Source organism: Pogoniulus pusillus, chromosome 1 (genome assembly GCF_015220805.1).
Source record: "Pogoniulus pusillus isolate bPogPus1 chromosome 1, bPogPus1.pri, whole genome shotgun sequence".
NCBI lineage: Eukaryota > Metazoa > Chordata > Aves > Piciformes > Lybiidae > Pogoniulus > Pogoniulus pusillus.
In genome coordinates, this window is record NC_087264.1 from 9252944 (window position 1) to 9397122 (window position 144179).

The 144179-nt window shown below is 44.3% G+C and overlaps 3 protein-coding genes across 4 annotated transcripts; all 3 read right to left on the bottom strand.

Moving 5' to 3' along the window:
• Positions 1-774: 774 nt before the first annotated feature.
• ADSS1 (adenylosuccinate synthase 1) lies at positions 775-34143 on the bottom strand. Its single transcript, XM_064163017.1, has 13 exons — positions 33843-34143; positions 19104-19206; positions 17675-17737; positions 16874-16924; positions 16482-16548; positions 15240-15347; positions 14448-14529; positions 13253-13379; positions 11877-12031; positions 10630-10754; positions 8441-8538; positions 5334-5483; positions 775-4027 (listed from the first exon to the last, which is right to left on the bottom strand). The coding sequence occupies exons 1-13, from the start codon at positions 34023-34025 to the stop codon at positions 3975-3977; spliced, it is 1365 nt and encodes a 454-aa protein (XP_064019087.1). The 5' UTR covers positions 34026-34143; the 3' UTR covers positions 775-3974.
• Positions 34144-41893: 7750 nt separating this feature from the next.
• Positions 41894-62690, bottom strand: LOC135185909 (inverted formin-2-like). Its single transcript, XM_064163142.1, has 13 exons — positions 62552-62690; positions 61902-62409; positions 59819-59961; positions 59029-59090; positions 56965-57067; positions 55819-55904; positions 53777-53877; positions 52819-52889; positions 52607-52714; positions 51793-51863; positions 49709-49829; positions 48374-48538; positions 41894-44981 (listed from the first exon to the last, which is right to left on the bottom strand). Exons 2-13 carry the CDS (start codon positions 62380-62382, stop codon positions 44859-44861), a joined length of 1635 nt encoding a protein of 544 aa, XP_064019212.1. The 5' UTR covers positions 62383-62409; positions 62552-62690; the 3' UTR covers positions 41894-44858.
• Positions 62691-72361: 9671 nt separating this feature from the next.
• Positions 72362-97857, bottom strand: LOC135185958 (inverted formin-2-like). 2 transcript variants are annotated; one of them, XM_064163274.1, is made up of 20 exons: positions 97697-97857; positions 96456-96489; positions 94213-94354; positions 93984-94125; positions 92378-93247; positions 90450-90595; positions 90302-90363; positions 89598-89700; positions 89425-89510; positions 88653-88753; positions 87115-87185; positions 86895-87002; positions 85895-85965; positions 85205-85325; positions 83615-83779; positions 82852-82954; positions 80545-80703; positions 79352-80035; positions 77838-77894; positions 72362-73646 (listed from the first exon to the last, which is right to left on the bottom strand). In XM_064163274.1, the coding sequence occupies exons 1-19, from the start codon at positions 97818-97820 to the stop codon at positions 77839-77841; spliced, it is 3348 nt and encodes a 1115-aa protein (XP_064019344.1). In that variant the 5' UTR covers positions 97821-97857; the 3' UTR covers positions 72362-73646; position 77838. The 2 variants fall into 2 exon arrangements, with proteins under 2 accessions (XP_064019344.1, XP_064019427.1); XM_064163357.1 differs by lacking the exon at positions 77838-77894.
• Between the last annotated feature and the right edge of the window lie 46322 nt (positions 97858-144179).

Below are 144179 nucleotides of genomic sequence, written 5' to 3' on the forward strand. Positions count from 1 at the left end.
TACTCAGCACTGCTCAGGCCACACCTTGAGTTCTGTGTCCAGTTCTGGGCTCCTCAATTCACGAGAGATGTTGAGGTACTGGAACATGTCCAGAGAAGGGCAATGAAGCTGGTGATGGGCCTGGAACACAGCCCTGTGAAGAGAGGCTAAGGGAGCTGGGGGTGTTTAGCTTGAAGAAGAGGAGGCTCGGGGGTGATCTTATTACTGTCTACAACTACCTGAAGGAAGGCTGTAGCCAGGTGAGGGTTGGTCTCTTCTGCCAGGCAACCAGCTATAGAACAAGGGGACACAGTCTCAAGTTGTGCCAGGGGAGGTCTAGGCTGGATGTTAGGAGGAAGTTGTTGGCAGAGAGAGTGATCTGGCATTGGAATGGGCTGCTCAGGGAGGTGGTGGAGTCACTGTCCCTGGTGTTGAAGCAAAGCCTGGCTGAGGCACTTAGTGCCATGGTCTAGTTGACTGTATAGGGCTGGGTGCTAGGTTGGACTGGATGATCTTGGAGATCTCTTCCAACCTGGATGATTCTATGAACCATGAATCCTCAGTGGTAAAGGTTTGTAAACTGCTCAGTTTGTAAATGGGAAAATGTGACAAAGTTTATAGAGAAATGTCAAATAAAGGGCAAAACTCTGAGAATATGGTCCATAGATTGAAGGAAAATAGCCATTCAGTAACACTGCTAGTTACTTATCCATGAAATGTTGAAACGAGTTTTTGTATGAAGTATATGGTGTTAAAAAACTGAAAAAAGAAGGGAGAAATAGAGATCAAGCACTGTTACTTTAAATTGGTTTTAATGTGTCTTTCAGGACAAAATGGATTCAAAACTTATCTGAAAAAATCTGCATAAGGCATTAGTTTATTTTGCACATTACTATGGAAATGCTTCATTTCCATTTCTTTTAGAAAATGCATTATGCCAGAACTGTAAGACCAGATATAGCCAAATGAAAAATTACAAAAGCCTTAAAATCCTACACTGCATGTGTTAGGAAGCATACACCTGACTATGAAGGCCACATGGTAAAGGTCAATGTGAGAACATGTCAATACATTTACGTGCACGAGTGAATTAGTGATTGCTGCCTTTACAAATCTATAACCTTTGCCACAAATTCTGCCATATTGGTAGATGTTTCCCCTTATTCTTCCATCCAGATATCTACCAGGATGATGCACCAAACAGTTTTAGTCATTATTATTGCATTTGGCCGAGGAGAAAGAAGAAATTAAATTCATCATGGTGATTGTTGCTAAAATGACACCCCAAACAGTACAAAATGATACATATGGGAAAGAGCCAAAATGAAAGCAAATTTACATAAAAATCTTCTTATTAAGCTTTGTGTCACTTGGTAGATTAAGGAGCTTTTTGATAAAAGCCTGACCTTACTCACATTTAAGTCAGTGAGAACAAATACAAAATTCAATTGGAGTAGAATCTTCATTTAAAAATCCATGCTACAAAACAAAATGCATGGTATTATTTTTATGGTAGCAGAGTAAGTCACAGGATAATCACCTATTACATCATGCCCACTGACAGCATCACTGAGTTTTTGATGAATCCTTGAATGCAAAGACAGGCAACAAGAATCTAATGGTAAAAAGTACTTAATGGAAAATAAAAAGATTAGGAGAACAAGAGAAAGTAATCTCGTGAAAATTAAGCTATAAAACCTAGCTTCATTTAGAGCTGATCATTTAATCCAGTTACTTAGCACACTGAGTGGCTTGTTCATTGAGGACTTCGCCTGCAAATCAACTAAAACTTAAATATAGCTACAACCTCCTAGTACAAATGCATTGATGAAGATGGAGCCATGAGAAGGAAGGTATCTCCATCATCCAGTAGGCAAATGTCACAAGGTTAAGCCATGTGAAAACAAAACTTAATTACTCTACCTCCACTCATCTTTCTGCTTAAATTACCTCATATAAATGAGGCACATTTCACAGTGCTTGTAATAATTAGCACTTACCAAGCACCTTTCAGAAGTGCTTTGCAAACATTAAATAAGGTCAGAAATCTCATTGCTCTTTCATTATAATACCCATAAATATAAGGGGGAGAGCTTCCTCCTCAATGTCAGAGGAAGGACTGAAGGGCTTGACTCCCAGACCTCCAAAAAGCAGTGTAAAAGAGGTGAGAATGTATTCCTAATTGCCGTTGTACAGAATGCAAAAACAGCAGCAAGGAGAGGAAACAATTGTCAGAAGATAGACAAAGGAGTTGTAGCTGAATTAAGGATTCACTTTGGGCTATTATGTTCAGACATACTGGGTATTTACTAGTGGCATAGTCCGTGATAGCTGGCGTATGAGGAGACTGCACTGCAGCCAGAGGGTGCAAGAACTCTGCTTCACAAGCAGCAGCGTGTCTGTGAGCAGTTCAATTTAGTGCTTGCTAGGTGCTTGTACCGGTACTTTTGTAATTGCTTCTTGACACAAATGGGTTTGAACATTAACTGTTATTTAATACAGAGTGAGAAAAGGCAAAGGGGATTAGTATGACACGAGGTACTCCAAACAGGTTTTTCTTTTTCCCCCATCTCTGATGTAAAAATGTCATTTTTTTGTATCCTTGATGGCTATCTTAGAAAAGGGGTATTTTCCACACACTACACAGTGGTGTTACTGAGGTTGTGATGCCATTTCCACAGCCTCTGGGAATTATACAAAAATATTACAGCTCTCAGACACTTATAGAAAAGGAACACTGAGAAAATGCTGCAGTTAGGAAATAATTCCATTTCTGATGTCTGGTTTTTTCCATCTACAAGAGGTAGGTATTTTTCTTGAGAGCTCTCAAAGCATAGCCATTATAAATTAGGAGATCCACAAAAAAACCCCAAGTGTTATTTTTGAAGATTCTGGGACCTTCCCATGGCTTCTACATGTCTCAACCCTGGCTGCCACATGTCATCCCCTTCTATAAATAGGTATTACATTTTGCTGAGGAAGGTCATAAAGTGTGAGGGGTGTAAATACTGCAGCAGTCATCATTAAGTCATGCATTGATTTATTCTTGGAAACTCAGGAGCTGTGGAAACGAGTGTGTCTTAGAGCCACAAGTCCCAAATTCCTCAGAGAACTGCAGTAAAACTTTCAAAACTACTATCATTGCACTAGCAGGAAGAAATGTCTTGAGTTCACCAAGAAAAAAAAGAGTGTGCTGTCTTGTCTCTGCTCTCTGTTTCATACCCCTGAAGACTCTCCCTGTTCCACCATCACTTGTGTCCTCCCTACTCGCAAATAAAAGAGACTGCACATCTGATGGTCTCCAGGGAGATGGTTTGTTAGTACACAGGACATTTGAAAGCATGATTAGACACGTCAACTTGCTCCAGTGTGGCCCCTCTACAGATGTTATCTCAGTTATTAGGATAGCCTCTGTGACAAAAGTACTTTATCTGCTCTCCATTCATTTTAGAGAGCTATTAAAAAAACACCAAATTCATTCATTATAGATATTTGTATTTACTTTGTGCACTCAAAACCACTTCCCTGTATTTTAAAACCTGGCAATCTGTTATAATTCAACCAATCTAAGCACAGTTTCTCTCATCACTGCCAACCCAGACACAGAAACATCTTAACGTTTGAAGAACAAATCCAAGCTTTACAATTCTAAAGTTACCCAGTAACTACTGAAAAGGCTCACTACTAGTTTCAGCAAGAAGTAGCTCTAATATGGATGAAATTATGTTCAAATAGTAACATGGCTCAAATTAAAAAATCTACTTACTTTGTTAAGGATATTTTTGTCTTTTTTTTTATGATGGTCACCAAGGAGATTTACACTGAATTTACTGAGAACTTAAAGATAAATAAAATGTTACAACATAGAATATGTTTTGTTTCTATTCAATTTCAAGAAGAACATGTCGGGTTTAAATAGCATCTCCATTTGAAGACGAAGCAGTAAGGAACAGATGAATGCTAAATTGTGCTTCTCACTGAAGTTCTTCATTCCTTTAGAACAGCTGGATCATTGACTCTCTTGATTTTCCAACTCCAACCCATTTAACTAGGGAGGAAAACACATCTATTAGAACAATTACTGAGAGGAAACATTATAACCAATGAATCATAGTGATTTTCAACTACCATCATGCTTCACTACAAACTGGCCAACTTTGTGCTGAAACACAATGCCAGTAAGTTCTATTGTCAAAAATTACTTTACTCCTGTTGACCAGAAGTGCAGGATGCTGAAGTTGGAAAGCAAGAAATAATTGCACCACAAATACAAAGCACTGCAGAGAGAAGGCCTAACATAAGATCAAGTGTCTTTGTTGCATATTTAACTGCCCTTTTCTTGAGAGACAGAATGCTAGGCAAAAAGAGAGAAGTGAAAGCTCTGCTGAAGTTTTCCTGATGTGGACCAGGAGATAGTGATGCACATATGCTATTATATTGCTAAATGTAAGGCTGCAGTCAAAACCATTATCCATTGTGAACAGCCACCCCAAATAACACCCTGTAATTGTCCTGCTACAGCTTTTGTTGACCATGGATACTATAAAACTGACTCTAGGTAGGTCACCTTTTCCCATCCAACTTAACAAGGCATCGTGCCTTCACACTGAGAGCCAGAGAAATCAAGTGAAGGGAGCCTAATTCACATATCACATCACCTGAACCTGTATCCACGACCACATATAAACCATCCACCAAGTTTCAGGCTCTGCTATCAGATGCTTACTAATCCATGAACAGTATTGGACCTGACACAATTGCAACCAGCCCACAGTCCTCAGATGTGACCTTTAAGGTGCTTTGTGGAAAACAAATGCACACGTGGCAGCTTTTTAAGTTTGGTACTGTGGAAATTCCATTCCAAATTCCACTATTCATACCATAACTAGCTCTTGGCACCTCAAAGCTCTAGCAGTTAGATTTGAGGAAAACTGGATGGCTTAGTTTCAGGAGCTGGATCATGTTAAGATTCCAACCAAAGTGGAGTAACTGGGCTATACAATCAGGGAAAGGACACCAGGATATGCACTGAAACATGGTACAGAGATCATCAGGTTTTCATTGATAGAAGGCAGCATTTTGTCAAGAACAACACACGTTTTTATCTTTCCTCAGGTTAAATCCTTGTCAACAGCAGCTTGGAGCTCTATGTGACACTGCAGATCTGCCTGAAGACCACCATCTTTTCCTGCTCCTTAGCAAGCTGTCATTTAACGTTAGCAGCAGCCCAAGCACTGGTCCATTGCCTCCTGCCCAAATCAAAGCAGTCCTTGACCAACAATCTGAGCACTTAAGCTGTTCACTGTTACTATCTGCTGTGGCATCCTGATATGTACACCTACAGAAAGATTTACCTGGTACTCCAACATAGTTTTCCACACAGCGGATGTAGTTCTGGGCTTTAGGGGGAAGGTCCTCCCATTTTCGTGCACCAGTTGTGTCAGCCTTCCACCCAGGCATCGTTTCATACTCTACTTCCACCTTCTGTAATATCTCTTGGTTAGCTGTGGGAGAATAATTTTTGTCACAGTTGATTCTAGCTGCTCCACTTTAGAAGAGCCCACTTACACTTCTTGACTATCACAATCATAGAATCAACCAGGTTGGAAGAGACCTCCAAGATCATCTCGGCCAACCTAGCACCCAGCCCTATCCAGTCAACTAGACCATGGCACCAAGTGCCTCATCCAGGCTTTTCTTGAACACCTCCAGGGATGGTGACTCCGACACCTCCCTGGGCAGCCCATTCCAATGGCAAATCACTCTTCCTGGCAAGAACTTCCTCCTAACATCCAGCCTATACTTCCCCCAGCATAACTTGAGACTGTGTCCCCTTGTTCTGTTGCTGGCTGTCTGGGAGAAGAGACCAACCCCCACCTGGCTACAGCCTCCCTTCAGGTAGTTGTACACAGCAGTGAGGTCACCCCTGAGCCTCCTCCTCTCCAGGCTAAACAACCCCAGCTCCCTCAGCCTCTCCTCATAGGGTTTGTGTTCCAGGCCCTTCACTAGCCTTGTTGCCCTTCTCTGGACAGGTTCCAGTATCTCAAAATCTCTCTTGAATTGAGGGGCCCAGAACTGGACACAGGACTCAAGGTGTGGCCTGACCAGTGCTGAGTACAGGGGAAGAATAACCTCCCTTGTCCTACTGGCCACACTGTTCCTGATCCAGGCCAGGATGCCATTGGCTCTCTTGGCCACCTGGGCACACTGCTGGCTCATCTTCAGCCTACTGTCCACCAGTACCCCCAGGCCCCTTTCTTCCTGGCTGCTCTCCACAATCTTGAGACACCATTTTAAATGTGATATATGAAAAATCTGTACCATCTTTGGGTTGGTTCATTAAGTCATTCTTAATTTTGATTAATTGTTGTTACTTAAGAAGGTAACTCTGTTTCAAGAGGATCCAGGAATCCTGTTTCCTTCTAGAAAGTGTAGGATGCACACTCTTTAGGTGACACAGTGTAGGGTGCACACTCTTTAGGTGAGGATGCACACTCTTTAGGCAACTTTTTCTGAGGAATCAAATTATTTGAAGGTCACAGTAGTTACACTTCTTGTTTCAGATTTGCACATAAAATAGAAACCCTCCTGAAGCCAAGGTAATACTGTCTCAAAAGTTTTCATCCTTATGAAGTAAGTTCACTGGAAACAGACATCTCCATGCTTTTCCTCACTGGAATTCTCAGTGTCCACAGGCAGGAACTACCATCAATAGTGGGAAAGCTGACTGCTTCCAATCATAGAATCATAGAATCAACCAGGTTGGAAGAGACCTCCAAGATCATCCAGTCCAACCTATCACCCAGCCCTATCCAGTGAACCAGACCATGGCACTAAGTGCCTCATCCAGTCTTTTCTTGAAGACCCCCAGGGACGGTGCCTCCACCACCTCCCTGGGCAGCCCATTCCAATGGGGAATCACTCTCTCTGTGAAGAACTTCTTCCTAACATCCAGCCTATACCTACCCTGGCACAACTTGAGACTGTGTCCCCTTGTTCTATTGCTGGTTGCCTGGGAGAAGAGACCAACCCCCACCTGGCTACCGCTTCCCTTCAGGTAGTTGTAGACAGTAATAAGATCACCCCTGAGCCTCCTCTTCTCCAGGCTAAACAGGCCCAGCTCCCTCAACCTCTCCTCATAGGATTTGTGCTCCAGGCCCCTCACCAGCTTTGTTGCCCTTCTCTGGACATGTTCCAGCACCTCAACATCTTTCTTGAATTGAGGGGCCCAGAACTGGACACAGTACTCAAGGTGTGGCCTGACCAGTGCTGAGTACAGGGGAAGAATAACCTCCCTTGTCCTACTGGCCACACTGTTCCTGATGCAGGCCAGGATGCCATTGGCTCTCTTGGCCAGCTGGGCACACTGCTGCCTCATCTTCAGCTTACTATCTATCAGTACCCCCAGGTCCCTTTCCTCCTGGCTGCTCTCCAGCCACTCAGTCCCCAGCCTATAGCACTGCTTGGGATTATTGTGGCCAAAGTGCAGAACCCTGCACTGGTGCCTCCAGAATCCCCCATGTCAACAGAACAAAGCCCTGATTTGGCATGGACTGTTACAGGTATCTTGAAAACAGCATTAATATAAGAAAATTACGTATTATTACCTCTTAAAATCACATGGATCTTATGAATCTTACAGTAAGTAGTATATATTTTATGGCATATTTTAAATGTCAACAACAATGCTGTTATTCATTGCTGCATGGTTTATGCACTACTTCTACATTTGCTTCATTAAAGACTGTTGCCAATACTAAACAATCTCTGACTTCAGTCTTGCTGGTTTTCAGACTCCTTGTGCAATCAAACTAAAACCAAAAAACAAAACAACACACCAAACCACTCCAAACCAACCAAATCTATTGGAACAAGCCACAGAAGCCCTAACACAAGATTCTATTTGCTCTGAACTTCCTGTCATCCCACACACAGATGACTAAAAAAAATCATAATACACCAAGACAGCAGTCTTTATGCAAATACAGGATCACAGGATGTCAGGGGTTGGAAGAGACCCAAGGAGATCGAGTCCAACCCCCCTGCCAGAGCAGGACCACACAATATAGGACAGATCAGAGAAATGCATCCAGACAGGCCTTAAAAGTCTCCAGAGAAGGAGACCCCACAACCTCTCTGGGAAGCCTGTTCCAGTGCTCTGTGACCCTTACAGTAAATAAGTTCCCCCTTGTGTTAAGGCAGAACCTCTTTTGCTGCAACTTACACCCATTGCTCCTTGTCCTATCCCAGAGAGCAAGTGAGCAGAGTCTGTCTCTCACTCCTGGCCAGCCTTCAGATACTTAAACATTTATCAAATCCCCTCCTAAGTCTTCTCTTCTCCAGACTTCCACAGAAGAGAAAAAGAAATCAAGCCTGATTTTAAAAAGCAAAGAGCCTTTCCCAACAGCTATGACTTAACAGACAGGAAAGAGAAAAAATGAACAGCTATTTCAACACCTACCTGGAACATACGGAATTCTTTTTCCACCCAGTTTGTAAGCAACACCGATTTTGATTTCATCAAGGACATCAAGAATATCCAGTTTTGTCAATGCCAAGCTGTACAGAAAAACATCAGTTACACACCTGATGAGTATAATACTTTCCACCTTTTCTTTTGCTTCAAATTTTCCTTCCTAGTTTTATATTCATAGGTTCAGTTCAGGCAACCCAGCAAGCAAATATACACAAATATATGAAACTGTGAACACTGTTAACTGAATTCACACTTCTGGGATGAATATGTGACTGAGTTACTAAGACATCTTTCCAAATGCTTGGCTGCTCAGAGGTGCAGTGTTCATTCAATGCATGAAAATGCAGGCTAAAGTGGTACTTAGTGGGCTTTGTTTTGGTGTGTACTATGTTTTGTCACTTTACATCACTACTTAGTGATTGTTTCTGCTACTCCTACTGATTCACAACAACTAAAAGACAGGCTTGCTCACTAAAATAAAACTTCTAAGAACAGACTTCACAAGCATAATTTGGCTACTAAAATCACATATAGAATCCAGCAGAAAGGATCCTAGGGTGAATTTCAGTGTCTGGGCTGTGCTGTCAGGACTGTCAGATTAATGGGCCTTTTTCATTTCAGTGAATGAACACACTGGAACACAAAAATAGAACCTCAAGATGGCATCATAGTATTCCATGATCAGAAAACACTCTGCATTTTAAAACTACTTGAGTTCTCTGGGAACAGTATGCCAGACCTGGCTTGGTAAAATGAAAGTAGTAGATATGTAATGTACCTAGCAATCCATGCTATATATGCTAAGCATACAATGAATGCAATGCTTAAATAAAAAGGTCTTTTGAGAAAGAAGCAGCATGGAACCTGTTCTTGAACGTTTTGGAAGTTTTCCTCTCCCCATGTTTTTTTAACTGTCAGAGTTACCAGAAATAACAGAAATGCAGTAATTGCATAGATCTGAAATGGAAGGAAATATCATGTTCTCCCAATACTATTTCCACATAAATTAGAGCTGTGTAGATGAAAGCAAATTAGAAATCCAAGTTTAAAAAGATTTTAAACTCTTCAGTTGCATTAATGAAAAAAGCTTCTTGTTCCTTGTAACATCAGTAGCATAAACAATATTGTTACAACTCAGTTTAACAGATATTGACAATGCCTGGGGTCACATGTTTGCATATGAACAAGATTGCCTAAATGCATGACTAAGCCTACACTTTGTATAAACAAAACTAATGATGCTTTTGCAACTTTTGCTGAAAATACAGATTGGTAATTAATTTGCTTGTGATAGTTAATAACATTTTAGAATTAGACATAAGCTAGCTTGATGACATTGTGGTCTTGAAGATTTCCTTTGAATAGCCACTTTTCCTTTAAAATGTCAATTTCATATATATTCTTAATTATGAAATAAATTTATCAACCAAGTAAGCAGCTCAGTCCCCAATTAAAAATAAGTCTCAGACTATAAAAAACAAAATTTATTAAATATTAGACTACATCTTTGTAAATACGTGAACCTGTTAGGACTAGAATGAAAGCAGTGCCAGCTGCTGTACATTGTGTCATTACACTTCACTTAGAGGTAGTGGTTCTAAATGATGCAGAATTGGTCCTACAATCACTAGAATCATAGAATCAACCAGGTTGGAGGAGACCTACAAGATCATCCAGTCCAACCTATCACCCAGCCCTGTCCAATCAACTAGATCATGGCACTAAGTGTCTCATTCAGTCTTTTCTTGAACATCTCCAGGGACGGCGATTCCACCACCTCCCTGGGCAGCCCATTCCAATGACTAGAGTCAAAGTTCAAAAGCAGTGTGGTTTGAATCATGACATAAGTCAGTATGAAAGCACTGGACCAAAGGCACCAGAACAAACTGTGAGGAAATGGATATATTTATCCAATCCATACTGGCCATCTGATGTAAACAAAGGGCAAACATGAAAAAAAAGTTCTAGGATGTTGTAAAATCACTGGATTTGAAAACAAGTTGAATGGAATGAGATTTGTCAGCATTAAGACAATTCTCAGCTGCCCACTGTGAATTACTTTAGTGCTTAAAACGTAACACTTAACTGTACTTATACTGATGTTACCTACATATTTATTCTGCGAAGCACAAAATTATCACTTCCAAATGTAGCGCAAAATCTGTGATGCTTACGCAGTGAATCCGTTGATCATATGAACATATCTCAAAGTGACAAGATCTAACCAGCCACAGCGTCTCTTTCTGCCTGTAGTGACTCCCCATTCGTGGCCACGGGACTGTAAAAGATCTCCAATTTCCTAATAGAAGACAGAAAGAGTGTTGATGGTATTTGACTGGAAAAACAGTAGGAACACAAATAGAAGCAAATACAAAGAGCAAGAACAAGAGAGTTGTTCAAAGTTCTTTTTAATGTAGGGGAACTTGTTTTACTTAACTTTCATTAGGAGGGAACAAAGGTGGAGATAAAAGCCCCTTGTGCAGAGGATTTGTGTGTTTTACTCACTGGCACTTCCAAAATATTTCTTTGGCATGACTATTACTTGTTCCAAGGAGACACTTTCCTCCCTCATCTGACTAGAAATTTCCCTCGAGAACCCACCCCTGCTTTAATTTTGTTTCCATTTAGTTTGTTCTTCTATTTTTTTGGCACCTATTGTTTTTTTCAGGGCAAGACTGTAAATCTTGAGATAAGATCAATGCTTGTACAATGTCTAGGTTAACATACTCCTTGGTTCCACCACAGTATGAGACTAGCAACTGTTCCCTTTGGGCCGGCAGCGTTTATAATGTGTTACAAATGAAGGAGAAAAGCTTTACGCTCATGATTTACAAAACTAACTCATTTGAGCCATCAGAGAAAGGATTTTTAGTTACTAATTCCTTAATTTAGATTCAGTTCACTGAGCTAGAGATTGCTGCATGCATAGCTCATAATCAATACCTTGAATTTTCTAGTTTCTTGACAATGAAAATAGTTTAAAAGAACCAAAACATCTTCCCTTCTTTTTATTGATCAATTTGTACATGACTGGCTGATGCACACACCACTTCTAGTCTAAATCACAGTCCTTAGAACACAGGATGTTAAGCAGCCAATTTGCATCTTGCAATTTAAACTTTCCTGTGATGCACTGACAGTTATGTCCCACAACAAGGTCTCATCACTGAAATGGACCTAACAATATTACATAGGATAAAATGTGTTCTCATGTTGTTCATTACAACAGATAACATTACCACACTTGTGTTTCTTTCCTCTGAAGAAAAAGACATGAAGCTTATTATGTAAATCTCCCCTCTTTGTGAGTGCTATTGCTTGGCATGATGGTGTTTATTCATTGTTGGTATAACCTTACTCCCTTCCATCAACCTTATGTTTTGGAAATGGTATGCATTGTATTTTGGAACGCTGAACCTACATTAATCTGCTCAGTGGGGAAGGCGCCAATTCCCACTCGAGTTGTATATGCCTTCACCACACCATACACATCACCGACGTGCTGGGGAGGAATGCCAAGTCCAGTGCACACACCACCTACAGTGCAGTTCGATGAAGTCACGAAAGGATATGTGCCTGTCAGAGAAACAACAGCATGACCCTGTTTCAGCAGTGATAAGGAACAAAGACTGACTTTCCTCTATGAGCTGAAAGGAGATTTTGAACTGTGTGTTGACTTTAAAGTGACATAGCAGCCAAAGAACATAGCAAATTCTTCTAACTACACATCCCCATTTTGCTTATCAGAGAACTAACTAAGATATGCTTCCTGACACTGCTCCCTCCTGTAGTAATACTTATTAAGACTTCTAAAGCTCCAGAGAAACCCCTCAACATGGAGGGCTTTCCACTCAAATAGTCGACTCATCCTGGCAATTTGTATAAGCATATTAGTGCGCAAGATGTTCACACAGACAAATAAGAAAATCTCCTACTTCAGGAGGTAACCAGTCTATGCTATCTGTCCCAATGTGTATTCAGCCTTTGAAGCTTTCACTGAGGATTGCCCACAAGGGAGAAATCTAGAAGAATCTCTATGCTGCTTCCATTAGACACTGCATCTATTATAGGATGCTACTGCTGTGTAAAGCTTTTCTCACTGTCCCGTGTATCATAGAAAGTACTTACACTACATTCACAGACAGCTTAGTGTAAAGGTCACAGTTTGACATTCCCAGTGCTCTACACAAGTGCCTCTGAATTTCTGCAGTAAGTTTCTAAGTCTCAAGAGATGATTCATGATTTCTACACTGTGATTCTGGATTGGAGGATCACAGTATCATCAGGGTTGGAAGAGACCTCACAGATCATCAAGTCCAACCCTGGATCTCTTCAGTTCTTCATGTTCATGGGAGATCGAAGTGGTTTAATTAGGCTTTTGGCAAGAGGGAAGAGCAAAGATCAAGTGAGTAAGCTAGAACTATGGGTTATCTGCACCAGTTTAATCTCCCCTCTGCTGCAGAGGGATAATTTCATCAGCGCTGCAGTGGGTGCCTGGAATGTATGGCAATATGCACACACATTTAAAAGCAAAAACAATAGACCAGGATTGAAATTTCAATTTCACTGTTAAAAACTTCAGTTAAAAAAAAAAAAAACAACAATATTTTAACCCTAAGCACTTAAATATCTTAATGATACAACCTCTGGCTTACTGCACTTTACTTTTGGGAGATCTGTTTCTGTTAAAGACTATTACGTCTCTCTATTTTCCTGCTTTTTGCAAAGCTGATATAAACACAAATCAAAATAAAGTGAATCGATTAGGACTTAAATTGAGTTTAGAATTTAACTTACCAAAGTCAATATCAAGTAATGCTGCATTGGCTCCTTCAACAAGGATCTTCTTTGGGGAGCCATGAAGAGCTTCATACATAAAATACACACCGTCTCGAACCATGGGTCTTATTTTTTCAGCATACCCCTGCAAATTTGAGTAGAAGCATTAGTGTCCTCAGACAACACCTGGAAGCAGGGTGCACTTCACTTTTGAAACACAGAATGTCCAATTAACTCTAAGAGACCAGCTTCAATAACTGTTTTACTGGAAAAATACAATCATTACCTTATATTCTGTTGAAAACAATTCTATGAACCATTTCTGTAAGAAAATATGAGCTGTTATGGCACGAGAGTGTGTACTACTTCTATTCAGAAATGTTGTATGCTACCTCATTTTTTTTTATACAGTCTCTATATAATATACCTATAGTTTATACATACTGAGAATGAGACTTAGAAATCATGTAAGCTTCAAAAGAATAAAAAGAATTAAAATCACTGCTCATGAATATGAAAAATATATCTTTAAAGACAGGGTGCCAGCTCTGAGTAAGTACAAGACAAAACCTGAGGAAGAGAAGAGACATTTTTAGCATACTCTTTTCTTACATACAATCAACCAGGTTGGAAAAGACCTCCAAGATCATCCAGTCCAACCTATCACCCAGCCCTATCCAGTCATCTAGACCATGGCACTACATGCCTCATCCCGTCTTTTCTTGAACACCTCCATTCATAAAAGAAGCTGTTTTACCAATGACTTCTCTGAACTTGCTTATATGAAGACATTTTTCCTGTCTTTTTGTTCCAAAATCTAGAAACAGCCCTCACAAATGGCTCTTCAATAAATACGTCTGTCTCTCAGACAGAACAAATCAATTACAGCTGGAGACTGTCAACTGAAAGTGTTTCCCTATATTCTCTTGGCTACTTTAATACAACAGCCATTTTATGTCAAAATCATAAAATATTATAGGAGAATTAAATCAGCCTCAAAATTTATTTCAATGTCCCCAATAAGAGAATATTTTTTCACAATGCATAGTTATTGCTTATTAAAAGGTCTTACAACAATGAGGACACATGTTTTTCATTTAAATTATTTTAGTAAGTAGTATTGACACACTTAAATTTTTATCTTTTAATTATTATTACTTTCTTCTACACTTCCTCTGAAACAGACCAAATATTACAAGTGTTAAATCCTTACCTTCAGCTTTTTCAATTGCCCTTCTGTATCTATTTCCAGTGTGGGAAACATTGACTTGTACTGTTGTGCCAGATTTTTAAATCTGTAAGATATTGAAATCACCTCTATGAAGAACATAATTACTGTTCACAGTAACTTTGGCAATAGAATCATAGAATCAATGAGGTTGGAAGAGACCTCCAAGATCATCCAGTCCAACCTAGTGCCCAGCCCTAGACAATCAACTAGACCATGGCCCTAAGTGCCTCAGCCAGTCTGTTCTTGAACACCTCCAGGGACAGCAACTCCACCACCTCCCTGGGCAGCCCATTCCAATGGCAAATCACTCTCTCTGTGAAGAACTTCCTCCTACCATCCAGCCTATACCTCCCCTGGCACAACTTGAGACTGTGTCCCCTTGTTTTGTTGCTGGTTGCCTAGCTCAGTTTATATTATACGCAGTATATACTGAGAGATACAGGGAGAAAATGTCCAGAACTTCTATACCTCAACCACTGCATCTCATAGAATCATAGAAATCAACCAGGTTGGAAGAGACCTCCAACATCATCCAGTCCAACCTAGCACCCAGCCCTAGCCAATCAACTAGACCATGGCACTACAAAATAAAATGTGAAATGTTGAGAAACTCTGTGAAGTACAGGAGATACACACACAGTTTTTGCAGTTTTATTCTCCTTCTAAACAACTTCTATACAAAATTCAGACACCTATTTTAAAGCAATCTCCTTAAAAGTAAATCTGCCAGGTAAAATATATTACTCTTATGTTTAGGAATTAAAACAGCTGTACCTTGAAGAAAATTCATCGAAGTCAGAAAGGAGGTCACAAATTCGAAGGCCTGTTCGTGCAGCTTTGGAAGAATACGTTGGTCCAATCCCCTTCTTCGTTGTGCCAATGCTAATTAAAAATAACCCCCCCCCAACCCCAACATGTATAAATACATGCAAAAAATACATACTTTACACTAAAGAATTTTGTTAAAGCTCTTTGATATATCATACACTATGTAAGAGGTCTCAAAGATAAATATTGCTGAAGCTCTATTATAATAAATACATAGCAACTTCCACGCTTTGGTGGGTTTTCATAAAGACTGCAAATAGTCATAGATTGTAGTAAACCATTACACCTCAAGTCTGGCTGAGAAAAGCTTTGTTGAAACTATGTATGTACATAAATATACTCTACACCAATATTTACTACACTGCCCTGTAGTACTACTTTCTGCTCTACCACAAACAACAGGAAACAAATGCCATTTTCACAGTCGCAGCGCTGCCCATAGTCATAAATAACCACCAGTTCCGCACGTGATCAAACTGGTTTCCTGTGGCTTTGGCACTGTTTGTACAACCTCCATCCCTAGCAACTGTTGCAGCCTTTACCTTGATAAAGATAATAATGAAATTATTCCCTTACTCGTGTCTATTTTCATATACAGTGCAGAAATACAGTTATTTTGGATATCTATTTGGATGTTAAGCTTGGTTAAAATTGCCCAATGGGATCACAAACTCTTAGACTAGGAGAGAGAGAAAAATACGACGTGTTCACAAAAAACTTTCAGCAATCAGAATAATGAAGGATGAATAGTTACATATTGTGCTTAAGATTAAAATGGAAACTAGTATGTCCATGAAGTGTAAGTGAATATACACTAAAGGATTACAAGTATGGAACCTAATCACACTAACACTTCAGACCTGATTCAAACGAGCATCACAATTCTGATATTGAAGGGGATTGGAAGTATCACTTTAATGGAAATGGGGTTTGCAGATTTGGTAGGGATTTTTAAATGTATCTATGCTGTAGACAACTGGAAAATGGAATTACGTGAGAATTCATACCCTGTCTTTTCAGTAAGAGCTCAGGGTTTTTCACTAACACAAGCAGGAGCAGAATAGTTCCAGAATTAGTAACATCAGCAAGGCTCTTTACAGATATACTGGATTTATGTTTTCCAAACTTAACTTCAATTTTTCAAATTTGCTTAATTATTAATGAAATGAAGGTACTGAATATATTTACTTTTTTCCTTCTTGTGCTTGACGTTGCACTTCCTGGAGCCCATCTACTGCCTGATGAAAGTCAAACACTGCAATGGAAAATCACATGGACATAGAGGGAGACCAAAGGAGAAAAGCATTATTTAAATCAGACATCTAATTGCCAGACAAAGCACCTTTGTTATCAATGGCAGCGCACAGGCCTTCTCATGGCAAAAAAGAGTAAGTATTCCCTAAACACTGTGAAAACACATAAGACATCACTCTTTAGCAGATACTAATTCCATTTTTATGCTTAAGAAACACAACATATAAAGAAACTGTATTAGATTAAACATATGGAATAATAATGTAGTTTAATATCATGAGCTAAGCAATCATTTGTGAGTTCTTTTCCCTTCAATCATCACTTACCTATATGTGCTCTATCTGATATGATCAGTCTTTTCTCCCAGTCTTTTAAACCTGTCAGAAGGTAGAGAAAAGCAGGATTTCAGCTCTACTGGTCAAACTCTGAGATTTGCTGTTCATTATTCTACATATTTCTTTTAGTTTATATAGTTTCTGACTAAGGAAACTGTGGAAAATGGATAAAACATAAGTGAGTATCAAATAACAGCAATGTTTGTCTTAAACTTTTTCATATTTTCACTTTGGTATAAACAGACAATGACTTCACAATGGCAGAATGCTGTGGCTTACATGCCAATCTTACTTCAAGGAAAGATGCTTGTTTACATCACTATATGGTACATCACTTAAACATTATTTGTGCCTCAGAAAATAGAGAATTTATATAAAGAGAATGATTCTATGATTCTATAAATCAACCTTAAAAACTCATCTGATTCAAAGCCTTGCTCAAAGCAGAACCAATTGAGTCTAGTACTTGGGCACAGAAACAGGAACACTAATCCTGAGTTAAATCATCTCAGTTTGAGTCAACAGGAGCTTTACCACACACTGGAGGATTTTACTTTCTATCTAATGAGGTATCAAATGTCATAAAACTCCCTGACAAGCCATTAAAAGGTGGCTTTTGAAAATCTGTCTGAAGACTACAGCACAATCCAGCATTTTAAATACTGGTTTTCTCATTATTTAAAATCCAGAATGTTACTGCACTGACTGTTCATGGTCAAAAGCAAAGGATCAAAAACACCCTCAACATGGCTGGTGATACAAGGAGAAGTTAAAAAATTGCTTGATACAAACCTTTCTTTTCATTCTTTTCAGCTTCTTCAAACAGGCCTGGTAAATGTATAACCACTCCATTACCTTTGGGAACACAAATTATTTGGTTTAAGGCAAGAAATAAAGTATTCATTCTTAGTATGCATGTAAACACTTGCTGTCTCAAGCTTTATTTAAATAATAAGGTTACGTTTCTCACATTTCTAACAAAGTGATCTTGAGGACCTTTCAGATAAATCCTCATTTGGGGTAAGCAGCTACAAGCCTACAAAAATCAGAAACAACAGAGCTTGCTTGTTTCAGATGTGAATGCTGGGCCTGCTCTGCAGTCAGCTGAGGTAAGTGGATTCTTGCCTTCATTTGTGGTGGTGGACTTTGTACCACAGCTTCAGCTGTTCACTGGTAAAAGCTTACAGAAGTCCTTAAAACTCTGACAAGCCTGCGTGACAATATTTTTATTTTCTTCAACGTTCACTTGTTTGTTTTAAACTCAGCTCGAACTAGTGCCCTAGCACATTAGCAATGCTTCCTCTCTGCTTGTAAACTACAACAAAGAATTCACAAGCAATACAGAGCACTACCGGTGAGGATGAGGGATGTAGTGGGCTGGAAACAGCTTCTGCTTTCTCCTTGGGAACAGCAGAAATACATTTAAAAGTGCATCTCAGCCTAAATTTAGGGTAACTTAAGTTATAGTCTTCACTGACAAAGGAGTGCATTGGAAAGCAATGCACCATATTTAGCAGCAAGAAAAACATTTCATACATTTCAATCATCCATTTGGAAATTATCAGATGGAACAAAGTTGAAACTCCATGACTCACTGGAACTTACACTCATATCTTGCACATTCTATATACATTTTTTCCTGTCAGAAAGAATCATAACTTTGGACAAGTAAAAGGCTTGAATTTACCAATCACGTACAAACTTAATGCCAAGTAAACAATACAAACTTTATGTCATTCTCTTCATCAACTATCTTTACATCACCCTAGAGAGCTGTCAATGTCAAGGTTATCACTGGACAATAGCTTTCCAAGCACAAACCTGTATCTTGGAATCTCTTTCTGAAAGCTAGCAAAGAGATGCCAGAATACATTCTATTATTGATTTAGTCTAAATGCTAGGTTGTGTCCTCAAAGTAACATATATATTTCTGAAAGTATAAAAGGAGTGTACAAGTAGAGGGTGGGATCCAAACTTGTACCATGGTTTAAGAAAGAGCAATATGACAGTCAGAGGAGGTTCCTATTTTCACTTTTCTAGTAGCAGAAACTAAACTGACACTGAAAGTACAGCAACAGCAGTGAAATGAAAGTCAAACAACTGAAGCTAAAGCGAATCTGACTGCCAGTCACCTATGTTTTTCTTTACTTGCTACAACAAAATATGGTTGCAGCTACCCACCACTGTAATGTTGTTTTATTAAGTTCCAAAACTGTCTTACCGATAAAAGAAATTGCCTTTGGATTAATGATGCCACTAGGAAGTAGGTGAAAATCATATTCTTTCCCATCAACAACAACAGTGTGGCCTGCATTATTCCCACCCTGTAACAGAAAGAAACACATGAAGATTAATGGTTTTATACCACCACTCAAAACTGTCAGCAGATGATTTGCTAAGATCATTAGTTGTTGTTATTTTTATCTATACATTAAGGTTTTAGGTAATTGCTCTCTTCACCTTATAGTTTGAGATGATGCAGCACTGTCAAAAAAGCTCTGACAATTAGGATATCAGCAGGACTGTGCAGAATTATAAGTCAGAATGACACCACTGAGGAGGACCAGGGTTTTGTGGAATTGATAACGTGGTGTGAATGATATAGAAGTGTCTAGAATGAGTGTTGCCTGTGAGAAGAGCTGACACTGTCACTGGTAATTTGCTAATAATGAAAAGTGTTGTGTGAATGAGTGGAGCTGTTACATAAAAACTCTGAGAAAGGATAGCCATTGATAAAAATCAGTAATGTAAGACATGTTCTTCCAGAGTTTCATTAATTCTTCATTTACTCATTTCTCCATTTGTTTGCACTTAATACACAGGGAAATGGCAACTGCCATTCCTTTTAAAAATGTGGATATATCCTGAAATGCAACATTAAGAAAATAAAAGCTACTGGTTATTTAAAAAGTCAAGTGTTTTTTTTTCCTTTCCAAGAGGGAGATGGAGGAAAACATAAGAAATATGCCTTTAAATATAACATGACTAATTCTCATGTTTTGGAAGACATGAGCTCAATAATAAAGTTTAGAAAGGGAATCCACTGAAGGAGAGATGAGCATAAGTTGTAGCAGAAAACTGGTGCTTGTACAAATTTCATTTGATTCAGCAAACTGATGGGTAGGTCATCCTTGGGCTGAGAAGAGCTCTCAAGTGTCTTGCTAATGCAGAATTACAGTTTGCCTGGAGAAGCCTGAAGAAAACAGAACTATCTTGGGTATTTAGCTTGCCTCCTGGATATAATAAGCCAGTTGTAGCAACCTGAATCTAGTTGAAGGTACCGAATTACCTAGCAAGCTAATAAAACATGCAGGAGACTCCTTTATGTGATATTTAAGAGGTCTGAGAATGGATGGATAGCACTGGTTGAAACACTAGTTTATTTTATTACATTGGTATCACTCTTGAGAAATAAGCTAGTAATTTCTAACACAATCAGCTTTCCTTTTCTACTTGCCTACAGGCAATGGCACAATGGAAACTAAGAGAATTATCTCAATTTAACATTGATTTAATCTCTACTACAAACAACAACTTTCACATTTCCTGACAAAATGGGAAACCAGGCTCCTTCAAAAGTATTTGTTGTAACTGATACTATAGTTACGTTCTGCTTTTCTTAATAGACATGAAGAAATGAAATCAAGCTTGAGGAATCACAATCTGAGATAACAGCACTACTGAATTATACTCGAAAGTGATTTCTTGCACCCTAGAATTTTAGAAGTTGGGATATAACAGTGTAAGAACATTTATGAAATAGAATTTATGCTTGTGGAAATTTTCCTGAATACTTGATACCCAAACACTGTCTTTTTCTTTAGCAAATGCTTAAAAAACAACATTAACAATCAGCTGTGAAAGCTGACATAAATAAATGCTGATGCACAGAAACATCAGTACATATGACATAACCAAAACCCATTTGGTGGTAATATAAATCAATAATTCAGTGACAGATTTTAAAACTCAGCACTTCTCTTAATTTAAACCTAGTGCTGGTAACTGGTTTTGTGCCCTGCTTGTGCTGGTCTGTGTCTCCTAAAGAAGTGTCTTCTGAGTATATTTTTACAGCCCAACTAATTCAATTTTTACAAATAAGAATTGCCCAATAGAAACAATCAAACCTGCAAATCAAACCACTGCTCTGATGAGATACTTTGTTTACTCTCCGGTCATCTCAGTAACTTCTCATGTTCAGTTTCATAGATGTGCTACCAGCAGATTGGTAGCCTAATCATAGAATCAACTAGGTTGGAAGAGACCTCCAAGATCAACCAGTCCAACCTAGCACCCAGCCCTAGCCAGTCAACTAGACCATAGCACTAAGTGCCTCAGCCACTCTTTTCTTGAAGACCTCCAGGGACGGTGCCTCCACCACCTCCCTGGGCAGCCCATTCCAATGCCAGTCACTCTCTCTGGCAACAACTTCCTCCTAACATCCAGCCTAGACCTTCCCCAGCACCACTTGAGACTGTGTCCCCTTGTTCTATTGCTGGTTGCCTGGGAGAAGAGGCCACCCCCCACCTGGCTACAATGTCCCCTCAGGTAGTTGTAGACAGCAATAAGGTCACCTCTGAGCCTCCTCTTCTCCAGGCTAAACACCCCCAGCTCCCTCAGCCTCTCCTCATAGGGTTTGTGTTCCAGGCCCCTCACCAGCTTTGTTGCCCTTCATCTGGACATGTTCCAGCACCTCAACATCTTTCTTGAATTAAGGGGCCCAGAACTGGACACAGGACTCAAGGTGTGGCCTGACCAGTGCTGAGTACAGGGGAAGAATAACCTCCCTTGTCCTACTGGCCACACTGTTCCTGATGCAGGCCAGGATGCCATTGGCTCTCTTGGCCACCTGGGCACACTGCTGGCTCATCTTCAGCCTACTATCTATCAGTACCCCCAGGTCCCTTTCCTCCTGGCTGCTCTCCAGCCAAATATAAAGATATCTATTTCTTCTCTAATTTTGACTTCTGAGAGGATCTCTATGAGCCATTTATTTGCATAAAGAAGTATGAGGGGAACCTAAAAGGTTGTTTGGACTTTATCTGAAGATTACATGACTGAACATGCAGTGAACTACTTGGTACACTGCAATGATGTAGGCTCCCTTCTTTTCCTCAAATGGTACTTCATTAAAATGGTAACAAGACTAACAGAGCTGGTGACAGTATTCTTTCAGGATTCTTCAGCTTGGACCAAGAGACCTTTGGTTTCTCTGCTTGGCCCTCACTTCAAATGTCGCTCTGCATAATGAGCTTCCACTTACTATCCAGACCCATTTCACAGAATCTGCTGTGCACCACTGTGGTCCTTCGTATCAACTATATTAAAGTTTCAGAGCAGATAAATGCTTATTTCTAACAAAATTTGCTGGGTGTTTAAGTTCTTTGCATTTAAATCAGGTACCTAGGGAAAAATAATTCTCACTGAAGTCATTCACAGTCTACAGTGGAAAATTAGTATTCAGCCTTCTGAAAGTATTTGCAGTGCCTAAAAAAAAATCAGTTAGAATCACAGAATGGTCTAGGTTGGAAGGGACCTCAAGGATCATCCAGCTCCAACCCCCCACTGAAGGCAGGGGCACCTCCCACTAGAGCAGGTTGCTCAAGGCCTCATCCAACGTGGCTATCAACTTCCTCTTGTTCTGTTGCGGGTGGGCTGGGAGAGGAGACTGATTCCCACCCAGCTGCAGCCTTGTTTTGGGTAGTTGTGGAGAGCACTGGGGTCTCCCCTGGACCTCCTCTTCTCTGGGCTGAATAATCCCAGCTCCTTCAGCTGCCCCATGGCGTGTGCTTCCTAGACTTTCTCCCTTGGACAGTGAGATGACTGCTGGATGAGGCACTTAGTGCCATGGTCTAGTTGATTGGACAGGGCTGGGTGATAGGTTGGACTGAATGATCATGGAGGTCTCCTCCAACCTGGTTGATTCTATGAGTCTATGATACTGGAAGCAGAATAGAATAACTTAGCATTAGAAGTTCAGGCTCTATTAACAACATTAAATATGTATAATTTTAATGTATTTTGTCTAAGAAATGCTCTGTAGTGCTGCAAGCTATGCCCCCTTTCTTCTGAAAGCCAACAGACCACCAGCAATGTGGTTTAGATTCAGCAATCCAAGAAGCCTGCCAGAGGATAGGAACCCTATGTGCTGAGGTTCGGTTTGTTTGCTTTCAAATGATTTTGAAAGCATGTTTCAGCTGGACTCAGATAAGAAGTGGATTTTTTTTAATGGAAGATTAATTATTTTCAGATTTCTAATAATCACAGTGTAAAGTTACATATTGTCCCAGTACTGGAAAGAGCTAGGAGTTAAGCTACTTTATAAAACATAATATTTTGCCAGTACACCAAGTTTATTTAAAAAGAAAATGCATTTCCAGCCTTTTTTATGCGATTTATTTGTGATACTGAACTCTTGCACTGAAGTGACATACTTTGATTACTGCTCCATATCATGTGAACACAAGAACTGCATCAATACAGTAAACTGAGAAGCTACTGCTGTCTACAACTACCTGAAGAGAGGTTGTAGCCAGGTGGGGGTTGGTCTCTTCTGCCAGGCAAGCAGCAACAGAACAAGGGGACACAGTCTCAAGTTGTGCTGGGGGAGGTATGGGCTAGATGTTAGGAGGAAGTTCCTCTCAAGGAGAGAGATTGGCATTGGAATGGGCTGCCCAGGGAGGTAGTGGAGTCACCACCCCTGGAGGTGTTCAATCAAAGCCTGGATGAGGCACTTGGTGCCATGGTCTAGTTGACTGGATAGGGCTGGGTGCTAGGTTGAACTGGATGATGGTGGAGGTCTCTTCCAACCTGGTTAATTCTATGAGTCTATTACATCTTGCCTGCATTAACAACTGTAGACTGGCCAAATCACTGTCTTCTAGGGAATTAACAATTATGAGTGGCTGTCAGAGGAGAACACATAGTATTTATCTTTTTTAGTAGAGCTTACCAAAAAGATGAAGAAAAATATTCACCTTCCAAAGTGCTCAGCCATTTAAAGACTGGTGTTTTGTTCCACTATTGTTTTTAAAATAGTCTCTTTATTCTCTGTAGTTGAAACATCAAGACAAACAAAATTTCTATTCAGAGCAGCAGTGAGGCTACTCAGTACCAGCAGCAGGGACTCAGCTAAGCCTGTGATGTGTTTGAACGAGAAAGAAATGTGTCCTGATGTTCAGGTGTGTTTCTGCCTGCTCTTGTCAGCCACTTTTTCCCACAATACCCAGGTATAACTTGATTAACTAGATTGATGTGACTGATCAAAGCACATATAAAATGCCTTAAAACCTGATGATAGTTTCAAACTATACCTAGGGGATGAACATGAAACAGGTATGCTTCTGATGGGCTCCACAGTGATCTCCTCTCACCCTCTATCAGTTAGTAATGTTAATCAATACAGTGAGGGGAAAAGGAGAAACTAGCTACTGAAGATCTGCAGCCTACACAAGTATTGCTTGAGTGGTCTACCAGCAGTGCACAGCAGTCTGAGCTCCTCTGCCAAGTGGTATATGTAGTGAAGGTGTAAAATATCATGACCTGGCTCTAGAAGCAATGAAATAGAATCAAATAGGTAGGCCAGAATTTGGAAAACATTTATGCAACAACACATGTGGAGGTGTCTCAACAGGGTTTCAGAACGGACTGATATGCCTAAGGAGAACCTCACATGTATAAATGGGAATATGAAGTAGGAGTAGAGAGATTGTGTTACCTCTTCTTTTGGCAGTGGTACAACTGCTACTAGAATACTGTGTCCTTGATACTCAGACAAGATTACAAGATGAACCCCTCTGGCATTATGATTTATGAATTTATAATCTATGAACTGGAATACCAGATACAATCCAGCAGCTTGGAAGCTCTGCATCTTAAATGTTATGATCCCTGACCATCCCTTTTCATTCCAGATGTCCCAGCTCTACTAATTCCATCCATCAATAAACCAAAACATTTTGTGAAATTCAACTACATCTGCAAGTCTCTCATCATACCATGAAGAAGACTATAAAATACTTCCATTTTCTTATCTAGACTGGGAATTTTTCTTCCCTTTATAGTGTTTAAGTGATTCTGAGTAAACAAGAAGCAACACTGTTACAGAAATGGTTTCTTCTCTCTCTTTATAATTTAACTAATGATGGCTATTTTTAACTTGCATTATTAACTGCCACAAGCTAACTTGAATAAATAAGTGTTACCAGCGTAACAGGCTTTGACACGAACTTTACAGTAATATAAATCCATTGCCTTCCATGATATTTCTCTTGATTTACACTGTGCAAGTAGGATTGGGTTGTTTTTTAAAAACTAATCCAACACACAGAAAAATGCAAGGCATCAAGTGCCTTGAACACTCAGACCCTTAGACACAATGCTATAGAATTATCTGTGTGTGAAAGCTTTAGTCAGATGACTGGAAGAGAGCTAGCAGACTGCTGCTACTTGCTATCATTTCCTTTATTGGAAGTTTTCTCTTGACAATTTTTAAGTTAACTTATTGCCCAATAACATCCAACTCCCCACAACTCAGTTCCAAGAAGTGGATCACACTTCGAATCTCAGTCACTGCAGAAGGATGGATTAGGAAACAATCAGAAGCATACTTAGACTAGAACCACCAAGGAGGCAGTGATTTTAAAGCTGTGGTGGTGATGAAGAGCTGGAATCAGTTCCACAGCATCACACAACTTTAGAAGTTGGGAGGGACCTCCAGAGATCAAGTCCAACCTTCCTGCCAAGGCAGGATCACCTAGGGTAGCTCACACAGGAACACATCCAGGCAGGTTTTGAGTCTCCAAATCTCTCTGGGCAGCCTGTTCCAGTGTTTCATCACCCTCACTGTAAAGAAGCTTATCCTCACGTTTCAAGTATTTGTCTCCTGATACCTGTCATTATCAGCCAAATCTAGTTTGCCTTGCTCTTCTTCCCAAAGAATGTTTGCTGTAAGTCTCAAGTCAGAAAATCTGCACAGAACTGCTATGTCCATTTCCTGCATCTGCTCCAGTGTGCTTCTGCTGTGTCCCTTCTCATGTCCTCACAGAATCCACAGGATCCAAACTTCCTAATTAAAATAGTGATCTCTTAAAATTTTGAATTCCCATGAAAGTCTTCAGACTTTCTGAAGCTTAAGGATAAACTCAAACACTTTTGAGAAGATGATAAACTCAAACACTTTTGAGAAGATGATAAACTCAAACACTTTTGAGAAGAACTAAGCAAAACTTTTGATCTTTTAAAGAAAAATGTTTCTAGCACATATGGTAAAACCCCTGATGCTTGTATCACATTTTGCACAAATAATGTAGTATTTTTACTTCACTAAAATGAAAAGTGATTCTTAACTTATATAAATATTTTCTGTATTGCTATTATGCTTCTTCCCAAGTAGCTGAAAAATGTACCTGGGAAAGACAGATCTATCTAATTCAGCTCAGGTCTTTAAACACTCAAAACTCTAGTCCTTTTCCACCAAACTGAATTTAAACTCTGCTATGACAGACCACTAAAACAAAATACAGACTTAACTTCAGCAGACTATCTAACAAAATAATAAATTCAAGGTATATTGGTAAAAAATGCCATAGTGGCAAAAGCATCCTGACTAATGTTAGCAGAATCCCAAAGCAAAGGAAATCAAGCCTAAAAACCTAGACATGTCTGCTCATCTTTAGTCCCCTCTCTTCTGAAGAGGTGTAGTTATACTTCCATGGGAATTAACACAATCCAGGTATATGAACATAACTTTTCTTATATCTGTAAACAACTTAACAACAGTTAGTGAGTTACAACAGGAATGAAATGGAACAGATGTCATTTCAGTTTAATTTCCAGCTGCTTTCTTTTGATACTTGTAGAGGATAATAAATTCATCAGGCTTTATAAAAGGGATTGAAAATTAAGCTTGCTTTCTTATGGAGATTTGGAAACTTTAAACCTGACCTTCTCACACAGTATTTATAATCCTGGTGGTCCTGAGATGATCTCACTGATGCCCAAAGGAGAGGCTAGTTTAAAATAGCAGTGTCACCATGTTGTTGTAAAGCCTAAAATGATTGTGTGGCATGTATAAGCAAAACAAAAATAAAAAACAAAACCTTTGCATAAAATATTTTGTAAGTGATAAGTTGCTACAAAAAACTCTTTCAAGTTTTGAGTGGGTGAACTTTATTTTAGCTACAGAAACCACAGGCATTCAATGAACCTTCTCTGGTGCCAAATAGAAAAATAAAACCTACTTGGTTTTTCTGCAGAGAGTCTTGGAAAAAAAGTTACTTAGGAAAAAAAAGCTTTTTTGAATGCACATGTTTGGGGATGTTGATGATCTCATTTACATTACAGAAATCAAAAATTACAGTCCTACAGCCACTGCACACTCATGACTCCAAGGTCAGTCTCTTCACTGAAGACATTCAAGCACTAAATCATTAGGAGATTAAAGTTTTTACATACTACTTCATCCTGTAGGCAGAAATTATAGTGTCAGGGTCATATTTCCCTGAAAGGATACAAACATATGACAGAAAGAACACCAGCCAACAAGTCCCTGTAGCTCCATGTAATCATCACATAAAGCTGCCCTAATTTAATCTCCATTGCAAAGAGTTCCAGCAGCCCATCATCAATAGCAATCGTCTCAACGATGGGTGTCTGCTTTGCCCTGCCAAATCAGCAGCACAACAGAGGCACAAAGAAACCATCTGGTCTTACACCTAAATCACTGAGAAAAACTTCTCACCTGGCATTTCTGCCATGTTTGGTTTTTCATTATTCCATAAATGCCTTTACATTTCCCAAAGTACCACTTCTAGTATGCATGGCATTTACCTCACATTTATTTGCCACACCTTTAGTCCTGTAACCTGTTCTGGGCCCCCCAATTTAAGAAAGATGTTGACATGCTTGAACATGTCCAGAGAAGTGCACCAAGGGTGCAATTGGTGAGGAGGCTGGAGCACAGCCCTGAGAGGAGAGGCTGAGGGAGCTAGGGGTGTTCAGCCTGGAGAAAAGGAGGCTCAAGGGTTACTTACGGCTCTCTACAACTACCTGAAAGGACCAACCTCACCTAAAAGATGAGGCTGGTCTCTTCTCCCAGGCAACTACTTACAGAACAAGAGGACACAGCCTCAAGCTGTGCCAGGAGAGGTTCAGGCTGGATGTTAGGAAGAAGTTCTTCATGGAAAGAGTGATTGGCAGGAGAGATGGTGGAGTCACCATCCCTGAAGGTGTTTAAAAGGAGACTGGATGAGGCACTTAGTGTCATGGTTTAGTTAATTAGAAGGGTTAGGTGATAGGTTGGACTCTATGATCCTAGAGATCTTTTCCAACCTGGTTAACCCTGTGAACCTATGTGATTAAAACACTAGAACAAGAAAATAAGGAAACCAGCAGTAATATGCAAGTTATTTGTATGGTGTTTGGCATAACCCTTTACCCTTTCTCCAACACTGCAATGGTATCTCAAATGAAAAAACCTTAGTAGCTTTTCTTACTGGTCAGCCCCTCTCAATTCACTTACTAACATTCACTACATCAAGAAAACTGGCCAGGCAACATCCTTTGTGTATGACTTCATTAAATGTCTTGGGCAAATTACTGCAAATTACTCAACCAGAAAAGACCTTAACAGCAAGGTTTTTGTGTTACCTTTTGTTTTTAATTCAGTATTAACTATATTTTTTCCCCAAATGTCTCAAATTACCAGATGATCTCGTTTAAAACCAATGCAATTCTTAACTTGAAAGTACACTGATTTGGACAGAGGAAATGAGTTTTAAAAGTGATGACATGTTAATGTGCTTTTATTTTCCACTTACTATGACAAACCCAGTAACAGCTTTTCTTTATGCAAGCACACCCTTAAAATTTGGTGGTGTTTCTTCAATGCCAGTTCTTAAGGCAATGCTGATAACATCAGGCAGATTCTTTCCAGATGCGGCAAGTGTCACAGATCAGACACATCCAGCATTGGCAGCAGTGGAACAGCAGTGCCAAATGTAGGCTTGAAAAACCTTAAAACTGTCTTGGACAGTTTTGTGTATCTTTCACACTTTTGTTTTGGAATTATTTTTTTTATTTAATTGTTTCCGGGGCATTTTCCTACACTGCTTTTGGATATTTTGTTGAAAAAATATTTATTGCACAAGAAAATTTCATCAGGAAAGGCAGAACTATTTACCCTCCATTAAGCCAGGAATTCCTAGACATTCTTGGCACACACTTAAAGTAAAAAGTGCCTCCTGGGTAGTCTACCAAAGATGCACAGTGCTTCTTCTGCCATATATGACAACACACACTACTTCCTTTTCACAGGATATTAGGGGTTGGAAGAGACCCAAGGAGATAATCGAGTCCAACCCCTCTGCCAGAGCAGGACCACACAACCTAGCACATATCACAGAGGAACGCATCCAGACAGGCCTTGAAAGCCTCCTGAGAAGAAGACCCCAAAACTTTTCTGGGGAGCCTGTCCCAGTGCTCTGTGACCCTTACAGTAAAGAAGTTCCCCCTTGTGTTGAGGTGGAACCTCTTGTGCTGCAACTTACACACATTGCTCCTTGTCCTGTCACAGGGAGCAAGTGAGCAGAACCTGTCCCCCCACTCCTGACCCTCAGGTATTTATAAACATTTATTAAATCCCCCCTCAGTCATCTCTTCTCCAGACTAAAAAGCCCCAGGTCCCTCAGCCTCTCCTCATAAGGCAGTGCTGCAGTCTCCTCATCATCCATGAGAGTGGTGAGAGCCTGGAATGGGTTGCCCAGGGAGGTGGTTGAGGCCCCACCCCTGGAGGTGTTTAAGGCCAGGCTGGATGAGGCTGTGGCCAGCCTGATCTAGGGTAGGGTTTCCCTGCCCATGGCAGGAGGATTGGAACTAGATGATCCTTGTGGTCTCTTCCAACCCTGACTGATTCTATGACTTTTTAGGAACAGATCTAGGTTAAGTTCTGCCTCCAGAGGTACATCACCTTGTCAGCTGGGACAGCTGAGTATTTGTTTGATCATGTTCCAAACCAGATCTGAGAAATTTTCTAGTTAAAATCCAGACAGGTCAAACTACCCCCACAAGCTCTAGTTTTGAAGGTAGTCACTACACAACATACAAGGTGATGTGAGAAACATACAAGTGGAAAAAGAACTGGCACTGAAGAAATCATGATCTTAAGCTGTGGTTTGAACAATGTCAGCCTTGGTATATTATATGTATCCAAATTACTTAAGATTACATTAAATCTTTCTGTTTTGTGATGACATGCCAAGTGACTAAGAAACAAACTTCCCTCTATGTTTGATACTCTATCAATTAAAATCTTCAAATACATACACAGAACCTGAAGCAAGCATCAAAATTAAGTGCTGGCAGCTGAACTCTTTGATGGTACCCTCTCCCTAAAAATACACCAGGGACTGAATGTATTGCACAATATAACAAGACAGTTCCATGCCCCAGGAGACCACAATAAGAAAGAAATATTAGCCTTTATCATTCTGCCTGCGCATACTTTGCTTTCTGAAAGAGCAATTTAGGGGAAAGAACATTCTTGACATTATGAATAACCCAAGCTCAGAGAAACCTACTCAGTCCTTAAACAGCCCTAAAGAGCCTGTTGTTATTCATTCATTTAGAAATATTCTGCTTGTTTACATGAGTATGTGTGCCTGTGTATCTGGTATTTTAATGAAAGCAGCCTGTGACAAGGTTTGTTCAAGAATATCCAGAGATCTTTCAGAATCTTTGAAACATCCTCTTTCACAAAGAATGCTTCAAGCACACAGGTGAAATTAAATCAACTACTTCAGGTGTACCAAGATGAAATAGATGACATAATTTAAATGTGAAAGTGTAACTAATGTGAAAAATTAATTATAGAGTGTAAAGTACTGAGAAAGACTGCAACAGGATGACCAAATTGAAACTCTTCAATTCACACAAAATCAAATTATGAAAGCTCAGGAAAAATTACAGAGGCTGGGCTTTTAATGCAGAATTTTATTTAACCCATTTGAAGTGTCAAAACAGGCATGAAGGACTTGTGCCTGTGAAGAATTTCCTATTCCTATCTGCCTTCTTGCCTTTCTTTCCATATTCAGGGAAACAGCACTTTATTTCCTCTGTAGCAATCAGGCTGTCACAGACTTCTCATTAGATCCACACACTAAAAATACTTGAAAAACGTTCAATGCAAATAATTTCCTCTCACAGAAATATTAGGGAACTACTATTTTGAGAAAGCTCTTCAGCTCAAATTTGGCCCAGGATTTAAATTCTCATTCAGGAGGGGGAAAAAAAATCATTAAGAAAAAGTTAGCCCAAAGAATATCCTACTGTGATGATGAATTAATCTAGCCGAGACATTGTTTTAAAAGACATAAATACCCCCAATTTCAGACATTATTTTCCTAGCTTTCCCTACTTTCATTTTGCTGACAATTAAAACAAGCTGTTAAACATTTTTTTCAGTCAATGTCTCAGAAAATAGAGGCAACAAGAAATAACCCTGTCAATAATATTCCAAAACACAGAAAATTCCTGATGTGACTTTCTATCAAGTCTCCAGTAAGGGAGACCTTCAGCATCTCTTGCTTAAGCAATCTCTTCTAGTACACAGGAAAGATTCTCTTTGTTTCCAGAAGGAATGCAAACCAAAGAAAATTCTGGTCTAAATGCTAACTTTTCCATGACAGTACACAGAATTAATGAAGCCTCTCTCAAACTGATCACACCTATAAATTATGGACTACCATGACCACACTGAGAGACCTCATCAGTACTGTTCACGTGCTTAGATATGTGCATGTATTTGCTAAACCTCAACAGTCTTATCTGAGTTCTAACAGAGGCAAAAATCGGGCACTGCTGTCTTCTTGCATGATTGATACTGGCAGTATAACATAATAATTCATTAAAATGACATTTTCAGAAAGCATCCTCAAAAAATCACCAAATGTGCAACAATTAACAGAAAATATTCACTTCTCACTTAAGTTGTGTAAATTTTGCTACTAAAAAATAATTTGTTACTGTTGTTTCCTCTTTCCAGTGTTTTATATTCATACCTAAACTCTAATCCTGAAGATACTTCTATTAAGTCAGTGTACCTCATACATAAGTAGCCTCACACATAGCATGTGTGTGTATGTCTATCAGAGAACATTATCCTGAAAAAAGTCCAGAACTCTCCTAGGTCCACCTGCCTTCCATCCATCCCAATCTCATCATCAGGCTACAGAAAGATGATCTAGATGTGCCTGGCAGCATATTAAACCATCTAAGCCATCTAGCCTGTTGTTAACACACTAACCCTTCTGGCACGCTCGCACACACAACGTCCTGTATCCTTCCAAGGGTATTCTGAAGCTGCACCTGGGGGTCATGCTTGCAAATTAGTTCTCTGGATGGACAGCAAATCCCTCTGGAAAGCAGCCTCAGGGCATCTCTCAAACCTGGTCTAAAATGAATCAATATATGACTTCTTACAGTTCTAACAGTAAATCCATGAGGAGCACGGTTTGACTGGGGCCGAGATGAAATACTCTTCAGCCAAAACTCTTACACTTTCTCCCCAAAGCTATTACAAGACTCGTTTAAGTTCCTAGTAACACATTACTGAAGGAGCAGGGGAAGTAACGATGGAAAAGCAGCAATAATCCTGACAATACATATTCATTAGTTAACTTTTGCAGGGAAACTTCTCCCCAAGGTGATTAAAGATCCTGGGAGTTTAATAACTCAATTCAAAACTCTTCCTCCACATTCTAAATATTTAACTTGCATGACAATTTATTTACATAATGTACTTTATTACACAAATATCCTTGGAATTATCACCTCACATTCAAAGATTTCTGTATTTTTTCAGTAGTTTCCAGGCATTTTATAGCAGAATATATTCCATGGTACGTGCCAACTCGGATGACTACTTATTAGGGTGGTCACGCAGCTTACAGGGACAAGTGAAATTATTATTAGTTGCATTGGTCTAATAGGATCACAATGAATGTCTGAGAACAGTTCTATTACACTTGGTAAACAGATCACTTTAAGACTCCTTGCATTATAGTCACCTTAAAAAAATGCATGAAAGCAAAGGCTTCTCCAAATTACTTAAGTCTTGTACTTTCACATAACTTGCTTTTTCCGTATTACTCATGCCCCTTTGCAAAATATTTTCAGGATACGCTTCCAGGCGCTTTACATGGAACACAACCTGTCTATCAAAAACCAAATCATGGAGTAAAACTTTGGAAAACTCAGGATGTTTACCAGCAGCAGGTCTTCGAGAGGGCTTATAAGGGGCATTTTTTTTCAACAAGCCCGAGACATCAGACCCGTGGCAGACAACACTGCAGGCTTGCAAGCAATGAACCCCACGCCAGGCTATGGGGCTTGGCTTTATAACGCAACCCAGCGCCGGGAGATGCCCGGAGCACGGCCTCAGCCGCCCGGGCCACCCGCCGCGGGCAGCGACCCCGCCAGCACCGCCCGCCCCGCCCTAGGCAGCGGCCCCCGGACCCCCCCGCCGTCCGGCACCTCGGGATCTTGTGTCGCTTATCGTGAAGGGTCAGCTATTTATATTTATAGTACAGGGCTTTTTATTTCCGAGTGGCATTTCGAGGCGCAGCCGGGGAGGGTTGGGGGGAGGCGTGTGTGGGAAGCACATGGCTGCCCAACGGGGCACACTCTCTCTGCGAGAGGACGGGGAGGAGAAATAAGGAGCGAGGAGCGCGAAAAGATAAAGGCAGGCAGGCGGAAGGAAACAGGGCTTGGCACAGCAGCACGGCACAGACAGGGGATCCGCAGGGGAAATCGGGCGCCCGATTGAGGGGAGACTGAAGCGGCGGGCACGGGGCTGAGGGGAGCAAGGGGGTGAAGCAGTGGCCGAGAAGAGCGCGAAACGCAGGGCGGGAAGGGCCAAGGGAGAGCGGCGGCCAGCACCGGCCAGGCCCAGCCCGGCACCCACCTGGCACCGGCACACAATGTCCGACTCTGTGGCCAGCAGGTCGACCACCTTGCCCTTGCCCTCGTCGCCCCACTGTGCCCCCAGCACCACCGTCACTTTGTTACCGCCCGGCTCGCTGCGCGGCCGCTTGACCCCGCCGCTAGGATGGCTGCTGCGGTCGTTGGACGCCCGGGTGCCCGACATGGTGACTGGGAGGGTGGGTGACTGGAGCCGTCGCCGCCGCCTCGCTCCAATGCCGAGCCCAAACCCTTAAAGCTGCCCACGCTGCGCTGCCGCCGACCTTTAACGGCGCCGCCGCCGCCACCGCCCGCCCCGCGCTGCGCGCTGACGTGCGGACCCGGCTGCCCCGCCGGCCGCGGCCGCCCCGCCTGGTCGTGCTCGCATAGGCAGCCTCCGCCATAGCCATGCAGCGGCCTGCGCGGCACTGGGGCTGTGGCACTGCGGGGCACTTCAGAGGCACTTGGGCCTGTTACACGCTTGTCTGGGGCAGTCAAGCCTGTGGCACCGACGGACAGAGAGGCGCTGGGCTGGGTCACGCGGGGCTGTGTCACTGCAAGACGTGCTCACGCAAGGACCCGAGGCGTGTAGTGTTGTCACTGACGTGGGTCTGCGCCGTGTGGCTGTGTTGCTGGCATGGGTCTGAGGTGCACACCTGTGTGACGGAGATGTGAACACCCGGGTCCAGGGTGCGCGGTTATCTCGGTGGACTCAAGCGTGTGAGTGTCACGGGGATGTACAGACTTGTGCTGTGCTGAGGTGCGTGACTGTCACTGTGAGGCACAGGAGCAGTGCTGAAGTGTGTGTGACTGACATATTGAGGCAGACCCATGCGCTGCTGCTGCTGGTGGGCACAGTGGCTGTGTCACTGTGAGGCACACACAGAGTCCTGAAGCATCTGAGGCTGTGTCTCACAAGACTGGGTACAGATGATTCTCTGAGGCATTTAGGTCTGCTACTGCCAGGCACACAGGCATTGCACACATGGAGTAGTTTGACATGTGCACAGGGACACTCAGAGCACCCTGTGATACGTGACAGGCAGAGGCAGAAGAGCAGGCACACAGGCTGTCCAGCATACATAAGTCATCAGACACCAACGTCCACTCACTGGCCAGAGGATCATGGGCAGGCGCACTTGGAGTTTGACAGACACACATGCTAGCCTGATATACGACTGTTGTTACTGAACTGGCACGAACCCTGCTGACAGGCACATACGTACCCTGTCCTGATGGTCTAGGACTCCAGAGACCATTCTGTCGAGACACGCCTGCACACCAACACATATGCTCACACTCTGACCTGAAAAAACAGAGGACTCTCGCTGTGAGATCAGTGGAGCTGTGTCACACGGGCGTTTACATGCCTGGCACCATGTCCCCTTCCCCATGCATGAGCTGTGCACTAGGCTTCACTTTTTCTGTAACATACATCCTCTTGCTCCAGACACGTGGGGCACCATGTCCTTATAAAAGGGGACTTCAACAGCGTGACCTAACGGACCGGTCTGAGGCAGTTGTGTTAGTATGTATGCGGAGCGAAACGCCAGCACAAGATACCAGGTTGCAACTTCAGGCAGGGGGAACTCCATCAGCCGCTGCTCCTGTGCTTCTACTAAGACAGCAAGTGACAGCAATTCAGTGTTTTCAAGTGACACATTCCTTCTCTTGCACTGTGACTCAGATGAGTTGCCACAGTTTATATATTACTGTCTACAACTACCTGAAGGGAGCTGTAGCCAGGTGGGGGTTGGTCTCTTCTGCCGGACAACCAGCAACAGAACAAGGGGGCACAGTCTCAAGTTGTGTTGGGAGAGGTGTAGGCTGGATGTTAGGAGGAAGTTCTTCCCAGAGAGAGTGATTGGCATTGGAATGGGCTGCCCAGGGAGGTGGTGGAGACACCGTTCCTGAAGGTGCTGAAGAAAAGCCTGGCTGAGGCACTTAGTGCCATGATCTAGTTGATTGTCTAGGGCTGAGTGCTAGGTTGGGCTGGATGATCTTGGAGATCTCTTCCAACCTGGTTGATTCTATGATTCTATAGGAGGTCACACAAAAATGTTGTGTATGTGGCAGTCAAAATGCAGAAAATCATAGAATCATAGAATCAACCAGGTTGGAAGAGACCTCCAAGATCATCCAATTTGCTACTCTGATACAGGGATGAAAACAAAGTACTGAAATCCTCAAATCAAGTCGAACGTCTACAGCCTAGTTAAAACGTGTACAGATGGCTCCTTATGTGTGTATATATGCATGCATATACACAAGCATCTACACATGTATGTGCATGTTAGTAATTTTATGAAACATGTTCCAGCCTTCAGCACGTTGGTGGAGCATTGATGGTGGCAAACAAAGCCGACATTTGCTCTACCTGAGGGGTGGTTGTGGCCAGGACGGGGTTGCTCTCTTCTCTCAGGTGGCCAGCGCCAGAACGAGAGGACACAGCCTCAGGCTGCACCAGGGGAGATTTAGGCTTGAGGTGAGGAGAAAGTTCTTCACTGAGAGGGTCATTGGACACTGGAATGGGCTGCCCGGGGAGGTGGTGGAGTCGCCATCCCTGGGGCACTTCAAGGCAAGGTTGGACGTGGCACTTGGTGCCATGGTCTAGCCTTGAGCTCTGTGGTAAAGGGTTGGACTTGATGATCTGTGAGGTCTCTTCCAACCCCGATGATACTGTGATACTGTGATACTTCTTTTCTAGCATTTGGAATACTTCTTCTAGGAAAAGGAAGTGGGGAAGATTTAACACTGCTCTGTTCCAGCTGAGTATTTAGCAATGATCAGTGGAGGTGACAAATATGGAAAAGATCTCTTGATATTTGAGCCTACCTTTCCCTGCTACTTCAGTTAACTAAATTACACAACACCTTGCTGTTCCTACTGAGTAACTATTGAAGAGCCATTCTGAGTAGAAACCTTTGCTAATTTTCAGCCTTCTGGTCAATTTATACCCATATGTTCTGTGCTGATGCTGCCATTTAGTTTAAATTATTCTTCCTCTTCTTTTTCTGTGTATATATTTATAGAATGAATTGCATCCAGTCACTGAATTTGTTTTACTCAGCAGAAAGATACAACATTGTTTACTCTTCTTTAATGACTGGCTGTCAGATTGTTAGTTGTTCTTATCTTCCTGCCCTGCATCTGCTCTGAATTTAGTTCATGTTTCTTGAATATGGACAGCTAGAATTGTACACTGTGGTCTGCGTCAAGTTCCGTTCTACCCTCTACGTGGAAATCAAGGTCTTCTTTCAGCTGGCAATATCTCACCTAAGATGTTCCTGGACTCAGCTCATCTCTCACACTTTTTCACCACATTGCTAATATCTCACACACCAAAATACTGCTACCTCTCTCTGCCATTGACACTTCACACACAGTTCAGCTAGTTGGCATTGCACATACATAATCACATTTAGATGCCGTGTGTGATCTAACATAGCTTGAAAGAATATTGTATTATAGAATTTTAACATTTGTTTTTACTTTGATCATTATTTCAGTTGAATAGTTAAAGGTCACTCTAATGTCCTGTATGGCATTTGGTTTCTGTATTCTAATATGCACCAAATGTGGGGCCACAATGCTTCAAGCATAGGCTTTACATCAAATTATTTGGCCTTCTTGACCTGGTACTAGCCCAGAGCAATCAAGCTTGAACTTGTTCCATCTGGCACGGGAGCAGCCAGCATGGGCCATGTTTCTCTTCACAGCCACACACCCAGAGTTGATGGACCTCATCTGAAAAATTTCTGCACTGTCTATCATCTCTTCAGTTTGGTATAACTTGATAGTTGGCAGAGGAAACCAGTGCCAGAATTATCTTTTGCTCATCCCTGTTGTATTTTATCCCAGTTTCATTCCCCTCTGATCTTTTACTTTCTTCCAGGATTTCCTCTAAAGTTTTTCTTACTGTTTCATCAAATCAAGTTGTGGTTTTTTGTGTTGGTGTTTTTGCTTGCTTGTTTGGTTTGGATGTTTTGGGTTTTTTTGCTTGGTTTGGTTTTGGGTTTGGGTTTGTTCATTTTTTTGTGCGTGTGCTTAATAACAAAATAATTTTGTCCATTAAATAACAAAAACTGTGTAAGCTTACTGTGAAACAACTATTTGTCAGACATTACATTTACAGTTGGTTTTACAATCGGGAAACACGAGTACCAAGGACAGCAAAATGTAACAATGGTGTCACTCAGCTCCTTGACACACAGACTAATTCTCTTCAAAACTGATGACTTACAACTGACCTCCACACATCTGGAATATAAAATGACATTTTGCCATGAGAAATACTTATTCCTGGTGCTGTTCCTTTGCAGGAGAAGCAGTACACACCTACATTTGGAAGTGAGAGAGGATCCCAGAGTTACATTACATTTATTGTTACTTTCATGGCATTTAACATTGCCATTGTTTCTTTTTTATTTTCTCTATTTTTTTTCTTTCTGCCACTCTTACCAATACACCTGTAGAAACTAAAATCTTTTGCCAGGGTAATGTTAATTGCTGTTCTGTTCTTTGGTTGGTTGGATTTCAGTTATGTTCCCTCTGTTGTTTTTAAAAGCAAATCATCCTGGCATGACCATATGTAAATTGCCCTGCTTAAGGACAAAATCTGACATTTTTAACAGGAGATGACAGCATTTTCAGCTGTTTTGTCTCTCAGCCAGTTTTATGTGAGTCACTTTCATATAATTTCAGAATTACTGGCTGGGTGGAACTTGCAGCATTTTTAGCCAGGTGGGGGGTTGGTCTCTTCTGCCAGGCAACCAGCAATAGAACAAGGGGACACAGTCTCAAGCTGTGCTGGGGGAAGTATAAGCTGGATGTTAGGAGGAAGTTCTTCCCAGAGTGAGTGATTGGCATTGGAATGGGCTGCCCAGGGAGATGGTGGAGTCGCCATCTCTGGAGGTGTTCAAGCAAAGCCTGAATGAGGCACTGTGTGCCATGTTCTAGTTGACTGGCTAGGGCTGGGTGCTAGGTTGGACTGGATGATGGTGGAGGTCTCTTCTAACCTGATTGATTCTATTATCCTGTGATTCTATTATAACCAGATCCATTGTCACTCTGAGATGGTCAGAAACTCCAGCTGCATTTTCTTTCCAGTCCAAACAATGTCAAATCTTCCATTCCTGTAAACTGTTTTATATGAAAAAAAAAACCAAACACTGACCACTTTTCAAGCAAACTAAGTTGCCAGGGGACTCCTTGGCAAAGGTTAAACACTGCAACTCAGTACAGAAATAATATGAAGCAGTCCATTACCTAAAGTGATTTATTAATCTTTTTTACAGCAATTTAAAAACAAAATCTGCTGACATCAATGGATTTAAATCCATTTTGGTGTGTGATTTTCAAGGGTTAGGACTGGGCCAGCCACTAGAGAAATGAAAAATGCTGTTATTCCCACTCCCTTCCCAAATGGGAAGAAGGGAATAAGAAAGAGACTTAGGAACTGAAAAGAAAACAAATACTGCTTTAATGAAAATAATAATTAAATGGAACATACACAAATATATACAAAACCAGTATGGAGCCCAACTTGCCTGGTGTCAGTTAGCTCCCATCACCACTGATGCTGTGGCAGAAATCCCACAGTCTGGATTTCTGGATTTAGGGGAAACTATTCAGGAGCTGGGCTCTGGCACTGGATTCAGGAACTCATGGATTGGGATCAGAATAATGAATGGACAGAGTCCTCCTCAAATGCTGGCCATTGAACAAAGAGATCTTGATCCTCATCAGCATTATAATGAATGTGAGGTCTATAGAACGGAACACTACCTCAATCAGTTTAGAGTCACCTGAACTGTCTGCCCCTCCCTGCACATGCAGCCTTTTGCTCTGCATCCCTGATGTGGTACACAAGATTTAAGTGACCTTGTTCCGCGTACCAATTGTTGATGCTGAGTAGAAACTTTGTGTGCTATCACCACTAGAAGCAGACAGTGTCTGCAAAAACATGCTGTCCATTTCAGTAAGTGTGATCATTTAGAAAAGACCAATCTGAAAAGTAAAATCACTGAACAGAGTTACTTCTGTTCAAACTTAAACCAGGATGATAAGATGGAAAAGAAAATCAAATCTTCAAGATAGGTTTAGCTCAGTTAAAAGCAAATACTTGACTTTTAAATTGAGTAACACATGAAATTAACAGTAAGGAACAGTGAGGTCATGCAGGATGACATGAGATTCTAGAGTCTGAAGGTATGCAATGACCCCTTCAAGTCACCTGGTGCTGGGTATTATTAAAGAAAGGAATGAACCATTAGCTCAGTTAATTGTGTCAGCATCTCATAGGAGCTCCCCATTCTTCAGAGCTCTTCCATTAAGCCCTGACAGTGCTTGACATTTGCAGTTTCTCAGAGAAACTTGCAAGTATTTGACTTATATAAAAAACACCAATCAAAAACAACCCCAAACCCAGTACTTTTTACTTTAGGGCAGCTAACAGGAGCAAAATATGTCCACATGATTAAAGCAGTGCACTTTAGATCCACTGCAGAATAAATTAACCAAAAACTATACTGTTTCTTGTAAGAACTACATTTTGCCATGCACTTCTATGTTCACAGTCCTGGTAAAGATAAGTAAACTTGGAAAAGCAATGAAGACCTATGCAGATGGTAGTAAACAATGATTTGTTTGGACAAATGCACACAGAATCACTAAGGCTCTGTCTGTGGCTCAGCATTTTTTGTTTCCATGAGAGACTTGGAGTGTCCAATAGAGTGCATTTATTGAATGTGCACATGGCAGGAAGCTGAAAGCAACAAGAATCACCTGCAGACCAGATTGTTGGGTTGTTTTTTTTGAACGGGAGTCAGAATGTTACATGGTTATGAAAGTCAAACATCATGCTGAGATAGAAGAACAACCTGTGAAATGCAGGGAGGTGTCCTTTTGCTCTGGTCAGTCCTATTGAGTAACCCAGCTGGAGATCTAGCACTGTGCTGAGAGGAAGCTGAGCTCCAGTTAAAGAAAACGTGGAGTAGTGCCCCAAGTACATGAACATAAATTTGAAAAACTCTAGGTTAAAAACACTAGTAAAGCCCCAGAATGAAAACCTGAAAGGGCTGGACTTATTTAGTCTAAGAAGAAAAAGACTAGAGGTGATGATAACAGCCTCCAAATACATTAAAGTCTGCATCAGATTAACAAAGTGGTATCTCTTCTGTCTTCTCTGTGGTGGGTAGCATGAAAATGAAAAAGCTTGCATTTTTTATTAGGCTAAAGCAACTGGTCTGATAAATGTGGACAAACCTGGAGGCATATAAAGCTTTAATAAGCTTGAAATAGAAGCTGTGAAGACCAGCTTTGCTCCAACACTTCTCCTAAGGATGGCATTTTAGCACAGCATCACTTTAGCACCATTTTACCACAGCAGCAACTTGTCCAGGCTGCTGAATTCCTTTGGCATTTTTTTGAGTTTAGGAAACATGATTCAGCATTAACTCCTTTGAGTTAGACCAGGTTTACTAACTGTGTCAATCCCACTCCTATAGGTCTTTTTATGAAGACTTTGGTACAATTCCTCACAAGGACATATTCATTGATTTAGGTGTTCAAGTCAAATATTTAAGCAACAATTAGAAAGCTGCCAAGTTCTAATCACCTACATGTCTGTGGTTGGGCACAGGCAAATTATCCCACAGTTCAGCTTGTCTGATATGAAAGAGTCCTCACATCCTGTATTCTTTGTTAGCAGGTCCCTCCCTTGTGAACAGCAAATGTATTAAATCAGAGCAAATGCCTCCCAAAATTGAATTTGGACAATCACCACAGACTGGTTAAGGATCTCAGCTGTGATACAACAGACACTGCCTGGTTCAAGTCTGTGTTTTTTTCTCCTACTCTCCAATAGATCCACAGCTGCTTCTATCTTGGTGTCATCTCTAAACTTACTGATGCTGGACTCAATCCCCTGGTCCACATCATCGGTAAAGATATTGAACAGGACTGGGCCCAGTACTGATCTTTATTTCCTAATATGATCTTATTTGCCAGTATATGATTTAAAACCACAACTAATAAGCCTCACAGATTCAGATATGTTTGTTAAACTCTTTACTAAACAAACATAGACAAAAGTGAAATATATCCTTGTTCATAAATGGCTACTAGAGTACAATGAGGTTGTAAGTAAACTGTGCATTGAAAGTTGGACTTAGGCATAATACAGCTTTTAAATCACTATTATGTGCTTTAAAAAAAGCAAATCGAATCAACACAACAGTAATACAGCTAAGCAGTAAGCTTTTAGGAGTAGAACATTTGCTTATTTCCCCAGCTCTTGAAGATCTGATCTTTTACTATTCCAAGACCAATTTATGCTGATGATGTTTTATCATATACCATTAAGTTACTTACAATAGTGCAAGTCATGTGTAAGTAAAGATAATAAGGATTTTGCCAGAGAGAATCTCATGTATTTGACACTGAATATATATCAACACATGAAACTGATTTGAAGGCTCTATCTCTCCAGTGAGTTTCTGTATGTAATCATAGTAGCTAAGCTTTGGGACTACTGTACTCTTCCTGGAAGTTTACTTGCTCTTCATCTTTTAACAGCATTTAATTTTCTGCTGCAGTTACAGTATCAGAGCTATATAGATCAATTCTCACCATGCGTTGAACTGCACATCTTCACCTTGTGTTCTTAAGTGGTTTTGTTCTGTTGCTTGCTCTGGTCAACAGCAGCATCTCCCTCTAAATTTACATGAGAAGCAGGTAATTTTTTACAACACTTGGTTAGCTAAAGAAACCTCTACCTACTGCTTCTCTTGAAATAACATATATATATATCCCTTGAAATAAGACAGAATTAGGCCTTGGAAGTGTCTGATACAACTCTCCTGAAGAATTTAAATGTTCAGTAATGGATGCTGATGCAAAACAAGAAAATCAAGCAGGATAGTTGCTTAATCCATTATCACACATAGAAAACGAATCTTAATGTAAACACATATATAAAAATCTTCAAATAAGTTAAAAAAATCCAACCTTTTCTCTCTAAATATCTGGATTCAGCAGAAGTCTGTTGCCAAACTCCCTTCTGGGAAATTGTATAGTAAATTTTATTCACATCAAAGCTGTTTTGAAATACATGAAAATCAGTAGGATATTGCTTCATTCTCTTAATTGTGCCATATATTTGTATTTTGGTAACAATTTATGACTCTGGTGCAGTAGTTAAAAGCTATCCCTTGAAATCTGTCAATAATACATCAGCAATTGGTACTTCTCCCTTCACATTTTCTGTTTGAACTCAGGAGAGCAAGATTATTGCCTGCCCTAAGAGTCCTTGCTGCTGTATGCTGTCCATGGCAGGCCTGTCAACCGCAGAGAAATGATTCTGAGACAACTGGATAAACCAGATATTGACACTGACAGAGCATGTGACTGCAGTTAAGGTCAGAGATTCAAAGACTGTAGGATTGGGGCCTTACAGATTTATGCCCAGGATTACCCTGTGTGCTGTATATCGCTGGCTCTAAGGAAGATACCTGCTAAGTTAAAGGTGTACTTGATTCTATGATAATCCTGTAAGCACATGCTAATAGGGTTTCTCCAGATTTACTGTCTTTCTATTCCCCCTCTTCAGACAATAAATACAGAAAATAATTACTTCACTTGCTAAATACAGGATTTTAAAAAAATGGTTTTACATGGATTGAAGAATGTTAAGATGAGCTCAAAGATCTTGCCATGCCATATCTGGTGTTCTCTGTCACTGTATTCTGTTGGGAGATTAAAATAGATGACAAAAATGCCTGATACTCATTGCCACCAGTGCTATACACAGCTTTCTAAAATATGTACTGAAAAAATATTCATAGGTGAAATGCTCTCCCATGTTTAAGGTTATACCCCAAGAATTAAATCCACCTTCTCACAAAGGACCGAAAATAACAACAGTTCAATCTAAACTGTATGTCAGAAGCACAGAAGGTTCTTATGATCTGCTGCTCCTTCTTTTCACAGGGCTGAAGCACACATTTAAGCCTTACAGCTGCTCAATATCACTTTATAATTTTACTTTACCATATACTGTTACCTTTCTGTATTTACAGCAAACAGGCTTGGCTCATTTTAATCTGCAGCTTTGCGTTATGCATGTTATGATTGGAAAGTGTGTAAAACACATTTGCTGTATAGCTTGTTAAGACAGTATTGAGAACTTTGTTTTGGTAAGCTTTCAGTGAATTTTATGTATTTTGAGAGATAAGTAACTGTGCAAGAAGAGCTAAAAGAAGGCCATTTATTGAGGCACCAACAGGGCCTTCCGAGGGCTGAGCATCTAGTGTGTTATTTATATGAACTCCACTCAGATTCACTAATGCTGCATTTACAGCGATTCTCTGGATAAGAGAGGATCACGACTGACTGTTATTGATAGAAATCTTCCAGAAAAGTGGATGTCAACTATTTGCCAAAATAAAACTTCAGAATGTATGCATGCCAAGGTTAGCACTAGGAATGTTTCACACTCAGGTCAGCCCAGCACAGTAAAACCCTTTTTTTTTCTTCATTGATGTAAATCATCCCCTCTTCAGCAAAGCACAGGCACTCCTTTAAGCACATACATAGCTGCTTTAAGAAATCATTCCTCTAATGAGAATACAGCCAATGTTGTGGTAACAGTAATATAAGACAAAACCTACCACAATGACAAAGTGCAGCTTGAAGTTCATATATATATGTGTGCGTGTGTATACATATATGTAACTTTTGCCCTAAAAGTCTCCCAACAAGACTCCAACAGATCAATAGCAGGATATCACCCAATTCTCCACAAAATGATAGCAGCTTGCTCATTGGGACTAATATTTTTTATAGCATCTCTATTGTGACTTCTTTCAAGCATTCGCATGCACTTAAAAATTCATATTGGTGTACTCTCTGCTTGACACCTATATCATCCAAGGCTAAATCTGTTTCATTGTATTAGATCAGCCATAACTGAGCAGATAATTACCCCTAATTATCAAAAGATTGGCTAACAAAACCAGAACTAATTTGAGTTGAATACAATACTTTTCCCATGCTCTCCCTTTAGCCTCTTCACATACTCTCCTTTAAGCTCTTTCTTCCTTTTCTCAGACTTTGTAACTTGCTTCTTCCTTTCTTGATTTTCCTGCATTCAGACAAAATGGCAAATAAAGAAAAAGTTAGTTACTTAGGAAAAAGCTGTTTAACAAACTCAGAATTTGCAATAAATAGCAATTCTAAATATGCCCCATGCACACTTAATACTCTCATCTGCTGGGATTTGAGGGTAAACAGCAGAACAGAGCTTCCTGGTCAGTCTCTTTGGCTTTGTCTGTATGATAAGATTGCCAACAAACTATTTCATTAGCTTTGGCTGCAGTGTTAAACTATGGAATGAAATGCATTCTTCATTAGTCCTTTTGTCCACAAAATAGGACATTGGTTTAAACTTCATTAGCATTCTAGAGATTTATCCCATAGCAACCTTGATTTTATATTGTTTGTATTCAGGGGTTTCTACCAGGAATTTCAGGAACTCTTCAACAGTGTTAAAGAGAAGCAATTTACAGTTTCTTTTCAAGCACCCATTAAATTTGCCAGTTGTATTTCTACACTGGTATCCAGTGGCAGAGTCCAACCTGGAGAGCTGTTGGCACCAGTCATACAACTGCCAGGATGGCATGAATACTGTTAGGATTTACTGAAACAGTCAGGACTCTGATTTCCACAGAGCTACTGATACTGAGGTGATGTGACTAATGTATTAGATATGGTATTGATGTTAAGAGGAGGGTGCTGCTGCATCATACTAGAAAATGTAATTATGTCCAGGAAGATGTTGATTTGTGCAGATACGATTCCTCTTCTGGTCTCCTTTGCAGAGAGTTTGGCAGCAGCAGAGACATTTTCCCATTATAGTGATACATTTTGTTGGTTGCTAGAAGTCCCAGGAAACATGTACTAGTTCTTAGGGTCTATATGGAATGTAAGAGCCTAGAATCCTTTGGTTCAAAGGCATTTCCAGATGAAGAAAACGTGTTCTCAAGTAGAAAGTGTAGGCTGAAGGTTATGGAGACCTTCACTCAATGCTTAGAAAAGGAGAGAAAAATAGCATACTCTTGACAAAGAAAGAAAAGGATGTATTTGCTCTGAATTTGCTTCTGAAAGAGTGAGGTACAAGTGGTGAAGTTTTGTGGAGAGACTAAAAGCCTTTCATCCCTGTCTGCTTCTTGTGTGCTTGCCTAGTAAATTCTTTCTGTGTAGTAGCATAATATCTTTGAGATATTGTGGCTCTTGAGAGGCTTGCAGATCTGTGGGCCCTGGGAGAACATTTATATGTAACATGTCACAAGAAATAAAAGAGCTGAACTCAGGGATATATCCTCTTGCTGTTTAAGCAGCATACACACAGTACTGAGAAAAAAACAAACCACGTTAGGAATAAATTCATGGATTGATTTGTTTGAAGAAATTAAATACACACACACACATAATGGTTCAACACAAACACTGTTAAAAGAGCTTCTTCAACACAAGAAAGCCCAACAAGGTAAAGTTGTAGCAAGGCATAAAACCAGATATTCACAATCTCTTCTCCATCTCCTGCATTATGGAAGGCAGCTGTATGGCTGAGATTAAAGGAAAGAGGGCCATCACTTTGGATTTGCACTTTGTGGGATGTTAGACACTTGCTTGATCTCTGAATTAAAAGATACTCCATGACAGCTGTTTATCCCTATGGTATCTAAAGCACATCCTGTTCCGACACCATGTGCACCCTACTGAGGAGCAGCTGCTCCAGCTTGGTTATCCTAGGGGAGCACTTGGAGGAACTATCCCTCTGCAGAGCTGTCTGTATAACCCCTGTCATCAGCTGAAGACTTCCTAGAGCAGATTCTGTTTACCATTTTTTCTTCCTTTTCCTGAGATTAGACAGCTTTTATTCTTGGGAGCTCCCCTCATTGAGCATCTGCAAGTGCTAAGGGAAATCAAATGTTTCTCTCAATCCTCTATAATCACAGTGTTTCTTTTCCCCCAGTTTTACAACTCAGTTCTGGTTTGGTGTTTTGTTTTGATCTTTGAGCTGGAAAGCTATTTTCTCCCCATCTCCTTCTTCCTGCCATCTGCTTCTCTTAATTTTTGAGAACTGGTGAAATAGTTATCAGTCCTGGGTGACAAACCAACTCCTTTTCACTGTGTCAGTTTGAGTGATCATTTGAGTATTTCAAATGCTTTCATTTTCAACTCTAAAAGTAGATGGAGAAGGCAAAGTCTAATCATAGAAATTTCATTTGTGTAGCTATTTTTTTTTGTTACCTAAAGGATCAGAGACCAGGAAAAAAAAAAGTCTGAATGGAGAAGGATTTTGTTTAATCAAAGAAGTGACAAACCCAAAACCTCTCTAGGAAAGCTTAGGAGCCATGAAGGATCATTATTTATCAAAATTATGTCACTTATTTGATGTGAGAATGGAAAGATAGCACTAGCCATTGCAGTAGTGCTGAGACCTGCTTTACATAGAATCATAGAATCAAACAGGTTGGAAGAGACCTGCAAGCTCATCCAGTGCAACCTAGCACCCAGCCCTATCCAGTCAACTAGACCATGATACTAAGTGCCTCATCCAGGCTTTGATTGAACACATCCAGGGACGATGACTCCACCACCTCCCTGGGCAGCCCATTCCAATGCCAATCACTCTCTCTGTGAAGAACTTCCTCCTAACATCCAGCCTATACTTCCCCTGGCACAACTTGAGACTGTGTCCCCTTCTTCTGTTGCTGGAGTGGATGATTGTTGCTGTAAAGTATATAAATGTGAAGCCACTATCACCTGGCATTAAGAAAATGACAGAGGGAGGACATTAGTTCAGGTGTGGAGTATGTAGTAAGAAAATGTGAAATGGAGGCTTACTAATTGGAAAATTATCTCCAGAACTTTTGTGGAAAATTTGGTGTTTTTGTACTCCTTATTGCAAGAAGTAAATTCTTCTAAATAAATACTGTGCCCAGTATAATCTCCTGGGAGATTGATAGTTCTGTAGGGGACATAAAACATAACCATTTTGAACGAACTAGTACGATGAAGTACCTGCATTTAAACATACCTTCCAGTTAGGCTTTGCTATTGGCAAATTTGTCTTTTGCCTGTTGGCAAAGCCTATAAAGCATGTCAGATTGCTTACTTTTTCCCCACGCCACAAAGCTCCTCTTTCATTGAGGCCTGATTAATCATTTTACAGTGGGAACAACACCATGGAGACTTCTTAATTCTCCATAGCCAAAAAAAAAACCCCAACCAAACCCAAACAACCCTCACATTTTATATTTACCCACACATTTGTGTCTTGCTGCAGGTTGAAAGCAAATAAACAGTTACTTTCATTTGCATGTGCAGCCAGGGCTTAGGTAACCCATCTTGGAGAAGAAGGAAGATGACGTTCTGTCTTAGTTGAAGAAAGGAAAACAAAATCAAACAAACAAACAAAAGAGAGTTCTCAGTCTATTTCTAAACAGTCATAAAAGCAAACCAAACCACCTGCAAGGCCTTGAGGAAGAGCTCTCTGAAGGTTTTCATTGTGCTAAATATATCTTCCAAGGACAATTTTTTTTGGTCTTCACAAAGGTAACCAGCCAGTTCTTTCTTCTTCTTCTCAATGGTGGCAAACTCCTTCTGCAGGTCCTCTGAAGCTTTGAGACTACCCTGAGACAGTTTGCAACACAATTTATGCATATTAAGAAGTAGCATATTCTGGGCTGCCCAAGAGACTTGAGCCAGTTAGCACAGAGTCCTTAGTAAAAAATGTGACAATTAAAATTGGCTCACAGTTCATGAACCAATGTGTGATATTCTCTTTCTAATTGAACCATCTGTATTTCTCTGGTTTCATCTGGCCTAAAGCAGCTCATTGAGTCATACCACCTTCTTCATACAACCACATGGAAATTTAGCACAATCTGGGATGACTGATCAGGGAACGTACAGCACCAGGATTTCTGCCTTTTAGCTTTAGTACAGTGACCCTGGATAATTGGAAATATATGGGGGGAAAGGGAAAAAAAAGCATGCTGCAAAATCTGTTCATGGTTTGTTTTTTTGTTTTTGTTTTTGTTTTTTTTTTACCCCAAAAACATTAAGACCAAACATTTTTGTGTGCTGTATGAATTTATAGTTGCATCCTACATATCAAATTTAAAGCCTTCTGTTCCTTTGCTCACACAGCTGACAACTGTCTGGTCTTCAGTTCATAGAATCATAGAATCTATGAACTGAAGAGACCTCCAAGATCATCCAGGCCAACCTAGCACCCAGCCCTAGCCAATCAACTAGAACATGGCACTAAGTGCCTCAGCCAGGCTTTTCTTGCACTCCCCCAGGGACGGTGACTCCACCACCTCCCTGGGCAGCCCATTCCAATGCCAATCACTCTCTCTGTGAAGAACTTCCTCCTAACGTCCAGCCTATACCTCCACCAGCACAACTTGGAATCATAGAATCAACCAGGCTGGAAGAGACCTCCAAGATCATCCAGTCCAACTTGAGACTGTGTCTCCTTGTTCTGTTGTTGGTTGCCTGGCAGAAAAGACTAACCCCCACCTGTCTACAGCCTCCCTTCAGGTAGTTGTAGACAGCAATGAGGTCACCCCTGAGCCTCCTCTTCTTTAGGCTAAACAACCCCAACTCCCTCCACATTATAAAAGTGGAGGAAAATCTGGCATTCTCCTTTCTATAGGACCCAGGGGGTGTGTAGCCATGACGCCTTTTCTCCTGGAGCTCTGTGTCCATTGGCAACCTGAAATACGTCGCCTTTGAGAAGAGCTATACGGGGGTTAGGAAGAAGGATGTGATGTATGTTACACCCACATTACCTACTTGAACAGACTTTATGTGCTGCATTTTCACATCATCTGTTGACAGAAATAAACGCTTCTCTATTGCCAATAGCTTCTTCAAATTGGCACCTGCCTCAGTCTGCATGACATCCAAGTGGATCCTGAAAGGGCCACAAGAGGGACAGCACATTGAATCATAGAATCAACCAGGTTGGAAGAGACCTCCAAGATCATCCAGTCCGACCTAGCACCCAGCCCTAGCCAGTCAACTAGACCGTGGCACTAAGTGCCGCAGCCAGTGTTTGCTTCAACACCTCCAGGGACAGCAACTCAACCACCACCCTCAGCAGCCCATTCCAATGCCAATCACTGTCTCTGTCAAGAACTTCCTCCTAACATCCAGCCTCCCTCAGCACTACTTGAAACTGTGTCCCCTTGTTCTGTTGGTGGTTGTCTGGGAGAAGAGACCAACCCCCACCTGGCTACTACAACCTCCCTTCAGGGAGTTGTAGACAGCAATGAAGTCACCTCACTGAAGGTCTGAGTGTTTTGTTTTCATTAAGTTCAAAGATTATTATAAATGGTATTGCTTCTGCAGGTGAATGTAGAATTAATCATCCAACCCTGACCCTGCTTTTGTGGGTAGTTCACCTCTATATAAATGCTTATCTATGTGCTTAAACCCTCATCTAAGAAAGAATCTGTGGTTTTGCCCTCACTGTCTCTCTGGACAGACTGTGGAAGAACCTCACCTTTCACATTAAAAAAACCAACCAAACAAAACCAAACAAAAACCCCAGCAAAGCCCAAAAAACCTACTCAGAAGTTCCAACCTGGTTTTATTCATATGCATCATGCACTCATCTCCCTTGTTTCATTACTGTCTTTGCTGATTCTCTTTCCTCCTTGCCTTCTTTCCCTGATCTATTTATACTCTGAAATTCTATATGGTCTCAGAGGTCATTTAGCTCATGTGGAGACCCAAACATGCTACAAATCCTCTTCTGTTATGTTGACCTATGCCATACGCTAGACAAGATGTACCAAATGGGCAAAACCTGAATTGGTGCTTCATGGTGCATCCAGATGCAATCAAGCTTCAGAGCGTTCCTTGTGGGATATGCATTGTAAACAGTCCTCTACAGGTTGACTAGCAAATCAGTTTAGTGAGTTTAAGAGTTTGACTAAACTAGGAGGCAATTACTTTATAAGAAAATAACACATTTTTGTTATTCAGCAGTGAGATTGAAGTTGAGACAATGAAGTGTTTCTATGATGACACAACCCCACCAGAAATGAATGTTTTAAAACAACATCCCACTTAAATTCTGCACAGATCATTCACAACAGCCATAATATTTTCAGTTGTGTGACTAAGTAGACATGCTTTACAAAATTGTTTAACAGCTACAAATGTTAATCCATCTCCAGATTTAAAAGTTACTGCTTCTTCCAGTTACAAGGAGATGCAAACTACTGTGATTCTATGATTCTGCTGCAAGGTTCTTATGAATTCATAACAGGATTGCAAAATATTAATCTGGATGCTGTAAATGTGGATTCCAACTAGTGCAGTTTAGCACATCTCCATGTGGTAGGCCTCAGCTAAGTGGAACAAGATGGCTTTAGACTCATTTGGCTTTCAGTCACATGGAGGAAAGTCTGCAGTGCTCATATGTATTAGAGACCTGTACTGATACTTGACTTGGGGACTCCTGAAGTCCCCCAGTTTCCAGCAAGTCACTCCAGTCATTCTCTCTTACACTAGTCTAGTGCATGTAACTCTTGATGGGCTTGCACTTGAGTATTTCAGGCAAGATATGTTTCTACTGCAGTATGTGGAAGGAGAATTCAGTCCTTGAAAATGAGAGGGTTCTCTATTTATGTAGTTACACTTCTAAGGTAGTACTGGGTTGTCCAAAAAGAAAAATCACACTGAGCTCCACATAAAAAGTCTCAACCTGGTTGATTTATAACTCTCAGCACTGCTTGGTGTTAGATGAGAACCTCTCTCTCCCACAGCAGAGAAGCCCTGTGACCTTATTACACTACCATAAAATGACTCAGCTTGTTGGCTTCAAAGAGTTTGATAATTCATACAAAGAACAAACAATAGTGTCCTACCCTGCTGCCTTGGAAACAAAGTCAAGATCTCTGGGTAGCTGCAGCAGATCCGTGTGGTTTTTTTCAGCCTCCTAAAATTGAAGTGAAAAATGGTTACCTTGCAGAGTCAGGCAAAGAGCATGGAAGTATTTCATTTGGACAACAGCCAGACTAAAAAATGAATGTTTCAGTGTTCATTCTTAAAAGCAGAGGGGTCAATTTAGTCTTGTTCATTCTTTTCCTGAGGTTACTCCAACAGAGAGTTGAGAAGAAAGCAAAAGCTCCTTTAACTGTTCAGGCTTGCATCCTATGTGGTGCCATAGTGTGTGAGCTGACCCAAGATTTTGTTTTCATATCACAGGATGTTAGAGGGTTGGAGGGCACCTCCAGACATCATCAAGTCCAACCCCCCTGCCAGAGCAGGACCATAATTTAGTGCTGGTCACCCAGGAACGTATCCAGACAGGACTTGAAATTCTCCAGAGAAGGAGACTTCACAGTCTCATGAAAATTAATTTCATTTGACAGATGCATTTTAAAGACACATCAGCACAAGAGAACAGTTAGAGCAGAAGAAGAGGAAGAAAACAGCAAGCAGACATATTAAGCAAAGTTGAGAAAAGAAATAGTGTTAGAGTTTTGCCTCCCTAAACATTGCTGCATATGGCTTTGATCCCATCACAGAGTGAAGGGGAAGTTTTCATCTTATTGCAGGCACAGGGGCTTATGCTCTGGATACCTATGGTGGGATGCTACTGAGGTCAAAGCCTCATAGTTTCTGGGGAAAGAATACCTGAGAATAATGCATGCAGGAATAATTTCAGTTTCATCTTACCTCCAAAATATGATGAAGGAGAGTAATGTGGCTTTGGTTTGCTTTTGTGTCTGTTAGCCTGAGTAAGGCATTAATTTTAAACCCCACAGCATCTCCATTTTGATGCCCCTAGAAGACAGAGAAAAAAGTCCCTGCTTTCAGTTTCCAAGTCTCTCATTTGTACTTTCTGTTATCTTTAGAAATAAAGCAATTAAAGTGATCAGTTTACTTACATAGTTAAGAAAGTTTCCAACTTTAAGAATCAGTTGGCAGAAAACTGGCAGTCGGTGGCTGGTGAGAAGTGCTGAAGAATGAAGAGGGAGAACATTTTCAGTACACTAAAGTAGAAATAAATTTAGAGAAATAATTAGAGAAATAATTTTCCTTATGTTTGACAAGGAGGGAAACAAAATTCTCTTCCAAGACTATGTGAAGCTATTGTTACAGACTTGGAAATACCCCAGTACAAAAATACACCATCCGAATGAAAGTAGAGCAAACTAATTTCTTTTGTGGTCTCTTCTGTAGGAGCAGATGAAAAACTACCTTTCCCATCAAGTTTGGAGTACAGATCTGTCATCTCTGCAGCTGCTTCTTGGGGAGAATTGTGTGTGGGAAAGGGTATAAACATGCAAAATTCTGTAGCCTCCCCTGTGTTATTCTAGGTTAAGAAAAGCAAAGGGCTTTCTGCCTCACTGTCATCCTTGGTGAGAGTGATAAGTAGGAGCTGTGCATTTTAGAAGGAGAATCTAGGCTGAGAGTAAAGTCTTTGGAAGAACTAGAACAGAAATGGGATGGAAGGGAGATGGGGATGATAAAAAATTAACCTATATTCAAACAGAATCTGGCACTGAAAATAAGGGAAATTTCCTTCTCTCCTGCAGAGCTCCTGATAGGAGGGAGGCTTCTGTTGTTCATGTGAACAGAGGCTGCAGTTCAGAGCAGGACAACATGAACTGCAATACTGCAGAACGAATTCCAGAAGTCAGCTGCAGAATCATTTTGACATTTGTTACATACTCAGCAGTGAAAAGGCTTTGTTTGATTGTGGTTTTGTTTTGTGCGGTTTGTTTGGCTTTAATGATTTTGTTTTTATTTGCTTATGGCATATGCTAGCCCAGATGCTATTCAAGTATAAAAGAGGCTTCCTTTAAATGAGCCTGACCATAGGCACGGCAGTGACGGACTTACTTTCACAGGCTGTCTTGATGGCTTGCACTTTTGGCCACAGGCACTCCAGGAGAAGTTTTGTTTCTTCACAAATCAGCATGCATTCAATCCTCAACTGGTAGCTAAAAGACATCAGTGGAAAAACCCCAAACACCACAAAACCAAACCCCACAGGCTTGATTAACTGTCTTGGGCTCAGCAAAAGAATCACCCATTTTAAGCAAAGCTTAGTACCAGCATTGTTGTATTCTCTTTAACGCTTTGACACAAGAACTGGATTATAAATGAATCACTTACATACTCCCTAAGATGTCCTAGAAACAGTTACTGTCTCCTCTCTCACAAAGCAACATTGCACTGACATCTGGCAGTGACTTCCTAGCGTAATGGGGCCATAATTTTTGACAATTCCTGGGAAGCTCTAGTTGGGGATTTTGGTTTCCCTTTTAACTTCTCAAAGCAAAATTAAAAATGCTTTTGGAGCAATGTCCTTCAGTGGTATTTATGCCTTGTCCTGGATAAATATTGTGGAAGAGCCAGAAAAATGTTTTCAAAAGTACTTTTAAAGCCAGCTGTATGTGTGAGAAAATGAACCCCCACATTTCCACCAGTATCAAAAAAAAAAGTGTCTTTGGTTGTGGCATGACAACTTATCAGATTTTTGAAGGATTGTTCCTATGAATTATTACATATCACCATGTTTTTATGAACAGCATAAAGATAAAAGGATCAGTGCTGGGCCCAGTCCTGTTCATTATCTTTATTGATGATCTGGACCAGGGGATTGAGTCCAGCGTCAGTAAGTTTGCAGATGACAACAATTTAGGGGCAGGTGTCGATCTGCTGGAAGGTAGGAGAGCCCTTGAAAGGGACCTGGACAGGCTGGATGGGTGGGCAGAGGCCAATGGGATGACATTTAACAAGGCCAAGTGCAGGGTTCTATACTTTGGCCACAACAACCCCAAGCAGCACTACAGGCTGAGGAAAGAGTGGCTGGAGAGCAGCCAGGAAGAGACCTGGAGGTACTGGTAGATAGTAGCTAAACATGAGCCAGCAGTGTGCCCAGGTGGCCAAGAGAGCCAATGGCATCCTGGCCTGTATCGGGGACAGTGTGGCCAGTAGGACAAGGGAGATTGTTCTTCCCTTGAACTCAACATCTTGAGTACTGTGTCCAGTTCTGGGCTCTCTAGTTCAAGAGAGATGTTGAGGTGCTGGAGCATGTTCAGAGAAGGGCAGCGAAGCTGGTGAGAGGCCTGGAGCACAGCCCTGTGAGGAGAGGCTGAGGGAGCTGGGGGTGTGCAGCCTGCAGAAGAGGAGGCTCAGGGGTGACCTCATTGCTGTCTACAACTACCTGAAGGGAGGTTGTAGCCAGGTGGGAGTTGGTCTCTTCTGCCACACAACCAGCAACAGAACAAGGGGACACAGTCTCAAGTTGTGCTGGGGGAGGTCTAGGCTGGATGTTAGGAGGAAGTTCTTGCCAGAGAGAGTGATTGGCAATGAGCTGCCCAGGGAGGTGGTGGAGTCACCATCCCTGGAGGTGTTGAAGAAAAGCCTGGCTGAGGCACTTAGTGCCATGGTCTAGTTGATTGTCTAGGGCTGGGTGCTAGGTTGGCTGATTCTATGATTCTATGATTTCTCCCTCAGTGGTAACATTGAGGAAGGTAGTGAAAGCACAGGCACTGATGTGATTCACTCATGGGCTTGTTGGCTCTCTGGAATCTGTGAACCAGGGTGGATTGAATCAACAGCCTGGTGGCAGGATTAAGTCTTCAACTTCAATCTGTGCAGATAATAGCTGAACAACTGTTAAGAGTTTTCTTACTAACTTATTAAATACCAAGGTGAAATTAACTGTGGTTTGCCAAAGCTGTCTGAAAGCCTATTTGGCCTTTGAGAAGGAAAGGTTTCTCAAACCAGCTCTCCAAATAACAGTCAGATTACTTATCCTGAAGGCTGAATATAGGGAACATCTCTTTGGCACAGGAAATAGAGGCCCTAACTCTTAGGTATCATTCTTATAAGAACCAGTCCTAAGTTGAAGCACAAGGAAAAATTTTGCTTACCTGGGAATTTCCAAGAGATGGAGATAAAACTGGTCTACATTTGCTAGTTGTGATTTGTCTTGCTTGCAAGATTTCAGGCTCTTTATCTAGTAGAGAACAAAACACACTTATTTATTGTGCCCATTGCTTCCTACAGCACATACCTGGCTTTTCTGAGCTTGTAGTGTTCACAAGGCAATGAGAGTGAGGCATATGAATGAGAAATTCCATATATGAACTAGTTTGCAAGGACAACTATTTAAGTTTTGTTTTGACTGGAGGGTCATCTGCATTTGTATTCATCTTGTGTGATGAATCCCTGATTCATGGGCAGGGCTTCAGCAAGCTATAGTGTATAGAAGGATCCTTTCTGTTTCTCCTCATTGAAACTTGCTCAGAAAGAGTCTTTATTCACCTAAGTCCACAAGTGCTAATGTATATCACCCATTTAATTAAAGTAATCAGTTGGTCTGCATCTCTGTTGAGCCTCCTAACATAGAATCATGGAATCAGCCAGGTTGGAAGAGACCTCCAAGATCATCCAGTCCAACCTAGCACCCAGCCCTAGCCAGTCAACTAGACCATGGCACCGAGTGCCTCATCCAGGCTTTTCTTGAACACCTCCAGGGACAGTGCCTCCACCACCTCCCTGGGCATCCCATTCCAATGCTAATCACTCTCTCTGGCAAGAACTTCCTCCTAACATCCAGCCTAGACCTACCCCAGCACTACTTGAGACTGTGTCCCCTTGTTCTATTGCTGGTTGCCCGGGAGAAGAGGCCACCCCCCACTTGGCTACAACCTCCCTTCAGGTAGTTGTAGACAGCAATGAGGTCACCCCTGAGCCTCCTCTTCTCCAGGCTGCACACCCCCAGCTCCCTCAGCCTCTCCTCACAGGGCTGTGTTCCAGGCCCCTTACCAGCTTTGTTGCCCTTCTCTGGACACACTGCAGCATCTCAACATCTCTCTTGAATTGAGATGTTCCCTAACCTCTTTGTGAAGAGCCCAGGTTATTGCTGGGGTGGACTTCGCTCGACCTCAAAAGGCCATTGGCTGAGATGGTTTGGGATAATATGGGATAGGATTGTACCTTCTTGCTTTAGCAATAAAAGTGTTCCAAGCACCAAACTCATTGAACTCCATCAGTACAGCACCCTTAATACATACCTCATGGTCTTCGGGCAGTAGTTTAAGTAGCTGCTTCAGTATCTCAGCATCCAGCTTGGAGCTATCCCCTGTCTGAATCATGGCAGCAACCTCTTCATTGGAGCTGTAGAAAAGAGGCAGGGGAGCAATGACATAGAGAGGAGTAACACAACAAACACAAGGGACCTCAACCTCTCAGCTAGTGCTGTAGTAGCAGATGAAGTAATTCTTATTATACTTGCCTCTCATTACATTTTAGGTCTTAGTTCTCAGAAGTACAGCAGAGATATGAAAACATAAAGGATTTTTTAAGCCTAGAGAGCTATTCCTCCTAATCTAGATGTGCTTTCTGGGTTTTGTTCATCTTTATGCAACAATTTCTGAAGGTTCTCCTTTTACTGTGTCCAGCATCACTGAGATTTACTTTGAATTTCTCCACTGCTTACAGGAAAGCCAAGGCTAAAGCCTCTGAGAGCCAAGGCTTTTCTCCTGCTGAGAAGTATTTATAAAGATCTCAGAAGGTGTTGCCCAAAATCCTTAACTGAAACTTTGGCAGATGACATGTCTTTGAAACGAGTCCAGAATGCTCTGCTTTGGGCTCTGGAGAGCTCAGCTTCTTGCAGCCACCAGCACTATTAGAAGCAGTATCCAGCTGCAGAGCAGCTTCATCCCTCATCACTACAAGCAGAGCTCAATTCTTTGATCCTGTGGTCACTAGCTGCTCTCAGGAGAGCTTAACCACTGCCCAGGGAATCGTGCAGGGAAAGGAAATAGCAACTGTGCGTAGCTCTTCCCAATTTGAAGCAGTTTGCAATGATAGAAGAATAAAATTATATACACATGAAATAACTTTCTGTCTGATTCTGACTTATTCTTAGCACAGAGGAAATTCTAGGCTGAGTTTCTGTTTGAAGCTTTCATAATGTAGGCCATGCAAAGGGCAGAGAGAGAGCAGAACATCCATCTTCCTGCAGTAGTTTTGCTATCTTCGAGTAAAGATATTTTGCAAAAAACTAGTGCAGAATCCTTTCTTTTTACTTTTTATTGTTCTTTTTCCTTCTTTTTTTATTTTTTTTTTAAAATTTTAATTACCTCTCCCAGTAAAGATTGTGACTTGGCAACATTCCACTTTTTTTGATTGCAGGAACTGCTTCCCGCTTGTAGAAGAAACTGCAAATAAAAACTATGCATGATTTTAGATCTGATTCCCTGGAGATGCCTCTTTAAATCAATTCAGTAACTTGAAACTTACATTTGGGCATCTCCACTAGTGGTTCCTGGCAGTAGTTGATATTTATGTCAATAATGCCAAGGAAAATGATGTTTCCACATGATTTTGCTGTTATTTACATGTATGTTCTCTTGAGGTGTTAGTGACTGTTTTAGACTTAATATCAGCTTGAGGCAAGGTATTGACTGTCTGGAAAGAGGCTGCCACATCTCATCAGGTTTTAATAAAAAGGTAAAGATAATATCACAGAATATCATAGAATCAGCCAGGTTGGAAGAGACCTCCAGGGTCATCCAGCCCAACCTAGCACCCAAGCCTAGACAATCAACTAGACCATGGCACTAAGTGCCTCAGCCAGGCTTTGCTTGAACACCTCCAGGGATGGTGACTCCACCACCTCCCTGGGCAGCCTATTCCAATGCCAGTCACTCTCTCTGGCAAGAACTTCCTCCTAACATCCAGCCTATGCCTCCCTCAGCACTACTTGAGACTGTGTCCCCTTCTTCTGTTGCTGGTTGCCTGGGAGAAGACACCAACCCCCACCTGGCTGCAACCTCCCTTCAGGGAGTTGCAGACAGCAATGAGGTCACCCCTGAGCCTCTTCTTCTGCAGGCTGCACACCCCCAGCTCCCTCAGCCTCTCCTCACAGGGCTGTGTTAGAGGCCTCTCACCAACTTTGTCACCCTTCTCTGGACATGTTTCAGTATCTCAACATCTCTCTTGAATTGAGGGCCCCAGGACTGGACACAGTACTCAAAGTTGACTCTTGGTTAAGGAGAGGGAGTGACTTTAAGGTATTTATGAACAAACACATAGGCACATCAGTCATTCAGATGATACTATCCTAATCTTACCACTTAAACTGCTTCAGGAATATACTCAGAAGGAGGCTTTTCTTTGGACCTATGAATGTGATCTGTGAAAAGAGAGAAAACAGTCAGCTCAAAATACACTTACCTTGTTTTTGGCAGAAAGTTTAGAGCTTTGTTTGTTGGGTGGCGTTCACTGTTGTCTGGTAATAATATTGACAGCCTTCATTGGTCAAATCAGAGCAATTTGTAGCAGTAGAGGCCATTAGAATCATAGAATCACTAGGTTGGAGGAGACCTCCAAGATCATCCAGTCCATCCTAGCATCCAGCCCTAGCCAGTCAACTAGACCATGGCACTAAATGCTTCATCCAGGCTTTTCTTGAACACCTCCAGGGATGGTGACTCCACCACCTCCCTGGGCAGCCTCATGATCTATTCTAGAAAGAGAAAGAGGCGAAGGCCTAGCAAAGGGAATTGAAACATGTAGAATATTCCAATTTATAAGGCTTAATATTGAAACTCCAATGCCTTCCCTCTCAGATGAGGAGCTGTCCCTCAGCAAAGTTTAATTCTAATCCTTACCTGTCCTTGGGGTTTTGTTGTTGTTGTTTTTTTGTTTGCTCTTTTGTTTGTTTGTTTTTTAAAGGTAATCTTAGGCAATGGACATAAAAAACATGAAAACTTTCTCATTTATTAAAGGTAATCTTAGGCAATGGACATAAAAATATTTAAAGCTTTCTCATTATAAATGATTGACCACAATAAAGAGTCAATGAGCTTTTCACTCCCAGGAGTTTTGCCAGGCTCTACAAAAAGTGAGCAGTCCAAGTACCTCTTTTGCTTGCTTTAGTTTTGGCCTTATTTGCTTCTTTTGTGCTGTTGGTGGGACAGAGAAAAGCAGCTCCAGGCTTCTGTAGTCAGGCTCTACAAGCTCCTTGCTGCTGCTTGGCAGCACAGTCCATATGGAGTGACTTTCTGGAAGAGAATAAATGGACCACAGAGGTAGAGGAGCACTTTCAGGGCAGTGTGATCTGTGAAACAGAAAACACTTTGTAGGGTAGATGAAGTACAGTGCTCATTAATCCTGGACAAATGCTAATTATTTAAGGGTGACAGCTCCCACAGGTAGCATCCCAAAGGTTTTAAGACAATTTAAACCTGTAAAACTGCTGCTGCATTTGACTGACTGAACTAAAAGCAGCAGGTGAACCTAACAGGCTGCTACTGCCAACCAGCTAAACATCAGAGAATTGTGGTACCCACACAGAGGATGTTGTGTCTGATTAGGCAAACATCTTTCCTTGCAAAAGGTAAGGACTCTCAAGTCCAGCATTATTAACAGAATCATCAGGAGCTATCTAAATAGCACATTGTCCTTCAAAACATGAACTCTGAAAGCATGAACACTGACATCTCTGACAAAGAATCTCAACTCCTTTTTCTTTAGGACAGATTGCAGTGGTGGCACAGAAGACACCGGGAGTGAATCTAAATTTCTATCTCTGCTGAAGAAAGCAGGCTGTGGGTCAGGCTGAGTTTTTACATAGGTGTGTATGTATTTTATTGTAGCAGCAAGTTCTTGTCCCCTAATGTCCTCCTCCTTGGCAATAAACACAAAGGGGGAAAACTGTAAGGTCTGCTTTGGGTGAAAAAGTACTGAAAGCTACAGCAAAAATGAAAAGGTGCTCATAGTCTTGTTGCTGAAGGTTGAGCAGACCTTGCAAACCCCTTTGGCAGTCTGTGTGTTAGCTACACACCTTAATGTTCTTTTGTGTGTGAGGAAAGAAACCCACAACTCACATGGCCGTGGTTGGTATGAGATTAAGTTAAAGGCTATATCCACCCATGAAGGTGCATGTTCCCCAGCCCTATTCATAGAGTCATAGAAACAACCAGGTTGGAAGAGACCTCCAAGATCATCCAGTCCAACCTAGCACCCAGCCCTAGCCAGTCATCTAGACCATAGCACTAAATGCCTCAGCCAGGCTTTTCTTCAACACCTCCGGGGATGGTGACTCCACCACCTCCCTGGGCAGCCCATTCCAATGCCAATCACTCTCTCTGCCAACAACTTTCTCCTAACATCCAGCCTAGACCTCCCCCAGCACACCTTGAGGCTGTGTCCCCTTGTTCTATTGCTGGTTGCCTGGAAGAAGAGACCAACTCCCACCTGGCTACAGCCTCCCTTCAGGTAGTTGTAGACAGCAATGAGGTCACCCCTGAGCCTCCTCTTCTGCAGGCTGCACACCCCCAGCTCCCTCAGCCTCTCCTCATAGGGTTTGTGTTCCAGGCCTTTCACCAACTTCACTGCCTTTCTCTGGACACCTTCCAGCACCTCAACATCTCTCTTGAATTGAGGGGCCCAGAACTGGGCACAGTTCTAAACACAGCTATGATTTTTTTCAGCCTCAGGTCTTGGCTAATGCATCGTCTGGCTGTGCACTAAAAAGAAAACAACAAACCAAACCAACCAAAAAAATCAACCCAAGCCTTCAGCTGAGCAGACACTCACCAGTGACATACCAAGAATTCCTTAGGAGCTCAACCACTCAGCAGATCTTTTCACTCAGAGCGCTCTGCGAACCTTAGCTAGTGCAGACTCAAAGCATCATGTCAACAAGTGAAAAAACAGAGACTGAGAGGCTAAGATGATTTTAGCAGCCAGAGAGCCTCGGTTCAGTGCTTTCCCTAAGCTACTCTGTTCTCCATTATTGGTGAGGGATTGGCTTTCCATGTCTTTTTGTGATAGCTATCTTTTTTTTTTTTGCAGGACTGAGAACAAGCAAGGAGACCATCTGTGCGACCTGATTTATTGAGTCAAGGCCTAAAACACCTCCCCCAGCCCCCCATTAGAACTTTTATTTGCACACAAAGCAAATGAACCAAGCAGCCTAGCGTTACAAACAAGCACATACGTCTCACCACGTCAGAGGGGAGCTTCTGCCAGTGAAACATTTTCATCCTCAACGTTGGTGTCTTCTGAGGGTGACACTGCCCACCATGTCCACAAGCAAGATGATTGCACTCAGGATTACTGCATGGCTGGGGAGATGGGAGAGATGGAGCACTTATGCCAGGCATGGGAGGGGGTGGAGAAGGCACCTGACACCCAGGGGGTAAGGGTGGAGGGGCTGGCAGCAGTTGTGGCTGAGCTGACATGACAGACTGTCCTTGGGAGGGTGAAGAAACATCCTTCTGAGAAGGTGACATGTTCCCTGAAGATGGTTGCAACTTCCTGGGAAGGTGATTTGTTGGAGAAACGCTCAGGTCTGCCCTGGGATTATCTTCTTCCAAGTCTGTTTTACCTTGGATGCATTTGCTCAGCTTTTGAACGGATCTTCTGGACACTGCTTTGTGGCAAGCTGGGCACCACGTGCTTGGCAGTGGATTCTCCATGGCTTGCCTTGGTCCCACTTTGCTCCTCTACAAGACAATGAGAAGGTGCATTGATTAACAACATTCCCACTTTGCTCCTCTACAAGACAATGAGAAGGTGCATTGATTAACAACATTCCTCACAACTGCTGGCTACTGCTAGCTCCCAGAGAGGATCAGAAAAAGTGACCTTTCAGTTAAGGTAAGCAGCAGAAATATTTCTATCAGCTTTGTAGGTAACATTTCACAGTGGCTTCAGCTGCATGAGTCAGGAGCAAAACAATGCTACTGGCTGTGAGGCTTCTTTTTGACTTCTTTGGATCCTTCTGGCTGATAAAGAGAGGAAAAGAATCATAGAATCAACCAAGACCTCCAAGATCATCCAGTCCAACCTAGCACCCAGCCCTAGCCAGTCAACTAGACCATGGCACTAAGTGCCTCAGCCAGGCTTTGCTTCAACACCTCCAGGGACGGTGACTCCACCACCTCCCTGGGCAGCCCATTCCAATGCCAATCGCTCTCTCTGTCAAGAACTTCCTCCTACCATCCAGCCTAGACCTCCCCCAGCACAACTTGAGACTGTGTCCCCTTGTTCTGTTGCTGGTTGCCCGGGAGAAGCTGTGGCTAGCAGCAGAGTAAATCTACCTGCTTGTTTTTTTTCTAGCGTTGCTCAGTCATTCGGTGAGGTTTTTCCTTTGATTGCCTCTTAGAGAAGTTGCTGTACTCTACAGAAGAAGGTTCTCAAACAGCAGGGACACAAACAGTTGTTCCTGAGAAACTGTTACCACAACTTACCTTGGGGGCCAAAGGGTGGGGATTTTCAGAGGAACTCTCACAGCAGCCTAATAAATTAAACAAGTTACAGCTGAGGAGGACTCAGGCTCAGCTGCTTAGGGTTCTGTGACTACACAGGAAATGACTGGTGAGCATTAAAACCATAGAATCAGCCAGGTTAGAAGAGATCTCCAAGATCATCCAGTCCAACCTAGCACCCAGCCCTAGCCAATCAACCAGACCATGGCACTAAGTGCCTCAGCCAGGCTTTGCTTGAACACCCCCGGGGATGCCAACTCCACCACCTCCCTGGGCAGCCCATTCCAATGCCAATCACTCTCTCTCGCAAGAACTTCCTCCTAACATCCAGCCTAGACCTCCCCTGGCACACCTTGAGACTGTGTCCCCTTGTTCTGTTGCTGGTTGCCTGGGAGAAGAGACCAACCCCCACCTGGCTACAGCCTCCCTTCAGGTAGTTGTAGACAGCAATGAGGTCCCCCCTGAACCTCCTCTTCTCCAGGCAAATGAGTAAGATCATAGAATCATAGAATCAGTCAGGTTTGGAAGGGACCACAGGGATCATCTAGTTCCAACCCCCCTGCCACCCTACCCTAGATCAATGGATGTGTCATACTTTACCCTTCGAGTTCCTATTTTGTGTGTATGCTCAGTTTAAAACATGGGAGTGGACCTGCCAAAGTTAGCAGAGCACTTGCAGGCTCAAGACTTGCTTTTGTTTGTGACCTGAGTGAAGCTTTCTTTTGCACAGACTTGTATCTCTAAACATGATAAACAGTGTGCCTGGGATGCTGCAGCTCATTACCTGTAGTTGCACATTGATTTTTCTCTTTAGTTAACTTCTCTAGCAGTGACCATCAACAAGAAGTATAAAAATGGCATGTTAAATGGCAAGAAGTGAGCAAACAGTGCTCCAGGAATGACACAGTATGCAGGCAGAAAAAAAGACCTCTGCCATCTCAGCCCCCGCACAAGTCTGTAACTAAACACACCTTAGCAACATCAACATCATTAATGGAATGTAAGTGGAGGGGCACTTTCAGTTTTAAGGTTAGTGCAGGATGAGAGCAGTTTGTCTTGGAAACCTAGAAATTCATACTAATGAAAGTGTCCAGCTCTCAAAACTGCCTCTAATAAAGTTGTGGACCAGTGGATTTAAGGCAAAAGAAAGCAATAAAAATAATAATTTGTTTTGGTTTGCTTTAGGTTTTTGTTTTTTTTTTTTTTTAAATCTTAATTCAGGAAGAATGACTTACATTAATGCTATTAAATGTTAAATTCAGGCAGAAAACAGTACTTGATTTACATACCTGGGCAGACTGGAGAGCTGGGCACAGAGGAACCAGATGAAGTTCAACAAGGACAAGTGCAGAGTCCTGCATCTGGGGAGGAATAACAAACTGCACCAGTACAGGCTGGGAGGTGATCTGCTGGAGAGCAACCCTGTGGAGAGGGACCTGTGAGTCCTGGTGGATAACAAGTTACCCATGGCACAGCAATGTGCCCTTGTGGCCAAGAAGGCCAGTGGGATCCTGGAACATATTAAGAAGAGTGTATCCAGCAGATCAAGGGAGGTTCTCCTTCCCCTCTACTCTGCCCTGGTGAGACCTCATCTTGAATACTGTGTTAATTTTTGGGCTCCCCAGTTTAAGAGGGACAGGGATCTGCTGGAGAGGGTCCAGCAGAGATCTACAAGGATGATTAGGGGACTGGAGGGCATGGCTGATGAGGAGAGGCTGAGGGACCTGGGGCTTTTTAGTCTGGAGAAAAGAGAAGGCTTAGAGGGGAGTTGATAAATGTTTGTAAATATCTGAGAGCTGGTCAGGAGAGAGGGGACAGGCTCTGCTCACTTGCTCCCTGGGATAGGACAAGGAGCAATGTGTGTAAGTTGCAGCACAAGAGGTTCTGCCTCAACACAAGGGGAAGCTTCTTTATCGTAAGGGTCACAGAGCACTGGCACAGGCTGCCCAAAGAGGTTGTGGAGTCTCTTTCTCTGGAGGCTTTTAAGGCCTGTCTGGATGTGTTCCTCTGTGATCTGTGTTAGATAGGATTGTCCTGCTCTGGCAGGGGGGTTGGACTCGATGATCTCCTTGGGTCCCTTCCAACCACTAACATCCTGTGATATAAAATGGAAACAGTTAAAATGGCAAAGCTAAAGGCCTATAATAGAAAATATTAACTCTGTGTGTTGTTTACTTGAATTAAGCTGTTGCTGGTTTCAGTAAATAATTCCTTTTTTTTTGCACAAATAAGCACTAACATTTTTCCCAAAGGTAAAATAGGCTTACATATAATCTATGTGAACCAACTTAATGTATCCCCTTTAGGACTTCATAGCTAAACTTGTACAGATGTCTGTAATTACCCTAGCAGGAGAAGTGAGAGATTCAGCACTATGAAAGACCCTAATGAGAAATAAGCCACTTTCTGCTAGAAATATTAGGAGTAAAACAAGCTGATTAAAAAAAAAAAACCCAAACAACAAAAACTCATTAGAAATAATCATGTTAAAATTCTGCTACTTGTTTATTTTAATTAAGCCATTGGAGGAATCAGTAACAGACTATTAATTAGAAAGCTCATTTCTTTTTAATCAGAGTGCTCATCTAAATAGCTACCGGGTCTATGTAAAGGAAAGTGTTGGGGTTTTGTAATACTAATAAGGAATACTACACATGAAACAGCTAATATGCTTTGGATGATAAATAAGCTTATAATAATGTACCTCTGAAGATTATACTTTTGAGGCTGCATGGAGGAATCCATGCTGTTAGGAAGATGAAAGCTTTGGTATAACTTCGAGGCAGCTGTAACTTACATTGCTGATCCTGTTCAAATGAGCTTGTGGGTATATTAATATATATATATATCTGCATGAAATGCCTCCTTAGAAAGTGCAAAAATAAATACATATAAACATGCACATCTCATTGCAACTAGAGAAGGACAAACAAACTGCAGAGAGCTCCAATAGCTGGGTAATTGGCTGACACCGTTACGCAGGGCAGATAGCAGAGATTGACTCAATATACCAGCCCAACTCTGATGATCCAGTTAAAATCAATCAACTTGTAATTAACTGTGAAGCTGTTTCAGTACTTCACTACCTTTTGTTTTATTGGGAAAGTGGCCTGTGTTTGAGGACTGCCACAATACAGGCTTTTTTTCCCATCTGCTTACTTTACATGCTAAAAATAGGCAGAATTAGAAGATTATAGAATCGACCAGGTTGGAAGAGACCTCCATGATCATACAGTCCAACTTATCACCCAGCCCTGTCCAGTCAACTAGACCATGGCACTAAGTGCCTCATCCAGGCTTTTCTTCAACATCTCCAGCCACAGCAACTCCACCATCTCCATGGGCAGCCCATTCCAATGCCAATCACTCTCTCTGGCAAGAACTCCCTCCTAACATCCAACCTAGACCTCCTCTGTCACAACATGAGACTGTGTCCCCTTGTTCTGTTGCTGGTTGCCTGGGAGAAGAAAGGGAAGTTGTATTTTGGTGGCATCAGGTTTATATTTTTAAGTTAGATCCAAAACCATCTTACCTCTGTGCCATGTGAACGCTCTCATTTTTGTTTCTGGTGTTGCTGATAGGCTGATATGGGACAAAGTTGTTATGTAAAGCTTCACTTGGTAGCTGGAGGTTTACTGGTCATTAGTATGATGGAAATGGGGATTTCAGTGAGAGCTTCCAAAAAACTTATGTTTTCCTCTGTATGCTATTCCCAAAGACTTTTTTTGTAGGGAGAAGTTGTTTAAAAGCTATGCCCCATATGCTTTCAAGGGAGCCATCCAAAGTGTAAGTACAAGAGTCAATGTCTGCTGTGAAAGATATTTAGAATCATAGAATGGTTTAGGTTGGAAAGGACCTCAAGGATCATTCAGTTCCAACCCCATGCCATAGGCAGGGACACCTCCTACTAAAACAGGTCTGGTTCAACCTGGTCTTGAACACCTCCATGGAGGGAGCATCCAAAACCTCCCTGGCCAGCCTCTTCCAGTGTTTCACCACCCTTTGTTTTTGAGGGTAAAAAAATATACTGCTTAGCAAATGGCAGGATGTATAACCCAACCAGAAGGAGGGTTATTCTCCTGGCAATGCAGAAGATAGATGGTCCCTAACTAGTACAATGCTACTGGTTGTTATCTCTTGATGAGCTATGCTCGCTGTGGTTTGGATTCAGAGCTCCGTTTTTGCACTAAGAGTCTCCCAGTGTGGTAGTCTTCACAACTGACATTTCAACAGATGTCATTTGCTCTTGATGTTCCTGGTGCTTCCAAGGAGAAACATAAGAACTATGAGAAAAGAAATCTTTGTTGCAGAAGCAATCTTGTTGCTATAAGGGACACCATCTTCCTTTCAGGTAGATTTCTAGAGGTTGCCAAGGGTTTCTGAAATCCAGGTTCAAAGAGTACAGTAGTCCCTTTCTTTTGATTGTAATAGGGCTACAAACATGTTATGATGTCAGGAAATGCTTATTGCTAACAGTATTTATTTTCTGGTGCTCCAGCAGTTCCATGCTGTTCTTATGCTGGGGACACCAGAACTGGACACAGTACTTCAGATGGGGTCTCATGAGGGCAGGGTGGGAGGGGAAGAATCACCTCCCTTGTTACTCTTTTTGCCAGTGCTACCTCTTCTTCCTCTCTGTGGTAACTCTAACTTTCTCCATCTATTCTGACTGACAGATTTGGTAATTAATTCTTGCCAATTCATGACTAAACTCACTGAAGATTATGTTGTATGAAGCTGCCTAAGCGCTAAACAAGCACATCAGGTTCCACATGCCCACAGCAGGGCAAAGCAACCATAACCACAATGCAGGTGTCGTCAGCAAAGATTGCTGATCCTAGGGAAAACCTATTTTGACAGACTGGGAGTGCATCTAAAATGACTTGATAGGAGCTGACTGCCACAGAGTGATTCTTGTTTTCTGACTTTGAGTGATGTAAGCTGAGTCAGCTAGAAACTTGTGTTCACAGCCTGGTTAATTATACTCAACTCCAAGTGCAGCCACTGTGGACACCACAAGAATTATTTTTTCATGTCCAAATTCACTGCTGGCTTAAGTGACCACAAACCTATTGAAGGGATATTGTTTTTACCAGAAATTATATAGGCCTTGCAACCACTGAAGAATCTTCAGGACCTTGAACCTTATTTCAAGGTCACAAGTGGAGCAAAACTGCACATCCCTGTTGAGCATCAGTTGCAGAACTCCTGCTAATTCCTACTGACACCTGACTCTGTAAATTGTCAAGACTTCTTGCAAGACTTGTTCATGCCACAGCAGAGAGAATCCCTAATGTGCTAGCACAGCTCAGGCGAGGCAGTTACTCTTAGTGCTGGATATGCTGATTGCTTTGCAGTGGTCAAATTCTCCACTGGTATTTAAGGTCCAGTACCTGCTCTACACTAAGGAGTTGGAAAAGGTTCTCTGTACTATGGGCCTGCACTGCCACTGCAGGTCCTGAAAGCAATGCAGTTTTCTCAAGATTGTCACTGTGCAGTAATTTTTATGTCCCATCACTATCACTGCTCCATTTTTTAACCCTCTGTGGTCATGCCTCTAGAAGTAGCAAAGATATTTTTCATCTTGTGAGTTGATTAACAAAATGTGGTCTGTGATGGATTTAGTTTATGACTGTATTTGCTTTTGGATACATGAGGTGAACATAACCCATGACTAAAACGTTCACCCATAGATCATGGCTGTGACTATTACCAAACAGATAAAGTGATCTAGGGTAGGTACAGTACAAACTTTTAGTATTGGCAAGCTTATATGCTTTACTCCACTAACCACTATGTACACGAGCCCAGGATTATGAAGCTCTCTGTTTAGACAGAATGAAAACTGGTTAGTTTGGCTGGAACAGGCTTAGAATCATAGAATCATAGAATCAACCAGGTTGGAAGAGACCTCCAAGATCATCCAGTCCAACCTATCACCCAGCCCTATCCAATCAACTAGACCATGGCACTAAGTGCCTCAGCCAGGCTTTTCTTGAAGACCTCCAGGGATGGTGCCTCCACCACCTCCCTGGGCAGCCCATTCCAATGCCAATCACTCTCTCTGTGAAGAACTTCCTCTTAACATCCAGCCTAGACCTACCCCTGCACAACTTGAGACTGTGTCCCCTTGTTCTATTGCTGGTTGCCTGGCAGAAGAGGCCAACTCCCACCTGGCTTCAATGTCCCTTCAGGTAGTTGCAGACAGTAATAAGATCAGCCCTGAGCCTCCTCTTCTCCAGGCTAAACAACCCCAGCTCCCTCAACCTCTCCTCATAGGGTTTGTGTCCTAGGCCCTTCACCAGCCTTGTTGCCCTTCTCTGGACACGTTCCAGCACCTCAACATCTTTCTTGAATTGAGGGGCCCAGAACTGGACACAGGACTCAAGGTGTGGCCTGACCAGTGCTGAGTACAGGGGAAGAATAACCTCCCTTGTCCTACTGGCCACACTGTTCCTGATACAGGCCAGGATGCCATTGGCTCTCTTGGCCACCTGGGCACACTGCTGGCTCATCTTCAGCTACTATCTACCAGTACCCCCAGGTCCCTTTCTTCCTGGCTGCTCTCCAGCCACTCTGTCCCCAGCCTATAGTGCTGCTTGGGGTTGTTGTGGCCAAAGTGCAGAACCCTGCACTTGGCCTTGTTCAATCTTATCCCATTGGCCTCTGCCCACCCATCCAGCCTGTCCTCTTCTGTTTTATTTCTCAGCCTGCTTTGTTCTACTTAATATAAGAGGGGACCAAATAGTATTCTCAAACCAAAAGATATTGGCATAACCACATCCTGAGTACTCTGTCCAGTTCTGGGCTCCTTAATTCAAGAGAGATGTTGGGGTGCTGGAAGGTATCCAGAGAAGGGCAACAAAGCTGGTGAGGGGCCTGGAACACAGCCCTGTGAGGAGAGGCTGAGGGAGCTGGGGGTGTTTAGCCTGGAGAAGAGGAGGCTGAGGGCAGACCTCATTGCTGTCTACAACTAGCTGAAGGGGGGTTGTAGCCAGGTGGGGTTGGTCTCTTCTCCCAGGAAACCAGCAGTAGAACAAGGGGACACAGTCTCAAGTTGTGCCAGGGGAAGTACAGGCTGGATGTTAGGAGGAAGTTGTTGCCAGAGAGAGTGATTGGCATTGGAATGGGCTGCCCAGGGAGGTGGTGGAGTCACCGTCCCTGGAGGTGTTCAAGAAGAGACTGGCTGAGGCACTTAGTGCCATGGTCTAGTTGCCTGGCTAGGGCTGGGTGCTAGGTTGGACTGGATGATCTTGGAGGTCTCTTCCAACCTGGTTAGTTCTATGACTCTATGGTTGGTATGAGCTCATGCATTTGCGGTCTCCCACACGGCCTTTGAGTGACCCAGCACTCATACAGTAGATACAGTTCCCTTTATACAGCTCTGTTTCTGTGAGAAAAATCAATAGGTAATTATTACTAAGCACATACAACAATGATATACTTAGGTGCTTTGTAAACTATGTGGAAAATACAGGGCTTTGATGGATGAATTCTGCTGAATCACAGGCCCTTCCCATTCCCAGAAAAAGAAAGGGAATTTGTTAAGTACTTATTTTATTCTGAACTTTGAAATAGTGTCAGCATTAAAATAAATTAAACCCAAAACAAACCCCCAAACCCAGCCCTGAAAATCCATCCCATTAAGCATACCTCAATTCTGATGTGAAATTCTTAGAATAAGACTTCTGATGGTTTCTTCCATAGCTTCATTTTATCACATAGGCAATGCTTAATTGTGGAATATGCAGTTAAGGAATATTTGGCAGCTAGAAACTTGTGTTCACAGCCTGGTTAATATACTCAACTCCAAGTGCAGCCACTGTGGACACCACAAGAATTATTTTTTCATGTCCAAATTCTCTGCTGGCTTAAGTGACCACAAACCTGTTGAAGGGATATTGTTTTTACCAGAAATTATTTAGGCCTTGCAACCACTGAAGAATCTTCAGGATCTTGAACCTTATTTCAAGGTCACAAGTGGAGCAAAACTGCACATCCCTGTTGAGCATCAGTTTTATGTGCTCTGATTCTGTTCCCTTGTTCTTCTTAAATAATCACTATAATGGCAGCAGAGCTGCTCTGGAGTAATAAATTCTAAATGCTGTGCTTTAGCCTGCTTGTTGGGATGTGATTAAATAGGTAATTTAATAGAGTTTCCACAGATGAGTATGGAACAAAGAACCAGCAGCAGCTCAAAACAACCCATTTCTTCATAAATTCTTGAAGGCAGTGGAAAGATAATGCCAAACACCCTCTCTTTGAAGATCATGGTAAGAATGCAGAGCAATAAAACCTCTGGCTATATGAAAAGAGCTGCTCACTTCAAGTGGAAATGAGGGTAGCTGATAGACCCAGGTGAAAAAGTGGCCTCTTGCTGCAGCATCTGAAGATAGCAACCTGAAGGGCATCAGCAGGTAAGATTCCCTAAGTAATATTCAGAAAGCCTGTCTGTGAGTCATGAGTGTCCAACTGATGTTGTTGCTATTGATAAAAGAGCAGGCTGCTCATTGCTAACTTGGCTGCAGGCTCTTGCTGGAAATGGGGAGGTTGCAAAGCTGCTTGGAAAACGTTTTTGATGCTCAGATCTCTTTAGCCTAGGGTCTAAGCTGAACTAAAGAGAAAAAATACTGATGTTTGGGTGATGTCAGGGAGTGACAGGACTACAGGGAATAGGGCAAAGCTGGAGGTGGGTAGGTTCAGCCTGGATGTGAGGAGGAGGTTATTCAGCATCATTGGTGAAAGCCTGGAATGGGTTGCCCAGGGAGGTGGTTGAGGCCCCGTGCCTGGAGGTGTTTAAGGCCAGGTTGGATGAGGCTGTGGCCAGCCTGATGTAGGGTAGGGTGTCCCTGCCCATGGCAGGAGAGTTGGAACTAGATGATCCTTGTGGTCCCTTCCAACCCTGACTGATTCTATGATTCTATGTGCTCTGAGACTGGAAAAGAGGAAATAAAGGGGAAATCTGTAAATGTGATAGTGGCAGTCCTACAAGTCAAACCTGAGATGGGTTATGTGGTTCTGCAGGAAACAGTGGGTGAGGCTTTGCCTGCTTCTGCCAGCCAGGAACAGGTTTTCACCTGAAATGGGGCTGCTCTTGTAGGGTCTTCTGAACAGAATCTGCCTATGCATCTGCTCTCAGGCGATCTTTGCTTTTGATAAACAATTCTCAATATGCTCATAGCAATGCTTTGGTTAAAACAAACCAGTGATTTAATTCTTGGTTTAGCTTCTAACTTAGCCAAGCAGTTTTCAATATTACAAGGACATTACAAGTCCTGTAAAGCAAAGCAAAATAAGCTTTAGCCTGAACGTTAGTCTAGCCACAGTGAGTTACCATATAAAGGCATAACTCTTAAATGTACCCAGCTCTTCCACTTGATTCATGTTTCAGCACAGTACCACACCACAGATTCAACAAACACAGATCACTTTAAATGGACAGCTATATACAAAACTATGGTACAATGTTATTACAAAACTTGAGGAACAAAGCTTTGAGGTTTTGAACCACAATACTGCACAGTCCCAGTTTTAGAGCAAAGGTAGCACGAATCTACATGTTCTGCAGCATGAACACGAAGACTGTTGAGTGCAAGCAGCTGACAACGGCACCCAAACCCAGAGATTTACTGAAACAGGAGCTGAAAATATGTCCGATAGAGCACTTTGGAAAACCTCTTTCTGTTGCTTTAGTAAGAAGAAATGGGGCTCTGGCCCTCCAAAAATTGATGGATGCACCTGTGCACATGACAAGACTACTGCAAGACTACTGATGTGCTTCAACTTCGTTGCACATAAGTAGCATGTCGGAACCAGCCACTATTTATATGGCCATATGCTTACTAAAATACATACTTAAAAAAATACCCAAACCCCAGCTATTTTTTTTTATTATTATTCTCCTCTGTAACTCATTTCCTTTGCTTTAAGTGATTGAGAGTAAAAATACATTTGTCTGATGTGGGTCTTGGCTATAGTCCAATATAAACTGTCAGTGGGCGACGAGAAGAGGGAGTTCGCAGGCTGCCGCCGGTGATGGTACAGCCACTGCTTAATTTATACCCTTAATTTGGTCGAGGCACTGCTATTTAAAAAATAAATTCTCTGAGGGTTCAACACTGCAGTCCTTTCTTAGATCACACTCAGCTGTTGTTTTAGGAGGAGTTTGGCCTAAGAGCAGGTTTAAAGACTTGGCTTCCAGGGCAGCAGAAAAAAAGTCTGATGCTTTCACGCTGCAACGCACAGAACCAGCCCCTGTCCCCATGGCATAAGGCCCAGGATGTGGGGGCTGAAGTCTCTGAGGAGGCTCTCTTGGGGGCCCTGGGGGAGGCTGTGTGAAAGGAAGCAGTGTGTCCTGGTGACCACGGTGATGTTTTGTGATGCAGAACCTGACTTCTGAGAAGTTGGCAGCACTCCAGAGACATGTGAGTGTTTGCTGAGTCTCTGCTATTTCTTCTGTCTTGCCATGACACCTGCAGGAGAAAGGTAAAATGCAAATTAATTTCAGCTATAAAACAAAAGCAGTGTGTTTCTGTGTGTGTGAGTATCTAATGGTTGGTGTGCTACTAGGGAACCCAGTTTCACACAACCTAAACACAGGAGGAGCTGAATCTTTACCTAATGAAAACCTCATGTCTTCAGTACTAATCCTGATGTGCAAGACTTTGAGGAACTTTGCTCTCAAGCTGATCATTACAGATGCTGGGAATCTTATCAACATCTATATCTGAGGGGTGGGTAACAGTGCACAGTGATAGGACAAGAAACAATAGGTACAAGCTAGAACACAGGAGGTTCCACCTCAACATAAAGAGACACTTAGAATCAGAATCATAGAATCAGTCAGGGTTGGAAGGGACCACAAGGATCATCTAGTTCCAACCCCCCTGCTATGGGCAGGGATGTCACTTCTTTATGGTGAGGATGACAGCACTGCAGGCTGCCCAGAGAGGTTGTAGACTCATCTTCTCTGGAGACTTCCAAACCCTCTCTGGATGCATACCTGTATGGTCTGTCCTAGATGATCTTGCTTTGGCACGGGGATTGGACTCTGGAGGTCTGGAGGATTCTGTGAGTGCTAGTTCAGTCCAGCAATGTAAGCCTTGTGTTTCTGAAGCAGCATATTGGAATAGGCTTCTAGATATTAAATTACTTTGTAAATTTAGTCTGTTTGACAGGAGTTTCAGAAGGATGGGGTGAAACACTGTCATTTTAAAGAGCCTGCCTCAGTCCATGACCAAAACAAATAGCACCTAATATTTCTAATGACAGACATGAAGATGAAGGCCACATTGAAAGATGAGCAGCAGCTTGGTTAGGCTCTTGTGGTCTTTGGGAGAACTGCCCACAGACAATACTGACTCTGTGGAGAACCTCAATTCTCAAACCCTGCTGTCTCTTTGACAGGGGAGGCTGACATCCCACTAGGCCATAGGTATGTCATAGATGCTGGCAGGCAGTGCTTTGTCTCAGTCCTGACCCTTTCCCTCCTTCCTTGCCAGGCTGTGGTCTTGGAGAATTAGCCTATACTCCTGGTTGGATTGGTTCTTTTATTTTCTAGGGAAACTACCCAAGCCCAGTTGCTTATGGACTTGTGCTTTCAAGACTTGTTTACCTTAATCTTTTGAAGTGACACAGAGATGGGAGGAGAGACAAAAGGAGCTGCACAGATATGAACACTTGTCTGTAGCAATCCTCTAGCATCTCAGGCAAGGAGATTCAAAGAGCTTCTCCCCTGAATCCAGCAATGTGCACTGTCCCTCCTCTGTTCACTGTCAGGTTTTGTTAGCTGGTCTTCAAGATCTTTCAGATTTGGTTGGCAATGAATTCAAATGTTTGTCAGCATAAATTTGAACACAGTGTGAACACCAATGCCTTGATTCCATGGGACTTAACCATTAACAGACTCAACCATTTCTTTCAGGAACACAGAGATAATGTGGGATACCACTCCTTGGGTTACACCCAAGCAGATATTTAAAGGACATTAACAAAGACAGAAATTGCTGCATAGCAAGATGTAGTCAAGGTGAGGCAAGATCTCAGCAGCTCATGACAACAGTCTTTTACTGCTCTGAAATATTATTACACAGAATCTGCTGCTGTTACAGAAGTTCTAAAAACTGACAAGGGGCTTGAGTCTCGATCACTGGATCACAGGATCATAGAATGAACCAGGTTGGAAGAGACCTCCAGGATCATGCAGTCCAACCCAGCACCCAGCCCTAGCCAGTCAACTAGACCATGGCACTAAGTGCCTCATCCAGGCTTTGCTTGAGCACCTCCAGGGATGGCAACTCCACCACCTCCCTGGGCAGCCCATTCCAATGCCAATCACTCTCTCTGGGAAGAACTTCCTCCTAACATCCAGCCTAGACCTCCCCCAGCACAACTTGAAACTGTGCTGTTGCTGGTTGCCTGAAGAAGAGACCAACTCCCACCTGACTACAGCCTCCCTTCAGGTAGTGGTAGACAGCAATGAGATCTGCCCTGAGCCTCCTCTTCTGCAGGCTGCACACCCCCAGCTCCCTCAGCCTCTCCTCATAGGCCTTGTGCTCCAGGCCCCTCACTAGCTTTGTCACTCTTCTCTGGACACATTCCAGTATCTCAACATCTCTCTTGAACTGAGGAGCCCAGAACTGGACACAGTACTCAAGATATGGCCTGACCAGTGCTGAGTATAGGGGCAGAATAACCTCCCTTAATATTAGGATGTTAGGGCTTGGAAGAGACCTCTGGAGATCTTCGAGAGCCTACAGCTCAATCTGCACAAGAAGGAAGAAGATTCTTGTGACTCCACTGAAACACAGTGACCTCCACATCTAGCAAATCTGTCAGAGAGAGAAGGACCCTGGACCAAAAGAGAACTGTTTCTGAGACTAGAGCAGCAGGTTGAGGCAATAAAGACAAAAAAAAGGTGGAACATCCTAGGAAAAAATATTGATGGGGAGCTTGCTAAGTCTGACATGAAGAGGTATGGACTTGAGGTGCGTTTGGGTGAGGCAGCACTGTGTCTGGAGACTAAGAGAAGGAAATGGATTTTTGTTTCCTCTAACACTTCCAAGTACATAAAAACAAGATCCATAATGCATAGGTGAGCACTGCTGGTGCAGTGTGGCTGTGCTAGGCACTGCATTTCAAGGCTGCATTGCTTAACTTGGTCACCCACTTCACAAAGGTACTGTTTTTCCCATGCATTCCCTATGTTGCTTTCTCCTCTCTTCTAAGGTGAATTAGTGAATTCAAAGCTGTCTGTGTCTCTTTTTTTTTTCCAGATATGACCTTTTTTAACGCTGCAGGCTGAAATCTCTGTGCTTAAAACATACACAACCTGAGTTATTTAACTCACAGTTTCAGCTGCTCTTCCTGTGCAGCACAGCCACTGGTCCTGACTTATTCCTTACCTCTGCCTCGCTGCTACTGTTTTCTGCTCTTGCTCAAATCTTCCTTAGGATTTTAAGCCACTTTTCCACTTGATGTAATCCTGCAGTGTAGCATGAAAAGGGCCAGGAGGAGTGCAGAAGTAGTCAGGACTTTAACTACTCATTTTATATCTCATTTATGGTCCAGTTGCAGGAACCAAAGTATCCCTAATCCTGCAGAGATTTCCCTATTCAGCAACCCTAGGGCCCAGGGATGTGAGGCTGTGCAGGAGCAGAGCTCCCAGCCCCAGGCACTGGGGATGCTGGAGAATAAATACATTCCTTTCAGGAAATGAGACAGAAAGAGATTTGACATTATTGATTCAGCTCATAGGAGATGCTCATCAGCATGGAAAGGACAACGTGTAACTATGCAATTTCAGTACAGTGGGTGTTTTGATTCTTTCTTTTTCCTGCTTTTCTTTCTAATTACTGTAAAAACAGACAAAGGTTTGCAAATGAAAGTCTTATCCTGAAATTCCACAAGTTTTTTTCTTGAGGGGCAACTGTATGTTGGCAGCACCAGTGAAGGATGCAGGGATCTTGGTACAGACTTTCACTAGAAATCTGGTTTATCTGTGTTGATTATATTGATGACAAAAGCCACATAACCTACTTCCCACCCTCTGCCCCAAAAGCTGCATGAATGCACATGTGAAGTATGCATGGGCCTGTTTGCTCCAACAGCCTAGTTTGTGTGGAATTGAATTTGGCTTTGAGTTGGAGCTGGTATCTTGCCCTAACTAGTTCTTCTGAGGTCCAGTGTTTTATTGCTTGTTCCAGATACTTATATTTAAAGGGTGCCATAGGAAGTGGCTGCCAGCAAGCAAAGAAAAATAATGTTCTTCACAGGAGGCAGGTACTGAAATTGCATTTTTACAGTTTTTGAGATAATCATGGGATCAAAGCAAAGACTTTGTTTATCACAGGAAGCTGGATTCACTTGGTTAGAATAATTACTTTTCATTATCTTCAGGGAAAGGAGGTTTGGCTGCTGCTGACACAGAGGATGGACATGTGGGCTGTGACCTTGTGTTGAGGGGACATCAGCAGTGACTCCACTCAACGCAAGATCAACACCCTGGACAGTAAACATCAAGAGGAAAAGTTTTATTTTACATGTATTTGTGATTAGACACAAAAGACAAAAAAGCTTAGCTGATATGCTGAGTACTGATTAGGTCTGTAGAATCCCATTGATGTGGTTAGTTCACATAGAAACACCTTTGTGAGTTTACATACCTCATTGTACCACACAACCTTTTTTTGTTTTATTATCTCCAGTATCAGCCTCAACCTCTGCTTTTAAACAAAAGAGAGACACTAAATATAACTGATCATGGCAAAGCAAATGTAACAGCAGGGGATTTTTTACGATGAAAACATTGTCTAGTAGCAGAGAGGTTCCTAAGATGTGATCCCTGGATGCCTAGGGAGCCCGGGGGCTTTAGGGAGAGTCAGTCCCTTGGGCCAGAAATATCAGGCAAGCATGACCATGAAGGTGTGGGGTGCTCCTCTTGCTGCAGCTCCCCTGCTGCCTCCTAGAAAGCAAGTTTGACAAACACTGCTCCAGGAGGAAACCACTTCTGGTGTGTGACTTGTTTTTTAACTAGGGGAAAGCAGGATGTTTAGAAACATAAATGACTGCAGTCCCAGGGCATGCTAGCATTATGAGGGTAAGTCTCTCTATGGTAGGTGCTCAATCCACACCAGCTGTCTCGTCCCAGCAGTGGGTTTTCAAACCCTTCTTCCTTGCATGCAAAACAATTAAACATTGACAAAAAGAGACTTCTGCCACGTTCCTGCCCTGACCTCAGGCTCTTGCAGAAAACAAGCTTCGGACAGCCTATTGCATGTATTTGAAGGCCAACAGCCCCACATGTCTTCCCTATGAGGCACTTCTAATTTGGGATTGAAGTAACCATTCAAGGGTGGCTTCAGCTCAGTAGAGTCTGAGGAACTTGGATGCACTTCCCAGGTTTGAGACCAGATGTGGACGTGCATTGTGAGGCAGAGACCTGGGTGACTCCACACTTCAAGTAGCCAAGCTGTCTGCAGTGGGGCAGCCCAGCAGGAGGGACTAATTTGGCTGGCCAGATACAGTCTTTTGCAGAAGCATCATAATGGTTGCCTTTCTCCCCTCACCCTGCAGTGATGCCTTGAGGGCCTGGTATTTAAGATCCACCTGGCACAGGCTGTCAAGTCACTGCAGGCAAAGTGCTTTTGCAAGGAGGCTTAGGAAAGAGAAAAACAAATGATCCTTCTACACTGCTGATGTTGCTGCCTTTATGTGTTTATAAGTAGTTGAGAGGGGGCGATCACTGATTAAGTACCCAGTATTAACTGCTCTTAATCACTGCTCTGGAGTTTAATGGAGCTCTTGTTTACACATAACCGTGCCTTGTAGCTGTCTTTAGCACATTTGACAGATGTGCTTATTGCCATCTTTACTGCATATGTGTAGATGGGCTTTGTAATTATTGATTCATCCATCCTCCTTCATAAACTACTTAAAAATGTCAAGGGAATGAACTATGCTTGTGGTTTTCTTTTTCGGATCTCTTTAGGGTTTAAAAAAAATGAAGTGAAATAGCATGACATGAATAGCTCCTATCAATAGCTCCCATGAAATAGCATGGCAATACAGGCAGGGCACACTGGCCCTCGAAGTGGGGAGGAACATCTATGTATATAAATACAGGAGGAAGCCTCCTTAGTTTAAGTCATCCCTAAGGGCTAGATATGAAATAGGCTACCTGAGTAGCTTTTGCTGTGCCTCTTCTTCTTCCTTCGTTTCCCAGATGGCCTCTGCTTTTCCCTGTCAGCGTGAGCTTGTCCTGGGGGCTGAGTTGCTGAACAAGAGGAGTCAGTTGCTGGCTCCTCTGAGAAGGACTTCTCTTGAGAGGTGTCCAAGAGCGAGTCTGTACCAGGGTCTTCATTTTCCTTTGCCATCTCTTTTGACTCTGCCTGATGAGCCTCATCACAGGTAGCAAACTGAGCACTGCCAGAGTCAATCCCAGTCTCACTTAGCCAAGTTTCTGGCTCCTGTGCCAGTTTGTAACTGTCTGGGAGGTCCTTGTCCTGGTCTTCTGAAGTGGCCTGGTTGAATTGTTCTCTTAGAGAAGTGTCCAGACCGCTGCTCACAAACTTCATCCTTGTGTCTATGTTAGCAGCAGAGAAGGCAATGGAGCTGTTGGCCCTGTCAGCTTCCTCCAAACTTACCGAGGAGCTTTCTGTCCGGTACCCTGGTGGCAAATTTTCTCTTGCTCTGTCTTTAGTCAATGGCTGGTTTGAAGTTGAGGCATCTGTAACATCACCAGCCATCTCCATCAAGGCAGTGGTCGAGAGGGGAATGCTTTCTGAGGGATGACCATCATTGTTTTGCTTGGTTTTATCATCAGTCTGCTTTCCTGCTGCTCGTGGATCCTTAATGTTCTTCCCTTTAAACAAAACACATGCTATCAGCCACTGCTGCAGCATTGCAGGAGGGATCAACCAAGGTGTTTCTGCCACTGGGAGAGGTTAGAAACCAGCAGCTGCCTATGGAGAGTGCACTGACCCGAAAGCACATATGGGGAAGATGGTGCTGCCTCTGCATACCTCCCATCCTTATACCCTATGTAGTCATATTGAACTCCGAGGCTCCAGGCCGCAAAGCCCCTGCTGTATTGGTGGGCATGACACCAGGGTGGTTGTGGTTGACCTGTGAGCTGTGTCTCTCAAAGGGTTAATCATCATGGGTGCAAGCCATACTGCTCCAGATTACTGCTAATGCAGGGACAGACCTGTCTGGCAGCAACTCAGAGCTCTCTGCAGCGCTGGCTGCAAAGCCTCCTTAAATTAAATGCCCCAAACGCAAGTGCGAAAGCTTCTTGCTTGCGTGCTTGGCTCAGGGTCCCAGGCAGATGGGAAGGAATAGCTGCAGGCTCAGTGGGGTCTCTGTCCTTACCAGAATGGCTCTCCTCTGGGCTCTCCTCCGGCAAGGCTTTAGGAGCCGCATCCGACTCGTATCTGTTCTTTGTCTTTCTCAGCGTGAACCCTTTCCTTATGTCGGCTAACAGCGCATCGATCACGCACACCTCCTCCTGCTTCACCACCCCCTTCTTAACTGGGATAGAAAGAGATGGGTGTTACACCTGGCCGTCAGATCAGGCAGGAGAAGACTCTGCAGTAATGCTGTTGCTTGGAAAAGGTACTGCTGTCCCTGTACATGCAACCACTGGGCAAAAGCAAGGCCCCAGTGCCAGGCCTGGGAGCAGCCTGAGCTCCATGCCCCTGCAGCAGTGTGTGCTGGCTGAAGTCAAAGGGTTTACCCCAATGTCGGGGTGCTACACGTTTGCACCAGTGTCACCAGCTCTGCCTGGACTTGTACCATGACTGTGAAATGCCTCTTGTCCTCCTAATTGCTGTCTGTGTCAGTGGGGAGCCTTCTGTAAGGAGAGGGTGTGGAAGGCAAATAATCTTCAGTTTTCATAGAATCACAGAATTAACCAGGTTGGAAGAGACCTCCAGGATCATCCAGTCCAACCTATCCAACCAACTAGACCATGGCACTAAGTGCCTCAGCCAGTCTTTTCTTGAGCACCTCCAGGGACAGTGACTCCACCACCTCCCTGGGCAGCCCATTCCAATGGCTGATCCCTCTCTCTGGCAACTGTATTAGTTTTCAGTTGTGCCTTTTGTTTTCATCCACAGAAAGGCAAATTTAAGGTATCTGCAGGATTTTTGTGATGTGGTAATGAAAGACTAATAGATGAGGGGTGAGCAACTGATGTCATTTATCTGGACATGACCAAAGCCTTTGACACTGTCCTGCACCACATCCTGGGCTCCTAGCTGGTGACACATGGGTTTGAAGGGTCAACCACTAAACAGATAAAGGTCTGGCTTGATGGCTGCACCCAAAGAGTGGCTGTCAATGGGTCCATGTCCAAGTGGAGGCCAGTGACAAGTGGAGTCCCTCAGGCATCAGTCCTGGCACCAGTCTTGTTCAACATCTTTGTGAGTGCCATGGACAGGGGCACTAAGTGCACCCTCAGCAAGTTTGCTGACAACACCAAGCTGTATGGTGCAGCAGACATGATGGAGGGAAGGGATCTATCCAGAGGGACCTGGACAGGCTGGAGAGGTGGGCATGAGGTTCAACAAGACCAAGTGCAAGGTCCTGCATCTGGATTGAGGCAATACCAAGCACAAATCCAGGCTGGGCAGTGAGTGGCTGGAGAGCAGCCCTGAGGAGAGAGACTTGGGGGTGCTGCTGAACAAGAAAGTCACCATGAGCCAGCAGTGTGCACTTGCAGCCTGGCGGGCCAACCAGATCCTGGGCTGCATCAGGAGAAGGGTGGCCAGCAGGTCAAGGGAGTTGATTCTTCCCCTCTACTCCACTCTGCTGAGACCCCACTTGGAGTACTGCATCCAGTTCTGGAGCCCCTATTACAGGAGGGATGTGGAGATGCTGGTGCATGTCCAGAGAAGGGCCACGAGGATGCTCAGAGGGCTGGAGCAGCTCTGCTATGAGGACAGACAGAAAGAGTTGGGGCTGTTGAGTCTGGGGAAGAGGAAGCTCTGAGGTGACCTTCTTGTGACCTTCCAGTATCTGAAGGGGGCCTACAAAAAAGCTGGGGAGGGACTTTTTAGACTACCAGGGAGTGACAGGACTAGGGGGAATGGAGCAAAGCTGGAGGTGGGTAGGTTCAGACTGGAAGTGAGGAGGAAGTTGTTCAGCATGAGAGTGGTGAGAGGCTGGAATGGGTTGCCCAGGGAGGTGGTTGAGGCCCTGTCCCTGAAGGTGTTGAAGGCCAGGCTGGATGAGGCTGGGGCCAGCCTGATGTAGGGTAGGGTGTCCCTGCCTGTGGCAGGAGGGTTGGAACTAGGTGATCCTTGTTATCCCTTCCAACCCTGACTATGATTCTACATAAATCTCTAGGAGTTTTGGAGGGGGGAGAAGTCAAACGTTTCTTCTTAGGTCTGGGATTCAAAAGTTCTGTTTAGAAACTGAAGAGGTTAACTGAAATGTTTAAATTTTATTTTCTCGCTCTGCTGTTTAGTCAGTGAACCTTAAATTAACTTCTCTGCCCAGCTGCAGCTGTGAAAAATGAACTTTTAGCTGAAGCTTTAAGACAACTAAAAGTCTTTAGTCAGCTGCCACTTGGAAACTCGTAACATAAATTACCACTACTGATTCATTAAAGCAGGACCAGCAAAGAGCTCCTATCGGCTCCATCTCTCTGTTTTGGAAGCCCTTTCAGATACTCACTGACTTTTCCATTTTCTCCCTTCTGTCTCTTCCCCTCTTCCTCTTCCAGCTGTTTCTTCCTCTTCTCTGCTTTGGCAGCTTGCTCCTTCCTGTCCTTGTTTTCCTGCAGTGAGGTAACGAGGGCATGAGAAGGTTGGTTAATGTTTGCTAGAAAAGCCAATGAAGAGAAAGATCTGCAGATGATTGCACAGAAGGATGAGAAATTCTGGCCCTATTCTTGCAGTAAATAAAATAGGCATGGGGAATAAGAGGTCTCTTGCTTGGCCAGGACTCTGCCATGTCCCAGCAGGAGGTGGCAGAGGTGATCTGCCTGCCTAGAACAGCTACCTCCTAGTGTGCAGATCTTCTGCCTGACATTTAGTTGAGGCAAAACTGGAAAGCACTGAAGCCCTGATTCCCTTGAAACTGGTAGCTCTTTTACTCCATGCCCTCCTTTCTGAGTCTGCTCAGGTGGGAGCAAAGGGTTAAGTTTTATAAGCCACTTCCTCTAAAACTTATACACCTAACTCCAGAGCATATTTGGGACCCTCCAGCTAAAATTGCAACAAAATCACAAATCACCAGGGTCTAGGCCAAGCCAGCATCATTACCACTGCATGAGGATGGAATAGAGTAGGGATCAGACACCTCTTTACCAGGTAACCTTATGCCAAGTGCTGAAGAAAGAGGAGGTAACCCAATGGATTTGGGTGCCCATCTGTCTGTTGCAACAGAAGCATGCATCCATACTAGGGCTGCTTAGCATCATGGAGTGCAGACCAACCTTCAGGGCTCGAATGAAGAGATCTCTGAAGGTCTTCATGGTGCTAAATATGTCCTCTAAGGACAACTTGCTTGGGTCTTCACAGAGGTAATTTGCAAGTTCTTCTCTTTTCCTTTCAATGGTTTCAAATTCTTCTTCCAGCTTCCTGGAGGCATCAATGCTATCCTGAAACATGTTTAATACACAGAGTAAAACATCCACCAGAGGACAGTGAGTGAAGTGCACTTAAAGCAAGAAAGATGTCAACGTAAGAGCTTAGATCAGGACTCTTAGTCCTGTCTTTTAATTGCAGCAGTTTGTGAGATGGGAAGAAATTAAGATTTGCAGGTGATCTTTACTCCTGGTGGCTGTGCTGAGCCAGGTAACAGAGGTGGTTTGAGCAATACATGGAAACCTCAATGCAAAACTTAATCCCAAGAGAAGGGCTTTACTATGGTCACCTTGTCCCAGATTCGCTGGGATAATCTTCTTCCTTGTGGCAGGTACAGTGCTGTGTTTTGGACATAGTCTGAGAATCATGTTGATAGCACACTGATGTTTTCAGTTGTAGCTGAATAGTGCTTACCCTAGGCTAAGGATTTTTCAGTTTCCCATGATGTGCCAGTGCACAAGAAGCTGAGAGGAGGCACAGCCAGGACAACTGACCTGAATCAGATAAAGGGATATTCCATACCACAGAATGTCATGCTCAGTATATAAACTGTGGGGAGTTGCCTGGGAAGGAAGGATCATTCCTTCAGCATTGGTCAGTGGGTGGAGAAGAGGGAAGAGGCTCCGAGGTGACCTTCTTGTGGCCTTCCAGTATCTGAAGGAGGCCTACAAAAAAGCTGGGGAGGGACTTTTTTAGGCTATTAGGGAGTGACAGGCCTAGGGGGAATGGAGCAAAGCTGAAGGTGAATAGGTTCAGACTGGAAGTGAGGAGGAAGTTGTTCATCATGAGAGTGGTGAGAGCCTGGAATGGGTTGCCCAGGGAGGTGGCTGAGGCCTCATGTCTGGAGGTGTTTAAGGCCAGGCTGGATGAGGCTGTGTCCAGCCTGATCTAGGCTAGGGTGTCCCTGGCCATGTCAGGAGGGGTTGGAACTAGATGATCCTTGCGGTCCCTTCCCACCCTGACTGATTCTATGATCCTATGATTTATCTCTCTTTTTCTTATATTCATTCTCATTACTACTACTACTGTTATTGTTATTGCTGTTATCTGAACCCACAAGTTTAACTTTTTTTCCCAGTTCTCCTCCCTGTCCTACTGGGAGAGGGGATGAGAGTCAGTGGGTTCATGGTGTCATCTGGGGTTAAACCATGGGTCAGATCCACACAAAGAGAGAATATTTTCACTCAAAGTGAAGAGTCACAACCAAGTAGAGAGAGTAGCTGGGGCCAGAAACTTATAAAATGGTCTCACCAAAAGTATTCAGGTTTGGGCAAATAAACACCAAGGGATTGTGTGTCACTGCAGCCTATTTTCCAAACCTGACAGCATGTGTCATGGCATGTTTTCCACCTTCTCATGAGCCTCTCCAGCTGCATATGTACCCTGGTACACTGTCTCTTTGTGTAATGGGGAAGAGGTGAGGGAGCTCTGTTACTGACCTGGATAGGTTTCTCATACTGTTGTTTCACATCATCATTTGATGATAAAACTCTTCGCTGAAGCTCCAGCAACTTCTTTAAATTGGTACTGGACTCCGTGTGTATGATATCAAGATTCATTCTGAAATCACACAGAACCCCCCCAGTTAGTTGATACTCTAAGCACCTTGCACTGACCAAGGGGTCTGAGCTGGTGGTGTGACTGTCCCTCTGCTTCTCACCACTGCACTGAACTGAAACCAGAGCTCTGAACTCTCTGCACACAGTCCAAGCTCACAGACAACAGCCTCCTTCCATATGCTATGGAAAGGCTGCCAGGTTTACCTACAACTTGAGTGTATGTTAATGCCAAAAAGAGTCCATGCATTCAAAGGGTTGTTCTCTACTCTCGGAGTTCAGCATTTGCTCGCTTTCTCTGGTTAAAAGGCAGTGCAGATTTTGGAAGGGCCTGGGAGGCAGCATTAACTCAATGCTCTGCAAATTCCAGCCCTAAGTGTTGCCAGCTGTAGTAGCTGTTATATATTAAAAGGGTTTCACCATTCATCAACCAAATCTTTCAGTGAAAACTAAATAAGATGCCATCTTGTTAATGTGCTATACCAGCTGCATGTGTCCTAATTTCTGGTATATTGTTGATGTGTATGGGATTTATTTTAGTTTTTAATTTGAAGGAAGTGACACACAATTTACCCTGCTGCTTTTGAAACATATTCAAGATCCTTTGGCAGTTCCAGTAGGTCCATGTGGCTGTTTTCTACTTCCTGAAGCAGAAGAGAGAAAGAAGTGTTATTTGCTGTGTGGCTGGAACTGACAGTAGAAGCTGAGGGGAAGGACAACTTCACCACATCCTGAAGCTGCCCTGCTCTCAGTGGCATTCAAAACAGGATGGCATGTTCAGAGCAGAAAAGCATTGCTTCTGGTTTATTAAGCTGATATGGATGAATGTTGAGAAATACTCCAAGTCCAAATCAAAGCTAACTTGCTGATGAGCTCTTCTTCTACCCTCTTCTGAGACACTTATTATTTAACCATGGGAGGAGCAGGACTGCGTTGTGATGCAGTCTGACACTTCCTGCAGTCCCAGGAGGGTAGGGTTTGAATCTTATCTGCATCGTTTACTTTTGTGACTGTGCTTGCTGAAGCTTCTACCAGCTAAAGCAGAGCTTGAACATAAATGCCTGCAGTGGAGGGACCTTCATCAATGAAGGTGGCAGAGCAGAGCATGGAGAAAAAAGGGGAAAAAAGCATTAGAAGGTGCAGAAAAACCCACGGGGGCTTGGAGAGGAGTATGGGAAGCCTGAGAAGCTTTTTATGTCTAATGGAAAAGAGAGAAGTCATGAGAAAGTAGAAAGGCCGAGTGGGTACAGACCAACCAGGATAGTTTTGGTAGCCATGTGCTGTGTGGTTTAGAGCTGATGAGGTGCAGGTGGAACAAATACAAAAAATGAAGTTCCAGCCCCTGCAGGGAAAGATGCTGGGGGAAAACAGAACAGGTCTTAAAATAAGGAGCTTTTTGAGTAGCGCTAACGAGCAGCCTCCATCAGCCTAAGTGACTCAAACACTCTCAACTTGTGATGCTCTGCAGCCAGTCAGGGAGAATATGAATTACTGAAAGTAAAGTAGAAGAAATGTTTCATCAGGGAAGAATTCCTCCCCCCCTCCCCTATTTCCCAGGACTTGGCAGTGGTACCTCCAGAATATGGTGGAGCAGTGTGATGCGGGTTTGGTTGGCTTTGGTTTCTGTCAGCTTGAGCAAAGTGCTGATTTTAAAGCCATCGGCATCACCCGTGTGACTTCCCTGCAAGACAGAAAGCAAGTAGATGTAACTCCTGTGCCCATCCAAATTACAACCCAAAGTAAGATTATCAACAAGCTGTAATAGGGGAAGAACAAGACAAATAATTCCTTACGTAGTTCAGAAAGTTTCCAACTTTGAGAATCAGTTGACAGAAGAGTGGCAGGCGATGACTGCTCAGAAGGTCTGGAAAACAGAAAGCAGTTTTAAACTAAAGCCTCTGTTACACCACAGCATTTCATAAACTATACTGGAACTGGCATTCTGAATTACACCAAATCAAAGCTGACGTTTCAGCTTTGCAACCTGCAGAGAAACTGATTCTATATAGATCCCATTCTGTAAGTTGCAAAAGATTTTGTTGACTTACATTTCTTTCTTTCTCTCCCATTCCTAAAGGAAAATAACCTAGGGTTGGCTCTCCTCACCAACAGCCATCAACCCACTGCTTTCCTTAGAAGTACCCCAGCTCACCCTGGTGTGGGCAAGGAGAATTGGACTGCAATCTTAATCTTGCAGACTCTGTTCATCTGTGCAGAGAAGCCAGTTCTGACAGCTCTGTGATTATCTGCAAGCTGCTACAACCAGACATGCTCACTCTGTTCTTGGTCTTGCATGGCAGAGGTGATCATCAGGCCACAGAGAGTACAATCCCATTGGAATGGGCTGCCCAGGGAGGTGGTGGAGGCACCGTCCCTGGGGGTCTTCAAGAAAAGACTGGCTGAGGCACTTAGTGCCATGGTCTAGTTGATTGGATAGGGCAGGGTGATAGGTTGGACTGGATGATCTTGGAGGTCTCTTCCAACCTGGTTGATTCTATGTAAATCTATGTAAATACCTGTTCTTGCTCTTATGGCAGGGCACTGCAGTAGTGTACTTTTTGAAGCACTCAGCTTTGAGGCAGGAACAGCTCCAAAAGCACAGCTGTGTTGTTGGGAAGACACTTTTTTGGGCAAGTTTCAATTCATCCCAGTAGGAAGCTGTAATGCCAGCTGGAGAAACCCCTGGCAGGAGTTGGGGAACCCAGCTCTGTAGGGCAGGTGGCATTTGGCAGTACCAAGAAGTGCATCCTTCTCTCAGTGGAGTAGGGGCTGAGGTTTCTGCCACAGGAAGGCAAAATCTATTGCATAATACACCTAGCTCCAATCACTCACTAAATTGGAGCATCAGCAATTCATACCGTAAATTAAAAAGCTTTTTCTCTTCTGGTTCCATTTGTAGGCAAAGAAAAACTAAATCACTGTTACTTTCTGGGGGAAGTTTGGAGTGTGCTTTTCTGGCAGAGGAGAAAATTGTTGGGTGAAGGTCTTTAACATGGCATATAATGTTGGATGAATTAGCTATAGTGAGGCCAGCTTCACTGTTTAAAAAACGCTGTCAACCTTCCAGCATTCCACCGTTGAAACTGTTGCAGAGGAATGCATCTGCTGCATAAAAAGAGGGCTGACAGGGAGGGAAAATGATCTTTGGTCCTATTAAGGGCTTTGACCACCCGTGGAGATACCTAAAGCTGCATTCTGTATTCTGTAGTGAACCAGTGAATGCACTGTAGGGGAATTCTCTAGTGTCTGAGTAGTATCAATCATTGCAGAGCTCCAGGAGAGCCTTGCAAGATTTAAAGCTCCATGTCATAAACAAGGTCAGGCCATTTACCTTCACAGGCTCTCCGGATGGCGTCAGCTTTCGGCTGAATCATGTCCAGCACAACAGTGGTCTCTTCACAGATCAGCATACACTCAATGCGCAGCTGGTAGCTAAGGACAGAGACTGATTCAAAGCTTAAAGGCATTGTGATTGTGGCCAGCACAGTGGCCCTCTTCCCACATCACTGCTAAGTCTGTCAACCTCACAACATTGCTCTCAACCACATCCATGTGTCTGTGGTTTACGGAGGCAGGCAAAGGGCCACTGCTTGCCGTGGGGACCACCTGATGCATTGTGATCAGCAGAGAGAAAACTGACCACTCTGTGGCATACAGATTTCCCCTTCTTGGCACTGCCTTTGGCACTGCCTTTGGCACTGCCTTTCAGTACATTATGAGGCTTCCTTGGGCAGATATGACCCTGGGTCTGGGTCAGCTTCTGCTGCTTCAGAGGGAGAGGAGGTGCTGGAGCAGTAACAGTGATGAAGCACCGAAACAGGCTGTCCAGAGAGGTTGTGAAGTCTCCTTCTCTGGAGACTTTCAAAACCACCTGGATGCATTCCTGTGCAACCTGCCCTAGGTGATCCTGCTTTGGCAGGAGAGATTTGACTCAGTGATCTCTAGGGGTCCCTTCCAACCCTTAACATTCTGGGATTCATCTAAGTTGGAAGGGAGAATCCACCAGTTATATGCATCTGTGAGGCTTCTGAAAAAAATCTTAACACTTCCCAAAGGTAAACTAAGTAAAAGATTTGGCTAAGATTCATGACAAACATCCTCACCTGGGAATCTGAAGAAGCAGAAGATAAAACTGATCTGCATTTGCTAGCTTTGATTTATCTTCTTTGAAGGCCTTCAGGTTTTCTATCTAATGAGAAAGAAAGAAAGAATCAAGATGCAGGACTGCACCCCATGTTCAGCTCTGTGAACTAAGGGTACTATTTTTCCTCCTGACCTCATGCTTTTCAGGTAGCAGCTTCAGCAACTGCTTCAGAACTTCAACATCAAACTTTGTCCGATCCCCGTTCTGGACCATGGCAGCCACCTCTTCATTGGAGCTGCAGGGAGGAAGAGCAGAGTCAGCTGTTATCCAAAGACTCTTCTCCCACAGTCACCTGCTACTGAGACTTGTATCTGTGCAAGTGCACCATACTTTCCCTATGGAGAGGCAAGATAATCCAAGAGGAAACACACATCCCCTTGATAAACTGAGAACCAGGACCTGCCCCAGATTTTGTTTCTGGCCCTGGACAAATGACTTACAGCCAGACACCAATCCTGCGACTCAGATCTTTGTCTCTGGGAATTTGATGATCTTAAAAGAAAATGTAATTCTGAACTTCACCATTGGCCCTGTTTTGAGGAGAGATTTGACCTCCAGATGTATCTCCCAGCCTAAGTAACTGTAAGATTCTGTGCCACAACTTCACCTGTAGCATGGAGACGTGATGCCTTTGCAAACATACAGGGATATGTTGTATGTGAAAACATAATTAAACCCCTAAACTCAGTGCTTTAAAGACGGTGTAGGACAAACTGGGGAATGTTCAGATGTTTCAGTAACACAGACCATGAACAGATTTCATGACAACCTTCCAGATACTGCGCAAAACCTGCCTAAAGTTTTGTCAACTGTCACAAAAATTGGCCATATCTTACCATTTAAATTGCTTCAAAAATATGTTCAAATTGAGACTTTTCTTGGAGTCCAAAAATGTGATCTTCATTAAAGAAAAAAAAGATATCTCACATTAGATGAGCTGTCTGCAGCAATCTTTACTCAAAAGAATGAGAGGGACCTCCTCACCTCCTTCGGTTCTGCCTTCAGTGGTGCGGCTGTTTTCTCCTTAGGGGTTGGTTGTGGAAAGCAAAACAGCTGCTCTATGCTTGTGTAATTGGGCTCTATAGTTTCCTCACTGCTGCTGCTCACTGAAGCCCACATTGAATGGCTTTCTGGAAAAAAAAAGGCAAGGAGATCAGACTGGCTACAGGGAGACTTGACAGCTCCTGGCTTTTGGGGCAATATGAGTTGCTAGAAGGAACACTTAGACTCATAGAATCAGTCAGGGTGGGAAGGGACCACAAGGATCATCTAGTTTCAACCCCCCTGCCATGGGCATGGACACCCTACCCTAGATCAGGCTGGCCACAGCCTCATCCAGCCTGGCCTTAAACACCTCCAGCCATGGGGCCTCAACCACCTCCTGGCTGACCCATTCCAGGCTCTCACCGCTCATTTTGAAGAACTTCCTCCTCATGTCCAGTCTGAACCTACCCACCTCCAGCTTTGCTCCATTGCCCCTAGTCCTGTCACTCCCTGACATCACCCAAACATCAGTATTTTTTCTCTTTAGTTCAGCTTAGACCCTAGGCCTGGGCAACCCATTCCAGGCTCTCACCACTCTCATGATGAGGAATTTCCTCCTCACTTCCAGCCTGAACCTACCTACCTCCAGCCTTGCTCCATTCCCCCTAGTCCTGTTACTCCCTGATAGCCTAAAAAGTCCCTCCCCAGCTTTTTTTGTAGGTCCCCTTCAGATACTGGAAGACCACAACAAGGTCTTTGGAGCCTCCTCTTCTCCAGACTGAACAGCCCCAACTCTTTCAGTCTGTCCTGATAAGATGTCCTCACTTCTCAGCAGATGAATGAAGTAAGAAGAGACATTTGTCTTGGACAAATGTTAATTATTGAGGAGATACAAGTCCCATATGCAGGATCCAAAGGGCATAAAGGGTAAATAAACCTGATGCTTTAAACCAAGATGTGCTAGGTGCAGCACTGGGCACAGAGAGGCCATGCAACTCCATCCCTCCCTACACAACTGTGCTCTCCTCTATGGTAGGCAAATTAGATCAGCATGAGAAGAACTTGTCATGTGTTTTCTAGTCTCATAGCTGGTAGTATTTTTGCTTCCTTGCATGTTAGCTGAGATACTGGCCACAACCTGTATACTTTCTGGCTGTGGCCTTCCTCTATTTTCCATTTTATAACTGAGCCTCCTTGTATCATGCTGGCTGTAGGACTACTTGAATTCCCACTGCACTTTCTTAAACATCTTTAAGAAAAACAAAGTCACTCTCAAGTCTCTACTGAAATAATCCCAACAATTAACTGCTCCTGTGATTGAAAATACTCCTTATTTAAAATTCACCTATGCCAACTTCCTTGCAGTGGCTGTCTTGCTTGTCTAGGACAAAGCTGACATTGCCTGTCTTGGCTTCTTCTCACATTTCATGCTTCTCTTTGGATCTACTAGGACAGGGAAATGTAACTCCAAAATCAAGAGACAAGTCAGTCAATATCACAGCTCTCCAATTCCTTCAATGTCCTTCTCAAAGTGTGATGTGATCTTTACCTGCACTCTTACTCTTGACTTTAATGTACCCAGATGCAAGTATAAATGCACTGCAGAGCAGAAGTCTGGGGAACTCAAATCAGAGCCTATTGAGAACTTGAGCCCAGGGCATGTCATTGGTGGATTAGGAAAATCTTCCCAGTAATCTCTCTTAATTTCAAGTCATTTCAGTTCTAAACAAATGATTCCAAACTACTGACTTAATGGTCATGATTAATATATTGTATTATTACTATTTATTGGAGCTCTGCCAGTCAGATGTAATGCAAAGCAGGGGAATTCTATGTCTAAAATGGACTCAACTGCATTTGACAAACTCAAAGACAGTGCTTTCTCCCCTGGGCGACTCCTAAAGCAGCAGTGACTTTATGACACCCACCTCTCACCACATTGGAAGGCAGCTTCTGCCAGTTCAGTTTCTTCATTCTCAATGTGGGGGTCTTCACTGGCTTGTGGGGAGGCCTCCCAAAGCCAAGAGGGCAGCTGAACTGGGAAGCCACTACAGCTTCTATATGGTCTCCTGCCATGCCAGGCAGGAGCGGAGGAGGGGGTGGAATGCCACCCATGCCAGGCAAGGGGGGTGGAGGTGGGGGTATGCCACCCATGCCAGGCAGTGGGGGTGGAGGTGGGGGCATGCTTGCCATGCCAGGCAAGGGGGGTGGAGGTGGGGGTATGCCTGCCATGCCAGACAATGGAGGTGGAGGGGGTGGGATACCGCCCACAGTGGGCAATGGTGGTGGAGGGGGTGGGATACCTCCCATGCCAGGTAGTGGGGGTGGAGGGGGAGGAATGCCCCCCATGCTGGGCAGTGGGGGTGGGGGTGGAGGAACACCAGGGGGTGGAGGGGCTCGGGGTGCATTCATCACAGGGGATGTGGGAGTTAATGCTACCATGGCAGATGGTGGGGGTGGAGGTGGTGGGGGTGGGGGTGGAGGTGGTGGGGCAGGAGGAGGTGGGGCAGGAGCAGTGTTGTGTGGAGGGTTAGATGTCTCTGGCAAAGGACAGCAGGCTGGGAGATGAGATGTGATTTTCTTTTCATTAGCAGGTGCCTCTGAGGGAGCTGTTGATGCTTTGGAGGGGTTTGATGATCCCATGGGCCTCCGAGCTGCACATGTGCATGGTTCTAGCTCAGCCTGGATGCCTCCATTTGCACTCTCAGTCAGCTGATTTTCAGCCTGCTTCTGCTTGTTTGGATGTTTCTTGATAGATAGCAGCCTCTCGATGACTTCTTCAACTGTGTTCTCTTGGACTAGAGAAATGAGTTCGGGTCAGAAAAAGGGATCATAGAATCAACCAGGTTGGAAGAGACCTCCAAGATCATTCAGTCCAATCTGTCACTCACCCCTGTCCAGTCAACTAGACCATGGCACCAAGTGCCTCATCCAGTCTTTGCTTGAACGCCTCCAGGGATGGCAACTCCACCACCTCCCTGGGCAGCCCATTCCAATGGCAAATCATTCTCTCTGTAAAGAACTTCCTCCTAACATCCAGCCTATACCTCCCCCAGCACAACTTGAGATTGAGGGCCAAAAGGTGGTTCATGCTATTCAGTCTTATGCAAGCAGTAGATCTGGAGCCACAGAGCCCAGCCCTGGTGGCCTTTTACACAACTGTGCTTTTAGCTTCCAGTTTCCTTCCTATGGCCTTGGCTTACAAAAACTGTTCTGAGCATGCCTGCCAGCAAGACTAGCCAGCATCAGCCACAGGACCAAAGACCAATTCCCACTTACTCCCACAACTCAAAATTTGAGTCCTAATCATCAACACAAGCACAAATCCTGAGCTCACTTCTAAATGTAGCCAGCTCCACTTCCATCAGCCTGGCTAGAGCTTTGCAACAAGACTTCATCTTGTGCAGGAGCCACAGCTTTGTCCCTGTACAGTTTTAGCAAGTTCTATAGATTGTTTCCTGCACATATGGGAAGGACTTCCATGGGCAGTGGGTGGGGCAAAAGAAAACAAGAGGATGGGTATGTCATTCTTACTGTCATTAGCAAGCAAAAGGGCTCTGTTCACTACTGCATCCAAGGATTCCCACAGCAGAAGGCTGGAGTGATGAGATGGTTCCAGGTGCAGCAGGCTCTGGAGGATGGACAGCAGTTGGATGGAGACTGGAGAGCGGCTCACCTGGAAGACAGGGCAGCTTTCCATCATAACAAGGCTGTTTCTAAGCAAAGCATGTTACCTTCATGCTCCAATTGAGAGTCTACTTACTTTATTGAAGAGAGATGAAAAGACCTCATGATGATCATTCATGTTGATCCCATCGCATATCTTTAATAACTCCTCATCATCTTCTGTCTTGAACTCCTCAAATGTATCACACTGGATAATCAGATCCTCTTCCTCTATGTCTCTGCAATATTACAGCACTGATTTTCACTGGAGAGCCCTTCACTGATTTTCAGGTGATTGCTTTTTTTTCTTGAATAGCTTTTCATCTCCTTGTCTCTCAGAGTTGGAAGTACTTAGCTCTATATTATTTATACAGGATCAAAGGCCAGCAGTGTATCCTTTCTTGAACTGAACATAACTCTTTCTACAAGTCAACACATACAATTGAATGGGATTTTTCATGGCATAACCTAGCCCAGTGTATGCTTTGTATGGACTTCTTTGAGCTGTAATAAGAGTAGCATTTCCACCTTCTTGAAACTAGACCATCTGCTTTTTTTCTTTCAAGTCAAGGCAAGTTGTGATGGTTTGGGTGTTACTCACCCCCCTACACTTAAGAAATCACCCAGACTAGACTCAGCCAAGCTGGAAATTAGAATGAAGCTTTATATTTACAGCTTAGCACAGTATACAAGCAGGTATTTACAATGGATACAGCTATAAACAGAAATAGACAAGTTAAAAAGGTAATACAGAAACACAACAGCCCTCCCAGAAACCAGAGACCCCAGGAGGGGCTCCCAACCACCCTTCCACCTCCTTTCTACCCCTCTACCTTATCCCAGACTTTGCCTTACATTCAAGGTGAGTTTGGAGAATTGGTCAGAGGGGTTAGGAAGCAGAGGGATTAGTCACACAGACAGCAAGTTAGAGGGAGAAGTGCAGGCAGCCAGAGCCAGAGAGCAACTCTTTTATCTACATTTATGTTGTTTTTATACATCCCAGCAAGCCTATGAGTGCAGTAGACATCAGCATTGTTTCCTTTTCACAGCCTATCATCTAATTCTTCTCACCAAAATATCCCAGCTAGGCTCAAACTAGCACACAAGTGAAAATTATTCCAGTGACATTCCTGGGTTAAAATTTTCCTTCTGTATAACTAAAAAAATAGATTTAAAAAACCCTTCAGACACTCTAATCCAAAATTTTCTGCCCTCTTGACACCACCCAGTAGAGGAGCCCTCGCTTTGATAGTTGGCACTATTAGAAGAGCTTCTTTTTTATGAGGTTGGGTGGAGCAATTCCAGTTATGTGGATAACCACAATTCACATATAATACATTCTAGAATGTATCATACATATTTCTGCAGCCCTTCAGTTCTACATTAAGGAACTGTTAAGACAGGTATGTCCAGATATGTATTAGTGAAGTGTTTTAGGTGAATGCTTCTGGGACCAACACTGGCAGTGAAGGGTTGCTCAGTGAGCTCACAGCAGTGCTTCAGGTTCATTCTTTCACAATGTCACAGTATCATCAGGGTTGGAAGAGACCTCACAGAGCTCAAGGCTAGACCATGGCACCAAGTGCCACGTCCAATCCTGCCTTGAACAGCTCCAGGGACGGCGACTCCACCACCTCCCCGGGCAGCCCATTCCAGTGTCCAATGACTCTCTCAGTGAAGAACTTTCTCCTCACCTTGAGCTTAAATTTCCCCTGGTGCAGCCTGAGGCTGTGTCCTCTTGTTCTGGTGCTGGCCACCTGAGAGAAGAGAGCAACCTCCTCCTGGCCACAACCACCCCTCAGGTAGTTGTAGACAGCAATAAGGTCACCCCTGAGCCTCCTCTTCTCCAGGCTAACCAATCCCAGCTCCCTCAGCCTCTCCTCGTAGGGCTTGTGCTTGAGGTCTCTCACCAGCCTCGTCGCCCTTCTCTGGACACGCTCAAGCATTCTTTGCTCCATCAGTGCCTAGAGCCACTATCTATTTTGCTAATCTTGTAGTGCTTTTCCTGATAAAGAAGGACCTTGTGGTTGGAATTCATCTGTCCAGAGAAGTCACAGAGCACTAAGGCCTAGACCAAATTTCCCACGGTTTTCATCTGTGCCTAGAACCTCTGTCAATGCCATCTGCACCAACTGCTGTCCTCATGACACTGTGATTGACAAGGACATCTTAACACTGGTCTAATGCCTCCAGTTCTATGTAATGGATGAACACAAGCACAGTCTGCTTCACCTGGGCATACTTCACTTGACACAACTGAAGGCTGATCAGTATTCAGTTTCCACAGCTGCATTACTGTGAATCTCATTTATAAAAGAAAATTTAAGCAGTGATCCTTACCTTAGTTTGTCTAAAATATCCAACAGCTGAAGGCCTGGGAGAACAACAAAAAGAAAATATTCACGATGGCTTAGAACTGATCTGGTATGATTTTTATATAATGTTATGCTCACAAACACTTTCTCAACAGACAAAATGTGAAACTATCTTTACAAGGGTTTGTCAAAGTGAGTAGGGTCATCGTAGGGACATCTGGTAACTGAAGAGACAGTGCATGTCTGCAGCTGTGTGGACTGAAGTTATTGAGGGACACAGGCACTTCTGGGGCATGAGTCAGCGCAGTCACAGAATCCTAGAATCAACCAGGTTGGAAGAGACCTCCAAGGTCATCCAGTCCAAACTATCCCCCAGCCCTATCCAGTCAACTAGACCATGGCACTAAGTGCCTCAGCCAGGCTTTTCTTAAACACCTCCAGGGACAGTGCCTCCACCACCTCTCAGGGCAGCCCATTCCAATGCCAATCACTCTCTCTGTGAAGATCTTCCTCCTAACATCCAGCCTGTACCTCTAACAGCACAACTTGAGACTGTGTCCCCTTGTTCTGTTGCTGGTTGCCTGGGAGAAGAGACCAACCCCCACCTGGCTACAGCCTCCCTTCAGGTAGTTGTAGACAGCAATGAGGTCACCCCTGAGCCATCTCTTCTCCAGGCTGCACACCCCCAGCTCCCTCAGCCTCTCCACATTATTAGACATCAAAAATCAGTCAGATGAACAGCACAGTAAAGTGTCTCTTGTTCTCCACAGAGAAAAATGGAGACTAGGCTCACCATCTCGGATGTGTGCATTTATGTGAGGTGTATCTTACCAATGGTACCTAGGACCCTGGTATTTAAGCAGCTGAAAGGTATTTCTGAACTGTAGGGCAGCTTCTGTGTGAGTAGATGTGGGGTGAAGAAACCTTATTTCCTCCTATGAGGGGCTGCAACATATGGAAATGTGGTTACCTAAGCTGGTTGGCTATAGAAATGTGTTAAAGAAACTCAAATGGCACAGTTCTGCTGTGGTTCCAGAAAAGATCAAAGCTATGGGACAGCAGCAATGTTAGGTTGATGACAAGAACAAAGAACCTAAACACCAAAAAAAAACCCAACTCCAAACCTGGAAAGGATTCTTTCTTTAACATTTGCAGTTTTGCTCCCTAGTCCTCTTCAGTCACTTTATGGATACCTCTGAAAATAAAGCTGCTTGACAAGTGTTCTTCTCCAGTTCTAAGAAAGTTACATGCAGCAAACATCCTTACCTATGAACTCATTTCTGATTTGTGTCCTTGTTCTTAGCTCTTCTTTCCCTAGTATGATGGCATTGATGGCACTCAGCAACGTCACCATGTATGGCACGTTATCTGTGTTGGAGAGCTCGTTCATGATGACGCTGAATCGGTACTGCTGGTTCTTCACGCTCTGTTAATAACACAAGTGATAGTTCTGTTCAAGAGGTCAGAGACATCTACAGATTCAGTGCAGGCCTTCAGAATTAGCATCTTAAAGCCTGCTTCTCCCACTGTGCACAAGACAGGAAGACGTAGGTAGCACTCACTCCTCTATCATGGAGCATAGAATCATAGAATCAACCAGGTTAGAAGAGACCTCCAAGATCAACCAGTCCAACCTAGCACCCAGCCCTAGCCAGTCAACTAGACCATGGCACTAAGTGCCTCAGCCAGGCTTTTCTTCAACACCTCCAGGGACGGTGCCTCCACCACATCCCTGGGCATCCCATTCCAATGCCAATCACTCTCTCTGGCAAGAACTCCCTCCTAACATCCAGCCTAGACCTCCCCTGGCACAACGTGAGACTGTGTCCCCTTGTTCTGTTGTTGGTTGCCTGGCAGAAGAGACCAACACCCACCTGGCTACAGCCTCTCTTCAGGTAGTTGTAGACAGCAATGAAGTCACCCCTGAGCCTCCTCTTCTCCAGGCTAAACATCCCCAGCTCCCTCAGCCTCTCCTCACAGGGCTGTATTCCAGGCCCCTCACCAGCTTTGTCACCCTTCTCTGGACACATTCCAGCACCTCAACATCTCTCTTGAATTGAGGGGCCCAGAACTGGACACAGTACTCAAGGTGTGGCCTGACCAGTGCTGAGTACAGGTGAAGAACAACCTCCCTTGTCCTACTGGCCACACTGTTCCTGATACAGGCCAGGATGCCATTGGCTTTCTTGGCCACCTGGGCACACTGCTGGCTCATTTTCAGCCTATTATCTACCAGTACCTCCAGGTCCCTTTCTGCCTGGCTGCTCTCCAGCCACTCTGTCCCCAGACTGTAGCACTGCTTGGAGTTTTTGTGGCCAAAGTGCAGAACCCTGCACTTGGCCTTGTTAAATCTCATCCCATTGGCCTGGGAGCAGGGTCTGGTCAGTGGAGAAAGTCCATGAAACACCTCTTGGATCCCTTTACACTGGTAAGTGATGCACCTACCTGGGCTTGTGGTCAGTTAAACCCATGGAGGTGGCACTAGCTATTTTGCTAATCTTGTAATGCTTTTCCTGACAAAGAAGGACTTTGTGGTTGGAACTTATCTGTCCAGAGAAGTTCATAGAGCGCTATGTACTAGACCAAATTTCCTCTGGTTTTCATCTAGTAAATCCCTCCCCCTTTTGCCAAAGTAATGTTTCTGTGTTCTGTGGATCCACTTGGATGGATCAGAGCAGAACCACACCTCCTGCTGCAGCCCAACACTTGCCTTGTAATGGTCGAGGGCATCCAAAGCCAAAGCGTGGCCATCTGATGAGTAAATGCACAGTGCAGCCAGGAGTTCAAATACTTGCTTTTTGACCATGACATTAGTTGTGTCAAGGGCTAAAGAAAAACAAAACAAAGGAGAATTTATAATGACATTAATGCTTTGCATCTCAGTGTCTTCTGCTACATGGCTTACAAGTAGCGGTAGAGAAAAAGACTGAAGGAGTGGAACTTGTATGTGGAAAATGGGAAGAAAAAATATCTCAGTTTGGAGATATTCCATTCCAGTAGCAATATTTGGTAATAACCTCTAGTAGGAACAGTAAATGCTAGTTCGGGTACCCTCTCAGCATTTTGGTGTTGCTTGTGGATGTTAATTCCTTCCATGTACTAGTGGTGCAATGCATCGGCAGCCAAGATCTCAGCACTCACAATCACACATTTCACTTCCCATTTTCACATATGGGTATTATTTAGAACAGCAGATGAACCATTTTCCTCAATTAATGTGTCTTATTTTTAGTGCAGAAACACTTGATATGCATATGAAGCAGGCCAATTGTTCCATTCAGTCCCCACATATTCCCTTTTTTCCACTGTTCTTTCTCTGTGAGCCATGGGACTTGAGAGGAGTGGATTAGACCATCTTATTTTTCTCTTATTAATGCAGAAAGAAGCTTGACTGCTGAAAAGCCCAGGGAATCCCTGTTTTTCACAGCACAAAACCACCAGCTCTATATTTCATGCTGACTAAGAAAACACAGGGTGAAGAGGGAGGAAGAGGGCTTCAAAACTGAAAAAGGGAGCAAGATACCTTTCAGATGAAATGTATTTTAAAGAACTATTGATAAGGGTTTCCAGGCACCACGTGTGAGCTCAGCTCTGTGAAGCAGCACAGAACTTCCCTTTACAGCATCACCTCATTAAGTGCTGTACAATAAATCCTAGGAGATGCCCTGATCAGTTTCATACCTAACAACAAGCCCAGTGAATAGCAGGAGAAAGTTAAGTGGGATCACCTATTATCTTGTAGAACTAAGAGACTGAGGAGCACAAAGAGTGGGCTTTCTTGAGCCTAAATTGTGCTACCTCTCTTACAGGCTACAAGTCGCCAAGCCCTTTCAATTCCTCTCCTGCTATCCTTGGGGCTTCAAAAGACTAAACAAACAATATCTGTTAACAACTGAAGGGCTAAGGACTTCTCATACCCACATACAGCTAAGGATGGCTTCATCCCTGGCTTCTCAGTGAACTATGAAGACATCTGTGTGGAAAAGAGCCCATCTGATCAGCGTGGAGTGGCAAAGGCACTGCCATTTCCAAGGAATATTATTTTAAAGAAGAAAATTCTCTCATTCATTAATCAGTTGCTATCAACAGCTTTCAAGAAGCCCTGTGCCTGCTGGAGGATAGAGAACAGGAAAGTCCCCCCTATGCTGCATGCAATGGGTGAGGCACGGAGATGTCTTCTCACCTTGGAAGAGTTTCCGTACGTAGCCCTCGTTGCTCACAATGTATTCGATACCTTTGTGAGAGTTCATGACTGCCCGCACACAGTTAATGCAGGTGAGCTGAAGCAAGGCATCAGAAATCCTGGCCACTCCTCGACCAGACAGCCTGTCCAGGGCCTCCAGGAGGAGGTCCAGCCCACACAGCTCCAGGAACTGAACCATCCAGGCGTCATCACTGTTCTCCAGCCGCTTCTTCAGCCCCGAGTAGTTCACTACTGATGGCATTTGCAGGAGACGGATGCAAAGCTCGGGCTCTGCATTCTCCAGGTTTGCCTCTGACTGATCAGTCTCCTGGGGTCCCAGCTTCTCCTTCAGGGCAGCCCACTTCTTGTGGGCACTTTCCTTTTTGATTGACATGGTGAACAGCTTGTCCTGAAAGAAAAAAAGAGATAAAATGGGAACTTTGGGCTGGCCAACAGTCCACTGGTTTATTTTCTTAGTGTCTAGGATGTAAAGCTCAGCTATAGCAGGTCCCCAACTCTCCAACAGGTAGGACACACTCTGGAACCATTCCTCTGCTGAACAAACTCAACTTAATCCCTCCTTAATCACACACATTACATTCAGGCCCTGAAAACTCCGTAGAGAGACTCTTAGCACATCTAAGCCAGCAAATATGGCCCTAAAAGTAGCCAATTTACACAAGTCAATAGCCATTATCTATTTTCATGCAGTGAAAGTATAAGGTTGAAAGTGGTATTATCATCTCTGAACTTCTTATGTCCACTAAACCACTATAAAATCTCACTGTACTGGACAAGCTGTGATGTTTCTAAGCATTTGTTATGGGATGAAGAAATAATTTTGGCACACCCTGCTCATAAGAACATCCTATGACCCTGTTAGTTTTTGCTTTTGTTTCTTCTGACTGATGCATGGCTTAGTTTTACAGCAGCACTCAATTTATCTCTTCCTGCCTGTTGTAGTAGCAAGAATGCTTGCAAAAAGTGGTGCTTGTGTGTGATAATGTGAGACCCCAATGAACTGCAAGCAAAGGGATGGCAACAGGAGGCTAGGAAAAAAAAAACCCACATCTTAGAATCATAGAATCAGTCAGGGTTTGAAGGGACTACAAGTTTCAACCCCACTGCCACGGACACCCTACCCTACATCAGGCTGCCCAGAGCCCCATCCAGCCTGGCCTTAAACACCTCCAGACATGGGGCCTCAACCACCTCCCTGGGCAACCCATTCCAGCCTCTCACCACTCTCATGATGAAGAACTTCCTCTTCATGTCCAGCCTGAATCTCCCCACCTCCAGCTTTGCTCCATTCCCCCTAGTCCTGTCACTACCTGATAGCCTAAAAAGTCCCTCCCCAGCTTTTTTGTAGGCCCTCTTCAGATACTGAAAGGCTACAAGAAGGTCACCTTGGAGCCTCCTTTTCCCCAGACTGAACAGCCCCAACTCTTTCAGTCTGTCCTCATAGCAGAGGTGCTGCAGCCCTCTGAGCATCCTCGTGGCCCTTCTCTGGACATGCTCCAGCATCTCCACATCCCTCTTGTAATGGGGGCTCCAGAACTGGACGCAGTACTCCAGGTGGGGTCTCACCAGAGCAGAGTAGAGGGGGAGAACCACTTCCTTTTACCTGCTGGCCACACTTCTCCTGATGCAGCCCAGCCTCTGGTTGGCTTTCTGGGCTGCAAGTGCACACTACTGGATCATATTGAGCTTCTTGTCCAGCAGCACCCCCAAGTACCTCTCTCAGTGCTGCTCTCCAGCCACTCACTGCCCAGCCTGGATTTGTGCTTGTGATCTTCTCTGAGATGAGTAGCATCTCCTCCAGGCCCATCTCCCTAAAGGACACAGCTTGTCTCAGCCAGGCTGTTATAGCAGAAAGGGCAGAGAGGAGGTGGTTTAGCACAGAGATATAAAAAAGCCAAGTCTAATTAACTCCTGGTGGCAAATTTTAGTTGGGTTTTTTTTCAGGCAGAACTAATACTTTTCAGACCCACAGTGATGAAGTTATACAATGCAAGTCCTTTTCAAAGCTGAATGCAATAATTTCAAAACTGAATTGCTCCCAGAAAGGACAGTTTGTCCCACAAAAGGGGATAAATCTGCTGGACCCAAAGCTAGCCACTCACACTACCTGCCCTCCCTGCCACACCACCAGGACACCTGTTACCCTGGGCTGGTGAAGCCAGCATGGGGCTCAAAATAACCTGGAGGCCAGATGATCCTTCAAACCCAGCACTTGGGGAGCCTCAAAGGATTATAGGAGAGTCCTGCTTTCCCTTAGCAGTTCCAGCACAAGAGGTTCCAACCCTGCAGCATGTAGGAAAAAAGGCTTGAAAAACCTAAACTGAGAAACCTCAGTGAGGTTTTATTTGCCACAAAGCCAATACAAAGAACAACCTATTCCCAGTGTCTGGAAATAATGTTACTGTAAAGTTTGCCTTGTGATTTTTCCCTGGGGAATGCACTCTTGAGGAAGGTCCTGGCTGCTTTGCTGCAACAAAAGTCTAGTGCTGAGACCCAAAAGTCTCATTTTGACAAATGGCAAATATACAGCCAAAAGGTTTGTTCACAAAGTTGGTATCATAGGTTTAAACATGCCTATTGGAAAGGTGCAAAGTGGAATGGGATGTGATATCTGAGAGATCTCAGACAATTCCATTAGGAAAACATGATGATAGGGCTCTGGCAAGGGTGCTCAGCTCACAGCTTGCAGCACCAAAGGCTGAGTTGAGTAAGGGTCAGAGGGACAGTGGAGATAAGTGTGGTACAGCCACAGAAAATCCTTTTAGAGAGCTCTAAAGAAACCCTCTCATAGAGTTTCCCTTTGCTTCAATGGGAAAAAAGCTGGCCAAGTGCCCAGTTTGCACTGTCCTGTTATCTGAAAAAATGATAACCATGATCAAAACCACAAAATTGTGAATATACCATCTGTGACCACACTGTACAGCTGAAAAGTAATAAAAAAGGACCATAAAAAAAAAAAAACAACCCAAAAAACAACAAACCAACCTCTCTGAAAACCCAAACAACAAACCCTTGTGCCAAAGCACAGGCTTGAGTTTCTAAGATTTGTCATCACTGTCTGCAGATCAGAGCTCTTACTCAATCTGGGTAAAATTTTTCCTGGAGTTAGTCATCCCTAGTAGCTCCATTGTACCCGAGCCCAGGAATTTGGGTTGGGCTCAAATGCAAAGAAGAGAAATCTTGCCTTCCTGAAGGGAGAGAAGCAGAAGTATCCTACCCCAGAGTCACAGCTCTGGCAATGGAGCAGTGTCCTACAGTGAATTTACGCTCATGGGGAGAAGCTCTGTGCTAGGTTGAAGCTAGCTAGAATGTTTTGGTGTGAAGAATTAGATTACAGGCTGTGGAAGGAAAACAATGGTGATGTAGACTTCGCTCATAGGCTTGCTGAGATGTATAAAAACAAAACTCAAAACATAGATAACTCTCTTCTGCTGCTGGTGAGCTCTGAGCTGCATCTCTCTCTCCTAACCGCACCTCCATTTCTCTGACTAATCCACTTTGCTTCCTAACCCCCCTGGCTGAACCTCCATTCTTCCTTGGGACTGGGGTAAGGTTGGGGGAGGGGGGGGGAAAGGTGGAAGGGCAGTTGAGAGCCCCTCCTGGGAACTCAGGTTTCTGGGAGGGGAGTTGTGTTTCTGTGTTACCTTTTACCTTGTATATTTCTGTCTATAACTGTATATACTGTAGATATCTGCTTGTATATTGTGCTAAGCTGTAAATAATAAGCTTCATTCCATTTCCAGAGCTGGCTGAGTCTAATCTGGGTGATTTCCAAAGTGTGAGGGGGTGGGGAACACCCAAACCATCACAAGCTCCTAAAGAGTTGTGGTCAAATCCTGCCCTGTGCTGTGCATGCAGCCCAGCAGTCGTCTTCCTGGGATCTTTGGCATGGAGCAGAGTGGAGCACAACTCATCCTGCCCAGTCTTTGGTGGCTTCCCTGAAGACCCATGATCCCTTGGCCTCCTGCCTGGAAGGCAGAATCTACTATCCTGGATTTTTTACTTCTGCATGGGAGATGAGCACAAACCCAAGTGATGGCAGCCAGGACCAAGCCCTGGCTCACTGGGTGGGGCTTGTTCCTCCTCTTGGCTCTGCTGTAACCCAGATTCTTTCCTCTTCCCAAAGTGAAAGTGTGCACCAAGCAGAGAAGCTGGTTTGGGAACCTTCTGTATGAGCTACAGAAAGTCAGAGAGACTGATCATAGAATCATAGAATCAACCAGGTTGGAAGAGACCTCCAAGATCATCCAGTCCAACCTAGCACCCAGCCCAGCCAGTCAACTAGACCATGGCACTAAGTGCCTCAGCCAGGCTTTGCTTCAACACCTCCAGCGACGGTGCCTCCACTACCTCCCTGGGCAGCCCACTCCAATGCCAATCACTCTCTCTGGCAAGAACTTCCTCCTAACATCCAGCCTATACTTCCCCTGGCACAACTTGAGGCTGTGTCCCCTTGCTCTGTTGTTGGTTGTCTGGGAGAAGAGACCAACCCCCACCTGGCTACAACCTGACCTTAGTTTTAGCTCATTTCTGAAAATTAAGCTCAGTCAGTGCAACAGCAGTCAGGAAACAGCAGCAGAGCATCCTGTTTACCAGCGGATTTGTTCTGAATTAGCCTTTCCTCCCCCTGCCCCTGCTCTGCACTGATGTGAAGAGATGAGAAACGAAGCCAGGCAGGTACCTCTCCAAACAGTCCTGGCTTGTCTTTTTATGCACTGAGCCGAACAAATTGGATTGATTAAATATTCTTTCCCATGGAGAATGTATTCTTTCTGTAGAGAAGAAAAAAGGATGGCTAACGTATTTAGTTGTAAAAAGGGAATAAAATAAAGGAGATCTGTACCATATAACAAATACAGAGGAGACTGCAGTACAGTTCTGCAGATGGTACAATAAATCTGTTTACAAACACAGATATGAGTGGTATATTAAAAATGCACATGAAACATCTCTCCATATTTTCCATGAAACACAGTTGCAAAGCCACCCAGACACATCCTTATGGGGCTGGTAGCTTCACCTTTTATCTCTGACCACAGGAGCTTATCAGCAGGTAAATGGTCTCAACAGAGCGAGACAGATCAAGGATGAAAATGGAATGCATCTATCTGGCTGTCTCAGAAAGGCTATTTAGACTACACTGGTGGAGGGAAGGAAAGTCTCCTGATAAAAAGAGACAAGGTGCTGGACTTAAAAGGCTGAATACCTTCTGCCTCTTGCCAGTAGAAGGGCATGGAGACTCTTTTTTTTTTGCTGCCCAGGCCACAGTGGAGGATGTGATGGCAGAAGCAAAGTCCCCAGCCTCTGTGTCCAGTCATGCCTGTAGTACCCATGGTCTGCCATCCACAGCCACACACTCAGCACCAGTGCTGGCTGCTGTTCCCTAAGGCCCATCCTGACAGTGCATCTGTGCTTGCTCCTGTCGGAACAGTCACAGCCCACAACGTTCACAGGATGTCAGGGGTTGGAAGAGACCCAAGGAGGTCATCAAGTCCAACCCCCTGCCAGAGCAGGACCACACAATCTAGGACAAATCTCAGAGGAACACATCCAGCCAGGCCTTGAAAGTCTCCAGAGAAGGAGACTCCACAACTTCTCTGGGCAGCCTGTTCCAGTGCTCTGCGATCCTTACAGTAAAGAAGTTCCCCCTTGTGTTGAGGTGGAACCTCCTGTGCTGCAGCTTACACCCACTGCTCCTTGTCCTATCTCAGGGAGCAGAGACTGTCCTTCCCCTCCTGATCAGTCCACAGATGTTTATAGACATTTAGTAAATTTCCTCTCAGTCTTCTCTAGACTAAAAAGCCCCAGGTCCCTCAGCCTCTCCTCATACGACATGTGCTGCAGTTCCCTAATCATCCTTGTAGCTCTCCACTGGATCCTCTCCAGCAGATCCCTGTCCCTCTTAAACTGGGGAGCCCAAAAGTGAATGCAGTACTGGTTCGGCAAGAGAGCAGGACCCAGGCTAGCTCAGCTGAACCGCGCTTTCTCGCAGCCTTTTTTCTCCTCTTTTCTTGAGGCTCTCTCGCTCTGAGGAGCCCAGAGGGAGGGAGGGAGCGGCAAGCAGGCGCTAAGTGCTCGCAGGAAGGTGAGTCAGAGGGCGGTGCCTGGCGAGCGGCACATTTAAACGAGGAGCTCACTGCTGTCTCTGCTGAGCGCAGCGCAGCGCGCGCCGCTGGGAAAACAAACAAACAAACAAACAAACAACAACAACAACAAAAAAAACCACCACACCTAACAACTCGCACCGGACCTTCAGGATAGCAGACATGGTTCGAACTAGGTCCAAGCTGTATAATACTTGTAAAACTGTGGGCACCCAAACAGAGCCCACCTGTAGGAGTGCAGGCGTCCAGACGTCTGGATGTGAGGAGTGCTGGAGCCTGGCACTCGACACAGGCAATGGCTGCATTAGGTGTGAGCAGATTGATTGTCTGCTTAACCTGGTGGCTGAACTCAAGGGAGAGGTGGAACGACTGAAGGCTGAAAGGGAAGGTACAAAAGAGCAACATGCTCTGCAGTCCCCCTTGCCAGAGGGAGATGAACAGAGCAACCAAGAAGAATGGATGCAGGTGCCTGCCAGAAGGGGCAAGGAAAAACCCTTCCAGCCATCTTCACATCCCCAGCTGCCCTTACATAACAGATATAGGGCACTAGAGGTTGAGGATGAGGTGATCCTGGAGCAGGCAGAAGCATCACCGGCTGGGAGGGCAACTGAGACAAATCAGTTGCCCCCTCGCATCAGAACAAGTACCCAGAAGAAAAAGAGGAGGGTAATTGTTATTGGTGATTCCCTTCTGCAGGGAACAGAGGGCCCCATATGCCGGCCAGACCCCTTCCACAGGGAGCTCTGCTGCCTCCCTGGAGCCCGGGTCAGGGATGTTACCAGGAGGCTGCCTACTGTAGTGCAGCCCTCTGATTACTATCCCTTATTAGTTATACAGGCAGGGAATGATGAGATTAATAACAGAGGGCTAAAAGCTATCAAAAGGGACTTTAAGACACTGGGGAAAGCAGTTGAGGGAGCAGGGGCACAGGTAATCTTTTCATCTATACCCTTAGTCACAGGCTGGAAAACAGAGAAGAATAGGAAAGCATATTTGATGAACAAGTGGCTCAGAGGTTGGTGCATCCAACATAACTTTGGATTCTTTGATATTGGGGAACTTCATCTTGCCACAGGTCTGCAATCAGCAGATGGGACACAACTATCACAGAAGGGGAGAAGGACCCTGGCACACAAGCTGGCTGGGCTTGTTGAGAGGGCTTTAAACTAGAATGGAAGGGGGAGGGGGTTAAACATGACAGCACCAGAGATAAATCAAAGGGAATTGAGGATGGTAGGCTAGAGCTAGGAGTAAAAGCAGCAGCCCAGCTGAAGTGCATGTACACTAATGCACGCAGTATGGGTAACAAACAAGAGGAGCTGGAAGCTCTGGTGCTGGAGGAAAACTATGATATTGTTGCCATCACTGAAACGTGGTGGGATGGCTCACATGATTGGTGTGCTGTAATCAATGGCTACAGACTCTTCAGGAGAGACAGGCAAGGGAGAAAGGGCGGGGGAGTGGCTCTGTATATTAGGGATGCTCTGGATGTCGTGGAGGTAGAAATCAAAGATGTTCAAGTTGAGTCATTATGGGTGAGACTTAAGGCGAAGGCCAACAAGGCTGATATCCTGGTTGGAGTCTGTTACAGACCACTCAACCAGGAAGAAGAGGTTGATTTATTACTCTTTAAGCAACTGGAGGCTGCCTCAAGATCACCTGCCCTTGTTCTGGTGGGCGACTTTAACCTACCAGACATCTGCTGGGACTTAAACACTGCAGAGAAGAAGCAGTCTAGAAGGTTTCTGCAATGTGTGGAAGACAACTTCCTATCCCAGCTGTTACGTGAGCCTACCAGGGGGGCAGCCCTGCTTGACCTGCTGCTCACAAATAGAGAGGGGCTGGTAGGGGATGTGGTGGTTGGAGGCTGCCTGGGGTCCAGTGACCATGAAATTATAGAGTTTTCAGTACGTGGAGAAACCAGGAGGGGATCAACAGAACCTCCACACTGGACTTCCGAAGGGCAGACTTCAGCCTATTTAAGGAACTAATTCAGAAAGTTCCTTGGGAAATAGCCCTTAGAAACAAAGGGGTCCAGGAAGGTTGGACCTGCTTCAAGAAAGAACTCCTGAAGGCACAGGAGCAGGCAGTGCCACTGAGCCGGAAGATGAGCCGACGAGTGAGGCAGCCAGGCTGGATGGGCAGGGAGCTGCTGAAGGAATTAAAGATTAAAAAGAGAGTGTATCACCTTTGGAAAAGAGGGGAGGTGTCCCAGGAGAAGTTCAAGGAGGTTGCTAGGTCTTGTAGAGGAAAAATTAGAGAGGCAAAAGCCCACTTGGAGCTCAGGCTGGCCACGGCTGCCAAGGAAAATAAAAAGTGTTTCTTTAAATATATGAATGGCAAGAGAAGGGCCAAGGACAACCTCCAGTCCTTGTTAGATAGAGAGGGGAATAGAGTGACAAAGGATGAGGAAAAGGCAGAGGTGCTTAACACCTTCTTTGCCTCAATCTTCACTAGTGGGACAGGTTGTCTCCAGGACAGCTGGACTCCTGAAGTGGTGGATGGAGTCAGGGACCAGTACAGTCCCCCTCTAATCCATGAGGAAGCAGTAAGGGATCTGCTAAGTCACTTGGATCCTCACAAGTCCATGGGACCGGATGGGATCCACCCTAGGGTGCTGAGAGAGCTGGCAGCTGAGCTGGCCAAGCCACTCTCCATCATTTATCAGCAGTCCTGGCTCACTGGAGAGGTCCCTGAAGACTGGAAGCTGGCCAATGTGATTCCCATACACAAGAAGGGTCGTAAGGAGGAGCCAGAAAACTACAGACCTGTGAGCCTGACCTCAGTGCCAGGCAAGGTCATGGAACAGGTCATCTTGGGTGCCATCACAAAGCACCTACAGGATAGCCAAGGGATCAGGCCCAGCCAGCACGGGTTTAGGAAGGGCAGGTCCTGCCTCACCAACCTGATCTCCTTTTATGATCAGGTTACCCGCCTGGTGAATGTGGGGAAGGCTGTGGATGTAGTCTACTTGGACTTCAGCAAAGCCTTTGACACTGTCTGCCACAAGAAGCTCCTAGCCAAGCTGGCAGCTCATGGTTTGGACAGATTCAATCTGTGCTGGATCAAGAACTGGCTGGATGGCAGAGCTCAGAGAGTGGTGGTGAATGGTGCCACATCCAGTTGGCAGCCAGTCACTAGTGGTGTTCCCCAAGGATCAGTGCTGGGCCCAGTCCTGTTCAATATCTTTATTGATGACCTGGACGAGGGGATTGAGTCCAGCATCAGTAAGTTTGCAGATGACACCAAGCTAGGAGCAGGTGTTGATCTGTTGGAAGGTAGGAGAGCCCTGCAGAGGGACCTGGACAGGCTGGATGGGTGGGCAGAGGCCAATGGGATGAGATTTAACAAGGCCAAGTGCAAGGTTCTGCACTTTGGCCACAACAACCCCAAGCAGCGCTATAGGCTGGGGACTGAGTGGCTGGAGAGCAGCCAGGAGGAAAGGGACCTGGGGGTACTGATAGATAGTAAGCTGAAGATGAGCCAGCAGTGTGCCCAGGTGGCCAAGAGAGCCAATGGCATCCTGGCCTGCATCAGGAACAGTGTGGCCAGTAGGACAAGGGAGGTTATTCTTCCCCTGTACTCAGCACTGGTCAGGTCACACCTTGAGTACTGTGTCCAGTTCTGGGCCCCCCAGTTTAGGAGGGACATTGAGATGCTTGAGCATGCCCAGAGAAGGGCAACAAAGCTGGTGAGGGGCCTGGAGCACAAATCCTATGAGGAGAGGTTGAGGGAGCTGGGCCTGTTTAGCCTGGAGAAGAGGAGGCTCAGGGGTGATCTTATTACTGTCTACAACTACCTGAAGGGGCATTGTAGCCAGGTGGGGGTTGGCCTCTTCTCCCAGGTAACCAGCAATAGAACAAGGGGACACAGTCTCAAGTTGTGCCAGGGTAGGTATAGGCTGGATGTTAGGAAGAAGTTCTTCACAGAGAGAGTGATTTCCCATTGGAATGGGCTGCCCAGGGAGGTGGTGGAGGCACCGTCCCTGGGGGTCTTCAAGAAAAGACTGGCTGAGGCACTCAGTGCCATGGTCTAGTTGACTGGATAGGGCTGGGTGCTAGGTTGGACTCGATGATCTTGGAGGTCTCTTCCAACCTGGTTGATTCTATGATTCTATGATTCTATGATACTCAAGATGAGGTCTCACCAGGGCAGAGTAGAGGGGGAGGAGAACCTCCCTTGATCTGCTGGACACACTTTTCTTAATACACCCCAGAACCCCATTGGCCTTCTTGGCCACAAGGGCACATTGCTGTGCCATGGGTAACTTGTTATCCACCAGCACCTCCAGGTACCTCTCCACAGAGTTGTTCTCCAACAGATCACCTCCCAGCCTGCTCTGATGCAGTTTATTATTCCTCCCCTGATGCAGGACACTGCACTTGTCCTATGATAAATGCAAACCTCTCCTCATTTTGCTTGTTACACACCAAGGCTGGTTAGGCCCAGTGGGGAACAACAATTAAAGAAATGCAAAAATAGGCTTAATTTGAAGAGATTCCTTTGGGAAACATAAAGGAATCATCATAAAGGCTTCTCCTCTTGCACCCAGACATAGTAACATTGTAATTAATGGAACTAGCTTTTTGCATGGTTCGTTTTCAGAGCTGTGATGTTCCTTGTGTCCACCCAACCTTGTTCATAAAATTTCCTCCTCTTTTCTTTTTGAATCAGGTGCTTCCCAGATTGAGTTTTCTGTGCCCCTCTGTCCTTCAAGTCAACTCCTAGGGAGATGGCATCTGTGGGAGATAAATCAGGGCACGTCAATCCTTTCTTCAAGCTGTGGAGAATTGAGTTGCACAGCACAGCTTTCAGTCTAAATTATTACATGCCTCCAGGATGTCATGGATCACAGCAAGGACCTGGGAGGATATGTAAAAAGAGATTTCTTAGGCCAACTAAGTGTAATGGAGTGAAAACAAAAGGGAGAAAAATCACAGGTCAAAACCATCAGAATTGTTGGGGCACAGACCCATTGCCCACGCTGCACGATGGGATGCGAGGGGGTATGGGAGGGACAGCAGCTCCTTGCTGCACTTCGAAGAAGTCTGAGAGCATCCTGATCCCACATGCTGCCCTCATAACCCTCTGCTTCCCTTCCCAAGGGAACACTTCTGGAACACGCTGCTGGCCCTTAAGGAAAGTCCTTTTTTGCCGCTCAGCCCCTCCTTTCTTCCTTGCCTGTTCCTGGCACTCAGGAGACCCTTCTGCCTGGCTGACTGCTAATGATAGTTTTTGCTTCTGGATAGTTCCAGTTTTCACTCTGCCGCTGGGAATATGCCGAGCCTTTGTAATTTGAAACATGTCAGACTTCTCAGTCACTAAAAAGAAACAACATCCTAGCTTTGTGCTTTCTAAAACCACTTCAGGGAGCGTGATGGGTTTGTTCCTCCTTTCTTCTCCTCTTGCTGTCATTTGTATTGTGCTTTCCTGTGCAGCATCTGAACAGCTTGCCTGAATATAAGCTAATACAATCATCCTCTTGTGTGCTGAAAGATCTCACTCCTTGGCATGGGTCTGTTAGTGTTGGTAGGGGTCAACAGTGTAGTCACTTACTTTCCCAGGGGAAGGGCTTGGTGGGAAGTTGAGACGTGCACACACATGGCATGGTTTGCCCCACAGACCTTGCTTCAGCACACAAACCAGTGGCTGCTCTATACTTTTGATGCCATAGCCAGAAGCCTCAGTCACATTCACAGTATCACAGTATCATCAGGGTTGGAAGAGACCTCACAGATCATCAAGTCCAACCCTTTACCACAGAGCTCAAGGCTACACCATGGCACCAAGTGCCACGTCCAACCTTGCCTTGAAGTGCCCCAGGGACGGCGACTCCACCACCTCCCTGGGCAGCCCATTCCATTCAGACCTACATACTCCTGGTCTTCACCTGTTTCAGAGGCCAGATGACTGATTTATGCTTAAAATGTTAAAAGGTATTGGAATGAGCACCTCATCTTGCTCTGCATTACTGAAGAAGTTCATGAAGCCTCCAGCACACACTATGTGTTGCCTTGGCACATCCCAGGCATGAGGCAAATAAAAGCAGCACAGGTTGGCTGTATCCTCAGAGGCACTGCACTGTTAAGGAGAGCATTTTGTCTGGAGCAAAGAAGGGAGCAGGGACACACAGCCTGCTGCAGACAGCAGGCAGGAACTGTGCTACCCACATGCTTCTTTTGGCAGCAAACTCCCAGGAAAAAGACTTCAGTGCACAGACGAAAAGGACTGTGGCCATGCTGGTACAAATGCATATGTATTTTGCCAGCATAGCTTATGCTCTCACAAAGAAAGGAAAACTGTGTTGATCTGATTCAGCCCCATCCATCACTGTTAGGATGCTGAGTGCCAGCCCAGCTTCTGTCTCCTGGGCAAATGGTATCATGTGAGGTCTTGCACAAGTGGTAAATGTGTCCATTCAATAAGTGTTGGTAATGGTGTGGTTACACCAGTGCCTGCCTTCCTCCTTGCCAGTGAATAAACAAGTAAATAAATCATCCTGCTGCTGCAGGTGCCACATACAAATCAAGCTCAAGTGAGACACTCAGAGATATTTGTTAGGATCTTCAGTGGCACCTTAAGCCTTATTTTTATTTAAAGACTGCACTAGCTTAGCTTTAAATGGATTGTTACAGCAGTAATCTGTCTGAAGACACTCAATAACCAATTTACTTTAACCTGGTAAGCCAGGTTTAAATGAGGTTGGTGCAGCTGTCAGAGCTTTGCTTTGGAAACAGCCACCGCCACCAGGGAGACATGGCCAGAAGCAGGGTGCCAGCCTTCCCCATCTGTTTGAGTACCAAATCAGCTAACTAATTTAAAAAGCTTTCAGTGGTGGCTATGAGCCCTGCAGTATCCTCACATGCTACCACAGGCCTTTGGAGGCATGGCAGGCTTTGCGTTGGAGGTGTGCCAGGTAGCAGGCGGCAATCACCCCATGCAGAGGGTGCTGGCTGCCAGCTGTGCTGCAGCACACAGGGCTGCAAGCATTTCATTCCTGCCTCACCAGGTTTTTAGCAGATCCACAGAAGCCAACGAGGCATCCTTACCCCAGCTGGAAAGGAGAGGTAGAATCATAGAATCAACCAGGCTGGAAGAGACCTCCAAGGTCATCCAGTCCAACCTATCCCCCCAGCCCTAGCCAGTCAACTAGACCATGGCACTAAGTGCCTCAGCCAGTAACTGTGGTACTGAGGTCTAGATCCCACAATAATCCTGGTGAATGTGGGGAAGGCTGTGGATGTAGTCTACTTGGACTTTAGCAAAGCCTTTGACACTGTCTGCCACAAGAAGCTCCTAGCCAAGCTGGCAGCTCATGGTTTGGACAGATTCAATCTGTGCTGGATCAAGAACTGGCTGGATGGCAGAGCTCAGAGAGTGGTGGTGAATGGTGCCACATCCAGTTGGCAGCCAGTCACTAGTGGTGTTCCCCAAGGATCAGTGCTGGGCCCAGTCCTGTTCAATATCTTTATTGATGATCTGGACGAGGGCATTGAGTCCAGCATCAGTAAGTTTGCAGATGACACCAAGCTAGGAGCAGGTGTTGATCTGTTGGAAGGTAGGAGAGCCCTGCATAGGGACCTGGACAGGCTGGATGGGTGGGCAGAGGCCAATGGGATGAGATTTAACAAGGCCAAGTGCAGGGTTCTGCACTTTGGCCACAACAACCCCAAGCAGCGCTATAGGCTGGGGACAGAGTGGCTGGAGAGCAGCCAGGAGGAAAGGGACCTGGGGGTACTGATAGATAGTAAGCTGAAGATGAGGCAGCAGTGTGCCCAGGTGGCCAAGAGAGCCAATGGCATCCTGGCCTGCATCAGGAACAGTGTGGCCAGTAGGACAAGGGAGGTTATTCTTCCCCTGTACTCAGCACTGGTCAGGTCACACCTTGAGTACTGTGTCCAGTTCTGGGCCCCTCAATTCAAGAAAGATGTTGAGGTGCTGGAATGTGTCCAGAGAAGGGCAACAAAGCTGGTGAGGGGCCTGGAGCACAAATCCTATGAGGAGAGGTTGAGGAAGCTGGGCCTGTTTAGCCTGGAGAAGAGGAGGCTCAGGGGTGATCTTATTACTGTCTACAACTACCTGAAGGGGCATTGTAGTCAGGTGGGGGGTGGCCTCTTCTCCCAGGCAACCAGCAATAGAACAAGAGGACACAGTCTCAAGTTGTGCCAGGGTAGGTATAGGCTGGATGTTAGGAAGAAGTTCTTCACAGAGAGTGGGCTGCCCAGGGAGGTGGTGGAGGCACCGTCCTTGGGGGTCTTCAAGCAAAGCCTGGCTGAGGCACTTAGTGCCATGGTCTAGTTGATTGTCTAGGGCTGGGTGCTAGGTTGGACTGGATGATCTTGGAGGTCTCTTCCAACCTGGTTGATTCTATGATTCTATGATTCTATGAGGCATAAAGCGGTTCCAGAGGTCCCTTCCCCTCCCTGCTCCAGTGCTTGGCATCACCTCCACTTACCACCAATTCCAGCATCAATTCCAGAACCATTCAACATTTTGGGATGCAATTTATTGTTATGGAGTGACATGAAAAGCAGGAATTGTTACCCAGCAACACGGACAGCGTGATGGTAACTTTATAAGCTACTCCTTGCTCCTGCTCAGTGGGAGGCTGTCATACACACAGATATTATGAGAGCCAAAACCCTTTCACCGCTCTGCTTTCTTTTGTTTTTAAACACCTCCACAGGATGCCAACAGGACAGAGAAAACAGGCAGGGGAAAGAATTCCTACCTTGGAGCTGAAGCCAAATAATTCCCTTGTTTCTCTCACACGGGAGGATCCTTCTCAACTGGCTGTGCCACTTCCCCAACCACTTCATATTTTCCTTCTCTGACAAGCAACCTTCAGTCAATAAAGTCTAAATCCCCAAATGAGTGTGTCTACAAATCACCTGCTCTAAGAAAGTTCAACAGGATGTCTGTATCTAATAGCATGTAAACACTAGTCTTCAGAGAGGTGCAAGAAAGTGACTTCTCTGTAGCCTCCAGGGAAAGCATTTGCATGTCATTTGTCACCCCCCTTCATTTACTCTGCGCTGGGAGAGTGATACTTCCCCATAGGCAGGGGACAAGGAAGGCTTGCACCGCACATCCACCCACCAGCAGTCCTGGCATGGTGTGACTCAGAACAAGGCAATTGTGAAAGCAGGAAAATGATGCAGCAAAGGAAAGACAAAAAGATCAAACAAACAAACCCAACCAAAAACCCAACCCAAACCAAAAGCATACAAAAAAAAAAAAAAAAAAAAAAAAAAAAAAAAAAGGAGAGAGAAAAAAGTCAAATAAAAGGCAAAAAGAGGAGGAAGAAGGAAGGCTGGGGTGGGTGGGATGAAGAACATGGGGGTGGCAAGCAGTAAGGACAGCCCCTTATACCCTCTGTCAGCTGTGCAGGGTTTTTTTGGTTTTGTGGCACTGAGGCTTTAAGCTCTGCAAGATCTCAGAGTCTTTGAAATGCTGGGAGAGCCAGAACAGCTTAGAATAATGAGGATGCTCTACCTAATGCTTCCCACTCCAGGATGGGCAAAGGTCAGAGGCTCAGACACTGCTCCCCAGGGCTGGAGGCTGATGATGTTAGGGGTTGGAAGTGACCTCTGGACGTCTTTGAGTCCAACCCCCCTGCTAGAGAAAGACCACATAAACTAGTGCAGGTCACACAGGAATGCATCCTGATGGATCTTGAAAGTCTCCAGAGAAGGAGACTCCAGCCTGTTCCAGTCCCCTGTGACTCTTACAATAAAGAAGTTCTTCCTCATGTTGAGGTGGATCTTCCTGTGCTGGAGTTTACATCCATTGCCTCTTGTTTATCACAGGGTGTAAGTGAGAAGAGACTGTCCCTTGCCCCTTGACATCCAGCCCTCACGTATTTATATACACTTATCAGATCCTCTCTCAGTCTTCTCCCCTCCAGACTAAAAATCCACAGGTATCTCAGCATTTCATAATAAGGCAGTGCTCTAGTCTCTTAACCATCCTTGTAGCCCTCCACTGGATCTCTTAGGTAAATCCCTGTCTCTCTTGAACTGGGGAGCCTAGAATTGGATGCAATATTCGAGGTGGGGCCTCACTAGGGCAGAGTAGAGGGTAAGGAGAATCTCCTTTGATCTGCTGGATACTTCATAATGCACCCCAGGATTCCATTGGCCTTCTTGGACACAAGGGCATATTGCTGTCCCACGGATAACTTTTTGCCCAACAGGACTCCCAGGTCCTTCTACATGAGGCTGTTCTCTAGCAGATCACCTCCTAGCCTGTACTGGTGCAGTTTATTATTCCTTCCCAGGTGCAAGCCTCTGCACTTACCCCTGTTGAACTTCATCAGGTTCCTCTGTGCCCACCTCTCCAGTCTGTCCAAGTCTTACTGAGTGGCCACACAGCCTTCAGCTGTATCAGCCAAGCCTCCCAGTTTGGTATCATCAGCAAATTTGCTGAGCAGACACTCTGTCCCTTCATCAGTGTCATTGATGAAGATGTTGAACAGGACTGGATGATGGTATCCCTTCTCTCACTGGGGCACCCTAAGGTTCTGCTGAGCTTCAGTGCAGCCTGACTTTCATGGGCACTGAAGACTTTAAAATGTCTTTTTAACAGAAAAAGTCTCTATGCCTCTCTGGTCAAGATTTCAAGTGGAAATTAGTTTGTGAGCCACAGCTGCAAAAGGCATCCATTCAGCCTCTTGGGAGGTGATAACTGGAAGCCAGTTATTATTAAACTGTGAATATTTCAAGAGGGCTCATTTTAGCAGAGACCTCCTACCTGGCTCAGGGTAGCTGTTAGGCTACAGATAATGTTTTTTCTTACTCTGTGAGTTCTCTACCCTGAATTGAATCCCTCAGATCAAAAGTTGGAGCCCACAAGAAGATATTTTGTGCCCTAGTGGAAGAATACTGTGATACTGTGAACTCAGCTCTTGAGTATATGATTGCAGCTCCACCAATGTCAGAAATACACTGCTCTGTCTGCCCTTCAGTCCAAATTCAGCTAGCCTTTAAGAAACCAATTTGCTCACGTGCTTTCTATTTAAGGCAGCTTCACCATAACATTTCAGTGTGCAGGGAAATGACTGCACAGTTCCTCATCCTGCTATAGGAAACAGTCTGAGGGCATGTTTATACAAGCCAAGACAAATGCTAAATCATGATGAGTTTTTACAACAGCAAATGAATGTCACTTTGCATTACATGCACTCTTGAAATCTAATCCCCAAGTCCTCAAAAGATTAGTTGCTAATCTGGTTCTTGGAAGCAGGATGGGGCCCACAGCAGGTTTTAGGGGAAAAAAATGCAAAGTTAAGAGGAAAAAAAAAATCCTGCAAAGAATGGATTATTGATGTTGTAAATTCCTAGTTTTGCAACCACAGAAGACGTTTAAATGTTTATCAGCTCACATCAGGTTTCATCTGAAGCCTGCTCCTGTGAGATACACCAGAAATGTTTGTGTTCTTAGAAAGGCTGCATCATCTCTCATATAAAAACACCCCAACAAGCAGAACCAGAAAAATGGGGCCAAAAAACAACAACAAAAAAAAACCCTCAACTCTAGGGGTGTTACACTGCCTCTTGCTGTACCCCATGGCACATGAACAGCAGCAGCAATGGGCAGCAGTGGAAAAAAAATGAGTGGGTTTGGAACTGAGTTCCCACTCCCAGCCAGTTGATCACTTGCACTATTTCCAGGTGTTTGACTCCCTGCCTGGCTACTGCAGGCAGTGGCCCACACCCTCGGAATGCTGTAATGTCAGCATCTGCAGGAGCAGCTTGTGGATAGAGGGATGCTTCTGCGCCATGCTGAGCTCAGCTCCCAGCCAAGGTCCATCAACCAAGTGTCTGTAACTTAGCCTTAGCAAAGGCATTTGCTTTCATGGCATGACCAGAAAGAGTCTATGCATGAGGCTGTGTCTCTGACTGAATGCTTTAGGCACTGCTTGGGGAGTAAGGGTTTCCTCAGCCTCCTCTTCCTCTGGATAAAGCAGTGGCAATACTGTGCTGATGTGCCTGGAGAGAGGTGCTGGTGGGGCATCTGAAGTCTTGTCTCTGAGGAGAGATGAGTATTGTCCTGGGGATAAAACTTTTGCCCCCATACCACAAGGATGTAGTGTTAAGGACACAAATCCTTTTATGGATCCATCTCCTCACTTCTGAGTTTGTGTTCCAGCAACTTTGCTTTCAGGTTGCTTGGAGAGAGGGCTAATGGTTTTCCCCCAGCAACTCAGCCCAATTTTACCCTGATTTTCTAGCAGATACTTTGGTGGGTCTTTAGATAGTCACAGCATCAAAATCAGATTAAATTAAGAACTAAGACTTTAGTCCTATGCTAAGTGAAGAAAAGCCAAGATGCTCTAGAGTTCTAGTACTGCTCTGCTGCCTTTGGATCACAGTGCGGTGGCTCCCCTCTGCCACATGGCAGGTCCATAAAATGCAGGAATCCAATTAAACAGAAATAAATACATCCTATTTGCCCTCAGGAATTAGATTATTCCTAATTACAGGAATCAGTGTATTCTCACTGCTCTGCATTTATGTGACAAATCAAGTCCCACGCCAATGGCTTTTCTTGTAAGTTGTGTCAAGGATTTTGGAAAGGAGACATCCATTTCTGGCTGCTAGGGAGAGATGCCAATCATAGGTCTGCTGTGATGGCTCTTTTTAGGTGATCTTGCCTAAAATGCCTGCTGTCATTCACTACTAAATTACTAAACATAAGCAAAGCCCATACTCAAGGACTACAGGTGTATTGTTCACCTCCTCATCTGTGTGACTGCTTCACTGGGTGCTGCAGCTCCTATGGAGTCAATGAAGAATATCTATATGGGCAAAAAGTAACTACCAGACAGAAATCTGGGTAATGCAACAACACTCCTTTGTTCATCTGCTGTCTACAACTACCTGAAGGGAGGCTGTAGTCAGGTGGGGGTTGGTCTCTTCTCCCAGACAACCAGCAACAGAACAAGGGGACACAGTCTCAAGTTGTGTCAGAAAAAGTATAGGCTGGATGTTAGGAGGAAGTTCTTCACAGAGAGAGTGATTGGCATTGGAATGGGCTGCCCAGGGAGGTGGTGGAGTTGCCATGCCTGGAGGTGTTCAGGAAAAGCCTGGCTGAGGCACTTAGTGCCATGGTCTAGATGACTGGCTAGGGCTGGGTGCTAGGTTGGACTGGATGATCTTGGAGGTCTCTTCCAACCTGATTGATTCTATGATTCTATAAAAACTGAACTCAGTGTTTAGCAGCTAGAAGGACCAATGTCAAAAAAGGTGCAAAAAGGGTACTACTGCAAAGGAGTTTGGCCAAGTGAAGATAAACTTAGCCCAATCCTTTCCCAACAGGAAGGGAAGACATCTGGCCTTCGCAGCATGATTCTGTGCCAGTGGACAGCAAGAGATGCCAAAGAGCTGTTGAGGAGCAGATGTGGTGGGCCAGTACCAACTTGGCCAGGCACTGGAAGAGCACAGTGAAAGCAGCCCGTTTGCTCCCTCCCTGGGGAGCAGAGACACCTGAGCATCCGCAGGAAGCTGTGGGAGGAAGACAGAAACTGCAAAGCTGACTGCTGGCTCTTCTGCTTAGTGAATTTCTCCACTCTCCTTGAAGACTGACATCTCTACATCCCTCTTGTCACTGACTAGCTCTCTGGCTACTTTTCTGCTGAATGCATTCACTTTAGATGATGCTATGAGAACAACAACCACAAAAGGTCTTCTGAAGTATTCTTTACCTGACAGATACTTCAGAAACTGGAGAGCCCTGCACATGCACCTGGATGTGTGTATTTAATGGGATTGATCTCCTTTAAACATACAAAACATTCATTCTACAGTTCTATTGGTAGGAAGCATCTGCAACAAACCAACCATCCTGTTTTGTAGTGATATCTCCAGCCAGGGAGACTAAACTGTGGGGAACTTGGTACTTTCTTTGGAGAAGTGATGACACAATTTTTTGCCAAAAGCCCAGACTGCACCAGCAGTTCCACCTAGAAACAAGGGCACAGACCCATGCAAGGTTTCTAAAGGAAACCCATAAGCTGAGAAAAGAGCCTGCTATTTATTCAGTTTATTTGCTCTGCATATACATATTGCACTCTTGCTAAGACTGCAGAGGAACCACTTATGAATTGCCAGGATGACATCTCCTGAGGTGCCTGAACTCTGCTCCCTTGCACACACACTGGTGCTGCAGTAGTGACATGTAATTACAGAAACAAAGACCTTTTGAGCCTTGCCCCGGAGGAATACAGTCAGGCTCAGCCTCTGAAGGTTCTGTACTCCTCCAGCACAGGCACAAACCCTCCTCACTTGCACAAGGGTGAAGATCTTCAGGGTAGTAAATAGCTCTTCCCTATAAAACAGTATGATGCAGGAGGTACACAGGGCAAAGGGTTGTAGGCACCACTAAACAAAGAGATGCCCTGATCCATAATAACGTTTATGGATGTCCCTGCTGAAAAGAACTACCAAGAAATCAGAATGGATACATAAGGAAACTGTTCTCCAAAGAGGCTGTAAACATAACTCCCTCCTATTGAGATCAGCTTCTCCATTCAGCTGTTGATGAATCACAGTGACTGGCATCTCACCTGCTGAACAGCCTGAGAGTAAACAACCTCAACATTTTTGTTCAGATAAGGCCGACCACAGCCAGGATTCTTAATGGCATATATCACACACATTAAGGAGAACAAACCCAGATACTGCCAGGTGCTTTCCTGCGAGCTTGTCTGAATGTGGACATTAATGAAAGTAACTGCAAAGCATCCTCAATGCTAATTCAAGAAGTTAAGCATTTGAGCCATTTAAAGTAAATTCTTGCAGAAGAGTGGCCTAGCATGATTTCAAAACTAATCCACTCCAAACATGCCTTCAGATTATTTTCTCTACTGCTGGAAAAAGTCTGAAGTCCCTATTTTATAATGCAGTAATCCTAGAAGATTGCCTGGCTTAACCCATTCGCTTTGCTACAGATGTTTTCAAAAGGACCTAAAGTTGTCCTCTTCAATTATTATCTTTTCCATGCTAATTCAGTCTTGGAATTGATTGAAGGGATTTTAATATAACTCAACCAGCTGGAGGTTTATGATGGAAAATTCTCATGCTTGGGCAAAGTGACCTTACTATACATAGGACTAACTCACATGTAAGATATCTTAGACCAACACTTTGAAGTCTTTTAGTTTTTGCTATGAATTTAAACCACTCTAGAAAGGAGTAGTTGGTATTGTTTTTTTCCTTTGCAAAGAAATCAATTGATTCAGTCACATCCTCAGGTTCGCAGTCAGTCCAAAGAGCTGTAGTGCTTTTTGCTGACCAAGGATGTGGCTGTCATTGATCATCAAGAGGAAAATCACAGTATCGCAGTACTATCACTATATTTAACTGATAAAGTAATATACAACTAATATTTGGATATAATTTTATAAGTGATTCATCTCTACACAGTCTCAAGTTGTGCCAGGGGAGGTACAGGCTGGATGTTAGGAGGAAGTTCTTCACAGAGAGAGTGATTTGTCATTGGAATGGGCTCCCAGGGAGGTGGTGGAGTTGCCGTCCCTGGAGGTGTTCAAGCAAAGCCTAAATGAGGCACTTAGTGCCATGGTCTAGTTAATTGGATAGGGCAGGGTGATAGGCTGGACTGGATGATCTTGGAGGTCTCTTCCAACCTGGTTGATTCTATGATTCTATGGTCTAGTTGATTGGCTAGGGCTGGGGGATAGGTTGGACTGGATGATCTTGGAGGTCTCTTCCAACCTGGTTGATTCTATGATTCTATGGTCTAGTTGATTGGGTAGGGCTGGGGAATAGGTTGGACTGGATGATCTTGGAGGTCTCTTCCAACCTGGTTGATTCCATGAATCTATGATTCTATGATTGATTCTATATGGTTTGCTCAAACACTTGCTTACTTAAAAGAGTTATCAGTACAGGGGTTTAGGAATTACTTGCAAATCAATTTAGCTTTGTGATAGTCCTTTCCCCTACTTTTCTTTCCGGTAAGTAGAAGCATCTTTAAGGCTTGGTAATGGTTGTGGATGTTCAGTCTATGTCCACTAATGGAAATAACAAAACACAGAATTTATCCCCAGGCTTATAAAAGAAGCCTCAGGACTGGATAAATACTAAATAACTCATGAATATCGGACAGCTTGTTCTGAAATGTGGAACTACAGCCCATCAGTGCATAAACAAGTGAGCAGAGCCAAGCAGGCTGGAAAGCAGCCTTCCAAGGAAGAAACAGAGCAGTTCAGCCAGGCTTCAGATGTAAGCTACTCAGGGAGCTGGATGCCACACCAGCATGATGTAAAACAGAAGGGAAACAGGATACAATATGTGTCAGGGAAATAACAATATTTGCTCCCCAGTTCACCTTCATGGTGGGCTCAAATTTGCTCCACTTGTCATAGAATTCAAGAACAAGAAAAAATTCTAAACTGCATAGCCCACTGCTGAAGCACCAAGTGAACATCACAACCCAGTTTCTTTTTCCACACAAACTTGGTTTTCGCTCTGGCTCAAAGCACGTTTGCTTTACTGCTTTGCAGATAGGCAGCTGAAAGTTAAGCCGACCAATTCTAAAGCATTTCTTCTCTTTGAAACAGAAAGAAATAAATAGCAGAAGTAGTTAATCTGCTTCAGAGAATGAATCAGTCTTTTCTGAGCTAGAAACACACAAAGGAGGAGATTGTGGCTGTTTCTGGGCAGGCAGGAGGCTTACTCACACAGCAGAGGCCACCACCCAAGGTCCTCAGCTGTGAGCAGCAAAGGGAGCAAAATCCCAAAGCTGCTGGAAAAGAGCTGATCTGCTACTGCTTGCTTTCCTGGTAGGCTGCAGGAAGAAAACCATCACTCACAAAAAGCTGCTACCCTGCAGTATGGAGAACTTCTGTTTCCACCTGGGGCCTCTGTTAGAAGATAATGCTGAGACTTAGCTCCTGCTTTCAATGAATATCGTACAATGATTTAACAGAAAAGCAGGAACAGGCCAGGAGCAGACAGTTCCCACACAGGGGAAGCCAGCAAAACAGAAGCAAGAGAGAGCTGCCTCATTAAAGATAATGCAATTGAACTGACAGAGTGGAGGTTAACAAAGTTATTCTTCAGCCACGCTGACACAAACAGAGCTGCTCACCAAAGCTATAAATAAACAAATGAAAACAATGCCATCTTCATTCATCGATCTGGAGAGAGGAAGGAGGCTCTGCTGCTGCCTTCCTCCCTTCACCACCTCCACCTGACAATGCAGACTGGGAAAAGGCTGTGACTCTAGCAAGGGGTGAGCTCACCATGCAGCCCTGCAGCCCCTGGGCTGGGGATGAGACAGGTAGTCCTGGCTCCCCATGCAGAAGCTTGCTGCAGAGCAAGCAGGAGCAGAGCAGACTTGTGGGGCTCCAAATCCATCTGACCTCCACAAGGGCAAAAGTCACCAACATTTTCCATTTTAAACTACAACTAAACTTAGAGGTTTTATGGTTGCAGAGTGCCTCCTTTCCCACACTTTCCTGGAGCGATCTCCAAATTCTTTTATTGTCCTTGCTTGTTACAACGTGACTCAACTCTCCCAGCTGGAAAAGTGAAGACCCACACATTCCTGAGGTGGCTTGCTGCCACTAGAATCATAGAATCAACCAAGTTGGAAGACACCTGCAAGATCATCCAGTCCAACTTAGCACCCAGCCCTAGCCAATCAACTAGACCATGGCACCAAGTGCCTTATCCAGGCTTTGCTTGAACACTTCCAGGGACAGGGACTCCACCACCTCCCTGGGCAGCCCATTCCAATGCCAATCACTCTCTCTGTGAAGAACTTCCTCCTAACATCCAGCTTATACCTCCCCTGGCACAACCTGAGACTGTGTCCCCTTCTTCTGTGCTGGTTGCCTGGCAGAAGAGACCAACCCCCACCTGGCTACAGCCTCCCTTCAGGTAGTTGTACACAGCAATGAGGTAATCTCTGAGCCTTCTCTTCTCCAGGCTAAACAACCCCCAGCTCCCTCAGCCTCTCCTCATAGGTTTCTGTTCCAGGCCTCTCACCAGCTGCATCACCCCTGTCTGGACACGTTCCAGCACCTCAACATCTCTCTTGAATTGAGGTGCCCAGAACTGGACACAGCACTCAAGCTGTGGCCTGACCAGTGTTGACTACTGGGGAAGAATAACCTCCCTTGTCCTACTGGCCACACTATTCCTGCCAGAGGCCAGGATGCCATTGGCTCTCTTGGCCACCTGGGCACACTGCTGGCTCATGTTCAGCTACTATCTACCAGTACCTCCAGGTCCCTTTCTGCCTGGCTGCTCTCCAGCCACTCTGTCCCCAGCCTGTAGCACTGCTTGAGGTTGTTGCGGCCAAGGTATAGAACCCTGCACTTGGCCTTGTTAAATCTCATCCCATTGGCCTAGTGATGTCTTGTTTCAGCATTTAACCATCAGCATGGGACCAGCAAAGGCAACACAAGGTTTTGCAAATCAGATCTGGGAAGAAATCAATGTTACTGAACCTGTGGACACTCTGTGAACAGCTATGTAACCTATCAACTGGACTTTCTCCCATGTCATTTATGTTGGTAAAGTTCTCCCAGTACCACAGTATCACAGTATCACCAAGGTTGGAAGAGACCTCATAGATCATCGAGTCCAACCCTTTACCACAGAGCTCAAGGCTACACCATGGCACCAAGTGCCACGTCCAATCTTGCCTTGAACAGCTCCAGGGACGGCGACTCCACCACCTCCCCGGGCAGCCCATTCCAGTGCCCAATGACTCTCTCAGTGAAGAACTTTCTCCTCACCTCCAGCCTAAATCTCCCCTGGCGCAGCCTGAGGCTGTGTCCTCTTGTTCTGGCGCTGGCTACCTGAGAGAAGAGAGCAACCTCCTCCTGGCCACAACCACCCCTCAGGTAGTTGTAGACAGCAATAAGGTCTCCCCTGAGCCTCCTCTTCTCCAGGCTAAACAATCCCAGCTCCCTCAGCCTCTCCTCGTAGGGCTGTGCTCAAGGCCTCTCCCCAGCCTCGTTGCCCTTCTCTGGACACGCTCAAGCATCTCAATGTCCCTCCTAAACTGGGGGGCCCAGAACTGAACACAGTCCTCAAGGTGTGGTCTAAGCAGTGCAGAGTACAGGGGCAGAATGACCTCCCTGCTCCTGCTGACCACACCATTCCTGATGCAGGCCAGGATGCCATTGGCTCTCTTGGCCACCTGGGCACAAAAATTGATTGAGGACACCTGAACAGACTCTAAAAGATCAGCAATGCAAATGTCAAATCCCTCCTCTGCCTTTAAACATTCTCCCAGATGAATACTACCTCAGCTGAGGCAAAATAATGGTCACAGTTAACAAATAGGACGTCAGTGCAGAATAGCACCACCTGGTGGCCCCTATCCAAATGCCACCACAATATTTGGCATCTCCTCACTTAGTAGTCTGGCTTTTTTTACTGGATAGAATATGGCAGCAATGTCCCTTCTGAAGTGACCTCTTTTAGCTTATTAAAACACTTTGGAATTGGATAACTCCAATGCTGGGATAAAGACTTCATCCACTGGCTTGGCCCATTCTCCCTTGTCAGCTCAGCAGGATTCTCAGAGCACCCTGAAATAGACCATCAAGTGCTGCAGAGTGTTTTGCAAACACTATTGCTTCCTAAAGATTTTCCTTGGTTTGTGGCTTCAGCGTTCCCAGTACTTTGAAATGTCAGCTCAGGTATCAAACTAGTAGAGACAACTGGATCTGTGAAGAGTACCTGATCATTACATCAAATAGAAAAGCCATCATTGCACTGGTCCAAGAAAATTCTGTGTAGTTTGGAGTTCAGAGAGTTCTTGCTCTCTTGCTTGCTTGTTTTTGCCCATCACTCCCTCTGGCCTTGCCTGCTTCTCTGCACTGACCATTGTTTGGGTTGTATTGCAGTAGGAGGTAAGGCAGGTGGCCTTGCAGGCTGCAGTGTCCAAGAGTGTGTCCTGGCTTTGTTCAGGGGGGTAGCTGGCTATTGTTGAGTTGTATGTGTGTATATATATTTATTGGTGTTTATTACTTTTTATATTTAGCCTACTTTTGCAAACAATTTCATTTTATTTTCAAATTCTGAGTAGTGTGATAGGTTGGACTGAATGATCTTGGATGATCTACATGATTTTGGACTGGAAGGTCTGGATGATCATCCAACCTGGTTGATTCTACGATTCTGCCAATGTGAAAGTCTAGTCTGACAACACTAACAATCACCTGCCACATCATACAACCCCTTACTTTAACTGCAGCCACTCTTGTAGATGCCAGGCTATGAGTCAGGGGCTCATGAGCTCTACACACCCTCTTTCCATTTGTTTCCACATTCAGAATTAGCTCTTGTCTATTACTGATGACATCTGGTAGCAATCATAAGGCTTGGCTGTTGCTCCCTACTTATTTTTTCCTAGGGGAAAGGAACCAGATGATACTTGCCCTGACAAGGATCCCAAGTGGCACTGGGAAATCACACAAAACTCCGTGAACCCTTTTTTGAAACACTCCTGCCTTGTGCTTTGCTCCAGTTTATGGAGCATGCCTGCAGAACTAGAGCAACTGGAATGCTGCAGCAACTCCATGCCAGAGCTACCAGCACCACGCCACCCTTCGCTAGAAGGAGAAAGCCAAGGCTTGAAATGTGACATAACTTCTTTCCTCCTTGCAGCTTGGTCTTAACATCTTGGCTGATGGTACAGGACCTGAGTCCTCCCTGTGTAATTAAAACACAAAGTGCTTGCCCACTCTCAGTGCTTTTTGTGGCCACAGGGAGATGAAGTAGCCTCTGCAGCACAACGCTCACAAGCACTGCATGATAAACTGCTGCACACGCAATGCTGAGAAACACTGGAATAAACTCGAGTTTGGTTGATAATAACAAAGGGATTAGAATATATTAGGTCAGAAGCACGTAGTTATTCTCGAGCCTCCCCCCTTACACTGGGCTATCATGCTGCAGGGCTATACCTAGCTTCTGCAAAATACTGAGCTGTTTTTCACCTAGTTAGATAAAAAGCAATGTACAATGTTAACAAACGGAACAGGGACAACTCCTTGTGATGTGTTTGTTTGCAGCTACCAACCGCAGTGTTTTACACTGATCAAAGTTGGATTTGTTCAGTGTCACTGTGGGATTCTGTGAGTTGATTTTGTTGATTCAGTGGGTGGTATTTCCTCTGAATCATATTGATAGACCTTGTTGCATCTATTAAGAGGATATTCATCTGGGAGTTAAATCTGAGCTCAGATATGAGCACAGAGTTTGCCTGAAGTTCCCCTAAATGTTTCAGCTCTATGAATTTTGTTCACTCCCTAATGTAGGCATTGTGTTGCTACCCACTGCCAAATTACACTTGTCTTCTACTCATGGCTGGTTAGGGTACAACAGTGAGATTAAAAACCCCTTATTAACAGAGTGATTGTTGCAGAAATAAAGATTGAAGACATGGAGCTACATGGAGGGGAAAGAAGGACAAAATGCAACTTTGTTTGCTTTGATAAGAACAATTTTCTACACAGTTGCTCTGGGAAACCAACCCAGCATACCTGGCACACAAGAAAGGGGTAGAGTTCAGCTGAAGTGCAGCCACTTGGCGTGCAGCTCAGTGAAACCAGGAGTTAAGACACAAAAGATGACAAACTGTAATAAATAGGGTCCAGACCTAAAATGATCAGATAGCCAGTCATATGGAAGGGGTCGATCTGAGTTTGGCAAGGGTCACTGCTGAAAGTGAGGGAGACCTTACCTTACTTAATACGTCCCTTTATGACACAGCAAGTGGGAGAAAGCTGAAAGATTACTGGACCAGTACAGTGTGGGAATATGGAATAAAAATAACATTAATAAGAGGAATGGAGTAAGATCAGACCTGACAGCAGAAAATCCCATTTTCCCATCCTCATCACAGGATGGGAGGAGCCTGAGGAGAAGGTTAATTGCAGTACCTACCAGGTGAGGTATTTGTTTCTAGATGAGGTGTCCAAGCATGAAAGGCACTGAATGGACATCTGAGCCCTGCTGCTCTGCTCACCCACCATGAAGTCAGAGAGCGAGAAGCCCAGCACAGGATTGCCAGGGATCAGCAGAAGCCAGAACTTGCTTCATGAAAGCAGATGGCAAGTTCTAGCTTGTTTAGCACAGCAAAGATAAATGCATAAAACTCCTATTTCTACACTGATAAGAGAGAAAAGCATCAGACTCAGAGAATTATGCAATCATGGTACAAATACAAAGATAAAGACTTACACTGGAAAAAAAATCAAAGTCAGTTTAGTAAAGTTTCAAAACTTTCCCTTCCCAGAAGACTGGGAAAGAATGAATTACAATGGTGTGCATTAAGGCATAATATCATTCAGTTTCTTATATTTGCTGACCTGCTGGGTCCCTTCCTGGCCTATATTTAGATTATGTTTTACACAATGAGTCCTAAACACTGCTTGCATTTTCGAAGCAAAATTCTTGGATGACAGCCTAGAATAGGATTATTAACTTATAACAGGATGAAAAAAAAAACCCAACCACATATCCTCACAGGTTCCTGCAATCCCTTCCTGCCCTCAAGTCTTGGCTGCCACTGGTCCTCTCTGTTGTGGACAAACAAGCTTAAGTGGATGGAAGAAAAATGATATTAGAGGCCAGATAGCCTAAATTCTGAGCAAGTAGAACGATTTCAAACTTACTGTATCTCTGTTGACTCCAACTTTTCTTTTTAACTGATTTAAGCCAGAAGTTTCCTCACAGTCAAAGAGGGAGCCTGATGTGTTTCACAGCCCACTGTGTTTACTCAGAGAAATTCCTCAGTCTTAGGACTCCAAGAAAAATAACATATGGTTCACAATGCTGATCTGCTACAGAGAGGGAGGAGCATGAACACTGTTTTGGGGCATTTCTCCTAAGATCAGTATATCCAAGCTCGCCTTCCCCACCCCCAAGCTTTGGAATTTGGGTTGCTGATGTTGCAAGAAGCCACTTCGTCATTGCAGAGCTATTGAGCAAAAGGGAGGACGAGGCACGAGAGAAGTATTTGAGTAAACCCTGGAACGGCTTGAGAGATCTTGTCCAAAACCACTGGATAACAGAATCTTTCAAAATAGCAGCCTGAAAGCAGTCCAGCTGCAGAAGCAGACAGAGCAACTGCACGCTCCCTGCCAGTACACGCACTGTCACACACAGGCACAGCAGGACCACATCCTGCCTGCACACCTCAGCCCCACACCTGCAATCTGGACCACATCGCACCTACACGTCATACTGTTGCACTGGCCATCTGGGCGACATCACACCGACACATCGCATAGTGGCACCCGCAGTCCAAGGCGCATCCAGCCCGCACATGTACTATCTGCTTAGCTGTAACCCGGCCCAGCTCCCACCTGTGCGTTCCACCATTGCCCCAGCAGTTTGGATTCGTCCTGCCTGTATATCTCACTGTTGCACTTGCAATCCGCACCCACTCCTGTCCATCCGATGTGCCGTCAACCCGGCAGCCGAGCTCATGTCCCCGCAACGTGCCAGACGGTCACACCTGCAGCCCAGCCGAGGTCCCACTTAACGCCTCCTCAGCGTCGCACCTGCAGTGTCCCCTGCCCCTCGGCGAGCAACACCCCTGAGCAACACCCAGCAACACCTCCGAGGAGCCTGCGGGGCTGCCGGGGTCCTTCCTCCTCAGTCACCAGCTGGGACCGGGCAACAGCCTGGAGGAGGATGCCCAGCCAAACTGCAACCCCGGGAGGGGGGTGGGATTCCAACTTCTCCCGTCCGTGAGGACCCCGTTCCCGCGATCACCCCGACTGGGGCTCGGCCTTACCACGGCGGCGTCCTGCGAGCGGGGAGATGAGCTGCGAGACGAGGCGCGCCGCCACGGCCAGCGACCCTCCACCGGCGCCCGCAGCCACCGGGCTCTGCCCGCCCGCGGGAGCCGCGCCCGGTTCCGGGGCGGAGCGCAGGCGGGGCGGTGGGGCGGGGGTCTGAACAGGCCATGCGAAGGAAGTTTCTTCCCGCCCGGAGAAGGGTTGCGGCGAGCCGCCCGTGCGCCCTACCCGGGAAGAACATTGGCGGCAGAGGTGCTGCATGCCCCTTCGCCGCAGCGGGGTTCTGATCCCCCCCGGGAGGGATCCGCCTGTCACTCCTGGGAATTCTAGAGGCTGGGACTGCCTCCTGCCTCACTTCTCCTTGCCCGAGCTGCTCAGTGTCCCGGCGGGGGGTCCCTTTGTCCAGTGAGCCCATGGCCCGGGGCTGGGAGGTGAGCAAGGAGTGACGAGGGCCGTGGTTGCCCAAGTGGTTGCAAACCTAAGGAACGCGGTTCCCTCCTTTAGGAACTCGGCGCCCTGGTCTCTGTGATTTAAGCACCTCACTTTCAGTGTCTGTCAAAAGAGGGGATGGATGCCTTCAGTGTCAGTAACAGCTCTAAATCGAGCAGTGAAGCAGTGGAGTTAAGCTAAACTCTGATCTAGTGGGGAGAGTTTGGTAGGAAAGCTGGTTTCCCTTCTTGGCTCAGGGGTGCTGTCTCCTATAGGTTTTATGGGCCAGACTGGATTTCTGCTTCAGGCAGAGCCACTTGGCTTTGCTATCCAGAGAGAAAACCTGTCAGAGAAAATAATGGGAGAGGGAGAGAGGCACAGCTGACATAAAAATCATGATAAAGTGTTATGCAAAGGATTGCTGCAAGCTGGTGAGAGCCAAGCTTAGACCGCTGAGTGTGATTATGAGAGACTGGAGAATAGTTACAGGGTAAGACCATAGTGCTGAAAATCTCTGAGACTTCAAATTGGAAAATGAAACCTGAGGTTTTACTGTTTGCTCGTAAAACACTCCTCTGCTTTTAGTGGAAGAGGAGAGGAGTGGAAGATGATGTCTCTCAGGGTTGGCAGTTAGTTAACCACTGTGGCTCATCAGTTTTTTTGTTTAGTCAGAATAAATGTTTCTAATGCAGTACTTGAGGACACAGCTTGTTCTACAAATCTACACAGCAGGAAAAAAAATGTTTGTGTCTCCTAGAATCTTTCTCTTGGTATATAAATCTCTTTGTTGTTGCTGCTAGTTTTGCTTTACCTTTTTTTTTTTTTCCCCCCTCTTTTCTGTATTTGTTTTTCTACTTTGGTGTGTGAAGAGGAACTGGGAAACCAAATCTTTCTTACTTGAGACCGTTTTTCTTGTGCTTTGCCTTTATCTGTTTCCTTTTTGTTTTGGGGCTGCTCTGGCACAAGAGTGGGCTTGGGCACATGGAAGGCAGGCAGGATGCCCTGCTCCTGGCTGTGATCATAGAATCAGCCAAGCTGGAAGAGACCTCCAAGATCACCCAGTCCGACCTATCACCTGGCCCTGTCCAGTCTACTAGACCTGTGGAGCTTCCTCTCACGCTGCCTAATGCATAAACCCATTTCAGACATCAGCATCAAGTTTGTGGGCTCTGTTCCACATTGTAATTGTGTGTGCTGGGGCAGCTGGCCAGTGGATCCTTTAAAACAATCATCAGTGATGTTAGTAGGGCCACAGAGAAGCAGGGAGGCTGGGAAGCTGTGTCACATGCAGGAGACTTGCAGTTCACCATGACCTTGTGCTTGGGGCAGGTAGAAGACAGTGAGGGAGCTCTTCCCCATCTTCTATGTGACACTGGTTTACTCATCCTTACCCTAATGCTTGACGCTTGTTGGTCCTGACTGGACACGAGTACTTGTGGCCTTAAAAAATTGCTTATGGATGATGAAATTGAAGTCACAGAATCACTGAATGTCAGGGGCTGGAAGGGACCTTGAAAGATCATCCAGTCCACCCCCTCTGCTGGAGCAGGATAAACTATACCAGATCTCACAGGAACACATCCAGGAGGGTTTTGAGTATCTTCAGAGAGGGAGGCTCCACCAATCTCCTTGGGCAGCCTGTTCTAGTACTCTGTCATCCTCACAGTGAATAAAATTCCTCCTGGTGTTTAAATAAAACTTCCTATACCTCAGCTTCCACCCAGTGCCCCTTGTCCTGTCATCAGGCATCACTGATCAGAGTCTGTCTCCATCCTCCTGGCACTTGCTTTTTACATATTTATAAACATTGATGAGATCACCTCTCAAGTCTCCTCTTCTCCAAGCAAAAGAGCCCTAGATCCCTAAGCCTCTCCTCGTAAGAGATATGTTCCATTCCCTTAATCATCTTTGTGGCTCTGAGCTGGACTCTCTGAAAGAAGTTCTATGTCCCTCTTGAACTGGGGGGCCCAGAACTGGTGGGTTATAAAGGCTCACACTACAATGTAACAGTGAGGAACAAAACTCAGCAAAGACAAGGCAAGAAAACCCCATGAAATTCTGTGTAAATGACCCTTGTTTTCACCAATTCCCTTTTGACCGGAGCAAATATGAGTGTGGGTGTGAACAGTGAACACACAATTGCTCCTTTGTTGGGATAAAGCCACATTCTGCACGTGTGTCCAGAGCTGGATGAACACGTGATGCGGCTCAGAGATGCAGGGACTGATTTGCTCCCCCAGAAGTCTATCTGTAGTGTGCTTTGCTGCTTGAAAACTTGCATCCTCAACAAGTTGGCTGAGCTCTTCCTGGGCTCTTCATTTGAGTGTCTAAAGGGCGTGTGATCACTCAAGGTACTACTGAGTATCTACCTGAATTGCCATTTCTGTTTGGTGCTGTCACTGCCAATTGTATTGGAAAGGTCTAACTAGAAGTCCACCACAGAGACCAAATTCTCCTTTGGTTACACTCTTCTAATCAACAGCTGGCCACTTTTTTTTGGCTTTGGACAAAAGAGCTGATTGCAAATCTATTTTTGTTCAACTCCACCCTTGTGCTGGCCCTTGATCACTCAATTCCGCAGAAAAAAAGGGTGGAAATAAACCACCACTGCAGCTGGAAGATGCCCTGGTTGGATAGAGCTATTAAAAAGCAGCCTTTTTGGTTCAACTGGCTACTTGCAAAACACTCTTAGCTTGTACTGCTAAGGGAAGGGAAGGGAAGGGAAGGGAAGGGAAGGGAAGGGAAGGGAAGGGAAGGGAAGGGAAGGGAAGGGAAGGGAAGGGAAGGGAAGAGAAGAGAAGAGAAGAGAAGAGAAGAGAAGAGAAGAGAAGAGAAGAGAAGAGAAGAGAAGAGAAGAGAAGAGAAGAGAAGAGAAGAGAAGAGAAGAGAAGAGAGGAGAAGAGAGGAGAAGAGAGGAGAAGAGAGAAGAGAGGAGAAGAGAAGAGAAGAGAAGAGAAGAGAAGAGAAGAGAAGAGAAGAGAAGAGAAGAGAAGAGAAGAGAAGAGAAGAGAAGAGAAAAGAGAAGAGAAGAGAAGAGAAAAGAGAAGAGAAGAGAAGAGAAGAGAAGAGAAGAGAAGAGAAGAGAAGAGAAGAGAAGAGAAGAGAAGAGAAGAGAAGAGAAGAGAAGAGAAGAGAAGAGAAGAGAAGAGAAGAGAAGAGAAGAGAAGAGAAGAGAGAAGAGAAGAATATTTCACTTGGAAAAGACCAAGAATTGTTAGTTTGAATGCCAACTGCTTGTATATTTTTTTCCTTCCCTCTGATCTCTTTCTTGCTCTCCTGGGCTCCATGTTGGGTTTCTCATATTTTGCCCACAGTTGTACCCTGTCCCTCAGGGGAAGTGAAACAGTTATTTGGGACATGAAACATGAAGGCAATGCTGCAGTATAGCTCAGGACTGTCTGAGAGACACAAATATTCATGCAGACATTCCTCTTCCTACCAGTTAGCTGAGTTTTAGATAAAGATCTGCCATGCCGAGAATGTCATTACTGCACAGCTGCAGGAATTGTTGTCCCAAGGTCTGATGACGAGAGCTGATTTTTGTCTGTGTTCCTGCTTAGATTAAAGCAAGACTCGCTTCCAGCAGTGGTGGAGGTTAAGAGCATTTACTGCACAGAAGGATTCCTGATCTTTTGTTTCTTTGCTTCAGCCCTTTGCAATACTTAAAGCGAATGTCAGAACACAGAAGAAAAGTGCTTTTTGGTTTTGAGTCGCAAAGTGGTGGAAGTGGTTGAATTTTCCAGAGGGAGGAGCCCCAGGCGAGTTAAGAGCCTCAAAGACAAAGACATTATCTGTAATATCAAGTGCACAATAATCTTTGTGTTTCAGTGCTCCCTGAACCACGGGAGATTAAGTAAGAACACTGGGAAGCAATCTAGTGTCTGTAAGTCAATAATGGTGCATACTTACGTGAGAATTTAGACACACATTTTCAGTTGTAATGGGAGGAAGATGAAAAAAAACCAAATCCTTTATGAAGCCTAGAGACACAGGATGGGTGAAATACCACAGACTGTATAATTTAGATAAAGACTCACTGATATCCTATTATATAAAGTAGCTAAGCACAGTCATCTTTTAAAACGTGTTTTCAGTCACTCTGCCTCATATTTTGTTGTTAGAGATGCCTGTTGGAGAGTGAGAGAGTCTTTTGTTTCATAAGGGCTCATTTGCTGCTCTTGCCTACTCCCCACTTGAGAGTGCTTTTTTTCTTCATGTGCCAACATGTTTATTTCCCCAGCAACAGCGATTGCATCTCAAATATTATCTCAGAGAGGTTAAAAGCTTCCAGAACAAATGTCCAGAGGCTAAAGTCTCTTTTCTCTTACCTTCAAATTTCTACCTAATCACAGTTTAGGGTGAATGGCTGTGTTTCCTGTATAATGGATTTTTAAAGCACTATAGTTCTGGTGCTGATGTATTTAGGCACACTCCAAACATGGACTAAGAGGACATAATTTTGCACAGATTCAGTGCTCTGGTTTTCCTATAAATCTCTTACTCTCTGTTTTGTCTGGTGAAATGAACCAAACTGAGGGTACAGGTAATGTGTGGCTCCCTACCCATATCACTTACCCAGAGTGCATAAAGGTTTTTAGGTCTGCCAGAGCTTGGAAATGTTTCCAGCTCTGGCAAGAATGCTGCATGCCTTTATGTCCAGCTTGCTGGAGTTCAGGTCCCCACTGCTAATAACTCAGCTAGGAGCATCCTTTGAAAGGCTGTGTGTAATTCTCCATAATTCCCTGAATGGGAAGTTTAAAGTGCAACAGATGCTAAAAAGGGGAATGCTAGTGGTGGTTTACAGCATGAGATCAAAAGACTTTGGCTGATATAGCATAACAAAATGAGGGCTGAGAGGACATGTGATCATCTCTGAGTACTCCAGGAAAGGTGTCAGTGTCATGTAGGAGCAAAATACCCCCAGCTAGTCATGCATGTGAACTATACTGGCACAAGAACAAATGAGTGTTAATGAGAAATGAACACATTTGCAGTGGAGAAGAGAACAGGTTTTTTAACGGTCAGGAAAGTGCTGTCTCTGTCAGGAGATGAAAGGACAAAAAATTCTAGACTGAGTTAAAAGGGAGCTTCACTGCTTTATGAAAAGTGATTGAAGCAAGTTTGCCTGCAATGGCAAACTCCAGTTTCAGTGAGCACAAAAGGGTTTAGATCTGAATTCTGTTTTCCTTTTTGCTTTAATATATTTCTGTAGCCTGAAGAATGAAGAAAGGTTGGCATACATTTTTTCCCTCCTATTTTGGGATAGTAATCAAGGACAGCTGCTATCATAGTGTGGCGTGGGTTGCTTTTGGGTAGATCACCCTTCCTTTTGTTCCCTCCTCATCCCTCACATGCTAGTGTCAAGGTCAGCCTTCATCTCCTGCCTTTGTCGCGCTTCACTGATAGCTTCCTTTCTCTCCTCACCTCCTTTATGCCTAGTGTGTTTCATACACTTTAAGGTAGAAAATGAAGGTTGATGGGCTTTGTAGGTTGAACTATCTCTTCTAATGGAATCAATTACCAACATTTGGATGACCAATCCAAGGCCACAGGAAGAAATACCCACCAGTTTAAGACCTGTGTTACAGGGACTAGTTATAACCAATTTACTACATTATTGACAAAAAGCCTACCTCTTTACCTTCCCCAGAATACTGGAGGTGCAAATGTGCCAAAAATAATGTAGCATCCCTGGGAAAGGATTTTTACAAATGCTTGGGCCCTGCAAGGTGTTAATCACTGTGGATGGATCCAGAAAAAGAATTGGAACCTCAGGGAAAAAAATAGTAGAAGAAAAGTTCAAGGCAAATAACAACAGATACTTCCTCACTCAAAATGATATAAATTATGAAACTCCCTGCTGCAGGATGCTGTGGACATTAAAATCATTAAGCAACAATTCATGGAAGAAAATAGATTGAGGGCTGTTAAGATAATGCTTCTGGCTCTGGAAGTCTCTAAGCTGCAAAATGCTGGAGGCTGAGGAGGTATTATGGGTAGATATCATTATATGCTGTACTTAGACAGGACTAGCAACTCTGAGGCATCTCCTTTGACTGCTTACAGAGACTAAATGTAGGGCTAGCTGGATGGAGGCTTTGGTGTGGCCCAGTGAAGCTAATCTTATATTTTTGATCTTCCATCCTGCTCCTGATAGGTGGAAGTAGCCCTTCGTCATCTGCAGAGCTTGGTTCACTATGCATTCTTTGGAGCAATGTCTGCAAAAGTCTTAGGTAAGTGACTTAGCAAAAGACTGATTAAAAATAAGTGGTGTCTTCAAAAGGCTGTCTCACTTCTTCCCTAGAAGGTCTTTGTTGTTTTTCAGCAAGGAGATTTTTTATTTCTAGAGACAGCCTGATGCTAAGCTGGCACTGACTTAGCCAGGTTGCCTGAGCTGATGGAAAGGTGGAACTATGACAAATTAGGGCACAGAACCATAGAATCAACCAGGTTGGAAGAGACCTCCAAGATCATCCAGTCCAACTTAGCACCCAGCCCTAGCCAGTCAACTAGACCATGGCACTAAGGGCCTCAGCCAGGCTTTTTTTGAACGCTCCCAGGGACGGCGACTCCACCACCTCCCTGGGCAGCCCATTCCCATGTCAATCACTCTCTCTGGCAACAACTTCCTCCTAACATCCAGACTATACCTCCCCCAGCACAACTTGAGACTGTGTCCCCTTGTTCTATTACTGGTTGCTTGGGAGAAGAGACCAATCCCCACCTGGCTACAACCTCCCTTCAGGTAGTTGTAGTCAGCAATGAGGTCACCCCTGAGCCTCCTCTTCTCCAGGCTAAACAACCCCAGCTCCCTCAGCCCCTCCTCATAAGGCTTGTATTCCAGGCCTCTCAACAGCTTTGCTGCCCTTCTCTGGCCAGGTTCCAGTATCTCAACACCTCACGATTCCTTTTTCCTTAGGATCACTATTTCTGCTGTCCTAACTTGCTAAGAAGCAGCATGTTCTGCATGTTAAGTATCAACATGGCACCAAATTTCATACACAATTTTGATAAATAAAATCAGTGTTTGAAGCAAAGACACCCAGACAGAGCCCTTTTGTGAGAGTGAGACTTAGACCCAGTGTGCATCTTTGGGAGAAATGCAGAATTCATTTTGGGGGGGGAAACTGGTAGAAACAGCAGGCCATTTTCCTCTACAAAGGCTTTCTTTCAGAGCTGGTGCATGCAACAGAACAAAGGCTGACCTCGTAATCTGTACTCAACAATAGCTTGGAATATTTGATATTTTGGCTGTTGTACATGCATACATCATGCTTGGCCCTAAATAAATAGAGCCATGGTTGGATCTACTCTGAGGATATAGTAAGTCTGTTTCCAGTTACCATTCTGCTTTCAAGGAAATTCTTATTTTATGTTTCTGCTTTCCTCTGGCCAAGTGTCTTGGATTCTAATGCAAGTTCCCAGAGCCTCTAATAAATTTGATAGACCCAATAACAATTTATAGAGTGCCCTCCCCTCTTCCCCCTCCTTTCCCAAAGATAGGGATTAGATATAGGGAGAGAAAGAGATAAGCACACCCAAATAAATCAATCTCACTCGATTTGGAAGTTAAAAGGAAAAGTTTAACAATAACTTAGAAAAGGTATTGGAGGTAGGGAAGTTTACAAAGGATAGGGAAGGGAAAAACAGCAAAATACAAAAAGGGATAAATACAACCTGAGTAATGCGGTGGTATGGATCTGCCTTGTGTCTGCCACGTGGTGTGCTGGTGTGCAGTGTGTGTGTGTGTGTGTGTGTGTCCAGAGGGAGCGAAGAGAGAGAGAGAGGAAGCCCCTCTGTCTTTTATAGCACAGGAAGTGGGGGGAGTGGGCTAACCATCACCTGGAGTGTGGCCCACACCTGGGGAGGGGCCAAGACCCCTAGGGTCAGGTTCAGGGTTACTCCCCCAGAGTGTTAACCCTATACACCAAGCTAAGCCCATCTTCACAGAATCACAGAACATTAGGGTTTGGAAGGAACCTTGAACAATCATCTAGTCCAATCCCCCTGTCAGAGCAGGATCACCCAGAGTAGGTCACACAGGAAAGCATCTAAGTGGGTTTTGAGTTCTACACTTTGGCCACAACAACTCCAAGCAGGGCTCCAGGCTGTCTATTTGTAAGTGAGGTAAAGCCATTTTGTGGCTAAACTGTTCCAAATGTTCTGATTCTCCTAAATGAATAAGTTGCCCATAAGCATCCTTGTGAAGATTTTCCCAACTGAGTTAGAACCCAGATTTAACTAATTTGCATATAGTTGTGGGCAGGGCTTTCCAGAAATAAAAATTAATTGCATATTTTATAATTCCTGCCTCTTTAATTGCCACAACTAAATCAGTTAGTTATAAAGATCCCATACAAACTGTGGATTTGAAAGCCCCTAGACTGTGTATGGATTGGAGAAGTGTTTGGATTTGCATACCTGTCAAAATCAGGACCTAGTCCTGTACCTTACATGAGGCATGCATGTTCCCACAGCAAGTGTTCTTGCCTTTCACCCCTGAGCCATAAAGAATCATAGAATAGAATCATAGAATCAACCACGTTGGAAGAGACCTCCAAGATCATCCAGTCCAACCTAGCACCCAGCCCTAGCCAGTCAACTAAGTGCCTCAGCCAGGCTTTTCTTCAACACCTCCAGGGATGGTGACTCCAATGGCAAATCACTCTCTCTGTGAAGAACTTCCTCCTAACATCCAGCCCAGACCTCCCCCAGCACAACTTGAGACTGTGTGCTAAGCTTCTTATAAAAACTGCCCCTCCGATTGGTGATAGACCTGGTGATAGACCTCCTGGTTAAGGAGGAAGATGACAGCAGCCTGCAAGAGCACTCAGATCTCCTGTGTGCCCATGGGATTACATACCATAGGACAAGGCAAACTTGTCTGCCTCCTCATCTTCAATTCTGCTTCTGTTCTTTACAATTAAAGTACTATTTGATCATTTGCTAACATTTTCAAAACATTTATCCCTCTCACTGACAGGTTTTGAGCTAATTGTGGTACAAAGAAGCTGTCTTTTAGGAAACATCTGAAGATGGCAGTCACAAAGCTGACGTGGTAGGGAATTTCCAAAGTTGTTGCTGCACAAAGGATTTCTTCTTATGACTCAGACACTGTCAGGGCATGGTTACTCATTAGAAAATTTGTTCAAGAAGAGACTGACTTTGAATTGGATTTGATTAAGATCTGAACAGTGGAACTGGGACAGAAGCTCAAAGCTGAGATTAGTGGTAGGATAGAGTAAGAAGGATGGACAGCTTTCCCCATCTCACTGGTCCAAGCTTCTGCTTTTGTGACAAACTCTCCCCTCCTTCCAGCCACACAACAGCTGTATTGAGCTCCAGGTGTCTGCATTGTCCTCAGAAAGCAGCATATTTAGCCCTGGAGCCATCTCAATGGACTTACCTGACTGTGTTCTTGGCCATGTATGGACTGACATGTCTCCTACAGCTGGGTGGGCTTCAGGGGGAATGCTATGTCTCCACCTTGTGATTTTGGGACCAGGTAGCTGAGCTAGCACAAGAAAGGCTACTATTTAAAATTACCGTGGGCCAGCAGTAAATGCTTCTTTTGGTTGCAGGAGGAAACCAGAAAGGGAGTGGTGATTCATGGTGAACCTCTGAGTCACAAGGCTCGCAAGGCTCATATTAAAACATTATACATATTAGGGTAGGTCAAGATTTACCCTCCCTCCCTTATTTGATGACGAGCCTTCAAATTGCTGTCTAGCTCTTGTTTCCCTGCCTTGTGCTTGTTTCATTTTTACTATATTGCCTTGCCCTTCACCAGACTGTTTTGATAAAGAGTGAAAACTGTTCTTGGCCTTGGCATTGTTCAGTGAATTCCTTCAGGCTGTACAAATCAGTTCCTCTTCCTGCAAGGCCAGGCTCAGAATGAAGGATGAGTCTGTGCAGGGGGATTTTGTCAGCAGCTGCAAAGACAAAGCAGTGCTATCTCTTTGTTCAGAGAAGCTCAACACAGATATAATGAAGATCTGGAGGTCTGGGCCTCCAGACTTCTCTCTGACCTGAAGCTGGTGAAAACAAGAAGGAGAAATAGAGCAGAGGTTGTGGAATCTTTGCCCCTTCCCTCACTGGTGGCAGAAGCTGGTCGGAGAAGTAAAGCATTTCTGGTATCTCCTTTCTGCATTTTGGTCTCCAACAGGTTTCAAAATATCTATGCCTGCTGAAGGGTTGCAGATGGGCTGACAGCACTGGGGCCTGCTTTTCCCAGCAAAGTTTCTTGGTGTAGCTCAAAATAATCACTAAAGAGTTCAGCTTGCCAAATCTTTAGGTTGAGCAGTCCATGTCATAGCTCTCAGCTGCACAATGCTGATCCTACAAACCACAGCAGTGCTGGCTGGTTTTGGCTGCAGACCAAACTCTTTCCTAAGGCACAGGAAGACTTGAATCCTAAAGGCCATCCTATGGGAAGACAGACGAGATCCTGCTGAAAGCTGCTGTGGACTCCCTGAATATTCATGTAGCCAATTCTGTGCTCTACAGATATAGACAGTGTGAGACATGCAAGGAGAGAGATCTTTTGTTATACCCACTTGAGTTTTCTTTTATTTATTAAGACATCTGTGGAAGGTTTAGGAAAATGGTTTTTAAATCTGTCATCAGCTTTTAAATAGACAATTCCAAAAGCTTTGACTTTGCATTACCTGACAGGTTTGTAAGACAAAAGCTGGGGAGGTGTGTGGGGGCTGAGCCTTGTTTTCCAGCTCCACGAATGGAACTGTAAATGAATGGGAATGGATAGATCACATCTTCCACTGACATCAACAGCTCTGCCAGAAAAAACAGCAAGTCAGAACAGCAAATGTGTCTTATCTGAGATGGTGAGCATGGGTTGGACTTGATGATCTATGAGATCTCTTCTAACCTTGGTGATACTGTGATACTGTGATACTGTGACTTTTTCTCTTCATTTCTTTCCTATAGAGTCAACAGATTCATGGGCAGTGTTGTACATGGTAGCTCCTTTGCATTGGGATCTCTTGTGTCTAGTGCAGCTGCTCTGCTTGATCTATGACTTCCCCACTACACATGCAGGTGAGAGCTCAGATGAGAGGATGGAGACAGGGTCCCTTACAAACACCTTCATTCATTTTCATTCCAGAAAGTCCAGGCAATTAAACATCAGCTTGAATTGTTTGGGTTTTTTAATAGAAACAGCATGGTGTTTGACATGAAAGTGAAGAGCCTTTTTTATTTCTAGAAGCAGTATGATAAATATTTTTGTTTCAGTATGTTTTTTGTGGGGAATCATTTTCATTTAGATTCTTATTACAGCGACTTGGGGGCTAAGAATAACTGTAGTCTAGCAGCTCGGAGCTGGTGAGAGATGTATTTTGAGAACTGAGTTTAGACTTGCATTACTCATAAGAAGTAAAAGTTGCTCCTGCTCTGATCTCAGCTTCTCACAGGCCTTAGAAAAAGGAAAAAAAGATCAATTTTCTTTTTCCTCATAAAAAAGAAGATTTTTAGGAATATGCAACTACTCCAGTCTCTTTGCACCGAGGGAGCTTGATAGTGGCCTTCAGCCTTTGGCTGGAAATAACTGGTGTTTCCACAAAGTGCAGTAGGGAGGTGATGGCTTTTGTTCTGGTTTGTGAAGATGCTCTGTTTACAAACTTCTCCATGCTTGAGTGCAGAGAAGCCCTTTGCAGTTGGCCAGTTTGCATTTCACAGGAGGCATGACCTGGTGCGCTGCTCAAGCAAGAGAGCTGGAGCTTTTCCTCATCAAGGGGACTGCCTTGGACCTTTGGAGAGCCACTGTACACCAGTGCAGGAGAGTGCAAATGCACCTCTCTATGCTGGCCAGATTTTGTCGTCTAGCAGTGGTCAAGTGAGTTGTGAAGACACAGTGGAGCAACATCAGGTGAAGTGTGTGATCTGATAGCTTGGCTGTGGAGTGAGATGTGTCCTCAGATAGCTGGATAAAAGCTGGCCAGGTCCCTGGGTTGATGTCTCACCTCCGTTTTACAAGGATAATCTCCAGCCTGGTACCCATGATCAGTCTGGGAGACTTTTCTGGGGAATCTTCTGATGGTCAGAGGAAGGAGAAAGTAGAGAAGGCAAATGCTTTTCAACTCGAGGAGCTCAGCAGCACTCTTTGTGCTCCAGCTGCTCAGAAGACTGAGCGTAGGGACAACAGGCTTTCAAGTGACCAGTTGTGTGACCTGGAGCTCCACATCTCAGGCATTCACAAGGCATTGGGACTGAAGGCGGCAGCTGTGCTTTCTCCCAGCAGCAGAGGACAGCATAGAAAGATCCAAGTTGCCTGTAATGTGGGTGGTAAGCAGAAATGCCAGAAGAGTCAGGCTCTTGGAATGGGAGGGGGCAGATAAGACTGGAAGGATGAGAAGCAGCGTGGGGGGATTTGCTGCCATGCCAGGAGCAGGGCAAAGGGCTTTGGTTATGGGATTGGAGGTTAGAATGTGAATCTCAATCCTTTTTGCCTTCTTGAGGGCAATTTTTTCCCCTTTCTTATTTTTTTCCCTGAAACCCACATTTTAGTATGAATTTTAGTTTAGAAAAGAGATCAATTTGTGCCAAATTGAAAAACCAAAATGAAGCAGAAGGAAAGCTGAAGCGTCTGAAGCATGACATGAAATGAATTACCAGTTGCTGTTTGGAGTTACATCTGGGTAAAGAAGTGTCATTGCACTGAGGCTGATGAGGTTTATTACATTTTGATGGTGTGATGAGATTACACCCCCGAGAAGCCAAAAAGGAAGCTGTGAATCTTGGACACTTTTAGAATCACAAATTGTTATAGGGGAGAGGAAATTCGGGCTCTGGTTAAAAACAGAGAATCTCAGAGCTTCTGGAAGTGGGGACTCAGGCAAGGCAATGCTCAGCTACACAACATACTGGTGACATTGAGGTAGAGGTATTATGGGATGTGCTTGAAATGGAGCATTGCCAGCAAGCTGTGCTTTTTGAGAGGGTGCAGGAAGATGGTGATAGTGATCAAAAGCAGTTCTCTGATGAGAAGGTTTTCAAGGTTTTCAAGGTTTTCACCTCACATGGAGTTAGAGTGGTGTGGCTATTGGGGAAACAGTATGGGTAAACAGGGGATAAACTGGAAAGTCAGCATCTGGCTCTACTTCCATGCCTGGATGGTGATGTGACTCTGGTTTCAGAGATTGTTAGGTGCCTGAAAGCCTTTGGAGATGTGTATTTTTCTCCCCATGCCCTTCCATTAAA

What these genes read in the sequence shown, in the direction of transcription:
- LOC135185958 (XM_064163274.1), bottom strand. Translation starts at nt 97,820, where the DNA reads ATGAACGAGCTCTCCAACACAGATAACGTGCCATACATGGTGACGTTG. An exon ending in GATATTTTAGACAAACTAAG is followed by an intron (nt 94,355 to 96,455) that starts GTAAGGATCACT and finishes GTAATATTGCAG; the next exon opens with AGACATAGAGGAAGAGGATC. An exon ending in TTTCATCTCTCTTCAATAAA is followed by an intron (nt 94,126 to 94,212) that starts GTAAGTAGACTC and finishes CCTGTCTTCCAG; the next exon opens with GTGAGCCGCTCTCCAGTCTC.
- LOC135185909 (XM_064163142.1), bottom strand. Translation starts at nt 62,382, where the DNA reads ATGGAGAATCCACTGCCAAGCACGTGGTGCCCAGCTTGCCACAAAGCA. An exon ending in TTCCTGAAGCAGTTTAAGTG is followed by an intron (nt 57,068 to 59,028) that starts GTAAGATTAGGA and finishes TCTTTTCTACAG; the next exon opens with CTCCAATGAAGAGGTTGCTG. An exon ending in TCCTTCATCATATTTTGGAG is followed by an intron (nt 51,864 to 52,606) that starts GTAAGATGAAAC and finishes CTTCAATTTTAG; the next exon opens with GAGGCTGAAAAAAACCACAC.
- ADSS1 (XM_064163017.1), bottom strand. Translation starts at nt 34,025, where the DNA reads ATGTCGGGCACCCGGGCGTCCAACGACCGCAGCAGCCATCCTAGCGGC. An exon ending in TGAAAAGAATGAAAAGAAAG is followed by an intron (nt 16,925 to 17,674) that starts GTTTGTATCAAG and finishes ACCTTCTGACAG; the next exon opens with GTTTAAAAGACTGGGAGAAA. An exon ending in ATTACTTGATATTGACTTTG is followed by an intron (nt 12,032 to 13,252) that starts GTAAGTTAAATT and finishes TTTCTCTGACAG; the next exon opens with GCACATATCCTTTCGTGACT.